This window comes from Mesoplodon densirostris, chromosome 19 (genome assembly GCF_025265405.1).
Source record: "Mesoplodon densirostris isolate mMesDen1 chromosome 19, mMesDen1 primary haplotype, whole genome shotgun sequence".
NCBI classification, from domain to species: domain Eukaryota; kingdom Metazoa; phylum Chordata; class Mammalia; order Artiodactyla; family Ziphiidae; genus Mesoplodon; species Mesoplodon densirostris.
Genome location: NC_082679.1, coordinates 15,248,885 through 15,389,683, shown reverse-complemented (window position 1 = coordinate 15,389,683; position 140,799 = coordinate 15,248,885). Strand labels below are relative to the sequence as shown.

At 39.2% G+C, this 140,799-nt stretch overlaps 3 protein-coding genes and 1 non-coding gene across 7 annotated transcripts; 2 read left to right on the top strand and 2 right to left on the bottom strand.

Moving 5' to 3' along the window:
- Nucleotides 1-31,432: 31,432 nt before the first annotated feature.
- On the bottom strand, nucleotides 31,433-107,653 carry LOC132479594 (uncharacterized). Its single transcript, XM_060083134.1, has 15 exons — nucleotides 107,574-107,653; nucleotides 106,106-106,247; nucleotides 101,948-102,069; nucleotides 97,211-97,256; nucleotides 90,424-90,553; nucleotides 89,809-89,904; nucleotides 85,623-86,598; nucleotides 81,566-81,605; nucleotides 70,993-71,577; nucleotides 66,405-66,576; nucleotides 65,882-65,938; nucleotides 64,306-64,364; nucleotides 38,282-38,408; nucleotides 37,915-38,010; nucleotides 31,433-34,311 (listed from the first exon to the last, which is right to left on the bottom strand). The coding sequence occupies exons 4-15, from the start codon at nucleotides 97,223-97,225 to the stop codon at nucleotides 32,729-32,731; spliced, it is 3,936 nt and encodes a 1,311-aa protein (XP_059939117.1). The 5' UTR covers nucleotides 97,226-97,256; nucleotides 101,948-102,069; nucleotides 106,106-106,247; nucleotides 107,574-107,653; the 3' UTR covers nucleotides 31,433-32,728.
- Nucleotides 60,360-60,484, top strand: LOC132481065 (small nucleolar RNA SNORA25). Its single transcript, XR_009530769.1, has one exon. It is a non-coding gene; the product is annotated as a small nucleolar RNA SNORA25 (small nucleolar RNA).
- Nucleotides 71,185-85,391, top strand: ZNF829 (zinc finger protein 829). Its single transcript, XM_060084919.1, has 5 exons — nucleotides 71,185-71,567; nucleotides 72,116-72,189; nucleotides 76,939-77,065; nucleotides 77,371-77,466; nucleotides 81,293-85,391. The coding sequence occupies exons 2-5, from the start codon at nucleotides 72,157-72,159 to the stop codon at nucleotides 82,270-82,272; spliced, it is 1,236 nt and encodes a 411-aa protein (XP_059940902.1). The 5' UTR covers nucleotides 71,185-71,567; nucleotides 72,116-72,156; the 3' UTR covers nucleotides 82,273-85,391.
- A 10,836-nt stretch (nucleotides 107,654-118,489) lies between the features above and the next one.
- LOC132480553 (zinc finger protein 585A-like) lies at nucleotides 118,490-140,183 on the bottom strand. 4 transcript variants are annotated; one of them, XM_060084806.1, is made up of 6 exons: nucleotides 140,104-140,183; nucleotides 138,421-138,476; nucleotides 137,393-137,590; nucleotides 129,520-129,646; nucleotides 125,666-125,758; nucleotides 118,490-124,401 (listed from the first exon to the last, which is right to left on the bottom strand). In XM_060084806.1, the coding sequence occupies exons 3-6, from the start codon at nucleotides 137,468-137,470 to the stop codon at nucleotides 122,072-122,074; spliced, it is 2,628 nt and encodes an 875-aa protein (XP_059940789.1). In that variant the 5' UTR covers nucleotides 137,471-137,590; nucleotides 138,421-138,476; nucleotides 140,104-140,183; the 3' UTR covers nucleotides 118,490-122,071. The 4 variants fall into 4 exon arrangements, with proteins under 4 accessions (XP_059940789.1, XP_059940788.1, XP_059940790.1 ...); XM_060084805.1 differs by having other exon boundaries at nucleotides 140,095-140,181; XM_060084807.1 differs by having other exon boundaries at nucleotides 138,459-138,476; nucleotides 140,095-140,181.
- Nucleotides 140,184-140,799: the final 616 nt, after the last annotated feature.

Below are 140,799 nucleotides of genomic sequence, written 5' to 3'. Positions count from 1 at the left end.
CTTTCAGCATAGTTTTATATCTTGTCAGAACAAAGTACATCAAACATGACATGGGTACATTCCTTCAAGCTTTCAAAAGAGACAGATTAGCACGTACACAGTGAATCAGTATAGGCTTGGCGTCTGGGAAAGGAACCTTATCTTTAAAGGAGAACTGGCATGGGCTTATAGGAAGGGAGGCATTTATCCTTATCTTCAAAGTGGACATTCTTTACTTCTGGATCATGCATTTTTTTCTTTAATGGTTAAAGCAGATGTGTAATGTATGATAAACAGGACACAAGGCTGTTCCAGGAACATAAAGTTCAGGCCAAATTATGTATAAACCAGAATGATTTTCCCATTCCTCAATATATGAAAATTTCTTCTATCAGCATAGATTCTGAAAATGATGAACTAGAAAACAAAAAAGTGGGCTGGACTTTTAAAATTCACAATTTGGTTCTAAAAGATAAATGAAACACAATATGGGTAAACAATAATAAAACAAAAAATTAAATCAAAACAAAAACATTAGGAGTGTGGAAGGTTAAACCATAGACATAATGTTTAAAATAATTTTGAGGCTATGTGCAACTTTATAACCACAGTAGAGGTAATTGTAGATTTTCTAGTAAAATTTAAATTACTAATTTCTACTAAGAAGTAGAAAACCTGAACAGAACATTAGCTATAATGAAATTTAAATATATCTTAAAATATGTACTATTAAAAAGGTACCAGATGGTTATAATTGAGTTTTAGCTAATTTTTGAACTAATAACAATTGTTCAGTTTATTCAGATCCTAGGAAAAGAAGAAATGCTCTCTAATTAACTTTGTTTAACTAGCATAAAACCTGATAACTACAGGCCAAAAGAAAAGTTATTAATCAGTTTCATTTGTGTTAAAAGATTAACTGAGACACAGAATTTTTTAAGTTTACTTGCACATACATCAATTTGAATCAGGCAGCATCAAGTCAAAAGTGGTTAGGAGCACTCAACAAATAGGAGCTAGTGGAGAGGTTTTTATAGAGAAGACCCCAAAGCAAAGCAAGGAAGTTATTTGATTGGCTATACCTTAAGCAGTCGTCTTATTTGGGAAAGCTGAGTTGGCTGTTTGTGATTGGTTGTCCCTAAGGTTTATTTTCTCTGATTCGAGTGCACTGACTCTGGGTTAGGTTTTGGTTTGCTTACATAATCTACCAAGGCATTAGAGTCACCTCAGTCTAATAGCCTCCTTCTTTAATTACTTTAACGTTTGTGATTATAGATGCAAAAATTCCAAATAAAAGGCTGATTTCAATAATGTAGTATAAAATTTGTACAATTAATTATGTCAAAAGATTTCCTAATGTTGAAAGAACAACAAAATGACAAAACGTATTGCATGAACAAATTAAAGGAGAAAAATTATATATATACATATATATACATATATATGTATATATATATCAAATGATGCCAATAAGATAATGTGGTAGGCAGAATAATGCCCCTTCTCCCATAAGATGTCTAAGTCCTAAGCTTCAGAACCTGTGAATGACTATGTTATATTACATAGCAAAAGACACTTGGCAGATATGCTTAAATTAAGGATCTTTTGAAATAAGAAGATTATCCTGGATCATCTGAGTAGCCCCAAAGTAATCATATGGTTCTTTATAAGAGGAAGGCAGGAGGGTCAGAGTCAGAAAGGAGAAGTGAGGAAAGAAGGGGCGGTTAGAATGATGTGCTCTGAAGAGGGGAGTAAGGGGCCATGAACCAAGGAGTACAGGTGATTCTAGAAGCTGGAAAAGGCAAGAGAAAATATGCTCCGCTTGGGACTTTTCTTGCAGTCCAGTGGTTAAGACTCTGTGCTTCCACTGTAGGGGGCCGCGGGTTCGATCTCTGGTTGGGGGACCAAGATCCCGCAAGCTGTGCAGCCAAAAAATAAAATAAAATAAAATAAATTTTAAAAGCTCCCCTAGAGCCTTTAGAAGGAATGTTCCTCTGCCAACACCTTGATTTTAGCCCATAAGATCAATTTCAGTCTTCTAACCTCTGTCTGGGTGAGTAAATATTCCTTCAGAGCAGGAGGAAGAATGGAATGACCTATCAATTCATCAGAAAGCCAAGTCCTTCTGCCTTACTTCCTGAGATACTTCACCTCCCCCTCACCCCTTGGCCCAACCAGGATATTCTGCATTCCTTCTCCAGAAACTTCTTTTATGGAAACAAATTGGGGAACTGGCTCCCTAGTTCTCCTGTTCCGGTGGGGTCTCTGGGTACATCCTTAAGCATCTCAGTGCTCTCCCACATTTATTTCTCTCATACGGTAGAGCAGAATCACTCAACAGGCACATTTTCTTCAATTTTTTATTTTGAAAAATTTTCAAATCTCCAGAAGCATTCAAAGAATAGTACAAAGTACTCTTATACATGCCTATCCCCTGGATTCATCAGTTGTTAACAACTTGCCACTTTTGATAAACTTTCTTTCCCATTTAAAAATAAATTCAAGTATCATGATGCTTCACTACTAAATATATCAGCATGTATCTCTCAAAAACAAGGACATTTTCTTACGACACACCACTAAACACAGTGTCTCACACATATATCACCACATATCACAAAAAACACTCAATTGTTTTGATACCACAAAAAACATACCACAAAAAACACTCACACTCACATCAGTAAACACAGTAGCACATCCCATGTATCTCTAACCACAACACCATGATCAGAGCCAAGGAAGTTAATAATTCCACAATTCACTTGCAATTTCCCCCAAATGTCCCCAAAATGTCTTGTACAGGTTTTTCTTTAATCAGGACACAAAGTTTATGCATTACATTTGAGGTTATGTCTCTTTAGTCTCTTTTAATCTAGAACAGTCCCTCCACCATTTTGTTTTCTTTAAACATTGATTTTTTTAAAAAAAGGGACTTCCCTGGAAGTCCAGTGGTTAAGACTCTGCACTTCCAATGCAAGGGGTGCGGGTTCGATCCCTGGTTGGGGAACTAAGATCCCACATACTGCGCAGCGTCACCAAAAAAACTAAAAAAAAAAAAAAAAAGATTCTAGCTTAGTTATTCTACAGAATGTCTTACATTCTAGGTTTATCTGGTTATTTCCTCATGGTAAAATCCAGGTTAAACATATTTGATAAGGATACTAAATAGACAATGTTGTGTCCTCTTGTATCACACCAGGAGAAACATGAAGTCAGGTCATGTCACTATTGGTGATGCTAAATTTGATCATTTGGTTAAGGTGGTAATGGCTAGATATCTTAATTGTAAAGTTATATTTTTTCCTCTCTAACTAGTGAGTAACCTGAGTGCTGATAACTTAGGACCACATGAATATCCTATTTCTCAACAATCATATGCATATTTAATATAAGGTACATGTTACATAAATTAATATATGTGTTAATCTTTCATGTAAGTATGAACCATGAAATTGTATTTTGTATATGGACTTTATATATGTGTATTAATGATGTATTATTAACACATATATATACATTATTCCTCAGTGTTAGGTAATCAATCCATGTTATATATCTTGTGAACCATTTAAGATATTTTATAGTATAATTTAGACTACAACCAATTTTTATTCTGTTCCTGACTTTTGAATTTAACCCCCATAAAAATATAACATCACTGTAAACAAATATTCACTTTCAGGTTGTTGAGCTTCTCCATCATGCTCAGTGTTCTGTTAAGAACACTGATTGGCAGAAACACATATCTTGGAGAGAAAGTTGAGGGTCTTTATTGTGGAGATCATGATCTGTCAAGGAGGCAGATGGCAAAAACTATCCTGCCTTACAAGACTTTTAATAGTTGTGTATCATAGAGAACTTAAGTGTGAAGGTCTTGGTGAATAATGGTGGGTTTTTGCCAAAAATGAATGAGAAAAGTTTTTGTACCAGTAGCCAATTCCTATAGTCAGTTTGTATCAGTTTGGGTTCATTAACAAAACAAAAATTGTACCAGAATTTAAACAGAAGTTTAATATAAATAATTATTAAGCAATTATAGGAGAGTAACTATAAAGACATCAGAGAATTTGAAAGGGTCCTTTATGGCTAAGGAAGGACAAACTTGGAAGGAGGGTCCCTCCCAGAAGCTGGGTTTCAGACCTCATTTGATAAAATGTGGTTGCAGCCCACTGGATGGCAAAGAAATTTGCTGGGATGCCAAGTACTCAAAGAGAGTTAGAATAGCACTACAGGTATGAGGCCTGAGATACCCACATCAGGAGGGTTCCAGGAAACAGCCCTCCAAAGCACATGCAAGCCAAAGCTGATGGGCAGGCATGCAGAGAGAGTTGGTATGCCACTATGGGCATGAGGTCTGGAGCACACAGTGTCCATCAGGAGGGCCTCAGCAAGGTGGTCATTGGGTCCAGGCCAAGTCTGTGAGACCTCCAAGAGACTGCATGCTGTGGAGCACAGCTGGTGCTGAGCATCACTGAAGGTTCACACACACACACACACACACACACACACACACACACACACACACACATACATACACACACACACACCTCATGGACCATCAAGCAAGAGCAAGAAAAAGAAAAATGCAGCGACCAGACCCAGGAAGAGATGCCCCTTTCCTCCTCCAGTGCCCTCTACTGACAAAGCTTCACATCATATTCACTGTAAAGATATGCTTAAAGAATCCAGTCCAGGGACTTCCCAGGTGGTCCAGTTGTTAAGAATCTGCTTCCTGAGGGCAGACAGCAGAAGCAAAAAGAACTACAATCCTGCAGCCTGTGGAACAAAAATCACATTCAGAGAAAGACAGACAAGATGAAAAGGCAGAGGGCTATGTACCAGATGAAGGAACAAGATAAAACCCCAGAAAAACAACTAAATGAAGTGGAGATAGGCAACCTTCCAGAAAAAGAATTCAGAATAATGATAGTGAAGATGATCCAGGACCTTGGAAAAAGAATGGAGGCAAAGATCGAGAAGATGCAAGAAATGTTTAACGAAGACCTAGAAGAATTAAAGAACAAACAAACAGAGATGAACAATACAATAACTGAAAGGAAAAATACACTAGAAGGAATCAATAGCAGAATAACTAAGGCAGAAGAACAGATAAGTGACCTGGAAGACAGAATGGTGGAATTCACAGCTGTGGAACAGAATAAAGAAAAAAGAATGAAAAGAAATGAAGACAGCCTAAGAGACCTCTAGAACAACATTAAACACAACAATATTCGCATTATAGGGGTCCCAGAAGGAGAAGAGAGAGAGAGAAAGGACCCGAGAAAATATTTGAAGAGCTTACAGTCAAAAACTTCCCTAACATGGGAAAGGAAATAGCCATCCAAGTCCAGGAAGCGCAGAGAGTCCCATACAGGATAAACCCAAGGAGAAACACGCCAAGACACATAGTAATCAAATTGGCAAAAATTAAAGACAAAGAAAAATTATTGAAAGCAGCAAGGGAAAAATGACAAATAACATACAAGGGAACTCCCATAAGGTTAAGAGCTGATTTCTTAGCAGAAACTCTACAAGCCAGAAGGGAGTGGCATGACATACTGAAAGTGATGAAAGGGAAGAACATACAACCAAGATTACTCTACCCAGCAAGGATCTCATTCAGATTCAATGGAGAAATCAAAAGCTTTACAGACAAGCAAAAGATAAGAGAATTCAGTACCACCAAACCAGCTCTACAACAAATGCTAAAGGAACTTCTCTAAGTGGGAAACACAAGAGAAGAAAAGGACCTACAAAAACAAACCCAAAACAATTAAGAAAATGGTCATAGGAACATACATATTGATAATTACCTTAAACGTGAATGGATTAAATGCTCCAACCAAAAGACACAGGCTTGCTGAATGGATACAAAAGCAAGACCCATATATATGCTGTCTACAAGACACCCACTTCAGACCTAGGGACACATAGAGACTGAAAGTGAGGGGATGGAAAAAGATATTCCATGCAAATGGAAATCAAAAGAAAGCTGGAGTGGCAGTACTCATATCAGAAAATATAGACTTTAAAATAAAGAACGTGGGCTTCCTTGGTGGCGCAGTGGTTGAGAGTCCGCCTGCAGATGCAGGGGACATGGGTTCGTGCCCTGTTCCGGGAAGACCCCACATGCCGTGGAGCGGCTGGGCCTGTGAGCCATGGCTGCTGAGCCTGCGCATCTGGAGCCTGTGCTCCACAACGGGAGAGGCCACAACAGTGAGAGGCCCGCATAATGCAAAAAAAAAAAAAAAAAAAAGAATGTTACAAGAGACAAGGAAGGACACTACATAATGATCAAGGGATCAATCCAAGAAGAAAATATAACAATTATAAATATATATGCACCAAACATAGGAGCACCTCAATAAATAAGGCAACTGCTAACAGCTATAAAAGAGGAAATCAACAGTAACACAATAATAATGGGGGACTTTAACACCTCACTTACACCAGTGGACAGATCATCCAAAATGAAAATAAATAAGGAAACAGAAGCTTTAAGTGACACAATAGACCAGATAGATTTAATTGATATTTATAGGACATTCCATCCAAAAACAGCAGATTACACTTTCTTCTAAAGTGTGCACAGAACATTCTCCAGGATAGATCACATCTTGTGTCACAAATCAAGCCTCAGTAAATTTAAGAATATTGAAATCATATCAAGCATCTTTTCTGACCACAGCGCTATGAGATTAGAAATCAATTACAGGGAAAAAAACGTAAAACACACAAACACATGGAGGCTAAACAATACGTTACTAAATAACCAAGAGATCACTGAAGAAATCACAGAGGAAATAAAAAAATACCTATAGACAAATGACAATGAAAACACGATGATCCAAAACCTATGGGATGCAGCAAAAGCATTTCTAAGAGGGAAGTTTATAGCTATACAAGCCTACCTCAAGAAACAAAATCTCAAATAAACAATCTAATCTTACACCTAAAGGAACTAGAGAAAGAAGAACAAACAAAACCCAACGTCAGTTGAAGGAAAGAAATCATAAAGATCAGAGCAGAAATAAATGAAATAGAAACAAAGAAAACAATAGCAAATATCAATAAAGCTAAAAGCTGGTTCTTTGAGAAGATAAACAAAATTGATAAACCATTAGCCAGACTCATCAAGAAAATGAGGGAGGGGATTCAAATGCATAAAATTAGAAATGAAAGAGGAGAAGTTACAACAGACACTGCAGAAATACAAAGCATCCTAAGAGACTACTACTAGCAACTCTATGCCAATAAAATGGACAACCTGGAAGAAATGGACAAATTCTTAGAAAGGTATAACCTTCCAACACTGAACCAGGAAGAAATAGAAAAAATATGAACAAACCAATCACAGGTAATGAAATTGAAACTGTGATTAAAAATCTTCTAACAAACAAAAGTCCAGGACCAGATGGCTTCACAGGTGAATTCTAGCAAACATTTAGAGAAGAGCTAACACCCATCCTTCTCAAACTCTTCCAAAAACTTGCAGAGGAAGGAACACTCCCAAACTTATTCTATGAGGCCACCATCACCCTGATACCAAAACCAGACAAAGACACTACAAAAAAAAGAAAGTTACAGACCAATATCACTGATGAATATAGATGCAAAAATCCTCAACAAAATACTAGCAAACAGAATCCAACAACACATTAAAGGATCATACACCATGATCAAGTGGGATTTATCCCAGGGATGCAAGGATTCTTCAATATATGCAAATCAATCAATGTGATACACCATATTAACAAATTGAAGAATAAAAACCATATGATCATCTCAATAGATGCAGAAAAAGCTTTTGACAAAATTCAACACCCATTTATGATAAAAACTCTCCAGAAAATGGGCATAGAGGGAACCTACCTCAACATAATAAAGGCCATATATGACAAACCCACAGCAAACATCATTCTCAATGGTGCAAAACTGAAAGCATTTCCTCTAAGATCAGGAAGAAGACAAGGATGTCCACTCTCGCCACTATTATTCAATATAGCCACGGCAATCAGAGAAGAAAAAGAAATAAAAGGAATACAAATTGGAAAAGAAGAAGTAAAACTGTCACTGTTTGCTGATGACATGATACTATACATAGAGAATCCTAAAGATGCCACCAGAAAACTACTAGAGCTAATCAATGAATTTGGTAAAGTTGCAGGATACAAAATTAATGCACAGAAATCTCTTGCATTCCTATACACTAATGATGAAAAATCTGAAAGAGAAATTAAGGAAACACTCCCATTTACCACTGCAACAAAAAGAATAAAATACCTAGGAATAAACCTACCGAGGGAGACAAAAGCCTTGTATGCAGAAAACTATAAGACACTGATGAAAGAAATTAAAGATGATACCAACAGATGGAGAGATATACCATGTTCTTGGATTGGAAGAATCAATATTGTGAAAATGACTATACTACCCAAAGCAATCTACAGAGTCAATGCAATCCCTATCAAATTACCAATGGCATTTTTTATGGAACTAGAACAAAAAATCTTAAAATTTGTATGGAGACACAAAAGACCCCGAATAGCCAAAGCAGTCTTGAGGGAAAAAAACGGAGCTGGAGGAATCAGACTCCCTGACTTCAGACTATATTATAAAGCTACAGTAATCAAGACAATATGGTACTGGCACAAAACCAGAAACATAGATCAACGGAACAAGATAGAAAGCCCAGAGATAAGCCCACACACCTATGGTCAACTAATCTATGACAAAGGAGGCAAGGATATACAATGGAGAAAAGACAGTCTTGCCAATAAGTGATGCTGGGAAAACTGGACAGCTACATGTAAAAGAATGAAATTAGAACACTCCCTAACACCATACACAAAAATAAACTCAAAATGGATTAGAGACCTAAATGTAAGACCGGACACTATAAAACTCTTAGAGGAAAACATAGGGAGAACACTCTTTGACATAAATCACAGCAAGATCTTTTTTGATCCACCTCCTAGAGTAATGGAAATAAAAATAAAAATAAGCAAATGGGACCTAATGAAACTTAAAAGCTTTTGCACAGCAAAGGAAACCATAAACAAGATGAAAAGACAACCCTCAGAATGGGAGAAAATATTTGCAAACGAATCAACAGAGAAAGGATTAATCTCCAAAATATATAAACAGCTCATGGAGCTAAATATTAAAAAAACAAATAACCCAATCCAAAAATGGGCAGAAGACCTAAATAGACATTTCCCCAAAGAAGATATACAGATGGCCAAGAAGCAGATGAAAAGCTGCTCAACATCACTAATTATTAGAGAAATGCAAATCAAAACTACAATGAGGTATCACCTCACACCAGTTAGAATGGGCATCATCAGAAAATCTACAAACAACAAATGCTGGAGAGGGTGTGGAGAAAAGGGAACCCTCTTGCACTGTTGGTGGGAATGTAAATTGATACAGCCACTATGGAGAACAGTATGGAGGTTCCTTAAAAAACTAAAAATAGAATTACCATATGATCCAGCAATCCCACTACTGGACATATACCCAGAGAAAACCATAATTCAAAAGACACATGCACCCCAGTGTTCACTGCAGCACTATTTACAATAGCCAGGTCATGGAAGCAACCTAAATTCCCATCGACAGACGAATGGATAAAGAAGATGTGGTACATATATACAATGGAATATTACTCAGCCATAAAAAGGAACGAAATTGGGTCATTTGTTGAGACGTGGATGGATCTAGAGACTGTCATACAGAGTGAAGTAAGTCAGAAAGAGAAAAACAAATATCATATATTAACGCATATATGTGGAACCTAGAAAAATGGTACAGATGAACCGGTTTGCAGGGCAGAAATTGAGACACAGATGTAGAGAACAAACGTATGGCCACCAAGGGGGGAAAGTGGCGGGGTGGTGAGTGTGGTGGTGTGATGAATTGGGCGATTGGGATTGACATGTATACATTCATGTGTATAAAACTGATGACTAATAAGAACCTGATGTATAAAAAATAAATAAAATAAAATTCAAAAAAAAAAAAGAATCTGCTTTCCAATGCAGGGTATGCTGGTTCGATCCCTGGTAGGAACTAAGATCCCACATGCCCTGGGGCAACTAACCCCTGCACTGCAACTACTGAGCCTGTGCACCACAACTAGAGAGCCCATGCACTCTGGAGCCCGCATGCCACAACTAGAGAGAAGCCCGTGTGCCACAACAAAAGATCCCTCATGCCACAACTAAGACCCAATGCAGCCTAAAATAAATAAATAAATATTTTAAAAAATCCAGTCCATAGCCACAGAGCAGGTATTGAAGGGTGAACTTGGAGCTGAGAGGCAATAATAACTGGGTACAGTCAACCCCTTTGGCTACTCAGTTTCTAAACAACTTTCTACACACATCTGAGCTCCCATATGATAACAAAACAACTCTACATATCTGCCTAGCTAGGTTCAACTATCCAAACAAGAAAATGTACAATCCCAAGAGCTAGCTATGTTGATTACTAATTAATTAACTTTTGGCTATATTAATTATTCCTCAAGCCAAAGTGAGATTCAGTAATAGCCCCACTGAATATTCTGTTGCCTAGAGAATAAATTGTAAAGTTAACCTCCAACTTCTTGTATACAAAATAAAAATGAGCAGAAAGAAGAAAAAGTAGTTAGTACATACAAATAAACTCATACAACAAGCAAAGAGAAAATATGTAAAGCTACTACAGTCCTCATGTCTAACTAGATATGAGGTCATAGTTGATGTCTGTGGCTTCCTTCTTCAACAACCCATTCCATATTTCCATTGCCTTTGACAAGAACCTCAGATGTTCTAGATTCTTTACCTGGTAGATTTACCCAAACCTTCATTCCTGAAGATTCAGTGTCCTCTATCATTCTGTATTTTTTTCTTTTTATTACCTACATTTTCCATTAAATTTTACTTTGAGGCATGGAAGTACTAAGAGGAATGCCAGAGATGTCCAGATATGTCCCTCTTAACCTCCACTGTATAACAGTAACCTGATTTCTCCTTGGTAATTAGGGTCAATCATTCCAGTCAGCAGATTAACTTTTTTCCCCCATTGGTACAGTGGTATAAGGAGCCCAAAATGTTCAAGAGGTAAGTCTCATCTTCCAATTCCATAGACCAAGTGCCATTGGTGTGTCTCCAGGTGGAAGAATTGCCCCCTTGGGAACTATTCTCTCCACAGCAGCAAAGCTCAAATTCCATGAGTGGGTTATCAGGTGTCATAGTGGGAGAAGCTACTCCCACTTCACTCCTTCATTTCTGGAGCATGTGTTTTGCCTGTGGGAGAGGCCATAATGGTCTCCAATTCAAAATATATACTGCATCCTGTAAAACAGAACTCCAACCATTCAGGGTGATGTCTCCAACTGGTTCTGTAACTGAATCTTCAGTAAGCCATTCCATCTTTCAACGGGGCCAGCTGATTCCAGGTGATACAGCATGTGATAATACCAGTTAATTCCCTGGGCATTAATGCACTGCTGCACTTCCTTTGCTGTGAAATGAGTTTCTTGTTCAGACAAAAATTTGTGCAGGATGCCATAATGGTAGATAAAGCATTCTATGAGTCTGTGGTTAGTGATGCTGGCAGAAGCATTAAAGGGAAGGAAAGGAAATCTAAGATAAGGTGTGTCTATACTTGTGAGGATGAATCTCTGTCTCATCCATGATGGAAATGTCTAATGTAATCGACCTTCTACCAGGCTGGTCCTCACAGGGAATGGTGCCTTATCAGGGACTCAAGGTTGGTCTCTGCTGTTGACAAAAATTAAGGGGAAAGACTTTGCTAGATAACTGTACCCCTTCTATTAAGAAAGAAAATGCTGACACCCTGACCCCCAAATATATCTGCTTATATATCACTGGCCAGATTTATGGCACATGGTTGCCCTTAAGTCACAAGGTAGGTTGGAAAATAAAATACTGAATTCCTCCAAAATCTGTAATGGAAATCAGCAAAGTAAAGGTGGGCTGAGACTGTCTATTATGTCTGTCAAACATCAAGCACCCACCAGAAGAGAACTGGTTTCTTGCAGGAAAGATACAAACTTGGACCCAGAGTGAAGATTCTGGGTAAAAAGACAATGTTTCTGAGCTTAAGACATGGGCAAAAATCACACTGTTAGAACTAGAGATACCTGCAAATCAGATTCTTTGGAGGGAAATAAGAGGACATGGCCTTAGAAACAGAAATCATCACTCCTGAGAGTAACCCCTGGTAAAACCTGTGAGGAAGGGCCAAGGTGAGACTCTCCTGAAAGTGGCAGACGCTGGTGATGCTTTGGATGGAGCATTTATTACCAGGGTAGAAGAAAGAGTGTACATTCTGAGGCCTGTGGATAGAGGTAATAGTGACATGCAGATGGCAGTTGGGTAGCACAGAAGAGGTAAGTTCCTACTCAACAACTTAAATAGCTCATTTGTCACAGAAACTGAAAAATGTGTTATGCACAGTGTTCATTCAAAGTGTGTATATAGACACAGTATGGAGAATTGCTATTTCCTTCATATTTTCTTTGGTTAGGATTATGGAACTACAAAAGCTATGAGTATAACAGTAATTTTGTATCACCCCTATGCACACTTTAATGAACAATGTGAAGTGTTTAATATTATTTTCTTTTTCCGTTATGTTTGTTCTGATTATATTTATGAAAATCTAATTTTATGTTTGTTGAATCTAAAAATGAAAAAAATTGGGGCTGTGTTATGTCTTTTTTATTTTTCATTAAATTTATGTTTATTATATTTTCCAAAAGTCTTGGTCCACAACAGTTTGCAAATTTTAAATAAGAAAAGAAAAAAGGTTTTGTCTTTCACCACAATTTGAGAAGCACTACTTTAAAAGAGAAAGGATGGGATGGGATATTTACTTAGCCTTTTTCGAAGAGATAGCTAATAGTTTTCTGTATTCTAGTCAATATGACCAAAGAAATAAAATCTCATTTATATCCTTAATGAAAATTTCAAGGCCAGCTGTAATCTCCCTCCTGTAACATTTTTGTGTCCCCCAATAACTAAAGACCAAACTAGTGTCCTAATTAAGAGAGTGCAAAAGATAAATTCTTTTATTCAGAGGAACCCCTCTTCTACCTCTAACACTGGGGGCATCAGTCAGCCCATGGGACACACCTTATTTGTCTTCTGCTGCAAGCTCAACCACCTCTTATGTCTACCTTCACTTCACTGTTTTTATTTAAAGATCAGATCAGTTTGAGTGCCTCATATTTTAAATAACACTTATGACTTACTCTGTGCCTTCAGTATTTGTCCCTTGAAGGAACTCCCAGACATAGCAGAAATCACACCTGCACGCTAGACACCAGGAGATCTTAGAAAGGTATTGTCCAACATGCAATAAGAAGGTAAAATTTCACAAAGGTTGAGGCCAATATAAATTCATGTGGCTTGAAACAACTTTGGGATGGGGCAGAAGTCATAGTATAGCTCTCTGCCAAGTTCATTTAACAGAGACTCTATAGCTCTCTGCCAAGTTCATTTAACAGAGACTCTGTTGGGAGACTCTATTGCATAAAATGGCTGCTCATGTTGCTCTTGGTTGTCAAATTTAGTTAGAGAAGAACTAGCAGCTGGTTATCTGGGAACACTAAAACAGTCATTAATTATGCCCCAGAAACAGCTGCTGAAGCTTTGCCTTGGCTTTTCCACTGGCGCTCTGCCCAAAGCCTGGTGCAGCTGATGTTCACCTGTATCTGTTGGTCCAAAATTATCAGTCAAAATTGCCACTCTGGCTAATATTTCCATGGGTTGCCAAGCTAAGAAAATGAAACTACTGAGACTGAATTAACAGTATCAAAAATTAAGAATCTTCATACATATACCTCTATAGAACCCAGTCAATCCACTCCTAGGTATTTATCCAAGAGAAACGGAAACATAGATCTATACAAAGACTTGTACACAAATGTTCATGGTAGCTTTATCTGTAATAGTCCCAAATTGGAAACAACCCAACTATTCACCAACAGGTGATTTGATAAACAAACTGTGGTACCCTTACTCAGCAATGAAAAGAAAGAAACTGCTACACACAACAACATAGATGAATCTCACATCTGAGCAAATGAAGCAGATACCAAAGACACTGTATGATTCCACTTATATGGAGCTCTAAAGCAAGCAAAACTAATCTATGGAAATGGAGGTCAGAAAAGTGATTACCTCAGAAGAGGATGGTAGCTGTTGTCTGGGAAGGAGCCAAGGGAACTTTCTGAGGGAATGGAAAGTATTCTATTTCTTGATCTTGGTGAGGGATACACAGTTATATGCACAGGATGCATACTTAATATTTTTATATTTTATTATATGGAAATTATACCTCAATTTTTTAAAAGGGAAAGAGTGGGGAAAAAAGACATTAAAAGACCTTTAGTCATTAAGGAAGTAGGCGGGGAAGTTTTAGAGACATGAGTCAGGGATAGAGTAAAGGATGAAGTAATGAAGGGCAAACCACCTGATCCCTGTGGACTATTCTAGGGCCTACAAATATTTCAGACCTATGTGTAGGCTTTAAAACATGAGACCTACGATATAAAAATTATCATGTATAGTCAAATGTCTCTAAAATTCAATTTGACAGGTTTAATATTCAACACAATTCTATGGAGCTACATAAAAATAATTTTAATGTAGGCTATATGTGTTTTTTTTACTGCATTTATTTGATTTTAAGTGTACTGAAGCCTTCATAAGTCCTTTAAGTTTATTGCAATCTTAAAGTAGCAGTGGCTCTTCCTTCATTTCCTCTCTCCCCTCTGTGCTTTATCTCCCTTATTCCCACACTTCTGAGTTGGAAATAATCTTCTACCCCAAGGATCTTGGCCTCTGCCTTCTACATTTCAACTTGGTTCAACACACCCAGTTCCCATTCAACTCCTGGTGAAAGGACTTTTCACTAGGCCCAGTGCAGGTCAATAGGACATGGAATTCTCTCTTATTAGAGATCTTCTTGAACCCATTTCCTCTACAGGCCCCCAAACCATCCAATTTTCCCACAAACAAAACTAACCAAAATCTAGGGTACCTTTGGGCAAACTTTGAGGCCCATTGCACTAAATCCAAAGAGAAAGGCCAATGTAACATGATTAAATAAAGCAAATACCCCTCCTTCTTACTTTAGCAAAACCCTTACACACCCTTCCTAGTAATTCTTGAGACACAGTCCAATGGAAATAGAGACTTCCAACAAATCCTTTGAAAATCATAGGGCAACTAACTTCCATCAGAATTTCATCTGAAAACTTTGACTTTACAGACATTATACCTTAATCACAGGCTTGGGAAGTAGGTGGTTATTTTTTTCAGAGATGCTTCTTTTTGAAGTCTTTCTGTCAATTTTGAAGACAATATTTGGAGTTCAGAATTGTAAGGAATGGGGCCTCCCTGGTGGCGCAAGTGGTTGAGAGTCCGCCTGCCGATGCAGGGGATGCGGGTTCGTGCCCCGATCTGGGAGGATCCCATGTGCCGCGGAGCGGCTGGGCCCGTGGGCCATGGCCGCTGGGCCTGCGCATCCGGAGCCTGTGCTCCGCAACGGGAGAGGCCACGGCAGTGAGAGGCCCGCATACCGCAAAAAAAAAAAAAAAGAAAAAAAAAGAATTGTAAGGAATGTAATTCTACTGAGAAGAAATGTAGATACCAGATCCATGTCTCCTAACTTTGTCTTTGGTTTTGCTGGGTTTTGTCTGATATATATATATATATATATATATATATATTTCTATTTATTTATTTATTTATTTATTTATGGCTGCACTGGATCTTCGTTGCTGCGTGCAGGCTTTCTCTAGTTGCGGTGAGCAGGGGCAACTCTTCGTTGAGGTGCGTGGGCTTCTCCTTGCGGTGGCTTCTCTTGTAGCAGAGAATGGGCTCTAGGTATGCGGGCTTCAGTAGTTGTGGCTTGCAGGCTCAGTAGTTGTGGCTCGCGGGCTCTAGAGCGCAGGCTCAGTAGTTGTGGTGCACGGGCTTAGTTGCTCTGCAGCATGTGGGATCTTCCCAGACCAAGGCTCAAGCCCATGTCCCCTGCATTCGCAGGCGGATTCTTAACCACTGTGCCACCAGGGAAGTCCCTGATATTTTTACCTCAGGTGCACATAGTTATATTAATAACAGCCTTTGTCCATTCAGGGCCCACATTAGGTTTTTTAGTTGGCTAATGTGGTAGACTTTGATATTATACCATACTTTTTACCACTTTTCTCTGGGTCCCTCCTTAGAAGAGGATTATACTTCCTGCCCATTGATATCAGGCTTGGTAATGTGTGAAAGTGCCATGTGCCAGTTCAGAGCAGGAGCTTTAAGAGTAGTTGCTTGGGGCTTCCCTGGTGGCACAGTGGTTGAGAGTCTGCCTGCCGATGCAGGGGACGCAGGTTCGTGCCCTGGTCCGGGAGGATCCCACATGCCGCGGAGCGGCTGGGGCCGTGAGCCATGGCCGCTGAGCCTGCGCGTCCGGGGCCTGCACTCCACAGCGGAAGAGGTCACAGCAGTCAGAGGCACGCGTACCGCAAAAAATAATAATAATAAAATAAAAATAAAATCATCTTTGGCCAGTGAGAGTCCCTTCAAGTTGGCTCCTGTGTCCTTTAAAATGACCCCAGTAATCTGATAACTGTCTTGCTTTCTGATATACTGATAGGTTCCAGGCTTTTTGTAACTGATATCTGGTTTAACTGCAATGTGATGAGATTGCAGCTTAAGATATTAATCTACTGATATTTGCTTGATACTTTCTTTATGGTCAACTTCTATAAATGTCCCATGTTTGCTTGGAAAGACTGTATATTCTGAAGTTGTCAGATGCATGCTCTAGGTATGTCCAGCAGGTCAAATTTGTTAATTGTGCTGCTTAGATTATCTATAAGCCTAAAAACATTTTGTCTGTTTGATCAATTAGAGAGATTGTAAAATCTCCCATCACTATAAGTCATTTTAACTACGTATTCTATCTACTTTCAGAGTTTTACTTACCACCACTTTACTGAAACTAATCTTGTCAAGGTCACCAATAACTTAACTGTTGCTAAAGAATTCAATGGTCAGTATCTCAGCCTTTTTCTTCTTCTTTTTTTTTTTTTTTTTTGCGGTACGCGGGCCACTCACTGTTGTGGCCTCTCCTGTTGCGGAGCACAGGCTCCGGATGTGCAGGCTCAGTGGCCATGGCTCACGGGCCCAGCCGCTCCACGGCATGTGGGATCTTCCCAGACCGGGGCATGAACCTGTGTCCCCTGCATCGGCAGGTGGACTCTCAACCACTGCACCACCAGGGAAGCCCTTCTTCTTTTAAAAAAATATTTATTTATTTATTTGGTTGCACAAGGTCTTAGTTGAGGCAGGCAGGCTCCTTTAGTTGTGGCTTGAGGGCTCCTTAGTTGTGGCATGCGAACTCTTAGTTGCAGCATGAGTGTGGGATCTAGTTCCCTGACCAGGGATCGAACCCAGGCCCCCTGCATTGGGAGCGCAGAGTCTTAACCACTGCACCACCAGTCTTCTTTTTACTTGGCCAATTAGCAAAATTTGGTAAAGTTCATCATTCCTTCCTTTTAAAAACGCTTTCCTCACTTTGCTCCCAATACATTTTCCTCCCTGGGTTTTTGTTCTAACTCCCTGGCCCCACTTTCTTATCCCCTATGCTGCTTGCTCTTCATTTCTCTGCCCTCTAAATGATGGAGTTCCCCCCAAAGATCAGTCCTTAGATCTCTTGTCATCTAGTCTCATGGCTTTAAACATAATTAATATTCTAACAACTCATGAAAGTATATCTCTAGTCAGACATCCCTCCTGGATTCCAGATCCACATATCTAGTTGTCTAGTAGACTTCTGTGCTTGGAAATCTAGGCCTCTCCCTAGCAATCTGTCCATCCAGACCCTCAAACAAGCTTGTCCTGTAGCTTTTCCATGTCAACAGATAGAAATTGCATCTTTTAAGTTGATCAGGCCAAAAATCTGGGCATCATCTTGATTTTTCTCTTTCTCTAATGAGCCACACCAAATCTATCAGCCAACCTTTATAGCTCTACCTTGAAAATATCTCAAAAAACTGACTACTTCTCAATACATCAACCATTATCACCCAGATCCAAGTCCTTATTACCTTGAGCCTCTCAATTTGTATCTCTGGTTCCACATTAGCTCCTCTGCCCTCTATTATTAATAGGTCCTATAAGACAATCCCTTTAAAACATAAGTCATATTGTGTTAGTCCTCTACTTATGGCCTTCCAGTGGTTTCCCACTCCTTACAAAGCAAAAGCCAATCCCTTCCTAGACTCAGCTTCAAGATGAGTCATTAATCTGGCCTTCAATCTCTTTCTAAACATCATCACTTACTAGTCCCTTCTTACCTCTCTTTTCTCTGACCATAATGTCCTGCTCCTTACCATTCCTTGAACATGTCACTTATGCTCTCGGCAGGGTCTTTGAAATTACTGTTCTCTAAAGCTAAATGTTCTTTATTCAAAATTTTCCATGACTCATTCCCTCACCTCCTTCAGTTCTTTGCTCAAATGTCATTGTCTAGTTCCACTTTCAGTAGTGGCAGACTTGCTTATTTCAGACTAATCCACACAAAGACAATAACTATAAACTCTGGACTATGTTTTTACACACACACACACACACACACACACACACACACAATGTGAAGGCATTGGGGAACAAATAAAAGTAGGCAAAAATTGAAGGGGAGTTGAAACTTGAAAACCAAAAAGTGCACTGTGACACATTAACATTTATATAGATTATCACCTAAGAGCACTTCACAGCCTCTGTGGCACAAGGTAGCCAAATGCAAGTAGAAAGCCACAATCATACTGGCTTGAGAAGTTGGAGGATGACGTTTGAAGTTTCATGAAATGGTTTAATAATGAAGACTTAACTTCCAGTAAGGAGGGAGCTACAGAGAAAGAGACTCAAGATCTACATATAAATTCTGCCCAAAACTTTGACTGATGCCTGAAACTTACAAGTAAAAGGAAACTCCAAAGAGCCTAGGGAAATCAACAATTAGAAGACTGGAAAAATGGAGCAGATATTTCAGTTACTGCTTATTCAGGGGAGACAGATTGTATTTTAAATCCAGCCAAGGGATTCCCTGGTGGCGCAGTGGTTAAGACTCCATGCTCCCAATGCAAGGGGCCTGGGTTCGGTCCCTGGTCAGAGAACTAGATCCCACATGCATGCCAAAACTGAGAGTTTGCATGCCACAACTAAGGAGCCCATGAGCCACAACTAAGGAGCCTGACTGCCGCAACTAAGAAGCTGGTGAGCTGCAACTAAGAAGCCAGTGAGACACAACTAAGAAGCCCACCTGCTGCAACTAAGACCCATTGCAACCAAATAAATAAATTAAATAAATATGAAAAAAATTTCCATCTATCAAGATTCTTATTAAAAAATAATCCAGGGCCTCCCTGGTGGCGCAGTGGTTGAGAGTCCACCTGCCGATGCAGGGGATACGGGTTCGTGCCCCGGTCTGGGAGGATCCCATATGCCGCAGAGCGGCTGGGCCCGTGAGCCATGGCCGCTGAGCCTGCGCATCCGGAGCCTGTGCTCTGCAACGGGAGAGGCCACAACAGTGAGAGGCCCGCATACGGCAAAAAAAAAAAAATAATAATAATCCAGCCAAGGTAACCATTTTTCAGGACAAAAGTCAACACTGTTTTCAAGTTACATCTATATTGTAGTGTGTACGAGAATTTCATTCTTTTGCATGGCTGAATAATATTCTATTGTATATATATACCACATTTTGGTTACCCATTCATCCACTGAGGACCATTTTGGGGCTATTGTCAATATGCTGTTATGAACATTGGTTTACAAATATCAATTTGAATTCCTGCTTTCAATTCTTTTGGATATATACTTAGGTGTGGAAATACAGAATCATATGGTAATTCTAAGTTTAACTTTTTTGAAGAACTGCCAAACAGTTTTCCTCAGCAGTTGCACTATTTTACTTTCCCACCAACAATTCACAAGGGTTCCAATTTCTTCACATCCTTGCCAAACCTTATTATTTTCCATTTTAAAAATAATAGTCAGCCTAGGGGGTACGGAGTCATATCTCATTATGGTCTTGATTTTTCATTTTCATAATGACAATTGAAGTTGAGTATCTTTTCATGTGCTTGTTAGCCATCTGTGTATCTTCACTGGAAAAATGTCTATAAAAGGCACTTGCCAATTTTTGAACTGGATTGTTATTTGTCCTTAGGAATTCTTCATATATTCTGGATGTTAATCACTTATTAGAAATATGATTTTTCTCCTAGTCTGTGAGTTGTCTTTTTGCTCTCTTGATAGTACACTTTTATGCACAGTTTTTTATTTTGATTAAGTCCAATATATCTACTTTTTCTCTCACTGTCTGTGCTTTTGGTGTCATAGCCAAGAAATCATCACCAATCCAATGTCAGTTGTCCCCTAATTTTTTTTCCTAAGAGATTTATAGTTTTGTCATCTTTTTTTGTTAGATTCATTAGGGTTTTATCAATTTATTGATCTTTTCAAAGAATTAGCTTTTGTTTCCACTGATTTTCTCCATTGATTTCCTGTTTTCAATTTCAATGATCTCTAGTTTTTATTATTGCTTTCTTTCTGCTTGATTTAGATTTAAATTGCTCCTCTTTATCTCATTTGCTAAGGTGGGAGCTTAAATTATTGATTTTAGATATTTCTTCTTTTCTAATATAGAACTTCAGGCTATAATTTCTCTCCAAGTACTCATTTCACTGCACTCCACAATTTTGATAAATTGTATCTTCATTTGGTTGAAAATATATTTGAATTTCTCTTGATAATTGTTTAACCCATGTGTTATTTATAAATCTGTTGTTTAATCTCCAAATATTTTGTGATTTTTTTCAGCTTTCTATTACTGATTTCTAGTTTATTTCTCACTGTGGTCTAAGGCCATACTTTATATGATTTCTAGTCTTCAAAATGTGTTAGGTGTGTTTTATGGCCAGAATGTGGTCTATTTTGGTGAATGTTTGAACTGAGTTGAGAAGAATGTGTACTCAGCTGTTTCTGGATGAAATAGTCTATAAGCATCAACTAAATTCAGCTGATCAATGATGCTATTCAGTTCAACTATGTCCTTACTGATTTTCTGCCTCATGGGCTTATCAATTACTGAAGGTGGGGTGTAGTAGTCTCCTTACAGTTCTATCAGTCATTTTTATTATGATAAAATTCACATTTTATCCATTTATAAAGTGTACAATTCAGTGGCTTTTAGTGCATTAACAGCGGTGTGCAATTGTCACCACTATCTAATTCCAGGAACTTTTCATCACCCCAAATGAAAACCCCATGCCCAATAAGCAGTCACTCCCCAATCCCTCATTCCCCAGTGTCCCTGGAAACCCATTAATCTGCTTTCTGTTTCTATGGATTTGCCTATTCCGTATAATTCACATAAATGGAATAATCATATAATATGTGGTCTTTTGCTTCTGGCTTCTTTCATGTAGCATAATGTTTTTGAGGTTCATCTATACTGTAACATGTATCAGTACTTCATTCCTTTTTATGGCCAAATAATATTCTGTTAAATGGATACAGCATTTAAAAAAATATTTATTTTGGGGTGTGTTGGGTCTTTGTTGCTGCGTGCGGGCTTTCTCTAGTTGCGGCGAGTGGGGGTTACTCTTTGTTGCGGTGTGTGGGCTTCTCATTGCGGTGGCTTCTTGTTGTGCAGCACAGGCTCTAGGCACGCGGGCTTCAGTAGTTGTGGCATGCGGGCTCAGTAGTTGTGGCTCATGGGCTCTAGAGCACAGGCTCAGTAGTTGTGGCGCATGGGGTTAGTTCCTCCAGGGCATGTGGGATCTTCCCGGACCAGGGATTGAACCCATATTCCCTGCATTGGCAAGCGGATTCTCAACCACTGCCCCACGAGGGAAGCCCCTGCATATTTTGTTTATCCATTCATCTGGTAGTGGACATTTTCATTATTTCTACCTTTTGGCTATTATGAATATAGTTCAATCAGTTTTTGCCTCATGCATCTTGATGCTCTGCTCTTAGGTCTATACACTTTAATGATTATTATGACTTCTTGGGCAATTGATCTCTTTATGATTATTTGATGCCCTCTTTTCCCCTGATACTTTTCCTTGTTCTGTTGTAAATGATGCTGCAGTGAATATGGGAATGCATATATCTTTGAATTAGTGTTTTCATTTTCTTTGGATATATAACCAGGAGTGGAATTGCTGGATCATATGGTAGTTCTATTTTTAATGTTTTGAGGAACCTCCATACTGTTTTCCATAGTGGCTATACCAATTTACACTCCCACTAATAATGTACTAGGGTTCCCTTTTCTCCACATCCTCGCCAACACTTATTTCTTGTCTTTTTGACAGTAGCCATTCTGACAGGTGTGAAATAATATCTCACAATGGTTTTGACTTGCATTTCCTTGATGATTAGTAATGTTGCACATCTTTTCATGTGTCAGTTGGTCATCCATATGTCTTCTTGGAAAAACGCCTATTCAGGTCCTTTGCCCATTATTAAATCAGGTTGTTTGTTTTTGCTACTGAGCTGTATGAGTTCCTAATATATTTTGGATATTAACCTCTTATCAGACATATCAGTTGCAAATATCTTCTCCCATTCAGTAGGTTGCTTTTTTTGTTTTGTTGATGGTTTCATTAGCTATGCAAAAGCTTTTAAGTTTGATAAGGTCCCACTTGTTTTATTTTTGCTCGTTTCCCTTGCCTAAGGAGACAGATCCAAAAAAAAAAGATTGCTAAGACCTGAAAAGAGTGTACTATGTTTTCTTCTAGGAGTATTATGATTTCAGGTCTTACAATAGGTCTTTGATTAACTTTGAGTTCATTTTTGTATATGGTGTGAGAAAATGTTTTAATTTCATTCCTTTACATGTAGCTGTCCAGTTTTCCCAACATCATTTATGGAAGAGGCTGTCTCTTCATTGTATATTCTTGCCTCCTATGTCATAGATTAATTGAGCAGATATGTGTGGGTTTACTTCTGGGCTCTCTATTTTGTTCCATTTATCTATGTGTCTGTTTTTGTGCCAGCACCATACTATTTTGATTACTATAGCTTTGTAGAATGCTAGGGTTTTTTCCACTAAAACTTTACATATTTCACTCCATTCTCTTCATGCTTACATGGTTTCTGGAGAGAAGCCCAATGTAATTCTTATTCTTGTTTTCCAGAGTTCAGGTGTTCCCCCCCTCCCCCACCAAACCTAGCTTCTTTCAAGATTTTTCTTTTTGTCTTTGGTTTTCTCCAGTCTCAATATGATATACAGTTGCTGCTTGAACAACACGGGTTTGAACTGCACGGGTGCACTTATACATGGATTACTTTCAATCAATACAGTACATATATTTTCATTTTACAGATCTTTATGTGTGGGGAAAGGTTTGTGTTCAATTAGAAATCACAATATGTGGGATCAAAAGAACTAGGGTTTGAGTCCTGATTCTATCCAAACTGTTTCAGCCTCCTGTCCTTGGGTGAGTCATTTATCAATTCCTTTGTTTTTGAGACAGAGATAGCAGTATGTGGATTTTTGACTGTTCTGAGGGCCAGCACCCCTAATCCCTGCATTGTTCAAGGATCAACTGTAGATACATGTAGATTTCTTGGTAATTCACCTGCTTGGTGTTCCCTGAGCCTCCTGGATCTGTCATTTGGTGTTATTAATTTTGGAAAACTCTCCTCCATTATTATTTCAAATATTTCTCCTTTATCTTTTTCTCCTCCTTCTGGCATCCTAATTACATGTATGTAACACCTTTTGTTATTTACCCACAGTTCTTGGATATTTTGTTCTGGCTTTTGTTTTGTTTTGTTTTTGAGTTGTTTGTTTTTAAACCAGTTTTTTCTCTTTACATTTCAGTTTGGCAAATTTCTACTGACATAGCTCCAAGCTCATTGATTCTTTGACCATATTCATTCTACTGATGAACCTATCAAAGGTATTAATTTCTAGCATTCTTTTTTTTTTTTTTTTTTTTTTTTTTGCGATACATGGGCCTCTCAAGGCCGTGGCCTCCCCCGTTGTGGAGCACAGGCTCCGGACACACAGGCTCAGCGGCCATGGCTCACGGGCCCAGCTGCTCCGCGGCATGTGGGATCTTCCTGGACCGGGACACAAACCCATGTCCCCTGCATCAGCAGGCAGACACTCAACCACTGCGCCACCAGGGAAGCCCCCTTTTGATCTTTTGTTAGAGTTTTCATCTCTTTGCTTACACTACCCAACTGTCTTGCATAGTGCCTACATTTTCCATTAGAGTCCTTTAGCATATTAATCACAGTTATTTTGAACTTCCTACCTGATAATTCCAAAATCTGGGTCATATCTGAGCCTGGTTCTAATGCTTGCATCATCTCTTCAGTTTTTTCTTGCCTTTTAGCATAGCTTGTAATTGTTTGTTGAAAACTGGATATGATGTATTGGGTAATATAAACTGAAGTAATATACCTTAGTGTGAGATTTTATGTAAATCTGGCCAGTAGCTGGACCATGTTTAATGTTTGCTACAGCTGTAAGTGACAGAGGCTTTAGTTTTCTCTGGTGTCAATGTTTCTTCCTCCTCTGTTGTCTTTGGGTTTCCCTAAGATCTCCTTCTTAAATCAAGTCTATCTTGTGGCTCTTTCCACTGCAATCCACTGTTATTATACAGGAGCCCTGTCAATGTGGTGCTAAGGTGTGGGGGAGGGGAAGCATTCTATACTCATAATTAAATCTCCTTTTTTAGTGGGTCTGAATATTTTGGAAGATTTCTCAGCCCTTTTTTCCCTTCTCCGTTTCAGTGAGACAGGAAGGTTAAAGGGGGCTGGCACTGGCTAGCTGCCCCTCCCTCCAGGAGATAGGGCTCTGGTAATACCATTTGCCTAGGAGAGCAGGAATTTATTATGTAGAACACTCTAAGTGTATTTCAAAAAGGCTGCCCTTTCCTAGTCCCAAAAATGAGGGGGGAGGGTGTTTCTTAGATCTTTACCTTGAGAACCTGGTGGGTTCTTAAGAGATAAAACACATGAAAGTGTGGGGGGTTCCCTAAGGCTGGACCCCCAGAGCTTCTCACACTCAAGCTAATCCACACTCACCCTTCAGCAATTCATCAAAACTATCATTTAAGTATTCTTAACAGTTTATGGCTCCTGTAGCTTTTGCTCCGGGTAAGCTGATTTTGGCTGTTATCTATATTTTTCCATCTCTCCACAATTCAGAGTGGTGGTTTTCCCTGGGTAAGCTGATTTTGGCTGTTATCTGTATTTTTCCATCTCTCCACAATTCAGAGTGGTGGTTTTCCCTGTGACCTCAATTCTCTGATGGGTTTAAGAAAAGTCATTGTTTTCACGAAGTAAGTCAGAAAGAGAAAGACAAATACCGTATGATATTACATATATGTGGAATCTAAAATATGATTCAAATCGACCTATCTACAAAACAAAAACAGACTCACAGATATAGAGAATAGACTTGTGGTTGCCAAGGGGGAGGAGAGGTAGGGGAGGGAAGGAATGGGAATTTGGGATTAGTAGAGGCAAACTATTATATATAGAACGGATAAACAACAAGGTCCTACTGTATAGCACAGGCAACTATTTTCAATAACCTGTGACAAACCATAATGGAAAAGAATATGAAAAACAATATATATATATATATATATATATATATATAACTGAGTCACTTTGCTGTATAGTAGAAATGAACACAACACTGTAAATCAACTATACTTCAATAAAATTTAAAAAATTCTCCATATCATATGTCAGCAGGGAAATTAATATTAAAACAACCATGAGATACCAACTATACATACCTATTAGAAATGGCCAAAATTTGGAAAGTTGACACCACCAAATGCTGACAAGGATGTGAAGCAACAGGAACTCTCATTCATTGTTGGTGGGATGCAAAATGATACAGCCACTTTTTTTAAAATGAATTTATTTATTTTTGGTTGTGTTGCTGTGCACAGGCTTTCTCTAGTTGCAGTGAGCAGGGGTTACTCTTTGTTGCGGTGCTTGGGCTTCTCACTGCAGTGGCTTCTCCTGTTGCAAAGCACGGGCTCTAGGCATATGGACTTTGGTAGTTGTGGCTCGCAGGCTCTAGGGCGCAGGCTCAGTAGTTGTGGCGCATGGGCTTAGTTGCTCCACAGCATGTGGGATCTTCCTGGACCAGGGATCGAACCCGTGTCCCCTGAATTGGCAGGAGGATTCTTAACCACTGTGCCACCAGGGAAGCCAATACAGCCACTTTGGAAGAGAGTTTGGCAGCTTCTTATAAAACTAAACATACTCTAACCAAATATTCCAGCAATCACATTCCTTGGTATTGATATTTACCCAAAAGAGATGAACACTTCTGTCTGCACAGAAACCTGCACATGGATGTTTACAGCAGCTTTATCCATACATGCCTAAGCCTGGAAGCAACCAAGATGTCCTTCAGCAGATGAATGAATAAACTGTGGCATATCCAGACAATTCAGTGCTGAAAAGAAATAAACTATTAAGCCATGAAAAGACATGGAGGAACTTTAAATGCATATTATTAAGTAAAAGAAGCCAATCTGAAAAGGCTACATACTATATGATTCCAACTATATGGAAAAGGCAAAACTATGGAGACAAAAAGATCAGTGGTTGCCAAGGGTTGGGGTGAGGGAGGAATGAATAGCAGAAAGGATTTTAAGGGCAGTGAAAATATTCTGTATGATACTATAATGGTGGATATATGTGGATACATTTGTCCAAACCCATAGAATGTACAACACCAAGAGTGAACCCTGATGTTAACTATGAACTTTGGGTGATTATGATGTGTCAAAGTAGGTCCATCAATCGTAATAAATGTACCACTCTGGTGGGCAATGTTGGTAATGGGGTGGCTAGGCATGTGTGGGGGCAGGGGGCATATGGGAAATCACTGTACCTTCCCCTCAGTTTTCCTGTTAACTGATAACTTCCCTTAAAAAAATCTTTAAAAAATAATAGTAATAATTGTGAGTTCCCAGAGTTCGGGGGTGGGGGTGGGGAGTCATTGATTTTCAGTTTGTTCAGGTTTTTTTTTCCCTTGTTTTAAGAATGGGAGCAATGATTTCCAAGCTCCTTAAATGTCAGAGCTGAAACCAGAAATCCTGAATTTTTTCATCAGTATGAAAACTTTAATTTCCAAAAGAGTCACATATTTCACAGCATTACCACCTACTTGCATAATCATCAGTGCTGGATGTTATGTCTTTGTAATTTCCCAGCTGGCTCTGCAGCTATTTCTTGTTACTAAGTGCTAGCCAGTAGAATGTGAAGGAAAGTAATGTTCTTGTTACTAAGTGCTAGCCAGTAGAATGTGAAGGAAAGTAATGTCTCCAACTTTAGATACCTGTCCTTAAAGTAAACTGATGTGCCTCTCTGCCCCCTTTTCCACTTGGCTCCTTGGGATGTGAATATGATAGTGTGCCATCTTGGACTGTGTGAATAAGGTTACCACCCTAGGAGTGTTGGAAAACAAGAAAGAGAAGTCATACCAGTTCTGTACTACCTAACTTCAGACTATTAAAGTAAGGATAAAAAAATCAGTTTTTAATTTTATTTTAAGGCACTATTATTTGAGGTCTCTTACATTCTAAATCTGTATCTCAAAACATCAGCTTTAACAATAAAGGGACCTGAAATACTTTAAATCAAACCCACACCAATCCTGTGAATTATATGCCAGTGTTTTCCAGTAATTTCACTGTCATTTTTAATGCCATAAGTCAATTCTGCTATTCTGTTCCACTGTCAATATTTGTTCTATTTACTCACATTTTAACATTTTCTTTGCCCACTCTTCTTGTTTCTCAAATCCTCTATCTAGGACCACTTATATTTTTAAATAGCATGCCAACACCTCTCCTCAGTTCCCCTCCCTTCACAACTTTTTAGTCCCTTAACAAAGAGTTTTTGAAGAGACCAGGGCAGATGTCAAAACAGCAGTTCTTAAAGAGTGGTTGGAGAATCCCTAGGGGTCCCTTAGGTCAAAATATTTTCATAGTAATTCCAAGACTTTATTTTCCTTTTTCACTTTCATTCTCTCATGAGTGTAGAGTCTCCCAGTCTATATAACATGTGACATTGCTACAGAATGAATGCAGATATAAGAAACCAGGAATCTAAAAAATTATATAATGATGCCACTCTCATTATTTTTGTTTTGGAAAATAATTACTATTCATAAAATGTTATCATGTTAACATGTGATGAGTTTATTCATTTTTAAATGAATTTAAAATTTTTATTTCAGTTTGAGACTTGCTATTGTAAAATGTCTGCCTGTCTTAGATCAGGTTGCCTGGGAAACAGAATCTGAGAGGAAGCAGATTGGGTGGAAGGTGAAGTTGATCTGTGATAGGGTTGCAATCTGTTGGGGAGCTCTAGGACGGGATTGGCTCTTTGGACTTGCTCTAAATTGCCCTTGGGGAGGCAGTGTTAACCATGCACGACCCAGCTCTCTTTGTGCAAGAGCAACTCCTATAGAGGAACTTAGCTGTGAGTTGTCAGCAAAGATCCTCAGCAGCTGGCAGCACAATGAGGGGGGAATCTTGACAAGTCTAAGGCATAACTTACATTCTAGAGTTCCATTAGTGATCGGGCTGAAACGTCCCATGGCAGGACTACAGCTGAGATCACACCCTTAACTTCCTCTTTACTGTCCTGCTTCTTCATGCCCTTACCATTCTTACTGGGAGAACTTCCTTAATAAACCACTTGCATAGGAATCCTCACCTTAAGGTCTGCTTCTGGCAGATACAAGGTAAAAGAATGTCCACAATAGAACTCGATTCCATCCTCCAATCTTTACCCCAAAATGTTTCTCCCTAGTCTGCTGCATTTTTAGCAAATGGCTACCATCCAGCTCTCCACAAAAATGTAAGAGCTATCCTTTATCTCTCTTTTCCTCATCTTTCATATCAGCAAACTTCAAATTAAGTCTGAAACCTAGAATGGAAATTCTCCAGGCAGCAGTTCACATGCGTCCAAGTGGAGAGGGATTTATCGTAGTTTGATTAATGATTTTGTTTTCAGATGTTATCTCAGTCATTTAGACCTTATTTCTATTCCTTAGGACAGGGAAAAAACTTAAGAGACCAGATCACTTTCTTGTTGACATATAGTCAGCAGAACAGCCTTCTTAGACTTGAGATTCAGGTTTACTCTCAGGCACTTTATCTCACCCAATAAGCACAGCCACTCTTAGTGGGAGAGGCTAAAAGAGGCCCCTAAGGTAGTCCTTATGGACTGCAGGTGAAATTTTAAAAATTTCTGTTGACTCCAAAGCTATGTAAAGGGCAGAAGATTTAAATGAGATATGAGCCAAATAAAGAAACATGAAGAATTGGGAATTCCCTGGCAGTCCAGTGGTTAGGACTCTGTGCTTTCACTGCCGGGGAACTAAGATTCCGCAAGCTGCCTGGTGCAGCAAAAAATGAACAAACGAAACTAAAAATAAAAAACATGAAGAAGAAAATCAGGGGACTTCCCTGGTGACACAGTGGTTAAGAATCCACCTGCCAATGCAGGGGACACCAGTTCGAGCCCTGGTCCAGGAAGATCCCACATGCTGTGGAGCAACTAAGTCTGTGTGCCACAACTACTGAGCCTGTACTCTAGAGCCTGCGAGCCACAACTACTGAGCCCATGTGCCACAACTACTGAAGCCCGTGCACCTAGAGCCCGTGCTCTGCAACAAGAGAACCACCGCAATAAGAAGCCTGTGCACTGCAACAAAGGGTAGCCCCTGCTCGCCCCAACTAGAGAAAGCTGGCATGCAGCAACAAAGACCCAACGCAGCCAAAAATAAAAATTAATTAATTATTAAAAAAAAGAAGAAAATCAGAGTGAAAAATGACAGTTTAGACCAAAAAAAAGTTTTGCAACTAAAAATATACAGATCTTGTTATGTATATAACACATGAACTTTGAAAACTATTTTTTTTTAAAAAAGAAGTCTACAAAAAAGTGTGCTGGCAAAATTGGACTTAGCACAAAACCTATGAAAGAAGAGATTATGAAATTACAACACTCATTTAGATATTTAAGTTTTGGTAAATTATTGATTTCATAAAAATCAGCACCTGCTATTTACAATTGTTAAGTCACTGTCAGTCTTCAGAAATAGCTAATAAAAGTAAAATTGACATTACTCACATTTGTACTTCATAAATTTAGTTTGAGATTTAGTTTTGTGAAATCAGCTTCAAAATAAATGTGGCTGACATTCAAATATTCAAAGCTAAAGATTCCTTTTGAACAACATCGCCAATCCTAATCATGTTTTTAAAAAGGCACTAATGGTTTTCTGTATGTCAAGTAATATTGTAGAGGTGGTATAATTAAAAAAAAATTACCTGAAGGGGTGATTCATGTATTGTTACAGAGGATGAGATCCTTTGAGTGAAACTCTTATTACTGCTCAGAGTCTTAGACCACCACTGCTTCCAACCAAAACTAGACAGGTACATAAAACAAGGGTTGTAGAAGAGTGAAACAATTTTACATAATTGCTTATGGCCACCTCAAGAAAATAAAAGTCTTTCTTGGGACTGGTGGTCCAGTGGTTAAGAATCTGCCTTCCAATGCAGAGGACGTGGGTTCGGTTCAATCCCTGGTCGGGAAACTAAGATCCCACCTGGCGCGCGCCGCAACTACTAAGCATGCACTCTAGAGCCTGTGTGCCACAACTAGAGACCCCATGGGCTCTGGAGCCCACTCACTGCAACAAAAGATCCCACACGCTTCAATGAAGATCCTGCATGTCGCAACTAAGACCCGATGCAGCCAAGTAAATAAATAAATAAATAAAAATTAAAAAATGGCCTATAAAAGGCTTTCTTGTTTCAAAATATTGTAATAATTAACAATGATATTAATGCCTATGCTGGTTGTATGGAAACTTACAGTGCAAGACTAATATTGTAGAGTTAATTTCTCAGGAAAATCTTTTTCTCTCCACAATGACTCTAAGCATATTACTAACTTATTAGCTATGAATCCAACAAGTCAGCTGCCAAATAATGCAAGACACATTGAGAGAGTAGGGATCATAAGACCTTGATGATGCCCTAAAATAGTAAATAAAATCACATTTGATTTGTCACACTCCCCTCTGATTTTCAAATTTTTAATAAATAATTATATACTTCCTTGAATCTAAGATATACTTGGTTGAAAATTGAGTTCTAAATTCAGAATGTGAAAATGTGGGGGAAAAAAGCATCATGGGATTGATAAAACATGTTAACTTCATATTATATAGTAAACAGAACTATCACTTTTAATTACTACTTTTCTGGAAATATTTTTGACAAAATAGTTCAGCACCTGATAGGGCATATGAATCCATTGTAATATTTTATTCTCTGGGTATAGGCTTCCCCTAGCCAATAAATCCTGAGAAATAAGTACAAAAACACTATTAAGATAAGACATCCATATCACCATTATATATCATTAACTTTTAAGATTTATTTTATATGCTACCCATCTTTTTTTAAGGCATAAAAATTACAAGTAAAGCTAAAAGCCCCCTTTGACCAACACCCTCAATCCTAATCTCCTGCCAGAGACAACACTATTGATAATTTGGTATGTGTCCTTTTTAATCCATTTAAAATAGTTTTACATACATATTTCAATAATAAAAACAATTCTATTCTTTGTGAATGATTTTACTCCAATTTACATGAATGTTATTATATGGTATGTTTCGTCTGGATCTTGATTTTTTTTTCACTCAACATTATTTTAGATAACAACCATGTTACACAATACAGACCAAGCTCGTTGCTTTTAACTGCTATATACCACTCCATTATTTGAATATATCACATTTTATTCATCCATTATCCCTTCAATATATATGTTGTTTTCAATTCATATATATATATATATATATGTATTTCTTATTCATATTTATGAATTTCTTTAGGATGTATATCCAGAAGTGGAATGGCAGGGTCCTTTTAAAAAATACTTCCCTGCCTCAAAGTCATAGACAATATCCTGTTATTTCCTTTCAAGAAGTTCAGAGTTTGGCTTTTCACATTTCAGTGTTCAAATCCTTTGGAATTCTTTTTCTTTATATGTTGTAAGGTTGTATGTAATTTTATTTTCCCCAATGTGGAGATTCAAATACTCCAACTGTTTTTATCGACTAGGCCGTCATTCTTCTACTGATTCACGATGTCATGTCTAATATACAACAAGTTTGCATATATTCATTCATTTACTTCTAGGCATTCTATTCTGTAAATCCTTTTTATTTATCCATTAATGTTCTAATACCACACACTATTATATGACCATACCTTCATAATACATGTAGTATATGGTAGAAGGTGTGTCCTCTCTGTTCTTATTCAATATTGTCTCAGCAATCCATAGACTTTTATTTCATATGGATTTTAGAATCATTTGGTAAAGACCCTAGAAAATTCTTGTTAGATGTTTGGAACTATATTAGGTCCATAGATTAATTTGGGGAGAAAAGACATTTTATGATATTGGGTTTTTCCATCTACATCCATTGTATTTCCCTCCATTTACTCAAGTCTTTTGCCCTTCAATAAAGCTTTACAATTTTTTCATAAAGATCTTTTTCATTTTTTGAAACTATGCCAAGATATTTTAAAGTTAAGTAAAGCATGGATTGAATTTAAGAGAAGGCCTTTATTCAATTAGTATACTCGGCGTTTCTCACCTGTATGACCTCTCTTATGTATAGAAAGGGATGCTCTTTGAGAGAATGCTTTCCCACATTCATTACATTCAAAAGGTTTCTCACCGGTGTGAATTCTCATATGTATTATAAGTAATGAGCATTGAGAGAAGGCTTTTCCACATTTATTACATTCATACGGTTTCTCCCCTGTATGACTTCTAACGTGAAGAGTAAGGGATGAGATTCGAGAGAAGGCTTTACCACATTCATTACATTTAAATGGTTTCTCTCCAGTATGAATTTTTTCATGTTCAAGGAGATTTTGTCTCTGACTGAAAGCTTTTCCACATTGATTACAATGATAGGGTTTCTCTCCAGTATGAATTTTCTCATGTTCAGTGAGATTTGATTTCTGACTAAAGGCTTTCCCACATACTGTACACACATAGGGTTTTTCACCAGTATGAATTCTCTGGTGTCGGATGAGGTTTGACATCTGAATAAAAGCTTTCCCACATTCATTACATTCATAAGGTTTCTCTCCAGTATGAATTTTTTGATGTGTAATGAGATTTTCTTTCCGGCTGAAGGCTTTTCCACATTCATTACATTCATAGGGTTTCTCAGCTGTATGATTTCTCATATGTACAGTAAGGGATGAACTTTGAGAGAAGGCTTTCCCACATTCACTGCATACATAGGGTTTCTCACCTGTATGACTTCTCATATGTATAATAAATACTGAGCATTGAGAGAAGGCTTTTCCACATTTATTACATTTATAGGGTTTCTCCCCTGTGTGACTTCTCATATGTAGATTAACAGATGACATTCGAGAAAAAGCTCTACCACATTCATTACATGCATAAGGTTTCTCGCCAGTATGAATTTTCTCATGCTCAATAAGATTTTGCTTCTGGCTGAAGGCTTTTCCACATTCCTTACATTCATAGGGTTTTTCTCCAGTATGAATTCTCTCATGTTCAATGAGATTTGATTTCTGACTGAAGGCCTTCCAACAATCCTTACATGCATAAGGTTTTTCTCCGGTATGAATTCTCTGGTGTCTAATAAGGTTTGACATTTGAATGAAAGCTTTTCCACATTCATTACACTTATATGGTTTTTCCCCAGTATGAATTTTTTGATGTGTAATAAGATTTTCCTTCCTACTGAAAGCTTTTCCACATTCCTTACATTCATAAAGTTTCTCTCCAGCATGAATTCTCTCATGTCTGATGAGGTCAAATTTATGATTAAAGTCTTGCCCACACTGATTACACTTAAAGGGGGTTACAACATGGGATGAGCAATGGTAAAATGGTTTCCCATACTTATTACACTCATAATTTTTCTCTCTTATACAGCCTTTCTCATAACTAAGTAAGTCTAAATTATGTTCAAAATCCTTATCAAATGAGTCATATTCATAGAAGTTTTGTCTTGAAGTAACAATGTCTGAGCCCAGAGGAAATACTTTTGCAACTTTTTTACATTCAATGACATTTTCCTTAATTAGAGTTTTCTTGGAGATGGATGTGACTTTCCTCACAAGTGTTTCCTGCTGCTCCTTGATCTGTTCATCATCTTCCCAAACTTCTAAAATGGAGGACCAAAAATTATAACTTTTGAATTTTTCTCCTACTGCATTATTGATAACATTTCAGAAATTTGCCAAAGTGGGGTTGATCTCTGATATTGGCTCTAGTCTCCCAATATGAAAGAAATCCAAAGTGCAAATGTCCCTAGTTTCTAAGATTTGAGAAGTTAACTCCTATAGATAATATTATGGAGAGAAAACTGCCATTAATAGGCCCAAGCTGCTTTGATTGATTTAAAAAACATACTTATACAATGCAGATATCAGTAAAATGAATACAATAATTAAGATGAAAGGGCAACCACATAAATGACTGGATAGCAAGTCAAATGACTAGAGGATAAAATTAACACTTGTGGTTAAACAAAACAGATCGAATGTATATGTTTATTTCTCCCACTTCTTAAAATTCCATTGAAATGACAGTAAAAGAATAAAGATTGAAACCCATAAGAACAAAGGAAATAGGAGTAAAAAGAAGGGTAAACAAGACATTTCAACAAAATACTGGAAGGCAAAAAGGGTAAGACAACTGTCAACTGAGAGCTTAGCTAAGAAATTCAAGTTTTGTGCTATGAAGATGCAAACGTCCAACAACAAAGTGATTTGACAACAGAACACTAGAAAAGCTCAAAAATTGGAGGATTTAGGTACTTAAAAGGCAGGGATAAGAGTGGGGCTGAAAAACAGAGGATTAATTTAAAGTCTGGAGTTATATACTGATTTGAAGGCATGAACACATCTATATCATGAAGGTACATAAAGGAAAAAGGAGTCTATATGTAATTTAGAACTATTTTGGATAATGCTCAGTGAGGGCTGGAGTAAAGGAGTCATGTAAAACACAGTTCATAAAGGAATAAGAAAAAATAAACAGGAACTGAGGAGAAATCAGAATCCTTTAGAGAAAAGAAGACATTTCCAGGAAGGGTGATCCACAGGATCAAATATAGAAGAGGAATTCCTATTTCAATATGGTGGAATTAAACATCTCTGTGTCCTCTCCTCTCTGCAAACATGAAGAAGAAACAGAAAAGAAAATATATCCTCAATAAAACTAAAAGACAGCTAAACTCCAATTCCAGAGTATAAGGAAAGACCAGAGGGCAGACTGAACCAGGTAGGGAAGAAACCCAACCACTGGCTGTTCTTTCTTATCTTAGACAGAAAGCATGGTGAACAGAGTTCTCCAAAACAGAAGGCACACCCTGTGGACAGAATGAATGAGACATTTTTTACAATAGTGGAATCCAGATGTGTTAAGATTGCATGGTGGCAGGAACATAATGGTCTTCTTCTGGCCCTGTCAAATGGTAGGGAATGCAGAGCTAAACAAGGAGATGCAAATAGCCATTATTCTTGTATAAGCAGGATGCTGGCATAGGAGGGTAGAAGAGATACTGAGTGCTAGAGGAAGCATGCAATTAATAATCTCTGATTCAGAAGAAGTAAAGGGCAAACCAACTCTTAACACCAAACCTTGTATTGACAGAGGAAGTCAATACAAGCAGCAGAGCCTTCCTACTAGCTCAAGAGTATTTTTCTAGACAATCTCCAGCACTCTCCTTCTGTAAATAGTGGGTCCAGCAGGAAATAACTTTATTCAAAGATGAGGAATGATAGTTATAAAAGGAACCAGTATTCAGATCTATACCACACTACAAGAATCAAAAAACATGAATATGCAAGCTTATAGGAAAAACTGATATTGACTCATCAATAAGCCTCATAAAGTTCTAAAGCTTTCAAGAAAAACAAACGTATGGGCATCCAGGCAAATAAATCAAGTCACCTATGAGGGAAAACAATCAGGCTTCAGATTTCTCCAAGCAACAATTCAAAGCCAAGAGGCAGCAGAGGACTATCTAAAGTCTTCAGGGAACTGTCTACAAAACCTCTAGGAAAGACAGTATGGCTCAAGAATTTTATACACAGCCAACTATCAACTAAATATAAAGGTTTTTTTAAAAAAGATATTTGCTTGTTTGCAAAACCTCAGGGACTCCAGTTCCCACTAAATTATAAGCTCCATGAGCCCATGCCCAGAATAGTATTTTATCTATATTGTTATGACTATAAATGTGGTTTCCTTTTCCTTATATCTTCTACTCGGTTGTTGAAGTATACATGAAAACTACTGATTTTTATTTGTTCATCTGATACCCTACCATGTCACTGGATTCTCTTACTATTTGTTGCAGTTGATTCTCTTGTGTTTTAAGGGATATAATCTTATCAACTATAAATAAAGATGGTTTTACAGGGTCCTTTCCAATTCTTCTAGTACTGATCTTTTTCTCTTGTCTGTTACTTAGGTATAAACTTAGTAAGAAATTTACAAAAGGTATAAAGGAAACCTTGGAAAGCATTTCTGAAGGACACAAAAATAGATAGATCTGAACAAAGACAGAGAACATGTTCTTGGATAGAAAACCTTGACGTTATAAAGATGTCAGCACTCTGAAAGTTAATTTATATTTCTAACACATTCCCAACAAAAAATCCAACAGGTTTTTCTCTGGAAAGAGACAGCTGAATGTAAAATTCTTATGGTGAAACAAACAATCAAGAATAGCCAGCACAGGGCTTCTGTGGTGGCGCAGTGGTTAAGAATCCGCCTGCCGATGCAGGGGACACCGGTTCGAGCCCTGGTCTGGGAAGATCCCACATGCTGCAGAGCAACTAAGCCCATGTGCTGCAACTACTGAGCCTGTGCTCTAGAGCCCACGAGCCACAACTACTGAGACTGTGTGCCACGACCACTGAAGCCCATGCGCCTAGAGCCCGTGCTCTGCAACAAGAGAAGCAACTGCAATGAGAAGCCCGTGCACTACAATGAAGAGTAGCCCCTGCTCGCTGCAACCAGAGAAAGCCCACGTGCAGCAACGAAGACCCAAAACAGACAAAAATAAGTAAATAAAGTTTTAAAAAAAAAAGAATAGCCAGCACAACTCTAAAAAAAAAAGTGTACTCAACTGGGAAAAGAAAGGGACTGCGTGACAAGGGTAAGAGACAGACTCACTTTTCAATGTTATCTTTTGGACTGTTTATATTTTTTAACTAAGTGTGCATATATTATATTTCAAAAAAATTAAAGGAATGAAAGGTGTAAATAAGCAGGAAGGAGGTAACAATTTGTAAGCCAGAAACTTTTAAACTTATGTGGGATTGTGAGAGTTGTGAAGTACAATGGAAAGTGTGAGTATTGTTACAAAACAAATCTGAGGCTTTTCAAAATAGAAAGAAAAGGAATCTAACTCTGAAACAAATGCTTTAAAAATACTATACATCCACAAAATATTGAACACATAAGAAAAAGCCCTATGAACACAAAGGAAAGAGAGAGCTTAAGGATCATAGAGAGGGACACTAATCCTGAAAGTAACACTGTAAATGAACTAGGGAAGTTTTGGTATCTAAAATTTGAAAAAAGGAAGATAGCTCCAATACAGTATTTGGAAGTGTCACCATAATCCAAGGCATTCACACCTTTTGTCACTCTAGAAGACTTAAGTGAATCTTGGAAAATGTGAAATGGTATCAACCCCCTGAACAACTGTCATGTGTCTTTCTCATTCAGACCTGCATTTTCACTTATTCACCTGGACAGGGCCTCCCAAGCATTTCTTCTTCTATCACCCATGGCTCCTCTTCCTGCTCCAACTTGAAGATCACATCTGGTTTGGTGACTTGGCAGCCTATTATGAGAGACAACAAAGAACTTGGATATTAATGCTGGAGACAACCACCCAGACCTTGGGTTGAGCCCTGGAGACTTGAGGGCCTATGAAAGATGAGGATGGAGGAACTTCCACAGTGAGACAAAGTAATTAGCCTTTACCCTACAGACAAGCACATACAATCAAATGAAGAAAGGGAAGGCTAGTTAAAGACATCTGGCAAGTTGAAGTCTTCACACATTTCAAAGATAGAAAAGAATTCTGTGTAAAATTGCAAAGCTACCCTTACCCACTGTGACTAGGTTGCTATAGTTCTCCAGCATCACATCACGGTACAAGTCCCTCTGAGCAGGTTTCATTTGCTGCCATTCCTCCTGGGTGAGGTCCACAGCCACATCCTTAAATGTTACTGTTCCCTGTAAAAAGACAATTTGAAGTCATCAAAACTAAACACTGTGGTCAAAACATCTAAGAACCCATTTAGCTGATCAGATACCATATATCAGGTTTGCATATTTACTTAATTTTGTATTTATACTATAGGGGAAAATATACCATAATAGAAATATCCTGTAGAAGTATGTTCATTATTGAATCAGCAAACGGATGAATTCATCATCTATTATTCAGGAAGCTGGAAATAGTGGTCACTGATTTATACTAGGCTGTGACAGAGGTGACACAGACATGATTCATGGTAACTGGCTCAGAACCTGTCCAAGCAATTATGTAATCTAGTAAGAAAGAGGACATGGAAATAGTGGGGAAGGAGGAGAAATAAGGCTGGAGGAAGGAGGAGAGGTATGAAGATTTGAACATGCAAAATTTGATATTTCTATAGGACTTCCAGATGGAAATGTCCACTATGCAGTTGGAGGTATGAAGAAAGGAGATGAGAATTTGTTAGCCATCAACCGAAAATTGGGAGCTGAATCCATGGCAGAAGGATATGAGTGGTTGTAAAGAACATATATGGTAGATTGGTTCAAGATGGTGGAGTAGAGGGACGTGTGCTCACTCCCTCTTGCAAGAGCACCAGAATCACAACTAACTGCTGAACAATCATCGACAGGAAGACACTGGAACTCACCAAAAAAGATGCCCCACATCTAAAGACAAAGGAGAAGCTGCAATGAGATGGTAGGAGGGGCGCAATCACAATAAAATCAAATCCTATAACCACTGGGTGGGTGACTCACAAACTGGAGAACAATTATACCACCCACTGGAGTGAGGGTTCTGAGCCCCATGTCATGATTGCCAACCTGGGGGTCTGGCAACGGGAGGGGGAATTCCCAGAGAAGCAGACTTTGAAGGCTGGCAGGATTTGATTGCAGGAAATAGACAGGACTGGGGGAAACAGAGACTCCACTCCTGGAGAGCACACACAAACCAGTGTGCACCCAGGGGGAAGGATCAGTGACCCCATAGGAGAACCAGACCTACCTGCTAGTGTTGGAGGGTCTCCTGCAGAGGCAGGGGGTGGCTGTGGCTCACTGCGGGGACAAGGACACTGGCAGCAGAAGTTCTGGGAAGTACTCCTTGGCAGGAGCCCTCCCGGAGTCCACCATTAGCCCCACCAAAGAACATGCAGCCTCCAGTGCTGGGTCACCTCAGGCCAAACAACCAACAGTAAGGGAACTCAGCCCTACCTATCAGCAGACAAGTGGATTAAAGTTTTACTGAGCTCTGCCCACCAGAGCAACACCAGCTCTACCTACTACCAGTCTCTCCCATCAGGAAGCTTACACAAGCCTCTTATATAGACTCATCCACCAGAGGGCAGACAGCAGAAGCAAAAAGAACTACAATCCTGCAGCCTGTGGAATGAAAACCACATTCACGGAAAGACAGACAAAGTGAAAAGGCAGAGGACTATGTACCAGATGAAGGAACAAGATAAAACACCAGAAAAACAACTAAATGAAGTGGAAATAGGCAATCTTCCATAAAAAGAATTCAGAATAATGATAATGAAGATGACCCAAGACCTCAGAAAAAGAATGGAGACAAAGATGGAGAAGATGCAAGAAATGTTTAACAAAGACCTAGAGGAGTTAAAGAACAAAAAAACAGAGATGAACAATACAATAAATGAAAAGAAAAATACACTAGAAGGAATCAATAGCAGAATAACTGAGGCAGAAGAACGGATAAGTGAACTGGAAGACATAATGGTGGAATTCACTGCCGCAGAACAGAATAAAGAAAAAAGAATGAAATGGATTATTACTCAGCCATATAAAGGAACAAAATTGAGTTATCTGGTGTGAGGTGGATGGACCTAGAATCTGTCATACAGAGTGAAGTAAGTCACAAAGAGAAAAACAAATACTGTACGCTAATGCATATATATGGAATTTTAAAGAGTGGTACTGATGAACCTAGTGGCAGGTCAGGAATAAAGACACACACGTAGAGAATGGACTTGAGGGCATGGTGGGGGGAGAGAAAGCTGGGATGAAGTGAGAGAGTAGCAATGACATATATACACTACCAAATGTAAAATGGATGGCTAGAGGGAAGCAGCTGCATAGCACAAGGAGATCAGCTCAGTGCTTTGTGACGACCCAGAGGGATGGGATAGGCAGGGTGGAAGGAAGGCTCAAGAGGGAGGGGATATGGGGATACCTGTATACATACAGCTGATTCACTTTGTTATACAGCAGAAACTAACACAACATTGTAAAGCATTTATACTCCAATAAAGATGTGAAAAAAAGAAAAAAGAAAAAAAGAATGAAAAGAAATGAAGACAGCCTAAGAGACCTCTGGGACAACATTAAACACAACAACATTCACATTACAGGGGTCCCAGAAGGAAAAGAGAGAGAGAAAGGACCCAAGAGAATATTTGAAGAGATTATAGTCGAAAACTTCCCTAACATGGGAAAGGAAATAGCCACCCAAGTCCAGGAAGTGCAGAGTCCCAGGCAGGATAAATCCAAGGAGAAACATACCAAGATACATAGTAATTAAATTGACAAAAATTAAAGACAAAGAAAAATTATTAAAACCAACAAGGGAAAATGACAAATAACATACAAGGGAACTCCCATAAGGTTAAGAGCTGATTTTCCAGCAGAAACTCTGCAAACCAGAAGGCAGTGACACGATATATTAAAAGTGATAAAAGGGAAGAACATACAACCAAGATTACTCTACCCAGCAAGGATCTCATTCAGATTCTACGGAGAAATCAAAAGCTTTACAGACAAGCAGAAGATAAGAGAATTCAGCACCACCAAACCAGCTCTACAACAAATGCTAAAGGAACTTCTCTAAGTGGGAAACACAAGAGAAGAAAAGGACCTACAAAAACAAACTCATAACAATTAAGAAAATGGTAATAGGAACAAAGATATCAATAATTACCTTAAACGTGAATGGATTAAATGCTCCAACCAAAAGACACAGGCTTGCTGAATGGATACAAAAACAAGACCCATATATATGCTATCTACAAGAGACCCACTTCAGACCTAGGGACACATAGAGACTGAAAGTGAGGGGATGGAAAAAGATATTCCATGCAAATAGGAAACAAAAGAAAGCTGGAGTAGCAATACTCATATCAGATAAATAGACTTTAAAATAAAGAACGTTACAAGAGACAAGGAAGGACATTACATAATGATCAAGGGAGCAATCCAAGAAGAAGATATAACAATTATAACTATATATGCACCCAACATAGGAGAACCTAAATACATATGGCAAATGCTAACAGCCATAAAAGAGGAAATCAACAGTGACACAATAATAGTGGGGGACTTTAACCCTCACTTACACCAATGGACAGATCATCCAGACAGAAAATTAATAAGGAAACACAAGCTTAAAGTGACATAACAGACCAGATAGATTTAATTCATATTTATAGGACATTCCATCTGAAAGCTGCAGATTACACTTTTTTCTCAAGTGCACACGGAACATTCTCCAGGATAGATCACACCTTAGGTCACAAATCAAGCCTCGGTAAATTTAAGAAAACTGAAATCCTATCAAGCATCTTTTCTGACCACAACGCTATGAGATTAGAAATAAATTACAAGGAAAAAAGGAAAAAACACAAATACATGAAAGCTAAACAATACATTACTAAATAACCAAGAGATCACTGAAGAAATCACAGAGGAAATAAAAAAATACCTAGAGACAAAATGACAACGAATACACGATGATCCAAAATGGATGGAATGCAGCAAAAGTAGTTCTAAGAGGGAAGTTTATAGCAATAGAATCCTACCTCAAGAAACAAAAAATCTCAAATAAACAATCTAATCTTACATCTAAAGGAACTAGAGAAAGAAGAACAAACAAAACCCAAACTTAGTCAGAGGAAACAAATCATAAAGATCAGAGCAGAAATAAATGAAATACAAACAAAACAATAGCAAAGCTCAATAAAATGAAAAGCTGGTTCTTTGAGTAGATAAACAAAATTGATAAACCTTTAGCCAGACTCATCAAGAAAAAGAAAGAGTGGACTCAAATCAATGAAGTTAGAAATGAAAAAGGAGAAGTTACAGTGGACACCACAGAAATACAAAGCATCAAAAGAGACTATGACAAGCAACTCTGTGCCAATAAAATGGACAACATGAGCAATGGACAAATTCTTAGAAAGGTGTAACCTTCCAAGACAGAACCAGGAAGAAACAGAAAATACGAACAGACCAATCACAAGTAATGAATTGAAACTGTGATTAAAAATCTTCCAACAAACTCAAGTGCAGGATCAAATGGCTTCACAGGTGAATTCTATCAAACATTTAGAGAAGAGCTAACACCCATCCTTCTCAAACTCTTCCAAAAAATTGCAGAGGAAGGAACACTCCCTAACTCATTCTACAAGACCACCATCGCTCTGATACCAAAACCAGACAAAGATACTACAAAAAAAGAAAATTACAGACCAATATAACAGATGAAAATAGATGCAAAAATCCTCAACAAAATGATAGCAAACCGAATCCAACAGCACATTAGAAGGATAATACACCATGATCAAGTGGGTTTTATCCCAGGGATGCAAGGATTCTTCAATATATGCAAATCAATCAATGTGATACCCCATATTAACAAATTGAAGAATAAAAACCATACGATCATCTCAATAGATGCAGAAAAAGCTTTTGACAAAATTCAACACCCATTTATGACAAAAACTGTCCAGAAAGTGGGCATAGAGGGAACCTACCTCAACATAATAAAGGCCATATATGACAAACCCACAGCAAAAATCATTCTCAACAGTGAAAAACAAAGTATTTCCTCTAAGATCAGGAACAAGACAAGGATGTCCACTCTTGCCACTATTTTTCAATATAGTTTTAGAAGTCCTATCCATGGCAAACAGAGAAGAAAAAGAAAAGGAATACAAATTGGAAAAGAAATAAAACTGTTACTGTTTGCAGATGACATGATACTATACACAGATAATCCTAAAGATGCCACCAGAAAACTACTAGAGCTAATCAATGAATCTGGTAAAGTTGCTGCATACAAAATTAATGCACAGAAATGTCTTGCATTCATATACACTAACAATGAATGATCAGAAAGAGAAATTAAGTAAATAATCCCATTCACCATTGCTACAAAAAGAATACCTGGAATAAACCTACCTAAGAAGGTAAAAGACCTGTACACAGAAAACCATAAGACACTGATGAAAGAAATCAAAGATGACACAGATGAAGAGATATACCATGTTCTTGGATTGGAAGAATCAACATTGTGAAAATGACTATACTACCCAAAGCAATCTACAGATTCAATACAATCCCTATCAAACTACCAATGGCATTTTTTACAGAACTAGAACAAAAAATCTTAAAATTTGTATTGAGACACAAAAGACCCTGAATAGCCAAAGCAATCATGAGGGAAAAAAAAAGAGCTGGAGGAATCAGACTCCCTGACTGCAGACTGTACTACAAAGCTACAGTAATCAAGACAGTATGGTACTGGCACAAAAACAGAAATATAGACCAATGGAACAGGATAGAAAGCCCAGAGATAAACCCACGCACCTATGGTCAACTAATCTATAACAAAGGAGGCAAGGATATACAATGGAGAAAAGATGGCCTCGCCAATAAGTGGTGCTGGGAAAACTGGACAGCTACATGTAAAAGAATGAAATTAGAACACTCCGTAAAACCATACACAAAAATAAACTCAAAATGGATTAAAGACCTAAATGTAAGACCGGACACTATAAAACTCTTAGAGGAAAACATAGGAAGAACACTCTTTGACATAAATCACAGTAAGATCTTTTTTGACCCACCTCCTACATAATGGAAATGAAAACAAAAATAAACAAATGGGACCTAATGAAACCTAAAAGCTTTTGCACAGCAAAGGAAACTATAAACAAGACGAAAAGACAACCTGCAGAATGGGAGGAAATATTTGCAAATGAATCAATGGACACAGGACTAATCTCCAAAATATATAAACAGTTCATGGAGCTCAATATTAAAAAAACAAACATCCCAATCCAATAATGGGCAGAAGACCTAAATAGACATTTCTCCAAAGGAGACACACAGATGGCCAAGAAGCACATGAAAAGCTGCTCAACATCACTAATTAGAGAAATGCACATCAAAACTACAATGTGGTATCACCTCACACCAGTTAGAATGGGCATCATCAGAAAATCTACAAACAACAAATGCTGGAGAGGGTGTGGAGAAAAGGGAACCCTCTTGCACTGCTGGTGGGAATGTAAATTGATACAGCCACTATGGAGAACAGTATGGAGGTTCCTTAGAAAACTAAAAACAGAATTACCATATGACCCAGGAATCCCACTACTGGGCTTATATACCCAGAGAAAACCATAACTCAAAAAGACACATGCACCCCAATGTTCACTGCAGCACTATTTACAATAGCCAGGTCATGGAATCAACCAAAATGCCCATCAACTGACCAATGGATAAAGAAGATGTGGCACATATATACAAAGGAATATTACTCAGCCATAAAAAGGAACAAAATTGGGTTTTGTAGACATGTGGATGGACCTAGAGACTCTCATACAGAGTGAAGTAAGTCAGAAAAACAAATATTGTATATAAATGATTATATGTGGAATCTAGAGAAATGGTACAGATGAACTGGTTTGCAAGGCAGGAATAGAGACACAGATGTAAAGAGCAAACGTATGGACACCAAGGGGAGAAAGTAGGGGCGGGGTTGTGGTGGTGGGATTAATTGGGAGATTGGGATTGACATATATACATTAATATGTATAAAAGAGATAACTAATAAGGACATGCTGTATTAAAAAATAAAATAAAATTCAAAAAAAAGAAGAAAAGAACATACATGGTAGGTAAAGGGCCAAGGTCAGAATCAACCGTTAAGCATCAAAGAAAGGGTCTTAGGTTTTTGTTTCTTGCTTATATTTACAGTCGTGGGATGAGAATCAAAGCTATGAGAGTGGTGTGCCAGAAACTAAAAAACAAATGATAAATTTTTAGAAAAGAATGTTACTTGATCACAAAAACCAACTCTTCCTCTCCATTTAAAAACTTCAGTATCCAAATAAGGAAAAATCTTTACCTGCAAAAGCTCTAAGAAAGAAATATATATCCCATATTTGGGAGAATATTCAAGAAACAGTATAAATAAGATAGAAAAATGGGAAATATAAATGGAAATTACCAAAAGTTGAATCACAATTAATGTTTCTCAGAAACTATCTCTATGATCATTACTACCATCAATATCATCATCACTGTCATCTATTCAGTACTTATATGCCAAGCATTGTTAGAATTTCTTTAGATATATTAACTTCCAAAATTCCCCTAATAAAGTTATTTAGTAGCTACTGTTATTATCCATTTGAAAGGTAAGGAAACCAGCACTAAGAGTTAACTTTCCTAGGGTCATAAAGCTACTATGTGGTAGAGCTAAAATTCCAGCCCAAGCCGTGTAGCTGCAGAGCCCGTGTTTTTATCCATCATATTATACTTCTCCAAGTCAGCAGGAAGTCTCAGAATCCCACAAATATTCCCCAATTCAAGATAGACAATTGGAAACACAAGAGAGGTCTGCTGCCCTCTGAGACCAGGGGTGGGGGGCACACCTGGGCCTCTTCTGTTCCTTGAGCCTAAGCCTCACCCTCCACAGCTCCCAGGGCCTTTTCCAGCCGTGTGGGTTCTGATCATTGGCCCCGCCCACCACCCAAACCTCGCCCTTGCTTAGGCCCTGCCCTCCACAGCCAAGGTCTTTCCACCCCTCCTTTTTTTTTCTTTTTCTTTTCCCTCCTCCTTTTTATTATTGTGGTACAGATGTACCTTCTGGTTGTTGATACATCTATATTTTAAATTTTATATTCTTCCTAAGATATCTGTTAGTTTCCTAGTCTAATTTTAGTTTTTACTTTGTTATTGTTCTTTTTCTTTCTTGCCGCCCCAGATGGCTTGTGGGATCTTGGTTCACGAGCACGGGGTCAGGCTGTATCTCCTTCAGTGGGAGCTCCAAGTCCGAACCACTGGACTAACAGAGAACCTCAGATCCCAGGGAATATTCAACGCAGTGAGGTCTCACGGAGCTCCTCATCTCAGCACCAAGACCCAGCTCTACCCAATAGCCTACAAACTCCAGTGTTGGAAGCCTCAGGCCAAACAACCAGTAAGACAGGAACACAATCCCACTCAAAAAAAAGAGACAGCAAAAAAGTATGTCACAGATGAAGGAGCAAGGTAAAAACCTACAAGACCAAATAAATGAAGAGGAAATAGGCCATCTACCTGAAAAAGAATCCAGAGTAATGAGAGTAAAGATGATCCAGAATCTCAGAAATAGAATGGAGGCATGGACTGAGAAAATACAAGAAATGTTTAACTAAGATCTAGAAGAACTAAAGAACAAACAGAGATGAACAACACAATAACTGAAGTGAAAAATACACTAGAAGGAATCAATAACAGAATAACTAAGGCAGAAGAATAAGTGAGCTGGAAGACAAAATGGTGGAAATAACTGCCAAGGAGCAGAATAAAGAAAAAAGAATGAAAAGAATTGAAGACAATCTCAGAGACCTCTGGGACAACAATAAACATACCAACATTCGAGTTATAGGGGTCCCAGAAGAAGAAGAGAAAAAGAAAGGGTGTGAGAAAATATTTGAAGAGATTATAATTGAAAACTTCCCTCACATGGGAAAAGAAATAGTCACCCAAGTACAGGAAGCACAGAGAGTCCCATATGGGATAAATCCTAGGAAAAACACACCAAGACACATCTTAATCAAACTAACAAAATTGAAATTCAAAGAAAAAATATTAAAAGCAGCAAGGGAAAAACAAAAAATAACACACAAAGGAATCCCCATAAGGTTATCAGCTGATATTTCAGCAGAAACTCTGCAGGCCAGAAGGGAATGACAGGATATACTTAACGTGATGAAAGAGAAAAACCTACAACCAAGATTACTCTACCCAGCAAGGATCTCATTCAGATTCGATGGAGAAGTCAAAAGCTTTACAGACAAGCAAAAGCTAAGAAAATTCAGCACCACCAAACCAGGATTACAACAAATGCTAAAGGAACTTCTCTAAGTGGGAAACATAAGAGAAGAAAAAGACTGACAAAAACATACCCCAAACAATTAAGAAAACAGCAATAGAAACATACATATCGATAATAACATTGAATGTAAGTGGACTACATGACCTGACCAAAAGACACAGACTGGCTGAATGGATACAAAAACAAGACCCATATATATGCTGTCTACAGGAGACCCACTTCAGACCTAGGGACACATATAGACTGCAAGTGAAGGGATGGAAAAAGATACTCCATGCAAATGGACATCAAAAGAAAGCTGGAGCAGCAATACTCATATCAGATAAAATAGACTTTAAAATAAAGAATGTTACAAGAGATAAGGAGGGACACTACATAATGATCAAAGGATCAATCCAAGAGGAAGATACAACAATTATAAATGTTTATGCACCCAACATAGGAGCACCTCAATACATAAGGCAAATGCTAACAAATATGAAAGGAGAAGTTGACAGTAACACAATAATAGTGGGGGACTTTAATACCCCACTTACACCAATGGACAGATCATCCAAACACAAAATAAATAAGGAAACACAAGCTTTAAGTGACACAACGGACCAGATAGATCTAACTGATATTTATAGAACATTCCACCCCAAAGTAGCAGAATACACTTTCTTCTCAAGTGCACATGGAACATTCTCCAGGATAGATCACATCTTGGGTCACAAATCAAGCCTTGGAAAATTTAAGAAAATTGAATTCGTATCAAGCATCTTTTCTGACCACAACACTATGAGATTGGAAATCAATTACAGAAAAAAAAACCCTGTAAAAAACACAAATACATGGAGGCTAAACAGTGCACTACTAAATAACCAAGAGATCACTGAAGAAATAAAAGAAAAAATTTAAAAATACATAGAAATAAATGACAATGAAAACACGGCAATCCAAAACCTATGGGACGCAGCAAAAGCAGTTCTAAGATGGAAGTTTATAGCAATACAATCTCACCTCAAGAAACAAGAAAAATCTCAAATAAACAATCTAACCCTACACTTAAAATAATTAGAGAAAGAAGAACAAACAAAACCCAAAGTCAGTAGAAGGAAAGAAATCATAAAGATCAGAGCAGAAATAAATGAAATAGAAATGAAGAAAATAGCAAAGATCAATAAAACTAAAAGCTGGTTCTTTGAGAAGATAAACAAAATTGATAAACCCTTAGCCAGACTCATCAAGAAAAAAAGGGAGAGAACGCAGATCAATAAAATTGGAAATGAAAAAAAAATCACAACTGAAAGTGAAGAAATACAAAGGATTATGAGACTGCTACAAACAACCATATGCCAATAAAATGGACAACCATGAAGAAATGGACAAATTCTTGGAAAGGTACAATTTTCCAAGACTGCGCCAGGAAGAATTAGAAAGTATAAACAGACCTATCACAAGTAATGAAATTGAAACCGTAATTAAAAATCTTCCAACAAACAAAAGTCCAGGACCAGATGGCTTCACAGGAGAATTCTATCAAACATTTAGAGGGGCCTCCCTGGTGGCGCAGTGGTTGAGAGTCCGCCTGCCGATGCAGGGGATATGGGTTCGTGCCCCGGTCTGGGGGGATCCCATATGCCGCGGAGCGGCTGGGCCCGTGAGCCATGGCCGCTGGGCCTGCGCATCCGGAGCCTGTGCTCCGCAACGGGAGAGGCCACGACAGTGAGAGGCCCGCATACCGCAAAAAGAAAAAAAAAAAAAAAAAAAAACATTTAGAGAAGAGCTAACACCCATCCTTCTCAAACTCTTCCAAAAATTGCAGAGGGAGGAATGCTCCCAAATTCATTCTATAAAGCCACCATCACCCTGATACCAAAACCAGAGAAAGATATCACAAAAAAAGAAAATTATAGACCAATATCACTGATGAACATAGATGCAAAAATCCTCAACAAAATACTAGCAAACAGAATCCAACAGCACATTAAAAGGACCATATGCCATGATCAAGTGGGATTTATCCCAGGGATGCAAGGATTCTTCAATATACATAAATCAATCAATGTGATACACCACATTAACAAATTAAGGAATAAAAACCATATGATCATCTCAATAGATGCAGAAAAAGCTTTTGACAAAATTCAACACCCATTTAGAGTGAGCATAGAGGGAACCTACCTCAACGTAGTAAAGGCCATATATGACAAACCCACAGCAAGCATCATTCTCAATGGTGAAAAACTGAAAACATTTCCACTAAGATCAGGAACAAGACAAGGATGTCCATTCTCACCACTCTTATTCAACATAGTTTCGGAAGTCCTATACACACACAGCAATCAGAGAAGAAAAAGAAATGAAAGAAATACAAATTGGAAAAGAAGAAGTTAAGACTGTCACTATTTGCCAATGACAAGACACTATGCATAGAAAATCCTAAAGATGCCACCAGAAAACTACTAGAACTAATCAATGAATTTGGAAAGGATGCAGGATACAAAAGTAATGCACAGAAATCTCTGGCATTCCTATAAACCAACAATGAAAAATCAGAAAGAGAAATTTAGGAAACAATCCCATTCACAATTGTAACAAAAGAATAAAACACCTAGGAATAAACCTGCCTAAGGAGGTGAAAGATTTGTATTCAGAAAATTATAAGACACTGATGAAAGAAATCAAAGATGACATAAACAGATGGAGAAATATACCATGTTCTTGGATTGGAAGAATCAATATTGTGAAAAGACTATACTACCCAAAACAATCTACAGATTCAATGCAAGCCCTATCAAAATACCAGTGGCATTCTTCAAAGAATTAGAACAAAAAATTTTACTATTTACAATAGCCAGGACATGGAAGCAACCTAAATGTCCATCAACAGATGAACGGATAAAGAAGATGTGGCACATATATACAATGGAATATTACTCAGCCATAAAAAGAAATGAAACTGAGTTATTTGTAGTGAGGTGGATGGACCTAGAGTCTGTCATACAGAGTGAAGTAAGTCAGAAAGAGAAAAACAAATACCGTATGCTAACACATATATGGAATCTAAAAAAAAAAAGGTTCTGATGAACCTAGGGGCAGGAAAGGAATAAAGATTCAGACGTAGAGAATGGACTTGAGGACACAGGGAGGGGGAAGGGTAAGCTGGGATGAAGTGAGAGAGCAGCATTGACATATATACACGACCAAATGTAAAACAGACAGCTAGTGGGAAGCAGCTGCATAGCACAGGGAGATCAGCTCGGTGCTTTGTGACCACCTACAGGGGTGGGATAGGGAGGGTGGGAAGGAGGGAGGTGCAAGAGGGAGGGGATATGGGGATATATGTATACATATAGCTGATTCACTTTGTTATACAGCAGAAACTAACACAACATTGTAAAGCAATTATACTCCAATAAAGATGTTAACAAATAAATAAATTAAATTAAATTAAATACATGAGGAGTGCCTTTTTTAATGTAAAAAAAGACATGAGACATGAAGAAGAGAAAGGAAAATGGCAGACATAATTTAGTGTCAACATTAGTGGTAAATGGATTGAACAATCAAAAAGGCAGAGACTGTCAGACTGGATAGGAAAACAAGATCAAACTATATGCTGTCTATAGGAGACATACTTTAGGTTCAAACATAAAAATAAGTTGAAATAAATTGATGGGGAAAGATATATCATGCAAAGAATAACCATAAAAATGCTGGAGTGAATATACTAATATTAGACAAAATAGACTTTAAAACAAAAACTGGGGACTTCCTTGGTGGTCCAGTGGTTAAGAATCCATCTTCCAATGCAGGGGACACGGGTTCGATCCCTGGTCAGGGAGCTAAGATCCCACATGCTGTGGGGCAAATGAGCCTGCGTGCCGCAACTACTGAGCCCGCACACCACAACTAGAGAGCCCGCACGCCGCAACTAGAGCCCATGTGCCACAACAACAGAGTCCATGTGCTCTGGAGCCTGCGCGCCACAACAAAGAGCCCATGTGCTGCAGCTAAGAACTGACACAGCCAAATAAATAAATAAATATTTTAAAAAGGAAATCAATAAAATAGAGAACAGAAAAATAATAGAAAGAATCAATAATACCAAAAATTGGTTCCTTGAAAAGATCAACAAAATTGACAAACCTTTAAGTTGACTGACCAAGAAAAAGAGAGAACGCTCAAAACATTAAACTCAGGAATGAAAGAGGAGACATTACTACTAACCTTACAGGATTATAGTGTAATATTATGAAGAACAGTATGGTAACAAATTAGATGATTTAGACGAAATGGACAAATTCCTAGAAAGACACAAAGTAATGAAACTGCTCAAGGACAGAAAAAAAGAAAATCTGAATAAACCTGTATCAAGTAAAGAGATTCAATTAGTAATCAAAAAAACTACCCACAAAAAAAAGCTCAAGGCTAGATGGCTTCACTGGTAAATTCTACCAAACACCAAAGAACAGTTAATACCAATACTTCACAAAATCTCCCAAAATAGAAGAGGAGTGAATGCTCCTTCTATGAGGCCAGTATTACCCTGATATACCAAAGACAAAACAAAAAAAAAGAAAAAGAAAACTACAGACCACTATCTCTTATTAATACAGAGGTAAAAATCCTCAACAAAATACTAACAAATTTAATCTAACAATATACAAAAAGGGAACACAGATGTTTATAACAGCTTTAATTCATAACTGCCAACACCTGGAAGCAATCAAGAGATCCCTTAGTAGGTGAATGGATAAATAACTTGTGGTACATCCAGATAAAGGAATATTACTCAATGCTAAAAAGAAATGTGCTATCAAGCCAGGAAAACACATGGAGGAACCTTAAATGCATATAACTAAGCGAAAGAAGCTGACTTGAAAAGGCTATATACAGTATGATTCCACTATATGACATTCTGGAAAAGGCAAAACTATAGAGACGGTAAAAAGATTAGTGGATACCAGGGGCTGGAGGAGAGGAGAGCAATGACTAGACAGAGCAGAGAGGATTTTTAGGTCAGTGAAAATACTCTGTATGATACTATAATGACAGACACATGTATATACATTTGTCCAAATCCATAGATTATACAACACCAAGAGTGAGCCTGAATGTAAACTATTAGACATTGGGTGATTATGATGTGTCAGTATAGGTCCATCAATTATAACAAGGTACCACCCTGATGGGAGATGCTGATAATGGGGGAGGCTATGCATGTGTGGGGGCAAAGGGTATGTGGGGAATCCCTGTACCTTCCTCTCAACTTTGCCACGAACCTGAAATTGCTCTTTAAAAATAAACAAACAAAAAAATATATAAAGGATTACGTGCCATCATCAAGTAGGATTTATCCCAGCAATGTAATACTGATTTAACATCTGAAAATAAACTAACGTAATACTCGATGCCAATAGAATAAAGAACAAATCCATATGATCATCTCAACAGATGCAGAAAAAGCACTTGACAAAACTCAATACCTTTTCATGAGAAAAACACTCAACATACTAGCAAAAAAGAGGAACTTCCTCAACGTGTTATAAGACATCTACAAACACCACACAACTAACATCAATACTAAATGTGAAAGACAGGATGCTTTCCCCTTATGGTCAGGAACAAGACAAGGATGTATATTCTTACCGCTTCTATTAACATTGCAGTGAAGGTTCTAAACAGAGCAATTAGGCAAGAAAATAAAAGGTATCCAGATTGGGAAGGAGAAAATACAACTATCTCTATTTTCAGATGACATGATTTTCAGAAAACATAAGAAATCCACTAAAATTTTATTAGAACTAATAAACGACTTCAGCAAGGTTGCAGAATATAAGATCAATTGTATAACTAGACATTTGCAGTGAACATCCAAAAATGAAATCAAAGAAAACAAATCCCATTTACAATAGCATCAGAAAGAATAAAATACTGCTCAAGACGGTGGAGTAGAAAGACCCTGAGCTCACATCCTCTCATGGGCACACCAAAATTACAACTATTTACAGAGCAACTGTTGATGAGAAAGACTGGAACCTATAAAGAGAATGAACCACAACAAGATGGGTAGGAGTGGTAGAGTCAACGTATAGTCAAGACCCATACTCCTGATGGGAAACACACAAATGGGAGAATAATTACAATTGCAGAGGTTTTCCACAAGGAGCGAGGGGTCTGAGCCCCACATTGGGCTCTAGAGCCTGAGAATCCTGCACAGGGAAAGACAAGCCCCCAGAGCATTTGGCTTTGAAGGCCAGTGGGGCTTACTTTCAGGAGACCCAGAGGATTGTAGGAAATAGAGACTCCACTCTTAGAGGGCGCACACAAAATCTCACATGCTCTGGGACTCAGGAGAGCAGCAGGAATTTAAAAGGAGCCTGGTTCAGACCCCACTGCTGACCTTGGAGAGTCTTCTGGAGAGGCAGGAGGCAACTTGAGTTCACCCTGGGGACACAGAAACTGGCAGCAGCCACTTTGGAGAGTTCGTTCAACCACATGGACGCTGGTGCTGGCAAGTGCCATTTTGGAATCTTCTCTCTAGCTTATTAGCCTTGGGACTCAGCTCCACCCTGCCCACCAGTTTGTAGGCAAAAGTACTGTGACTCCTCAGGCCCACGAATTAGCCAGGCAGGGACACAGACCCATCCATCAGCAAGCAGGCTACCTTAAGATTCTCTGAGCCCACAGCCACCCCTGGACATGACCCTGTCCACCGGACCCAGCCCCACACACCAGAGATGAAAATGTTGAGAGATGATACAAACATGAAGGATGGAGAATGAAGATCTAATCTAAAAGTTATATACATTGCCAAGGAACCAGAATAAAAGAAAACCCAAAAACACAAATGGAAAAAAAAACTTGTAGTTGAAATAAAATTGAGATATTATGACTATGTGAAAGGAAAAAAATAATGAAAAAAAGGGTAAATTGTTAACTGTGGATAGGCAATGGCTTTAAGATATGACAACAAAAGCACAAGTAACAAAAGAAAATTAAATAAAAATGGACATCAGAAAAATGTAAAAATCTTGTGCTTTCAAGGACATCATCAAGAAAGTGAAAAGACAACCCATAGGCTGGGAGAAAATACTTACAGATCATATACCAGATAAGAAACATATCTAGAATATATATGAAGGTCTCTTACAATTCAATAATAAAAAGACAAACCAATTAAAAAATGGGCAGGGCCTCCCTGGTGGCGCAGTGGTTGAGAGTCCGCCTGCCGATGCAGGGGACACGGGTTCGTGCCCCGATCCCGGAGGATCCCACATGCCGCGGAGCGGCTGGGCCCGCGAGCCATGGCCGCGGGGCCTGTGTGTCCGGAGCCTGTGCTCCGCAACGGGAGAGGCCACAGCAGTGAGAGGCCCGCGTACAGCAAAAAAAAAAAAAAAAAAAAAAAAAAAAAAAAAAAAATGGGCAAAGGGCTTCCCTGGTGGCAGAGTGGTTGAGAGTCCGTCTGCCGATGCAGGGGACACGGGTTCGTGCCCCGGTCCGGGAAGATCCCACATGCCGCGGAGTGGCTGGGCCCGTGAGCCATGGTCACTTGCACGTCTGGAGCCTGTGCTCCGCAACGGGAGAGGCCACAACAGTGAGAGGCCCGCGTACCGCAAAAAAAAAAAAAAAAAAAAAAAGGGCAAAGGATCTAAATAAACATTTCTTCAAAGAAGATATACAAATGGCCAATAAGCACATGAAAAGATGCTCAACATTACTAATTACCAGGTACACGTAAATCAAAGTCACAATGAAATATCACTTCACAACCACTAGATGGCTATAATCAAAAGGACAGATAATAATAAGTGTGATGAGGATGTGGAGAGACTAGAATCCTCATCCACTGCTGGTGGAAACGTTAAGATTGTACAACTGCTGTGTAAAACAGTGGGGCAGTTCCTTAAAAGGTTAAATGTAGAGTTACCATATAAGCTAGCAATTCCACTACATATAATGAGAGAACTAAAAATATATGTCCACATAAAAACTTGTACACAAATGTTCTTAGCTACATTATTCATAATAGCCAAAAAGTGGAAATAATTCAAATGTCCATTAACTGATAAAAAGATAAATAAAATGTCATATCCAGGACTTTCCTGGTGGCGCAGTGGTTAAGAATCTGCCTGCCAATGCAGGGGACATGGGTTTGAGCCCTGGTCCAGGAAGATCCCACATGCTGTGGAGCAACTAAGCCATGTGCCACAACTACTGAGCCTGAGCTCTAGAGCCCGTGAGCGACAAATACTGAGCCCCTGTGCCACAGTTATGGAAGCCCACGTGCCTAAAGCCCATGCTCCGCAACAACAGAAACCACTGCAAAGGGAAGCCCGCACACCGCAACGAAGAGTAGCCCCCACTTGCCACAACTAAGACCCAACACAGCCAAAAAAATAAAATAGAAATAAATAAATACATTTATAAAAATATATGTCATATTCATACAAGAGAATACTATTTGGAAATAAAAAGAAACAAAGTACTGATACAAGCTACAAAATGGATAAGCCTTGAAAACATTATACTGAGTGAAAGAAGACAGTCACAAAGGACCATATATTATATGATTCCATTTATATGAATGTCCAGAATAGGCAAATCCATAGAAACAGAAAGTACAAAGGAGACTTGGGGGGAAATGGGAAGTGATAGCTCATTGGTACAGAGTTCCTTTTTAGGGTGATGAAATGTTCTAACATTGATTGTGGTAATGGCAACTCATAAATATACTAAAAATCATTGAATTATATACTTTAAATGTGTGAATTTTATGGTATGTGACTTATATGTCAACAAAGTTTTTTTAGGTTGTGAGACTGTTTCAATGTATTTCAAGTTTTTAAAAAAATCGAATAATTCCATCAGAAAATGTTACTGATTAACTTGATTATTATTCCACAAATATTCATTTGTGTTCTAGCTAATGTCCCATCCCCCAGTGTGGGCCTTGAATGAGCCATTTGTTAGAGCTAAAGGAATGTCAGTGAACATGATGTGAGAAGAGGTCTGAAATGCGCTTACACCTGTTAAAAACAAGACAACAGGCCCAAAATGGAGTCACTTATGCTAAGACTCATGTCACCAAACTGAGACTTACCTACAGTTTCAGCCTCTCCTAGAAATAAAATCTTAAACTAGTCAAGCAGGAATCACTTGATAAGCATTAGTGAGGTAACCTGCCTGATAGACCCTATCATCCCCTAAAGGAAAGTAACCTGGCCAGAACCAATCCACTTTTTGCTACTATAACTTCCTTATTCCCACTCCCTTCTGCCTATAAAAATCTTTGACTTGGTACCACTCCTCAGAGTTCCTATGTATCTGCTAGATTGGATGTTCCCTGACTCATGAATCATTGAATAAAGCCAATAAGATTTTCAAAATGTAATCAGTTGAATTTTGTTTTTAAACACACCCTTGACTTGGTTCATGTACTCCAGTGATCTGGCAAGTGAAGAGCCTGCCCCAGAAAGCTGCTGCTCTTTCACCTGAATGAGCACACGTGGAGGAGATGTGAGCCCATGCCACAGCCTGAGTCAGGGCCAGGTGATCTGCAGCCCAAAGCCCACATAGTCAACCTGCATGAGAATAAAGGTCTCATAAAAGAAGCAGAAAAGCTGAAAAGATACCTGACTGAAAAATTTTCGAAGAATTAGGCTCTCAAAATGGAGCTGGATTTAGATATTTTTACTGGTTAACAGGCTGTAGAGTCTGACATCATGAGTTCAAATCCTGGCTTCAAAATTTAATCGTGTGGGAATTCCCTGCCAGTCCAGTGGTTAGGACTCAGTGCTTTCATTGCCATGGCTCGGGTTCAATCCCTGGTTGGGAACTAAGATCCCATAAGCCTCGCGGTGCAGCCAAAAACAAAGAAAGTGTTTTTTTAAACTAAACTCGACAAATAGCCAAATTTGAGCCTCATCTGTAAAGTGGCATTTTCCTCCAAGGGGTGTTATGAGGACTAAATGAGGCCAAAAACTGTGAAGCACCCAGAGCTGAGGTTGGCACCCAATAATCATTCAATAAATGCTTCAGGAATAGATAACCCCTATGGAATATGAACCACTAAAAAAAAAAATAGGGAAGAACAACAAAGAAAATATAGTTTCTACTAGTGCTAGTAAATTAGCATTAAAACATCTTTCCCACTAACTAGTAAATTATCATAAATGTCATACCAAAAAAAATTGTACTCCTGACAAAAACGATAAAACAAGTAACAAAAGTAAATATGGGTTAATTTCTAACTGTATAAAATGATGAATCAGTGCTTTAGAACAAATAGTCTATTTTTCTAAGATGCTGACTCTCTTTACTTACATATGTCAAGAATTCCATATTAGGAGCAAGGAACAAAGAGGATTGTTAAAAAACACAAATTCTCAGTTCGTGTCATTAAATTTTATTCCTCCTCCTGTCAGACAGAACCAAAAAAAAGATGAGTATCTCCTGGGCACTGGAAGGCAGCCTTAACATTTCCAGAGGTCCTGCTGGTATCACAGCAGTTTCCTCTCCTTCATTTTTAAGATACTTAATGTGATAAATCTTTTTTTAAAAATAACAAAGTTTACAGTGAAGGCATAAAGGTAATTACATGTCAGTTCTATGGTATATATGCTGACTGGCAACTTTTTTCTTTCTGACTGGCAACTTTTTGTAAAAGTTTTTTTTTCCTTAAAGTTACACAAACATTAAACGAATATTCTTCTTTTTAAAACTTAGAGCATAACACACATTTTTCATATTTTTTCTTGGATATTTTACACACTTATTTTTCAAATGTCTTCTACAGTCAGCTTGAATAGACTTGCCTTAAAAAGAATATTTAGAATATCTGAGATTCCAATAAATCTCAAGATTAAAGAGAATTTATATTGATTTAATAATGATGATCTTTTCCCAAAAAAAGTATGTATTAAAAATTTATTCAAATCCTCTTTTAGGTCTCAGTAATGCTTTAAAGGTTTCTTTCTCCCATATACATGGGATACTTTTTTTTTTCCTTTAGGATTTTGTTTCTACTCTTAACATTTTTCTTCCATTTTATTTATTTTTTAATTTTAATTGTTTTTGGCTGCACCGTGAGGTTTGCAGGATCTTAGTTCCCTGACCAGGGATTGAACCTGGGCCATGGCAGTGAAAGCACCGAGTCCTAACCACTGGACCACCAGGGTATTCCCACCTTCCAGTTTACTTTTGAACTGGTTGGTGGTTTGTATATAGAAATGCTGTTGATTTCTGTATATTAATTTTGTGTCCATACTGTATTGAATTCTCTTGTTTCCTCCTCAACTGCCCATATACGTAATTGTATCACCTAGATATAATTTTGTATGCACCTTCCCAATTTTTATCTTTTTTTTCTTTTCTATATGCATATAGAATTACAGTAAATAAATGTGGTACCATGAGTAATCTGGTCGTGTTCCTGACTTTAGTAGGAATATGTATCATTTCCCGCAGGAAACATGGTTCTGGCCTTTAGCTTAGTATGTGTGTAGAATAATTTTTTTAAATATCATGTTAAGGAAGTGTCCTTTTACTTCTATTTTATAAATAGATCCTCTTTAAAAAAATCTCAAATTCTGATTTTAAAAAAATTAGTAGCTCTGTGGAGCTGATTATATATATTTTTGAACATGATAAATTATATTAATGGATTTCTTTAAATTGAAACATATTTCTGATAGACAGAAAAAAATGTTTCACTCAATTCTTCTCCAATTACAGACAGTCCCCAACCTAAGACAGTTTGACTTATGAATTTTCGACTTTACAATGGTGCAAAAGTGATACACACAGAAAACATAGATACCTTGAATTTTAAATTTTGATCTTTTCTCAGGCTAGCTTTATGTGGTATGATACTCTCTGGTGATGCTGGGCAGTGGCAGCAAGCCATAGCTCCCAGTCAGCCATGTGATCACATGGGTAAACAACCAATACACCCTTACAACCATTCTATACTCATTCAACTGTTCTGTTTTTCACTTTCAGTACAGTAGTCAATAAATTACGTGAGATATTCAACACTTTATTATCAAATAGGCTTTGTGTTAGATGACTGAAGGCTAATATAAGTGTTCTGAGCATATTTAAGGTAGGCTAAACTAAGCTATGTTTGGTAGGTTAGGTGTATTAAATGTATTTTCAATTTATGATATTTTCAAATTATGATGGTTTTATCAGGATGTAAGTCAGGAAGGTCTGGAGTCTACAATTCTTTGCAATTCCAATTAAAATCCCAACAGCGTTTTTTCCTTAGAGCTAGATAAACTGATTCTAAAATTCAAATGAAAGCACAGAGGTCCCAAAGTAGCTGAGGAATTTTTTAAAACTAGAACATTTGTGTAGTGGGAAGTGGGGAAATGCCTGCCAAGCAAACAGGGTTATTATAAAGTTAAAGTAGTTAAGACAATGTAAACACATACACACACACACACAGAGGCACACACACACACAGAGCATAGTACTGGTATAGATATAGACAAACAGATTAAAGAAACAGAATAAAGAGCCTAGAAACAATTAAGCATGTATATTATAAAGGTGGCATCACAAAGTAAAGATCTTTTAACAAATGGTATTGGAACACTGGTCTCCTACATGCAAAAATAATTTTACTGTTATAATTATCAGCAAATTCCTACCTTGGACCAATTACAAAAGTGAATTCCAGTTGGATCAAAAACTAAATATGAAAAGCAAAGCTTTGAAAAGAAACTATAACATAATATTAGGAAAGATATCTTATAAAATACCAACATGAGAAACTCATGAAAGAAAACTATTAAACATTAATGTTGCACATGTCATTTCAAAGAGGGCTTATGAGACCAAAACCAGGAGCTCTTAATGCTGTGACCAAAGACTGAAGTTCTCCACGGGATGTAATAGTCACTCAACAGTGCTGTCTTCCTGAGGAGATACAAGATTTAACCATTTTTATCCATGATTGCTGATATGGGAAAGTAAAAATAAATGTTTCCCAAGTTTAACAACAACAATAAAAATTAATGTTGCATATTAATTTTGACTGAATTCTTACTGTATGCACAAACTTATCATATGCTAGATGAAATGATCCAAATTTAAAGTTTATATATAACAAAAGATACACGATAACATATAAGTGACAAATTAGAAGATATCTGCATAAATACTAATGCTGAAGCAGGCATTCTTAAAATCCCTTAATTTCAAGTAAAAAAAGGACTAATGGCATAAAATGGACAAATAATATGAAGAGTCAATTGGCAAACTTTGCATTTCTTCACTCATGAGTGGATTTCCATTTGTACAGTATCTTAAGAGTGTGGTCCTAGAGTCAGGTTGTATGGGTTTGAATCCTGGCTTTACTGCACACTTGATGCATGAAGTTATGTAAGTTTCTTAATCTCTGTGCTTCACTTCCTTTCTCTATAAAAATTAAAATAATATCTACTTTACAAACTTCTGATAATGATTACATGAAATAAGCTATGTTAAGCTTATAGCACAATATACCTGGCACATAACAGGTACTCAATAAAGCTATTGTACTATTGCTGTAGAAGATTTTTCTAGCTGCTGTGTAGTCTATTCAAATATAAATAAAAGCTGCCACGGAATATATTTACATCCATATTCTAGAATGAATGCCCAGAAACATAGGCAGTCCATTTCTGTTTGATAGTCCAGACCAAGATGTCTGGCTCTGGTGTCTGAAAGGAACTGAATGAAGTTTTTTTTGTTTCGTTTTTGTTTTTGTTTTTGTTTTTGCAGTACGTGGGCCTCTCACTGTTGTGGCCTCTCCCGCTGCAGAGCACAGGCCCCGGACGTGCAGGCTCAGCGGCCATGGCTCACGGGCCCAGCCGCTCCGCGGCATGTGGGATCCTCCCGGACCGGGGCACGAACCCGCGTCCCCTGCATCGGCAGGCAGACTCTCAACAACTGCGCCACCAGGGAAGCCCTGAATGAAGTTTTTGAAAGCTAAAAGAGTGTCCTATTTGTTGTCCACAACTCCTTATCTCCAGCTTTTTACTTTATAAGGAAAATTCACATGTGAACTAATTATTTGGAATCCTCTCATAAAAGATGGTCATTACCCACTAATTCAAAATACACCTAAAAAATGTATCTACAGGGGCTTCCCTGGTGGTGCAGTGGTTGAGAGTCCGCCTGCCAATGCAGGGGATGCGGGTTCATGCCCCGGTCCGGGAGGATCCCACATGCCGCGGAGTGGCTGGGCCCGTGAGCCATGGCCACTGAGCCTGCGCATCCCGAGCCTGTGCTCTGCAATGGAAGAGGCCACAACTGTGAGAGGCCCGTGTACTGCAAAAAAAAAAAAAGTATCTACAAATCTGAATAATCTGCTTTGTGACATTTTTATTTTAAAATATTTATTGGCCACTTGCATTTTTTCCAACTGCTTGCTCATGTTCTTCACCCAATTTTCTTTTTTTTTTTTTTTTTTTTTTTGCGGTATGCGGGCTTCTCACTGCTGTGGTCTCCCCCGTTGTGGAGCACAGGCTCCGGATGCGCAGGCTTAGCAGCCATGGCTCACGGGCCCAGCAGCTCCATGGCATGTGGGATCTTCCCGGACCGGGGCACGAACCCGTGTCCCCTGCATCGGCAGATGGGCTCTCAACCACTGCACTACCAGGGAAGCCCAATTTTCTATTTTCTTAATTACTGGTTTTTAAGAATTGTTAGTAGATTTCTGCATATGTATTACAAAAACTGTTCTCAGTTTTGCCTTATTACAGTGTTTATGGTAGTTTTATTGAAGAGAAGGATTAATTTTGTGAACACAAATGAGGCATCTACTCTTTTATCTTATCAGTTTCATATGTTAAACTAAAAAAGTAGGTCAATGAATACAGCGAACACATTCAAAGACCTTTTCAGGTAGAAAGATTTATATAGCTAATAATTATTAACAATATTTATCATTTATGGAGCACTTACTATGTGCATTTAACCCTCCCAATATTCCTGTGGGGTAAGTATCATTATTATCCCCATTTACAGATGATGTAACTAAGGCCAAAGAGATTAAGAAACTTGCCCATAATCATGCACTTAGTAAGTCACTGAGCCAAGATTTGAACCCAAGTCTGTCTAGGCCCAGAAAACCACTCTGCCAAAGGGAGAAATAACTGGGTAAGTCACACAATCATATGGTCAATAGAAATGTGTGTGTGTTTCAGGATGGAAAAGATATGAGCTGAGGAAAAAGAGGCAGTGGAAAATATTTAAAATACAGGAGTGTGAGGGATTCCAGTGTTGGAAACAAAAAGAATCAACAGCAGAGGAAAATGAGTCATTTTGTAAGAAGATGAAGAATACTGTATCTTTTGAGACCATAAAAAAAGACCTGGAGAGTTACAGATACCAGAACTATAAAAAATTCTGCCACAGAATGTTAGTATATATTTTAGCTCAACTTAAAAAGTCTCAACTGAAGGAAATATATATGGAGGATCATTTGAAAGAAGTACTCGGGCTTCCCTGGTGGCGCAGTGGTTGAGAATCTGCCTGCCAATGCAGGGGACATGGGTTCAAGCCCTGGTCTGGGAAGATCCCACATGCCGTGGAGCAACCAGGCCCATGAGCCACAACTACTGAGCCTGCGCGTCTGGAGCCTGTGCTCCGCAACGAGAGGGCGCGATAGTGAGAGGCCCACGCATCGTGATGAAGAGTGGCCCCTGCTCGCCGCAACTAGAGAAAGCCCTCACACAGAAACAAAGACCGAACACAGCCAAAAATAAATAATAAATAAATAATTTAAAAAAAAAAAAGAAAGAAGTACTCGATTTACTCTTCCCGATAATTCTAGTTTTTAATCTATGGCCAAGAAGGACTTTTAATAAACTGAGCTTAAAATCATAAGAATTATGGAATTATTTTGGATTTCTTTTTGACCTAAGTGCCAATGAAAAGCTTTTTTCTTTCCTGAATTATAAGCTTTTTCCTCATAAGTAGTGCAAATTATGGGATGAACTTTATGTCTCAGTTTGCTTTTGCTTCTCCAGATCGTATTCAAAATATTTTAAAGATTTTTTTATGTGGACCATTTTTAAAGTCTTTATTAAATTTGTTACAATATTATTTCTGTTTTATGTTTTGGTTTTTTGGCCGTGAGAATGTGGGATCTCAGCTCCCTGACCAGGGATTGAACCCTCACCCCCTGCACTGGAAGGCAAAGTCTTAACCACTGGACTGCCACGGAAGTCCCTCAAATTTGAACTCAAGTTTTATAATCCTGTATGGACCTGTTTCTGCATAGCCACATGTCAAATTTCCCCAGGTTCTGACCTTCTAGCTGTATTTTTCCTCACCTTGATTTTTGATTTAGTTTTTTCCAACTTACTGGTAGGTTAAGGTAACCCACTGCAACTGCGTTGTAAAATAATGCAGGAAACAAATAAATGCTTAAAACGTACAAGAAGGGACTTCCATGGTGGCGCAGTGGTTAAGAATCTGCCTGCCAATGCAGGGGAGACAGGTTTGAGCCCTGGTCCGGGAGGATCCCACATGCCGTGGAGCAACTAAGCCCGTGCGCCACAACTACTGAGCCTGTGCACCACAACTACTGAAGCCTGCACGCCTAGAGGCTGTGCTACGCAACAAGAGAAGCCACTGCACTGGGAAGCCCGTGCACCGCAATGAAGAGTAGCCCCCACTTGCCGCAACTAGAAAAAGCCCGCACACAGCAACAAAGATCCAACGCAGCCAAAAATAAATAAATTAAAAAGAAAAAACACAACGTACAAGAGAACTGGTCATATCCTCTTCTTCCTTGAAAAGGGCAGAATCTGGAGAACACCAAGCTGAGGAAAGAGAAATAAAAATCTGTTTACTTCAGAGCCCCAGATAAAGGACTAGAAAAATCTTCAGCACCAGCTATAAGATCACCTATAATGATCCTCAGAGCTTTGAGAAATATTAACCACCACCAGGCTACAGAGACACTGAAATGTACATAGATGGCTTGTAATTTAATCATATAGGGTTCTATGGGAATTTCTGGAGGGCTAAGTCTAGGGTGCCCAATGAATCTATTTCCCTAGTTTCCTGCTATTTTATTCCTAATAGGAGATTTTTTAAGTACATAATAATAAATACCACAAAGATTTAAGGATTAAGTTATTTATGAAGCACTGTAAAGAATTTGGAAAAACCTTTAATCAGAGACAGGTTACAGGCATTGTGGAACATTCATATGATGGAATGAAATGCAGTTATAATTCTAAAGACATTTTAAAATAACCTAATTGACTTAGTTTTTACCCTAAAAAATTCAGGGCCTTCAGGTTAAAAATGGAAGACTGAATACTTGCATTTATTTCTGCTCTCTCTGAAACACAACCAAAACAAAAGAAACAAAAGAAAGAATCTCACAAGGACAAAGAATACAGAAGATTTTAGCGGAAAAGAGATGTCAACAAAATTCTGGAAGACAGAGAGCAAATGACTGGTTTCTAACCTAGAGAAAGATGAAGCTTAAGCGAGGGTGGGGAAACCATGGCAGAACACTTGAAAGGCTCAGGAATGGGGGTATTAGGCACTGCTACAGGCAGAAGTTTGGGGTGGGGCCGGAAAACAGGGAACTACATACAAGGTGGGGTTGAAGCAATGTAGAGAAAATAAGGGAATTAAGTAAAAGCTGTCAGATTGAAAGATGAAGTGTTCCCCTCAACTTTTTTCCTTTCTTTGCCTCCCAAAAGCAGTAGTCCTGGCTTACACTCCTCAAACAATCTAGGACTTCTTGCCGGGAAAACTGACTGGCTCAAAAGAAAATGCATACAGATCCTGACATTTGGTCAACCTTCAACCTCGAACAAAACACCATGTTAGAAAGAAGGGCAAGAAGAAGAGTGGGTGGGAGTCGGGGTGGGGTGAGGGTGATGAGGAAGGGGTTAGATAGAAAACAGAGATAAATCCTTATTTCTACTGTCAAAAGTCAATAGGAAATATCTAAAACTGAAATCAAACATTAGCAGTATGAGGATGTTATTCAGGAAATCAGAGCTGAATAACAATATCCAGAAAAAAATGTTCCAAGTAATTGCCTATGGGTAGTGGGAACAGGCTATGGGAAGGAATGGAACAGGAAACTTTTGTCTACAGTTATATATTTAACAGCACTTTAAAAAAATCTAAATGTATTTAAGAAAAATAGGAATTATATTAAAAATTTATTTTAAAAAAGTTGTCAAGTGAATAAAATAAAAACCAAACGTCAACACGGTCAATAACTTGTGAACTTTCTTGGTAGGAGTACTGAACTTCCTAACTCTTTTTACAGACTCTCTCCTAAACTCTGCCCATCTCTGAGCCACCTCACCTGTCTCTTCCATCATCTGGGTCAAATGCTCCGTTGTCACACAGCTACTGCTGATCTCTGAAGGTTGAGATGTCAGTCAGGCCTTTCCCACTCTAAACAGAGGGGTTAAGATAGGGTGCACGTCTAGCAATTCCAGGGTCCACTCTATCTCAGGACTCCCCAGCTTCCAGGGAAGGTCTCAGATCAGGAGGTCTCCTTCCATGATAGATAACTGCTCTTCACGGTTCTTTATCCTCACATCACAGATCTGTCTTATCTTTGTGGAGCCAGGACCTGTGGGCTTATGATATAAATCCAATTTACCTGATGTCTTCTCACTGGATCCCTATGGGAACCAGCCTCCAAGATGGCCCCCAATGATCGTTGTCTTCTGGTGTTCATGTCTTTCATACACCCCTCCCACACTGAATAGAGTTGACCTGTATAACCAATAGGATCTTGCAGAAATGACAGTGTGTGACTTCCAAGGTTAGGTCATAAAAGATATCGTGATTTCTGTCTTGCACATTTTTGAATCACGCACTTTGAAGGAAGCCAGCCACCATGCCATGAAGACACTCAACAAGCCTTAGGAAGAGGCTTGTGCCAGCAGCCAACACCAATTTGCAGCCATCTTGGAAGTAAATCCTCCAGTCCCCATTAGCCTTCTGATGACTGCAGCCCTGCCAGCAATTGACTGCAACTTCATGAAATATCTGAGCCAGAATACCCAGCTAAGTCACTCTCCACTCCCCAAAAACTGAGATAATAAATGTTTATTGCTGTTTAATATATGTTTATTGTTGTTTAAGCCACTAAATTTTGAGGTACCTTATTACACAGTAATAGATAATTAATACAGTCCCAAACAATTAGCTTCCTTGCTTGTAATTCACAGTTCCTGGAGTCACTGACCAGAGATGCTGAGACAGCAGGAGTCTGGAAGAAAACTCAAAGACTCAGCAACTCAGGTTGAACCAATAGAAACACCAAGAGTCTAGAAACAAAGTGAATACAATAGTGATGTTCACATAATATCTGCTCCTCAAATATCTTTTGTGAGCATAAAGGTGTAGGCCTGATGCAGTGACAGATATAAAGCTGAGTCAAAAAACATTCAGATTTTCAGCAACCCCAGATTTGGTGTGAAAGAGAGGTGCATTAAAAGTCCAGCTATTCCACTTTCTATCTATCTTGACAATTGGAATAAACGAGAGTTGTAACATAGAACTCCCATACTCGTCATTTGAAATGAGAATTATACTCATGTCACAGTGACATTGTCACATGACATTAATTTATCTATGGTGAAAAAAATGATACACAAGAGAGTAGACTAATCCTTACTCTGAATGACAGAAAAGAAATAATAAAACAGAAAACATTCAATTATAATAAATTTTGAGAAGTGTTATGCTTGGGATATACTCCTACTGTCCCTCACACAGTTTCTATTTTTTTCGAATGGCAATTATCACTAACAAATTATATATTTTATCATGCATATTGTCTTTCCACCCCCTCATATAAAATACATGAAAACAAGGATTTATTTTTGTCTTTTTGCCACTGATAGTAGGTGATCAAAAAATATGTTGATAAACTGGTATAGCCACTAGGGAAAACAGTATGGCAGTCAAAAAATTAAGAACAGAATTACTATATGATCCATAAATTCCACTTGTGGATATATACCTAAAAGAACTGAAAGCAAGGACTCGAACAGGTATTTGTACACACATGTTTGTAGCAGCATTATTTGCAATAGTCAAAAGAAACAAACAATCCAATTGTCCACTGACAGATAAATGGATAAACAAAATGTGGTATATACAATCAATGAAATATTATTCAGCCTTAACAAAGAAGAAAATTCTGACACATGCTTTAACATGGATGAACCTTGAGGACATTATGCTAAGTTAAATAAACCAGTCACAAAAGGACAAATACTGTAAGATCTGGTACACAGAGTACATAATGAGGTAAAGTCAAATTCATAGGGACAGAAAGTAGAATGGTGGTTGTCTGGAACTGGGGGACTGAAGGAATGGGGAGTTATTGTTTAATGGGTACAGTTTCTGTTTTGCAAGATAAAAAGAGTTTTATGGATAAACAGATGGTGATGGTGGCACAGCCATGATGGATGTAATGCCACTGAACTGAACACTTAAAAATGGTTGGTAAAATGGTAAAATTTTTGTGTATTTTTTTTGCCTTTATTGAGGTATATCTGATACACAAAAAAACTGCACAAATCTAATGTGTATGTCCTGAACAGTTTGGACATATGCATACATCTGTTAATACCAATACCATAACCAAGGTACTAAACATATCCATCACCTCCAAAAACTTCCTTGTGTTTTGTGGTTGTTTTCCAGTAAGAACAGCTAACATGAGATCTACTCTCAACGTATTTCAAAGTGCATAATACCACTCTGTTAATATAGGTACTATGTTGTACAGGGCCCGAGAACTTATTCATCTTACATAACAGAAACTTTGTACCCATTGGAAAACAATTCCCCATTTCCCTCTCTCCCAGCCCCTGGCAACCACCATTCTACTCTCTGCTTCTTTGAGTCTGATTATTTTCAATACCTCATGTAAAAGAATCATGTAGTATTTGTCTTGTAACTGGCTTATTTCATTTAGCATAATGTCCTAAAGGTTCATCCATGTTGTCACAAATGGCAAGATTTCCTTCTTTCTTAAGGCTGAATAATATTCCACTGTACATATATGCCACATTTTCTCTACCCACTCATCTGTTAATTGATAGATGTTTCCATATCTTGGCTATTGTGAATATTGTTGCAATGAACATAGGGGTACAGATATTATGATAGCAAATTTTATGTCATGTGTTATGTTATCTCTATTTTACCACAATTAAAAAAATACACACACACAGAGTGTACCCTTGAACCACACGGGTTTGAACAGTGTGGGTCCACTTACAGGCAGATTTTTTTTTCAGTAAATACATACTACAGTACTACTACACGATCTGAGGTTGGTTGAATCTGCAGCTGCAGAACCTAGGATACAGAGGGCCAACTGTAAAGTTCTACTTAGATTTTTGACTGCAAGGGGTGGGGAGGAAATCGGACCCCCACGTTGTTCAAAGGTCAGGTGTACATATTGAGCAAATGAATAAATACTAATTTGGGGTAATTAAAATTAGAAGAAAGCAAAATATCAGATAAGAATAACATAGAAATGGGTGGGTAGTTTGGAGTTCAAGTGTTCTAAAATCATTTAAGTTTGGGTTTTGTTAAACATGCATGTTAAAAATTCAAGGATAAGAGGGCTTCGCTGGTGGCACAGTGGTTAAGAATCCGCCTGACAATGCAGGGGACACGGGTTCGAGCCCTGGTCCAGGAAGATCCCACATGTCGCAGAGCAACTAGGTCCATGCACTACAACTACTGAGCCTGTGCTCTAGAGCCCACGAGCCAAAACTACTGAAGCCCGCACGCCCTAGAGGCCGTTCTCTGAGACAAGAGAAGCCACTGCAATGAGAAGCCTGCGCACGGCAACGAAGAGTAGCCCCCGCTCACCACTAGAGAAAGCCCACGCGCAGCAACAAAGGCCCAACGCAGCCAAAAATAAATTAATTAATTTAAAAAAATTCAAGGATAAGAAACCAAAGCATTGGAGAAAGAAATGGGGATAAGGTAAACCTGCACAATAAAAAAGAAGGCATAATAGAAGATAAAACAAATTTTTATCAGCAATCACATAAATGTAAATGAATTAAACTCACCTATTAAAATAACAGTCAAACAGGATAAAAAGGGGAAAAGCCCAGCAATATGCTCTTAACAAGAGACAGACCTGAAGTATAAAGACATAAAGGGAAGGGTTTGTAAAATGAAATTCCTGTAAAATACAATAACAAAACATGAAAAGCAATATTATCAGACAAAAGAGAACATGGACCAAAAGACATTCACCAGGATAAAGAGGCATGTTTCTTAATGTCGTAGATTGGAATCTGGGTCCCAGTGTTTCACCCCCTTCTAAGAGGATTACACATTCACACTTTTTGCCATTTAACTTTGCCTTGCCCTCTGACTGGGTGTAATTAATGTTACACTTAGGCACCTGAATAGCTCGGGCTAACCTAATATTAGTATACTTGGGAGCAGAGGTTTTTAAGGGTGTTTATATGATCCGTCTTGCACTCTGGTGATCTACCAGGAGAAGAACACGTCCTGGTAACCACTGTCCTTTTAGCCTGAGCTGCCGAAAGAACACATGTGGAGCAGGTCTGAATCTATTCTGCAGTCCAGCCACCCAGGCAAGCCCAGCCTAGATAAGCTGAACACAGAACCTGCAAACCTGTGAACAAGAGAATAAATGCTTGCTGTTTAATGCCACTGAGTTTAAGAGTGGTTTGTTAGGCAGCATTATTATGATCACAATAACTAATACATATAATAAAAGACGACATAGGAAGATGAAATAATAAATCTGGAAAACATCACCAAGGGAAACTGGAGAGCAACAGAACCGGGCCAAGAACTGCTGGGGGAAAAAAAGGGCAGCAAAGGGGACTAAGAAAGAGTAGCCAGTGGGGAGGAAAGACCACGTGAAACCAAATACAGAAATTTTTTTCAAGCGGTTACCAATTATGCCAAAGGCTACACAAAAGTCAAATGAGGTAAGACAAGAACCACTACACATATCACAATTGCAAACACCTCCACACTCACACACACTGCACATCTACCTGACAATAACAGACAACACCACACACGTTATCATAAATCACAGACAACTACAAACATCACCATGACACAAATATCCCATCACAATTACTCCACCACACTCAACACAACCACACCCCCATCACTGTCGCATCATCACAATCACACACACACACACAGGATCACAACCCCACAGACCATCATAATCACACACACACTAACTCTCCACCAGTTTCTTGTTCTAACAACTCCAGCCACGCTCCAGGAGCGTACTCCCACCCCGAGCACTCTGCCACTACTCCAGACCCTCTGGGCCTCCTTAAAGGCTCCGCCCCGTCAGCGGCGCGCGCTGGTTCAGCCCAGATTGCTTGAGGCCCTCCTTCAAGTCCCGCTCCGGGGACGCGGTAGCGTCACCTGCCGGAAACGCCCGAGCGCGCATCTAGCGCGCAGTTTCTGGGAGGCTGGGTGAAGGTGACACGCACTACGGCCCAGGCCAAGTGCCGGTAATGCCGAACCAGCCCTCCGCGCCCGCCTCCCAACGGAAGTTCCAATACACAACACCTCCCAGAAGCCCTCGCGGCCCGACCCAACTTCCGGCCAGAACGGAGCAGGAGTTTCCTGTGTGAGGGAGGCTGGTGAGCTCGGTCTGTTCTGGTGGCTGAGCCCAAGCGTGCCGAGGTACCGCGAACTGCAACTCTGAGACCTGGCTAAACTCTGAGATTTGCAGGAGCACTCATTTCGGGTGGACCCAGCGAGGGCGCTGAGAGGAATCGGCCGTGGGGCTCGCTGTGGACCACATTTCCCAGAGGGCCCGGCGGCCCGTCCTTTTTCTCGCGGGAACTCGAACTTTTCATCACGCCTGGCGGGAGCGTTAGATCCTTGAGGTGAGATCGTGGGCCCCTGGGGGAACTGGTTCAGCTCTGCAAGTTCGGACCCCCGGGGACATGAAAGGCCTAAGTTGAGGAGACCGGAGGCCGATATGGAGCTCGGTACTTGGGCCTGTGCGGGCGGAGCGGCGTGAGAAGGGGGAGGTTATGCGACCCGTGTGCAGATATAGGATGCCTGTCATTGTGGAATTGTGACTGTGTTCCCCTATGGTGGTGTGTGCTTGTGACCCCGCGACACTGGGGTACCTGCGACTGTGCGAGTGTATGTATTCCGTGTTGAATTTGCAATTGTATCTGTGATACCATGTTTGGCTCTGTGTGCGGATGTGGAGTGCGTGTTCCCTTGTTTTAAGAATGACTGCTTAAGGTATGTGGCACTGTGTGTATGGGTATGAGGCTCCTGTCAGCTGTGCGATTGTTACTCCAGAACTCTGTCCTTAGGAAATCTCTGTGAGGTTTGGTTAGATTAGTGACCTCAACAGCAGTAATCTCAGCTTTCTCCTGAGACACTGGGATTGGACGGGACGCCCCATTCCTCTGATCTCATTCCCTTTATGTGCTGGGGGATGGGGAATGGGCTGACCTGTGACCTGACCAGTTTGAGCAACAAGAAAAACCTGGTGTCTTACGATGACTTTCTACTTTCCAAGTTCTGTCCTTCTCCAGGTGAGGCACAGAAGAGAAGGAAACAATGCATGCTGAACTTCTACAAGCAGTTTTCAGGGTATGTTGGGGTTTCCTCTTTTCTTTCGTTCTTCTGAAAGTTAATGCTTAATAAAGATGCCGTTTGATTATAGGTTCCTATAATTTTCCCACTGGAGAAAAGGATAGTTGAGCGTGCACAATAACTCCCATATACCTAATGTTTACTTATTTGGAAAACAGCTCCACTTCTGTTTGCCATGTTTTCTTCTTTTTATTTTTATATTTTATTTTTTTAATTTTTTTAGATTTTTTTTTTTTTTGATGTGGACCATTTTCAAAGTCTTTATTGAATTTGTTACAATATTGCTTCTGTTTTATGCTATGGTTTTTTGGCTGCAAGGCATGTGGCATCCCAGCTTCCCCACCAGGGGTCGAACCTGCACCCCCTACGCTGGAAGGCGAAGTCCCAACCACTGGACCGCTAGGGAAGTCCCAAGTTTTCTTCTTTTTAAATGCAATATTTATTATGACTTTAAAATAAAAGCATGATTATTTTAGAGATTTTAAAAACACAGATTACCAAGAAAAATGAAATGAGACCACTCAAATAACTAGTGTTAATATTTTGGTGTATTTTCATTATTTTTCCAAAATCAGATTATGCTTCATTTACCATTTTATATCCTACATTTTCACTAAAAAGTATCATTCTCCTGTGTTGTCAGATGATCTTTGTAAATACCATTTTTCAAAGATACACTTTTTTTGTGAATGAGTTATGGTTTATTCGTCCATCAGATGAGTTGTGTCAGACATGAAATCTTTAAACACTTATTTAAAATATTTATTTGTACAAACACACATATACATAGATGCACATAGGTTTGAATTGCGATTTCCATGATTAATAATGAGATTGAACACCACTTTATATGTTTATTGGTTATCAGGGCTTCTTTTGTGACACACCTGTTGAAATCTTTTATTTTGCTCTTGGATTATCTTTTTTTAATATATAAATTATTTGTTTTATTTTTGGCTCCGTTGGGTCTTCGTTGCTGCGCACAGGCTTTCTCTAGTTGTGGAGAGCTGCTCTTCGTTGTGGTGCACGGGCTTCTCATTGCAGTGGCTTCTCTTTGTTGCAGAGCACGGACTTCTCATTGCAGTGGCTTCTCTTTGTTGCAGAGCACGGACTCTAGGCGGGCAGGCTTCAGTAGTTGTAGCATGCGGGCTCAGTAATAGTGGCTTGCGGGCTCTAGAGCTCAGGCCTCAGTAATTGTGGTGCACGGGCTTAGTTGCTCCGTGGCATGTGGGGTCTTCCCGGAACAGGGATCAAACCCGTGTCCCCTGCATTGGCAGGCGGATTCTTAACCACTGCACCACCAGGGAAGTCCCTGGATTATCTCTTATTGATTCATGGGAATTCTTTATATTTTCTGGCTATGGATCCTTTATTGATTATATTTTTCTACTATCTGGATTGTTTTGTCACTTCCCTTAAGGTAGTTTTATGAATAATATCTGAATTTATTTTATTCTCTATTTTTTTATTTTTGGCTGCGTTGAGTCTTTATTGCAGTGCGCGGCTTCTCACTGCCGTGACTTCTCTCATTGCAGAGCACGGGCTCTAGGCACGCGGGCTTCAGTAGTTAACAGCGCGGGCTCTAGGGCACACAGGCTTTGGTAGTTGTGGTGCGCAGGCTCAGTAGTTGTGGTGCACAGGCTTAGTTGCTCTGCAGCATGTGGGATCTTCCTGGACCAGGGCTCGAACCGTGTCTACTGCATTGGCAGGCAGGTTCTTAACCACTGCACCACCAGGGAAGTCCCCCTAATTTTTTATCAAATTTTTTTCCCTTGGTGGTATCTTTTTGTATCTTATTTAGGAAATCCTTCCCTGTCCCAAGGTTATGTAAATATTCTATATTTATATTTAAAGCAATAATCCCGTTTATTTACTTAACCTATTTTTAATTATTCTAGCTCCTCATTTGAGGTAATTTGACTTTTCTTCCTCTGGCTGTTTTTAAGACTTTCACTCTGTGTTTGGCTTTCTGTAACTCAAGTATGATGTGCCTAAATGTGCATTTCTTTTTACTTATCTGCTTGGAATTTGTTAAGGGTTTTTTAATATGTGGATAGGAGTTCAGGAATATCCTCAGCCATCTTCAAAGATTGCCCTGCCTCATATTCTCTCTCTTCTTCTTAGGTTCTAATTATACATAAGTTATAATTTCTCTCCTTGTTTTTTGGTCTCTTACTCTCTTTTTGGTTTTTAGAGTTAATACTTGTAGCTAAAATCAAAGCAATATTAGGCAAAAGAACTTTGCCTTGTTTCAGGACAAGAGTGGAGGGCATGGCAGGTAGCTAGAGTTTTGGGGTTCTTCCTCTAACTGGTAGAAAAAAATATCTTTATTCAGTTATGTTTCAACACTTCTAATCTTGGGGAGCTCACCAAATCATAAGGCTCTCAGTTCACTTTATGATTCTCATATCTGAAAATCAGAGTGTACCAAGGCAGAGGACTCAGAATAGAGATGGTGTTTTCTGAAGGTATAAATTGGGAGCTGAAACTAAATTTGGAACTCTCAATTTTAAAAATGTGTGTTTGGTACAGAGGCAAAGAAAATCAGGATGAGAATCAGTCTCCCCAAGTCTGTTCAGTTTAAGGCCTTTCTATCTGAATTTCTTCAGAAAAGAGCTGAGTCTTTCTAATCCATTCTCCTGTGCCGAAGCCCAAACAGAGCATCTGGTTCCCCTCCCGCATCAACCTCTAATTACACTCGCCATCTCTGTAATGAAGATTATTGCCCAATATTAATGGGAGTAACTCTAGGGAGGTAGTATACTGTAGTGGAAAATAAATTTTAAAAGGAATAAAATGAATTTTGTTCTTAGAAGCTAACCTAATGTTTAATCAGGAAATATCTGAAATATTCCAGGTAAAATCAGAAAAAGACAAGGGTATACAGCATTACCAATGTTATTTAACGTTGTTCTGTAGGTATTAACCAAAGCACTTAGACAAGAGGAAAAATGAGGTTAAAAATTAGAAAAGAGAGTGTAAGATTATTACTTTCTGCAGATGCTATGACTGTGTACCTGGAAAATCAAATCAACTTACAACCAACACTTCGAAATAAGCAGGACTCCATAGGGAGCAAGCAAAAGAATTTTTTTTCCCCTATAATTTCCACTCTCAACTCTATGGCTAATGTTTTTGTTGCCCTGAATAAAAGCTTGTGTAGTCTCTATAATTGTTTTGATCACTCTTTGGCATTCTTTGGTTATTTTCAGTCACAAGATCAGTCTCATTTTACTAATTACAACCTCTAGTTGAGTATAATAATGTGCAAATTTCATTTAAAGCCTTTTCTCTGAGCTCAGACTTGCTTCAGGCTAGAAGCTTACAGTGTGAAAAGGGGGACCTACTAAGCTGCTTTGTTTCTTTAAACTGAACTCCCTCTTTTCTTTGCTCAGTAGTCAGTTTCTTTACTATAGTCCTCTATCCTCCTGTTCTAGGTGTTGCTCTCTAGGTCTGCTCTCTAGGTCTAGATATTGTTTGGGGACTTGCCTTTTACAATTATACTGGACTTTGTTTACCATTCTCATGTTAGTTTTCTAGTTTCAGAATATAATACCTTTCATTTTCTTAATTTACTCTCTAGTTTTGATGGAACACTTAGGCCATTAACTTCCTAAGAAAGGCTAGACAGGAGATAATTTAACATTCATTCTCTGTGGTTCTACAATTGTCTTTTTTTTTTTTTTTGCCGCACCACATGACTTGTGGGATCTTAGTTCCCCAACCGGTGATGGAACCCACGCCCCCCGCATTGGAAGTGTGGAGTCTTAACCACTGGATTGCCAGGGAAGTCCCTAGAATTGTCTTGATTTAATCGTCACACTAACTTGGTATTTAATCTTTCTTTTTTTTTTAATGGGTTTTAAAAATTGTTTTATTTGGGAAAAGTGCGTCTTACAAGAGGGCAGCTGCAAAATACAGAGACGTCTGCGACAATTACTTGTTTTTGCTTAAAGTGAAAGAATGAGTGGTATCCAAGGAATCAAAGCAGTAGGTGGACAAATCAGGAGCATCTCCAAGTTATTTTCAGGAAATAGAACAACAAAATGCAAAGCCATAATTTCCGATCAAGGAATTCTTCTAAGAATTTAGCTTATCTCGTGGATTACCACCCCTCCGTCCCCTTTTAGTGGAAAAGCATGACTTACTATTGCAAACCAATTTTGGTATTTAATCTTGCTTCTTATATAATCTTCATACTAGCTTTGGCTGTGTGTGGAATTCTCAGCCAGAATTTGTTGTCTTTTGTAATATTAAAGGAATCACTTCATTTTCTTGTTTTAAATGGTGCTGTTGAGAAATCCATTGCCATTCTGATTCCTGAAAATTTTTATGTGATCCACAGGAGCTTTTAGAAAGTTCTGTTTTTCCCTGATATTCTGAAATTTTACTCCAAAATACATCATAAGGTTTTTTTTTTTTTTAAGTCCATTACATTTTTCCCTCTCTTGGGGCTTAAAGGGAACCTGGGAAGGAATTCTCATTTATGCAGACTTTACTGTGGCCAGGCACTGAACTGCATGCTTGCTATTTCATCTCATTGGAAAAGTCCACTCTGTTTGCACATTCCTAGACATAACCCTCTGTATATAGGAGATATGTCTTGACTTACATTGATTTAATTGATTCCAGCTCCTTCAATTTGATTAATAATCTCTGTCCTTTTATGTAGAGCCTTCTACCACCTCATCTACTATCATCTTTTTCTTCTCTCTTTCCATTGTGAAAGCATGTTTGTTGTTTCAGGGGTCAGTGATGTTCAGGGATGTGTCTATAAACTTCTCTCAGGAGGAATGGGAGTGCCTGGACTCTGGTCAGATGAATTTATACAAAGAAGTGATGTTGGAGAATTTCAGTAACCTGGTTTCAGTGGGTAAGGATAACTATCCCCCCAAATTCAGAGTCTGCCCTTGGGAATGTCTCCTTTCTCCATTGTGAATTACTCATTTCAAGTAACCAGTGAAATTTCTGCACTCTGTTCCCCAAGGAATGGTTGAGTTGGAATGGAATGGAAGAGTTGGAAATGGGCAGCTCCACTGGGCTGTGGCTGAAGCTTCATCTTCATCTTTCTCTGGTCCTTCCCTATAGGGGCATCTCTTTCTTGATCACCAAGGGACCGGATCTGATTTCTGGGACACCAACAGCATAACCATGTCCCATGTCTTTTCTTGTGATCAGGACTTTCCAGTTCTAAGCCAACTGTGATCTCCTTATTGGAACAAGGAAAAGAGCCCTGGATGGTTGACAGAGAGCTGACGAGAGGCCTTTGTTCAGGTAAGTGAGAGGTGATTTGTTTAATTCTGACAGTTTTTATGTGGAGCCTTTAGGGTTTTCTATGTCATTTTCAAATAGGGACAATTTTACCTTCTAAGTTTGTTGAGAGTTTTTAATCATGAAAGGATATTGAATTTTATGAAATGCTTCTCATCTATTGAGATGATTGTGTGATTTTTATCCTTTATTCTGTTAATGTGGTATATCACATTGATTTTTGTATGTTGAGCCATCTTTGCATCCTAGGGATAAATCGTAGTTGGTCATGATGTATGATCCTTTTAGTGTGCTGTTGAGAATTTTTGCATTTATATTCATCAGGGATATTGGCCTGATGAATATAAATGCAAATTTTCTTTTTTATGACTTCCTTGTCTGGGTTTGGTCTGAGGGTAATTCTGGCTTCATAAAATGAGTTTGGAAGTCTTCCCTGCTCTTCAGTTTTTTTGGAAGAGTTTGAGAAGGATTGGCATAATGTGTGGTAGAATTCACTAATGAACCTCCCAACAAAGAAGAGCCTAGGCTTTTTATTACTAATTCAGTCTCCTTACTAGTTATAGACTTTCTATTTAGACTTTCTGTTTCTTCATGACTTTCTATTTCTTCATGATTCAGTCTTGGTAGGTTGTATGTTTCTAGGAATTTTTCCATTTCCTCCAGTTTATCCAGTTTCTTGGTGTATAATTGTTCATAGTATTCTCTTATGATAGTTTTTATTTCTGTGACAAAAGTTATAATGTCTCTTTTATTTCTGATTTTATTTGAGTCTCCTCTCTTTTTTTCTTAATCTAGCTAAGTTTGTCAATTTAATTTATCTTTTCAGTAAACCAACTATTAGTTCCATTGATCTTTTCTGTTGTTTTTCTATTCTCTATTTCATTTATCTCTGCCCTAATCTTTATTATTTCCTTCCTTCTACTAACTTTGGGTTTAGTTTGTTCCTTGAAATGTAAAGTTAGGTTGTATATTTGCGATTCTTTTTCAATGTAGGAACTATAAAATTCCCTCTTCATACTGCTTTTTCTGCATCCCATAAGTGTTTCTGTTTGTCTAAAGATATTCTCTAATTCTTTGGGCCATTGGTTGTTCAAAAGTGTGTTTTTAATTTCCACATATTTGTGAATTTTCCAGTTTTCCTTTTGCTGTTGATTTCTAGTTTTGTTCCATTGTAGTCAGAAAAGATACTTGATATAATTTCTGTCTTAACTTTCTTAAGCCTTATTTGTGATCTATCCTAGGGACTGTTCCATGTATGCTTGATAAGAATATATTCTGCTGCTGTTGAATGGAATATTCTATATATGTCATTTAGGTTCATTTGCCCTATGGTATTGTTCAAGTCACTTTTCTTTCTTGATTTACTCTCTGATTGTTCTATCTATTATTGAAAGTAGGCTATTGAAGTGTCCTGCTGTTGTATTTTTGTCTATGTCTCCCTTCAGTTTTGACAATGTTTGCTTAATATACTTAAGTGCTCTTATATTGGGTGCAGGTATGTTTATAATTGTTATAGCTTCCTGGTGAATTGACCGTTTTATCATTGTATAATATCCTTGTTTGTTTCTTGTGACAGCTTTAGCTTAAAGCCTGTTTTAGCTTAAAGTCTATTTTATCTGATGTAAGTATAGCCACCCTTGCTCTCTTTAGGTTACCATTTGTGTGGATTATCTTTTTCCATCCCTTCACTTTCAGCCATTATCTGTGTTCTTAAATCTAAAGTGGGTCTCTGGAGGACATCATATAATTGGATATTGTTGTTTTCTCCATTCAGCCAGTCTCTTTTGATTTGAGAGTTTAATCCATTTACATTTAAAGTTATTATTGAAGGATTTACTATTGCCATTTTGTTCATTGTTTTCTGTTCTTTTTGTAGTTCTTTTGTCCTGCTTTTCCTCTTTTGCTGCCTTCCTTTTGTTTCTTTGATTTTTTGTATTGATATGCTTTGAATCCTTTTTATTTTTCTTTTCTGTAATCTCTATAAGGTATCTTCTTTGTGGTTATCATTGGGCTTTCAAAAATATAACAGTATGTTTTAAGTTGATAACAATTTAACTTCAATCACATACAAAAACACTTTTACTTCTCACTACCCACACTTTGTGTTATTGACCTTGTACTCTTCTGGTACATAGATATGTTCACCAACCAGGAAGCTTCCCCCAATCCTTGCCAAGTTTTTTACTGGGGGTGTCATTATGTGGGGAGTGGTGACCAGTCCCATCCCTTGAAACTAAGGGTCCATTGTGAATCACCTCCTTATCATAAATTCAGGTATGATCAAAAGGCACTTGTTGTGAATAACAAAAGACAGTCTAGTGGTTTTTGAAGTTCCAGTGGTTTTTGAAGCTCTGTGCCAGGAACTGGAAACAAAGACCAGATGTATTTTTTGTATCACAAGTATGTATATTTTCTGTTAATTCTTTCTTCTCAGTTCAGTACCTATGCCCACAGCTATGCTGGATGTTCCTGAGTCCAGATTTTCTCTGGTTCCATTTTTCTAGATTTCTAGTTTTCTGTGAGAATGAAAAACTATAATCATCCTGTCCTGTGGGATGGGGAGGAGATACAGTCTTTGAATTCATCCTTCAGCTTTTACTGTTCTCTGCACTCCACTATTAGAAGTGCCTGATGCCTCCAATTCTTGTGCATTTGTAGGGATTTGCACCATGAATCAGTACTGTGGAATTTACCCACTGTTGGCTCAATTTGATATTCTCCAGTCTGTAGTCACTTATCACTCATCCATTGGCTTTCCAGTTTCCAAGTTTTATTGCTGCTGTTTCTTCTCTAGTATCTTTTGTCCTAGTGGGGTTTTCCTTTCCCCTTGTTAAGCTTTTATTATAATTTTCCTGTGGATTCATGAACAAGAATTGGTAAACTTACATATACTGTCTGCCATTTTTGACAGAAATTATGCCCCCCTTTTATTAAAAATACAATTGACCCTCATTACTCACAGATTATTTATGAATTCACTTACTCACTAAGATTTATTTGTAAGCCCCAAATCAATACTTACAGTGCTTTCATGGTAATTAGCAGACATATGCAGAGTGGCAGAAAATGTTGACATGGAGTTCCTATTTTCTCACAGAGAATGTTTCATTCTTATTCTCTTCTTTCTAACACTCCAGCTTCCTCCCTTCTTAGTAACTGCCACGACTTGAAGATTCCATTTCTCTTTCCCAGCATCAGCATCACAGAATTCCAAGGCAAACTATTTTCAGTGAATCCCCAACATATATGAGGCTCTATTCACAGAAGAAAGTTACGTGTCTGCCATTCTCACCAGTTTCATTCAGCACCCTAGACTTGTTGAGGGCTGTCCCCCAGTGTGAATTTGCCAACAATATACCCTTTGCTTAGAGTTGCTGACCTTCCCCCACTCCCATTTATACATTTCAACACATTTATTCCTCAGTAGTCCTGTAGGTATGACAGTTATCCACAAATAACAAAACATATAGTATGACGCTCTGTGTGTGAGTATATGCTTATATAAATGTATATATGATTAGAATCACTGTATAATGTGGAGGATGGCCCTGAACAGTGTGGATTCATTGAAGTTGCAGGTGATTCTGATCCACACCAAGATTATAGAGGTCATCTATTTCCCTAATTACCCTCTTCAGCTTCCTCTGTTGCTTCTCCTTAATGTCTGTACTTTTCTTATCAATTTTACAAATTGCCTAGTCATATTTGAGAACTGTCTAAGCATTTACTTTCCCAAATATTTTCAGCTTAATCTTTGCATTTCTTTTTCAGAAGTTTAACCTTTCCCAGCATAGGAAAAATGAGTGTATGCATTTTTATTTTCTTCCAGATCTGGAATCCATGTGTGAGACCAAGTTACTCTCTCTAAAGAAGAGACATTTTAGTCAAGTGATGTTTACCCATGAAGACATACCCACTTTTATTCAGCCCACGTTTCTTATTCCACATCAAAAAACTATTAATGAAGAGAAGCCCTGTGAATGTAAAATATGTGGAAAGGCCTTTAATCAAAACTCACACTTTGTTCAACATCAGAGACTTCATTCTACTGAAAAAAACTACGAATGTAAGGAGTGTGGGAAATCCTTTAGTCGTGGCTCACTTGTTGCTCGACATCAGAGGATTCACACTGGTGAAAAACCCTATGAGTGTAAAGAATGTGGCAAGGCTTTTAGTTGTAGTTCATATTTTTCTCAACATCAGAGGATTCACACTGGTGAGAAACCCTATGAATGTAAGGAATGTGGAAAAGCCTTTAATTATTGCTCAAACCTTCATGATCATCAGAGAATTCACACTGGTGAAAAACCCTATGAATGTAAAGTATGTGGAAAAGCCTTTACTAAGAGTTCACAACTTTTTCCACATCTGAGAATTCATACCGGTGAGAAACCATATGAATGTAAGGAATGTGGGAAAGCCTTTACTCAACATTCAAGGCTTATTCAACACCACAGGATGCATACTGGTGAGAAACCTTATAAGTGTAAGGAATGTGAGAAGGCCTTTAGTAGCGCCTCAACACTTACTAACCATCACAGAATTCATGCCGGCAAGAAACTCTATGAATGTAAAGAATGTGGAAAGGCCTTTATTCAGAGCTCAGAACTTATTCAACATCAGAGAATTCATACAGATGAAAAACCATATGAATGTAATGAATGTGGAAAGGCGTTTAATAAAGGCTCAAACCTTACTCGACATCAAAGAATTCACACTGGTGAGAAACCTTATGACTGCAAGGAATGTGGAAAGGCCTTTGGTAGTCGCTCTGACCTCATCCGCCATGAAGGAATTCATATTGGATAAATGATAGGCCCTTATGACTGTAAGGAGTGTGGAAAGGCCTTTGGTAGTCTCTGTGACCTCATCCACCATGAAGGAATTCATAATGGATAAATGATAGGCCCTTTTGATAACCTTTATAATAATATTTTTTAAAACAGGTAATGCAAAAAATAAACAAAAAATCCCAGATAATGCATGATCAAAGTTCCTCTCTGTAGTAGTTTTCTAGGGCTACTATAACAAAGTACCAAGTACCACAAAACTAGGTGGCTTAAAACAACAGAAACTTATTCTCTCAGTTTTTGAGCCTTGAAACCCACAATCAAAGTTGTTGGCAAGGTTGGTTCCTTCTGGGGCTCCAAGGAAGAATCTGTTCCATGCCCTTCTCCTAGCTTCTTACAACAGCAATTTTTGACATACCTTGGCTTGTAGACGCATTGCTCCAACCTCTGCCTCCATCTCCACACTGTGTTCTCTCTGTGTCTCTTCTCTCACATGGACACTGGTCATATTGCATTAGGGCTCATCCTAAGGACCTCATCTTAACTTGATTATATGTGCAAAGACCTTATTTCCATGTAAGATCACATTCACAGATACCAGGTGTTAGGACCTCAGCATATTTCAACCCATTACACTCTGTTAACACTATTTTTTCTAATGTATTTGTAATTTTATACATAAAGTTAATCAAATGTATTTTAAAATGTGAATTCAAGGTCTAAATTGAACTCCCTTTACCCCAAGAAAAGATTCTATCCCAAAACTACTTATTCCATAATTCCTTCGCAATTATTCTCTGTTTTGGTTATGTAGTTTGTATTAACTTATGTTTTAGGGCCGTCTTTTCTATATCTGTGGCCTACAGAATTACTGCACTGTAAATTGTGTTACATAGGCTATCTTTGAATTCATGGTGGAATTATAACTTTGTTTTTGAAGGCAGCTGTATTCTTTTTTCCTTTTGTAAAATTAATATTTTCTTATCGTAAAAAAGAAAAAGAGGACACAAAGAAAAAAATAAAGATTATTTTTAAGCCTACCAAACGAGATGACTACTTAAAATTATCACAACATATCCTTCCAGGCTTTATTTAGTGTAATTGTGACATGCATGCTGTACCATAACCTGCTTTTATCATGCTACTATTTCAGCAAGTATAGATGTTTATGTATCATTCCTTTTAATGGTATCATAATCTTTTCTGTGGTTGACTATCATTTTGCTAAATAACTACCGATAAACATTTTGGTGCCAATCTACTTGAGGGGTTCTCAAAGTATTGCCTTTAGATCTACATATTTTCTTTTACTCTGGTGATATCCCAAGGACTGAGCTAGGGGAGAGGCAATAGACCAGGCCAGAGTGCCATCTTGTCAGAAAATAAAAACATTTGCAAGGCCATGTATTTCAAAACACTCTTCCCCCCTTTATTTTGTTTTTCAAATTACAAAAGTAATATATGTTTGTAACAAGTAAAACAATACAAAGATATATAAATTAAACAACTACTTACATTTCCATTCCCCACCAGGGAAACCAATGTTAATGCCTTGTTTTATATCCCTCCACACTTTTCTCTTGGTTCATATAAACACACACATGCATAAATACACATATACGTGTTTTAATTAAAAAAATAGATTCATATACATTATTCTGAAATTTTCTCTTTTCACTTAACAATATACCACAAATATCTCCACAAATTAGTAGAGTTCTAGCTTCCCCCTCAAATTTCTTAATCACATATTTGACATATCATACTTGGTTCAGTTATTTACATAATTTTCCTTTGGGGCTTTCATTTTCCTTCTCTGACTACCCCATTATCCACCTGCATCACCCACCTTCCCCGAACCCAATGTATACTCTTCTATACTTTTCTCCATGCATATAAAATCTTACACAAACATATATGATACATGTTTATTACTCATAAGCACCTAGAAGCATTTTGTAACTGATTTACAAAAACAGAGTCATTTTACACACTTCTACCTTGCTTTTTTCTCTCAAGAAAACATTGTGGAATTCCATTCAAGTCCACTAGCATAGTTTTAACTTGTCCACCTTAATGGCTATATAAACATCCTATGGAATGGATATAATAGTTCCTTCCCTCTTCCAATTTCCCTGCGATGGGCATTTATTTTGATCCTAGTGTTTTTTGCCACTAGGAACAATTCACAATAAATGTACATGTCCCTTATGTATTGGGGTTTTACTTCTAAGAGAAGATTCCCCAAATTGGCATAAGTATTTTAAGTTATAATAGATGTCAGATTGCTTTTCAAAAGAGCTGTAACAATTTATGTTTCTACCAGCAGTGTCTTAAGAACACCCTTTGTCCTGACAGCAAAAAGCATTCCTGCTCTTTTTTTGTCAGGTTGATTGCATACTGTTATCTCATTATAACTTTAATCTGCATTCTCCAACAACTACTGAGGCTAACCATTTTTTTGATAAGCCCATCAGCCACTTGGATTTGCTCTCCTCTCAACTGTCTATTCATTCTTTGCCATGTTTTGCTATTGGGTTATTTTTTTCCTGTCAATACGAAGACCACTCTTTCTCTGACTGGCTCTGCAAATATTTTCCCCAAAATCGTTGTTTATTGACTGTTGATGGTATCTTTTGCCATGCAAAAGATTGCACTTTTTATGTAGTCAAATATTTATTTTTTAACAGCTTTTGAGTGTCCTGGGTTGGTAAAGTTAATCTCCCCCAATTCCTAGATTGTACATGTAGTCTCCTTTCATTTTCTTTCAAGAATTTTATTGTTATTTTAAAATTTTAAATCTTAAGTCCGCCTCCAATTTTTTCTTTTTTTGTATGGTTTGTGCTGTTGGTTCAACTTTACTTTCTTCCTGATTAAAAAGCCAGTTGTACTAGAAAAGGTGGAGAAAATGTGCTGGTTTAATATGTTAAAGCTTTTTAAAAAAACAGTTGGCCATATTATTATTATTATTATTGTTTTTTGTATTGTTAGGTACCAAAAGACAATGAGTGAAAAAGTTTGGTGAACGGCATTCTACATATGTGCTTGATATTCATAATTTTTTAAATTCACATTTATAATTCTAAAATATAAATAGTGCTTATTATGTGGATCACTGTGGGACATACCATAATATACCTCTAATTTTCTTCACATATATTTTGTATTGTTATCATTTAAACTTTCATAAGCCAGAATGAATAGGTTTATGTTTTATAAAATATTTTCTATAATCTTTAGTATAAAATTTTCTGTCACAATTGGAGCATGTCTTGCCTTATGATAAAACACTTGGTCATTAGATGAATGAGATTTCTCCTAAGGATGAATTCCTCCACACATAATGAAATAGGATATCTTGCTCAAGGCTTTCCTACAATTTTTAGGTTTTCATTCCTATAAGCATTCTTCCTAGCATGAACTTTCTGATGTCTGCTGAGGTTTGGCTTCTGGTAGAAAGCTTTGCCACATTCGTTGCATCCATAGGGTTTTTCTCCGGTATGAGTTCTCCAATGTTTATTGAGGCATGACTTTTGACTGAAGGATTTTCCACATTCTCTGCAACGATAGGGTCTTTCTCCTGTGTGTATTTTTCGATGTACATTGAGGTATGACTTCTCACCAAATGACTTCCCACATTCATTGCACACAAAGGGTCTCTCTCCTGTATGTGTCCTCTGATGTTCTCTGCGGTGTGACTTCTGGGTAAAGGCTTTCCCACAAAAAAAACACTCAAAGGGTCTTATCCCAGTGTGTATTCTCTGGTGTTTAATGAGGGTTGACTTATGTGAAAAGGCTTTTCCACAGTCAGTGCATCCATATGGCTTCTCCCCAGTGTGACTTCTTTGATGCCTAATGAATTCAGACTTGTAGCAGAAGGCTTTCCCACACTCAGTACATACATGGGGTTTCTCTGTAGGTGGAACCCTCTTCCGTTTGTACACAAGAGAATTGGTTACTGCTGGTTTATACATAAGTGCTGGGTTATGGCTGAAAGCTTTCTCACAGTGACTGCATTCCCAGAATTTTTCTCCATTAGATCTTCTATCATGCTTTGTATGTTGTAATAATTTCCCATATCCATAGCACTCATCTTGCTTTTTTGAATAGTTTCTCTTAAAACCATTCAAGTCTGAATTATGGTTCACACTCTTTCCACAAGAGTCCCAGTTATTAGGGTTTTGAACTGAAGGAAAAAGATCAGTGCTCAGATGTGGTATTTTCCCAAACTTATTACATTCATGGCTTCTTTCCTTGGGCAACGTTTTCTTGCTGATGAATGTACCTTGCCTCAAAAGCATGTCTTGCCGTCTTTTCTTCTGGACGTTACCTCGCCAAATATTTTCTGGAGAAGGTACAGCAAACCTTTCCTTATGAATCTGTTATTATGACCTGGAATAAAACTATTTGAGAAATGCCCTAAAAATTTTAAGGGTGCACAGTATATGAATAGAGAGCATGAATCATAACTAAAGGCACCAATGCAGGGAAAAGTATTATACGAGTACAGAAGATTCAGAAACTGGCACAAATGTAATGGAACATGTCATAGATGATAGAGAGAAATAATTTTGAAGATGAGAAGATATTATAGAGCAGTGGTTGGCAAACATGTTCTTAAAGGACCAGTAACTAGTTTAGGCTTTGTGGGCCATATGGTCTCGGTCACAATTACTTAACTCTCCCATTGTATGGTGAGAACACAGCCAGTATGCAAATGTAAGGAGGGTGCAGCTGTGTTCCAATAAAACTTTATGCACAAAATTAGGTGGCTGACCTATAGGCCAAAGTTTGCCGATCCCTGTTACAGAGGAAAGGGGTTTAATTGTCATAAAGCACTTTGTTACCCAATGCATGGTTCTCAATGGTCAGCATCAGCCTCGTCTGGGAACTGATATGGAGGCAGATATGCAGAATCTTGGGCCCCACCCCCAAACCTACAGAATCAGAATCTGTATTTTAACAAGTTGCCCAGATGCTTCGTTATCATATTAAGAGTTTGACAAGCACTGTTATAGCAGTCAGAGAGCTTATGTTGAGCTAGTTAGTAATAATATAAATGGCAAGGGCTCTAAGATGAACTAGATAAAAGAAGGAATCAACGAAGCTAACTAGAATTTAAAGCAGGAGCTCTTAACTTGGTATATAGAAATCTGTTCAAACTACAATTGAGCATTTCCTTTGATTATGAATGTGAACAACAAAACACAGTAGTATTAGCTCCTGTAACTGTCCTAGTTTGTGAATAAGGTATTTTCATGTCACACTATAGTTGTCACAGATTTCTCAAAATATGTTTACAATCATCTCTACTTTGAGATCATGACAGTTATTTGACCTGATGGGAGATCTCATAATTTAATGTATAAATAAGGAAGTATATCTACTATTATCATTAATATCATTAACATCATTAATGTTTTGATATTGCATTTTCTAACTTTATTTTAGTAATTACTGTAGTTTAGTAATTTGTATCTCATGTAATCTTATGGGTTTTATTTTTTTAATATGTAAAAAAGGGGTCTATTAGGCTTCACCAGAATGGTTAAGAATTCCATGGCACAAAAATGATTAAGAACCCCTAACTTAAAGACATTCAGGCATGAGGTAATTTGGGTCCAATTTTAGGAGATGTCAGTGGAAAATGAAAAGTAGACAGGAAGATTTAAAGTCATTTCTCAAAGGAAAACCAACAAAACTAGCACATATGCATAGAACAATTAGGGTGACAGAGAGAGAAGCTTCAAAATGAGCTCATGGTAGCAAAACTCTGGAATGAGAAGTAAGGTGAAGTATATATATGCATGCACTTGTGTGCATGTGAGGTGGAGGGGAGGTAGCAAGTAGAAAAGACGATGGCTTCAGTTCTTGCTCGACAAAAAACAGGGATAAGTGGACATAACTGTGGAGATGATCCAGACTGGTAAAATGGGGGGTAGGGGAGCCTAGGTGGTACAAGGTGGACAAAAGGTGGCAAAATGGCAAAGAGGCCGGTTGTGAGCATCATGTGGTCTCAGAACGGATGACTTCTTTAGGGAGTTACACCATTGAGAAGAGAATCAAGTTTGGAAAACAGAAAATGCAGTAGTCCCTTGGAAGGAAAAGGCTGGGCTACAGCCAGGGAAATAGAGGATACAGCGAACTTAGAAAGGAAGGCTGACTGGATACTATTTTTTGGCAGTTACTATATAAAATTCTTGAAAGAGGGAAAAGAAAAGCAGTTGATAGCCAGGTTACAATGGTTTCAGGAAGGTTGACGAACAGTTTCATGAGGCAAAATACACCTCAGAGGGCACCAGAGTGTGATGGTTAAGAATACTGGTTCTAGGGAGTTCCCTGGCAGTCCAGTGGTTAAGACTCTGCACTTCCACTGCAGGGGGAGTGGGTTCGATCCCTGGTCGGGGAACTAAGATCCCACATGCCGCACGGCATGGCCAAAAAATTACAAAAAAAGAATACTGGTTCTAGAGCCTGACCACCTGGGTTCAAATCCCCATTTGGTCCCTTACTTTGTTATATGTTCTTAGACAAGTTTCTTAACCTTTCTTTGATTGTTTGCTCATTTGTAAATGGGGGAATAAAGGCTGGTAATAAACACCTCACAGGTATTGTAAGGGTTGAATGAGTCGATATATGTAAAGAACTGAGAACAGACCTGGCACAAAGTGAGCACACACTGAGTGTTGGCCAGAAATTCTACTGCTATTGCTGCTACTGCTACAACCAGTGAAAGCTGGATGGTGGTAATCTCAAAGACATTATTTTGGGGAGAAGCATGAAATGACTTGAATGTTTTTGGGGTTTATATAATATTTAATTCAATCATGTGATTATAACACCAAGTACAAATGGCATAAAGAGATCCAGAAACAGATAGCACTGACTCTTCTTGCTAAACTCATGACTCTATTGGAGAAGCAGAAGTCCAGAGGCATTCTAAAGAGTAGGTTACCAACACTCAGAATACCAGGGGTTATTGTTGAGATATTTTACAGAGCTGATGGGAGAAGGGCAGTTATTCTGAAAATTAAATAGAAGTGGTTAAGACAGGCCAAACTCAGGCGTCTCCTTCACTACCCAACTGTCCCTGTTCATTTCCTGGAATTCACTGCTTCTTCCTCTGTGACTTAGGAAATTAAGGGACTCAGGGATAACTTAAGGGATTAAGGAAAGGATAGGAAGTGAGACTCTGAGTATGGCAGGCAGGTCTGGGGCATTTTACCCAAAAACTGTTAGAATAGAGAATAGGAAGGAATCAGCAAGAACAAGAGAATCACAGAAGCTTATTTGTAAGAATGCCTGAATGTGAAAGAGAAAGTGTACTGATGACCTCAAGAGAGAGACCAAGGATTCTGGAGAAAAGGAGATGGAGCAAGCACACAGGGAGGTGGGATGCACGGAGGCTGAAGGGTCACCAAGAAGGCTGAAGCTCTCAGAGAAATGTCTCCAGCGGTTTTCAAAGCTCTAAGGCTTTTAAAAGCTGGACCCTGAACAAAATCCCAAAGGTGCCAGCCTCCCTTAGTACATCTTTTGCTGGATTTATCATACTTACCCCGACAGTGGCAGCCCGAGCATGATGCCTCACAAATCCATGGTGCTTCTTCCTGCTCCAGCCTGAGGATCACATATGGTTTGGTGCCTTCATAACCTGTTCCAGGGAAATGATCCAGGCCTTGGACTGAGCTCCTTGGTCTTCTCAGGCAGCATTAAAGGCTACACAACAGACACTGTACTTGGGAGGAGACTGTACACACACTTTGTCCAGAACTCAAAAGGAACTAGTCATCCAGGACCACTGAAACTCAAGCCAAGCTCACTGAAGCATGCAGTATAAGGGTTAGGAATACACACTGTGCAGCCAGACTGCTGGGGTTCAAATCCCGCTCTGGCTCTGCTATGTACTGCATGGCTGACACTGGGCAAGTTACTTCACCTTCTTTGCCTCAGTTCCCAAATGTGTAAAATAGTGGTACTAACAGTACCCACCTCGTAAGGCTCTTATGAGGATGACATGAGTTAATAGTTTAAAAGTGGCTAAAACAGTGTCTGAGACATAGAAATATTTGGTACTTCAGAGGTTCTAGGTACTTCAGTTACTTTGAGCACCTGAAAAAGGAAAGGTGGTCATTCAAGCCTAATCTAGATTGTGTGGCAGAGCTGTTCTTACCCACTGAGACGAGGTTGCTGTAGGTCTCCAGCATCACATCCCGGTATAGGGCCCTCTGAGCAGGATTCAGCCTGTGCCACTCCTCTTGAGTGAAGCCCACTACCACATCCTTGAACGACACAGGTCTCTGCTGAAGATGAAAGGACATTGAGTCATGTGGGGAAAGTGTAGGCAGAGGTGGATGGTTCTGAATTTTTATAATGTTCATAGGTCAGAGCTTATTATGATCATTTATCTAGGATGCCTTTTATATTCCTGGCTTTGGACCATATATGATGGGATTGGAAGCCACTGTCATTTATATTTGGGTCAACACATATTGACTGAAGACTGTGTCGGACCCAGTCCTGGTTGCTGGGGACACAGTCATGGGTGGCACCTGACCTCAAGGAGCTCACAGCCTGGCAGGGAGAGCAATATGTAAGGCCCTCAGGGTGAAAGGGTAAGAGCTGTGACAGTAGGACATCCGGGCTACGGCATGCAGAGAAGTGAATGGTCCACTAAAGTTATCAGGGTCTAGTTAGGCTTCAGAGCTAAGGGATATGAATCTTCTCTGCAGAGATGGAAAAACTGCCTGCCTTGCAGAGGGAGCAGCATGAACAAAGGCACGGGGGCCAAACAGTGATCTTAAGGATGGCAAGTCACTCAGTTACAGGAGAGAGTACAGAGGCCTGTGAGTGATGAAATGATGGACTTTAAGACAATGAGAAATCTATCAAGGGAGTGGGGTGTGTAGAAAGCACATTCTAGAAGGCAGGTGGTGAGTTTCTTACATTCCGTGTCAAGCTGTACAATGGTAACTCTAAGCAGACCGTGAAAAGTTAAGGAGGGACATTGTTCCCTAGAGTAATCACTAAACTCAGTGCAAAGAGGTGTACTGAAGTAAATAAAATTCTAAAAAATATTCAGTTAATCCGCACAAAAACACACACACATGAGAAAAGAAACAAAGCAAAAGCAGATGGGACAAATAGAAAACTAAATGCTAAAAAGATATAGATCCAATCCTACCAATAATTAAACTATATTAAATTATAAGGTTATTTAATACATGATTAAACACTCCAAAAAGGCAGAGATTGTTAGACTGGATAAAAAAGTAATACTGCCGGGCTTCCCTGGTGGCGCAGTGGTTGAGAGTCCGCCTGCCGATGCAGGGGATGCGGGTTTGTGCCCCGGTCCCGGAGGATCCCACATGCTGCAGAGCAGCTGGGCCCGTGAACCATGGCCGCTGAGCCTGCGCGTCCGGAGCCTGTGCTCCGCAATGGGAGAGGCCACGGCAGTGAGAGGCCCGCGTACCGCAAAAAAAAAAAAAAAAAGTAATACTGCCTACAAGAGATACAGAACTCACAGATAGTTTGAAAGTGAATGGATGGAAAGAGGAGTGTGGTGGGTGACCTGAAGTGAGAAGAAAGGAAAGACTCTGTACTAACCTAGGTGGAAGATGATGCTCACAAGTAAGACGGAAACAGTGAGATAGAGAAGGACCAATGTAAAGAAGAGAAGAACCTGTACCTTAACTGGTTGTGGGGTGTGAAGAAGGTGTAAGGGTAACACCCTTACCTTTGTGGTATCTCAAAGGCAACTGGGTGACACTGGTCACCAATCTCAATTGCAGCTGAGAAAAACTGCAAAAGCAAAGAGGACGTGGTGTGTTGGGGGACACAAAGGGGGAGACACTCGGCAGGCAGCAGGATGGACATGAGTCACGTCAGGAACAAGAACAGGAACGGAGCTAAAGCTGTGTGAGCCATCAGCACAGAAGTGGTAGCTAAAGTAGTCACACAGTGTGGTCTCTCTCAGCAAGGAGACAGGATGAGCAGAGTACTCAGGCCAGAGCCCCAAGGGACACTAAAACACAAGAGGCCAATGGCAGAGGGGTCCAGCTGGAGACCCAGAGGAGGAAGTTTGGAAAGGAGGCTCCACAGCCTGGCAAGCCTCAGATTACACTGTCCGGGCAGTCAGTCCTCTGGTTTAGGGCACAGAGAACATATTCTCCAAAGAGCCCAGTGCCCCGGAACCAGATAGCTGCTGAAAGACCCACAGGTACTAACCTAAGAAGGCATCTGTGATATTGTGATATATTAAGAAATATAGGGCTTCCCTGGTGGCACAGTAGTTAAGAATCCGCCTGCCAATGCAGGGGACACAGGTTTGAGCCCTGGTCTGGGAAGATCCCACATGCCACGGAGCAACTAAGCCCGTGCACCACAACTACTGTGCCTGTGCTCTTAGAGCCCATGAGCCACAACTACTGAGCCTACGTGGCGCAACTACTGAAGCCCCCCACGCTCTAGAGCCCATGCTCTGCAAGAGAAGCCACCACAATGAGAAGACTGTGCACCGCAACGAAGAGTAGCCCCTGCTTGCCGCCACTAGAGAAAAGCCCGTGTGCAGCAATGAAGACCCAACTCAGACAAAAATAATAAATAAATTTAAAAAAGAAATATATATATATATTTGATCTTCTTGCCTGATTCCTGGCACAGAGCTTCTTAAATCTTTGTAACTTCCAGAGCGACAGAAGTAATAATAGGAGTGTCTTTTATTAGTAGTAACAAGCCCCTGTCAATCATCTCAGGGTTTATATTAATGATGTAACTCTTTGAGGATGGGGGCTGGTTGCCAGAGGAACCACCCAGGTATTAGATGGTTAGAACCTGTAGCCATACACCCCCCAGTCTCTGGGGAGGGGAGAGGGATTTGAGATTGAGCTAATCGCCAAAGGCCAATAATTTAATCAATTATGCCTAAATAATGGAATCTCCATAAAAACCCTGGAGAGCTTCCAGGTTCGTGAACACAGCCAGGAGGGTGTGCACCCCAAACTCCAAGGGGACAGAAGCTCCTGTGTTCAGGACCCTTCTGTACCTTGCCCTACATACCTCTTTATCTGGTTGTTCATTTGTATCCTCTATAATAAACCCGTAATAGTAAGTAAAGTGTTTCCCTGAGTTCTGTGAGTTATAGCAAATTATCAAAACTGAGGAGGGGGTCATGGGAACCCCCAATTTATAGCTGGCTACTCACAAGTTCAGGTGACCACCTGGGATATCAAATAGGCATCTGAAGTGGGAGGCAGTCTTGTAAGACTGACCCCCTAACTTGTAGGGTCTGCATAGATTTGAAGAATTGTTTGGTGTGGGAAAAAAACTTCTACTCCTGTGAGTAAACAGTTTTTTCTTTAGTACCTAAGATATTATCTTCAAGTGACTGTATAGTAGAGAATTTAACCTTGCCCAAGGGGAGGTCTGACCTTTGCCCTCAGTTCCTAGAAGTTAATCTCTAAGCCCCTGTAACATCCTCCTAGTTAAGAGTGTCTCTGGGGGCCTTGGGCCACACCAGATAGTCTAACAACATGATTTCTGGGGGAAGCTCTGGCTCACAGACATCAATCAGCTCAACCTCCAGAGGGGCTGGAAACTGAAGTCAGCAGTCAGTCATGTCTACTTTACCAACCCCCAAAGAAAACTCTGGACACCAAGGCTTAGGTGAGCTTCCCTGGTTGGCAATACTCTGTATTGTCACACATGGTTGCTGAGAGAATTTTGCACTGTCCACACTCACTGGGAGAGGACACATGGAAGTCCTGTGTGTGGAACTCTCCTGGACTCTGCCCCAAGTGTCTCTTTTCTCGGCTGATTTTAATCTGTATACGTCTGCTGTAATGAACCCTAACTGTGAATATAACATTCTGTGAGTTTTCCTAGGGAATTATCAAACCTGAGGGTGGTCTTGGGAACCTCCAAACTTACAGTTGCTGTCAGAAGTGAGGGTGGTTTTGTGGACTGCCGTCCACTGCTTTACAGTCACTGACAGACGCAAGAGGCAATGGAGCAGATCAGTTAAAAGCATGACTTTTAACTGGGGCAGGACTGCTCGAGTTCAAATACAGGCTCAGCCACTAAATGAGCGACCCTGGGAAAGCTCTTTAACCTCTCTGTGCCTCAGTTTTCTCATCTGTTAAATGGAGATAATAATAGTTATTATATTATGAGGTTTAAATGAGTTAACATGTGTAAAGCCTTTATAAACTGTGCTTGGCATATGATAGCACGATATAAAAGTACCTATTTTAAGTAGAAAAAGATTGTAAATCATTATTTAAAAATCTGTTAAGAAAGGGAAAACAATTCTAAAGGATAGAAAAAAAGGTGTGGGGGGCACCCAGGACCTGTGCCTGGGGGTCAGTGGGGTGGAGAGCCCTAGTGCACTGCACAGTGCCAGTGGCACTGGCCCACTACCTCTGGGAGTAGCCGGAGGGAAGAAGCATTGATAGGGCCCCACAGAGGTGAAAGGGCTGAGAGCAGCCACTCTCCACTCTCAGAAGGCTGTAGGTTTCCTTGAAGAATGCTGGGTCCTACGGTGGTGAGACAGGAAGGGGGCAGGGCACAACCTTTAAAAGAATGACAGCCATTGAGGACACAACATAAACTGGCTAGAACCACCCAGGTCCAAGATGGTGGATGACTGACTTCTACTAGACCTTGAGCCTCAGTATACCTCAGTGTATGCTTATTGTAATACATCAGCAAGCTAAATGACACACCCATAGGTGCCATAACAGTTCCAAGGTGGACCATAAAAGGCCAAAAAGTGGGTGGTGGCCCAATTCCTGGTAATCTCTGCCCCTTCCCTAAAATAGTTGGAAAAATCCTCCCACTTACTAGCCTATGAGATTACCCCCCCCCCATAAAAACAGACAGCCCCCGTACATACCCTGGCGCTTCTCGCCTTCTGAGATGGCCCACACTCTGTCTGCGGAGTGTGTTTCTCCCATGGCCTCTCACCTTCTGAGACGGCCCGCACTCTGTGGAGTGTGTATCTCCCTGAATAAACCTCCTTTCACTTTACTGTGGCTTGCTCTTGAATTCTTTCCTGCGCGAAGCCAAGAACCCACACTTGGCGGCCGTCCCAGGGACTCACCTGAGACCTAGGATGTGACCACCCTCTCGCACCCCACTCTTTTTCCTGCAACAGTAGCACGGGAGTAGTGGCCCAGGCAGATGGATCTGCAGGCAGGACCAAAACCAGGGTGGAGGCCATGGAAGCTGGCATGTGAGACCCTAAGACCTACACAAAGGAGGTACCAACTAGACTCCCTCTCTGATGCCAGAACAACATACTGTGGTAGTGCGTGAGCAGCAGTCAGGCTTCATCACAGAGCACAGGACCTGGCTCAGTGACAGGTTCTGGGCACTATTTCCCAAAAAGAGCTAACTGGAATGGAATGGGATGGGATGGGGTGGAGTGGGATAGGATAGGATGAAACAGAATGGGAGGGAATAGAGCAGAGCAAAGCAGAAAAGACATAATCCTGCACCTAAAAGGCCATGCCATTTTCACCAAACACAAGGATGAAGAAGAGAGAGATGGAAGAAACACTGAGGCTGTAAAATCAGTAAGACTTGGTGACTGAGTGTAAGAGGTGGAAGGTGGGGAGAAGTCAAGGGAAAATCGCAGGGTCTTGGCTTGCCTGGTGGGATGGTACCATCTCCTGAGATGAGAAACAGGGAAGAGGAGACAGAAATCAAGAGTTCAACTTTGTACACATTAAATCTGAAGTGCTCTGGGGCAGCCAGGTGCAGATGTTGGGCAAAGGGGTCTGAAGCTCTCAGAGGAGGCCTCAGCTTAGGTATGGATGTGGGAGTCACTTACAGATGCACCAGCATCAACCTAAGCGTGGATGAAACCACCCCCAGAGGCCCCAGAGAAGGTTCAAACCGACAGGAACATCAATGTCTAAGACACTTCTTAAAAAAGAAGTGCCCAGAAAAGCTAGTTTTCTCTTGGAAATAACAATACACTTCTTCCTTATGGCCAGTGCAAGTCATGGGCTGTGTTTGCCTTTTTGCTGGGCTACCAGAAAGTCCACAGTTGACTCTCACTAGACTCTCCTCTTGTACATCTGTATTCCAACAAAGAATGTTCCTTGCATCATTGCTTAAAATATCAAATTTGGAAACTACTGGAATGTCCATAATATGGGGGATGGGTTAAGTATTCCATGCATATGATGGAGCATTATGTACGTTATTTTTAAAAAAAGGCATGGTTCTTAGTATTAATATGGTATAATCTCTAGGATATTTTAATTGGGAAAAAAGGGTAGTGTAGTAGTATGTATAATAAGTATCTGGCCATTGTGTCTATGTGTATAGAGAGGCTGTGGTATTCCACCCAAATCTCCCTGCAGTACAGAGGTACTTCTCCCAGCTGCTAGGAGATGGCTGGCTGTTGCCGGCGTGAAACCTTTAGAGAATTTCCCTTGGCCAAAGGGAGCGACCCCACCCAAGGCTATGTCCCCTCCCTGGGGCAGCCTACAACCAATGACTGGTTGATTTCAGAATACAAAGGCCTCCTTGCCTCCATTCAGGACAACATTGAGGACCATCCCAGCTCCAGAGCATCTTATAAGATCAGCTGATGCCTCTGTTCAACAACTCCCTCTGCCCACCTTGCTTCCTTTACTGACTTACAGGTGTTCCAAGAGCCTCCCTAGTAAACCTTCTGTGTGCAAATTTCCATCCCCAAGTTTGTTTTCCTGAGAACCCAGCCTATGACAAAGCGTATGTGGTTGAAATGCATATATTTTTTTCTAGAACAGTTTTCCCAAGAAGGGAAAGTAGGCTCATTTTGTTTGTTTTTTGGCCACGCCGTGCGGCATGTGGGATCTTAGTTCCCCGACCAGGGATCGAACCCGCACCCCCTGCATTGGAAGCACAGAGTCTTAACCACTGGACCGCCAAGGAAGTCCCGAAAGTAGACTCGTAAATGTCACACTTACCTGGTACTCGATCATTTTCTGTTGTTCTTGGAAAAAGATCTGCGGCCTGTGAAGATAGAGATGGGGGGGTGGGGAGGAGGATGGAGAAAGAGAACAGAGCTGTGAGGGACGAGGCTTGTTTTAGAACTTGCAAATTCCCTGTAAATCTTGGACAAAAACCCATGCTTTAGATCACTGGGGTAGAAGAAAAAAATGTTGCCATTCAATTCAGAATGTGGATGCACAGAAGAGACTTACCAGGAAACGAAAGTTGCTACCAAGTAAGAACTGAAAGTTATTAAAAAACAAAATCCTTAAAACTTAAATAACTGGCTCCAAGTATATTCTGGAAAAGGGGCTTCTATATCTGTAATGAAAATATTACAAAAAAAACTCAAAGTAAAATAACTGTGTAACATTAATAAAACTAATGGTTACTTAAAGTATGGTACAAATAATTACTGAAAGGCTAAACCTTGTTATTCACCAGCAGTTTATTAAGTATTGTCATTAAAAAATAATTTTTTTTTCAGCCGCATTGTGCAGCTTGCCGGATCTTAGTTCTCTGACCAGGGATTGAACCTGGGCCACTGCAGTGAAAGTGCTGAGTCCTAACCACTGGACCCCAGGGAATTTCCTAAAAAATAATTTTTAACAGATGAGAACAAACATCCACCATAGTAGGAAATATGGAACTAAATTTATACCAAACATTGATTAAGAATGTTTTAAGTTTTTCACTCACAGTAGTGAGAAACCTTATAAATAGGTCTGAATATACTTTGCCAATAATCTACAGCCTGGAATTGAAATTCTACATCCAGAAGCAACAAGAGCTCTCACACATGAGTGAGGGGATTGTAATTTGGTTCAACCATTTTGGAAGACCATTTGGCCATATCTACTAAAGCTGAACATTGTTCCATTCCTGGATATATACTAGAGAAATACTAGAGAAATACATGCATATTGTTCAACTAAGACTTGTATTTAATGTAAGAATGTTCATAGCAGCTTTGATCATAGTGAGTCAAAACTAGAAACTGCCCAGGAGAACTAGATAAATTGTGATGCACCCATACAATGAAATACTATTCAATAATAAAAAGGAATGAACTGCTGACATCCATGCAACAACATGGATAAATCTCACAGACATTATGCCAAATGAAAGATGTCAAACATAGGAGAGAATATACTGTATAATTCCATTTCTAGAAAGTTCCAGAATGGGTAAAACGAATAATATGGAGACAGAGTCAGAATGGGGGAAGGGAATGAGTCACTGAGATGGGGCAGAAAGGAGCCTTCTAAGGTAGGTCAGCAAACTTTTCATTTAAAGGACCAGACAGTAAATATTTTAGGCTTTGGGGGGTCATATGGAGTTTTCCACAAGTACTCAATTCTGCTGTTGTAGCACGAAAGCAGCCATAGACAATAATATATAAATGAATGAGTGTGTCTGTATTCCAATAAAACTAATTACAAATGCAGATGGCAGGCCATATTTGGCTAGCGGGCTAGAGTTTGCCAACCCCAGCTCTAAGGTGATGGAAATGTTGATCTAAGTGGTGGTTAAATTAGTGTGTATATGTATTTAAAAAATTCATCAAGTTGTATATTTATGATTTGTACATTTTGCTCTATGTATTTTATATCTCAGTAAAAGAGAAAAGGAAAAGAAAGGCAAAAAGCAAAAGGCAAGGCTCAGACGAAATAAGTCTTACATCCACCAGAACTGATTCATGCCTTTGAGGGCAGGAAAACCATCCCACCATTGTGGGGCTACAAGAGTTTGTCTCCTGATTGGCATTCTTGAGTTGTGGCCCTGATAGCTGACAACTCCAACTTTGTCAACCCCAGAGCTGACTCCCCACAGATCCAGGCTTTGCCCACTGAGAAAAAGTCTGGGAGGACAACCTTTAAAACAGAGCAACCAGTATCTCTCCTTTGCAAAAAGAAGAGACTATAATTTTCCTACAGGACAGAGCAGAGCTTTTCCTGAGTATAGTGACATTCACACCATTTGACTATCCTGATGTGCTCTCCTGTAAAAACAGGTGTAGCAAATTACTGTCCTGAGGTTTCTTTACATAATCATAAATAATCCCTCCAACACTAATCAGTGACTGCCCTATTCTTACAGTTGGTCAATTCTGAGATCAAAGAAAATTAACCAGAGGAGACTGAGAAGAACTGGCCACGGCTGGGAGAATAGACTTTATTTAATTTTATAATTTTACGTGTCAAGTAAGCCTGAGAATTTAAAAATGATTTATTCCAAATGTCACATAAAAGGACTTCAGTGTCCCTAAATATTAAGCTTGCCCACATGGTGAGCTTAGCACTGAAGGTGAAATTCCTATAATATTATCATCCTCGAACTGAGATAATACTCGTCCTAATTGGACAAGTGGAGGTAAATTTTCTTGGTAAAATTGCCTAGGCATGCCAAATGTTAATAATACAGAGGGTTCATTGGGTCAAACTACCTCAGGATGAAGACTGAGGTCTCAAGGTCACCTAAGGTCCAGACCTACTAAATTATTCAAAAGCTAGGAAGAATTTTATACAATATCTTAATAATGTTGGTAAAAATTGTTGTTTCCTTTACTTATATATTCCAATAGTGTTGATGAGGAACTGTTCAAGTTGTTACTAAGAAAAAATAAAGATTCTCTGAGAGGAGGAAATTCTAGAAGCCCTTCTGAACCTGTGAAAGAATGTGAATAAAATTATGAGTTTCTCCTTTTAAGGAAAGTGAACAGCTTCCAATTAGTTTAGTGATTGGTAGAAGACACCAGTTTTAAGGGAAATAATTGTTTCCAAATGAATACATTTTCCTTGCTTTGTTTTACAGAAGTTCTTTCTCATGAAGTACTGACATATCATCTTTTGAAAAAGAGAATAATTCTAAAGTGCAGGAAATATTCTCTATCATGATCTGGGTGGTGGGTACATGAGGGTACATATATGGAAAAATTCCTAACACTACAGTGCTAAGTGAGTTAATGTTTTACTTTTCTCTTAATGGACAAAAAATATTATTTATTTAATGGACAATAAATATCCATTAAATGCACTGAAATACTGTACAGGTCATAAAGCATAAGTCATAAAGCATGGTTAGTGTGAAAGTGGCATTTAACTATCGTATCAGCAGCGGAAGAGACTGAGCAATGAGCTTACTGTGTCTTAAAAAATGCTTTTTCTTTACTGAGGTATAATTTACACATAATAAATGAACCTATTCTAACTGTACAGTTCGATACGTTTTGACAAATTATTCACTCATGTAATCACCACACAATCAGGATATGGAACATTTCCATCACCCAGAAAGCTCCCTTATGTGTCTTTTGTTGAGGAACATCCCGTTCACAAGATATAACAAATTTGTCTCAATGGTATTAAGATGAACTATTTAGATTCCTGTCTCTTCTACAGAAGAAATAAAAAGTGATTTTCTTGAATGTTAAATACAGATACTTCTTTGCTTAAATAATATATTAATCAAGTTATACCTGTAAGTCAAAAAAGCAGTTAAAAAGCAAGGTATGATCTACTTGTTTCAATTTCATTTATATGAAGTTCAGAAACAGGCAACCCTGACCTAAGTGATGGCTTTGGGCAGGCACTGCTTGGGAGAAGTGGGGAAGCCTTTGAGGAGCTGGAAATATTCTCTATCGTGATCTGGGTGGTGGGTACATGAGGGTGCATATATGGAAAAATTCATAAAGCTACACGCTATTCTCTATGTAAGTTACATCTCAAGTTTTAAAAAACATAAAAAACCACAATCCCGTTATTTAAGAAATATATATGTAGAAAAACTTCTGGTATGAAATACAATAAAATATTATTAGTGGCTCGATTTGGGTGGCAGATGTTTCTTACTCTAATCTGTAACTGTTAACACATATGCATTTCATTGTTTACATATTTCATTCATTTTCCCACTGCCTTTTTTCATTATGAGGGAAGTCACAGGAGGGTTTGAAAAGGGGTTGGGGTTCTCTGAGAGAACTGAACTGTCCATTAGGAATTGAGCTGGCAGGAAAGGCCTGGGGCAGTTAATCCAGCTTTGGGCCACTACACTGCCTCCCTCACCTTCCTGGACTTGGCTACTCAGCCTCAGCCTGGTCTCCATGACTATGCAGCTAAGAGTCCAGACAGGGCCAGAAAAAATAAGGGAGTGGGTTGGCCACACACCATACTACAAGATGGCAGAATGCACTGGGCTGGACCAATGTCCCCTTCCCCTGAGAGAACATGCCTGTCACATGAGAGAACATGGCCTTCCCTGCCTCCCCTTTCACTTCTGTCTGTCTCTCTGAATCTTGGCGCCAACCCTTCTCCCACCATGTAGCCATGGAGGGTCCCTGGAAGGAGGGACAACAGTTTGAGTCTTGCTAAACTTCTGGCTCAGGGATGATGCTATTTCCTGTTACGTAGGAACCTTTGCTCTGGCAAGAGGTCTGGACCCTAGGTGACTCCTTCAGAAGGGGATTTTTGTCCCAAATTCCCATCTCCTGGACCAGAGGGTCTTTTACCTGGTCTGCTAGGCTCTCACAGCTGTATTTCTCCACAGTAACTCATCCTCTGGGACTTCCCTGGGGTTCCAGTGGTTAAGACTCCATACTTCCAATTCAGGGGGCGAGGGTTTGATCCCTGGTTGGGGAACTAAGATCCCGCATGTCTGTGGCGTGGCAAATAATAAATAAATAAATAAATAATTTTTAAAAACCGGTAACTCACCCTCAGCTGCAGTTGCTGACAGGGCCTTCTGTAGACGTGTCTGAGGTCCTGTGGGCCCCAAGGAGAGCCCTGCTGTCCAGCAAGGTGTTGGGACCCAAAGGTGTACAGGGCACTCAGGAAACCTGAAGATAAGCAGACCCCATGGTGAGAGTCATCGAACAGTCCCTCCCCAAATACTCTCTGAGGCCTAAGGGAAGAAGCCTGCAGAACACTGGGCAGTAGACATATCTGAATGATGGCTGTGCTCCGGGTTTGGGGCAGGGGGAACTTCTGGAAAGACCTTGAGCCTGAGAGTTACTCAGACAGAAGTCTGAAGCCAGTGATTCCTTTAACTGACTGAAGGGATCTAGTCCAGACAATTCACTTCACTGGGCCTCATTTTCCTCATCTGTGAAAACAGGAATGATAAACAATAATTTTTAAAAGCCCATCCTTAGGGGCTTTCCAAAAGTTACCTCCATTAACAAAACCCATGGGAGTTCCCTGGTGGCCTAGTGGTTAGGATTCTGGGCTTTCACAGCTGAGGGCCTGGATTCAATCCCTGGTCAGGGAACGGAGGAAAAAAACAAAACAAAACCCAGGAGTTTCTAGATTTTTTGATGATGGCCATTCTGACCGGTGTGAGATGATATCTCATTGTAGATTTGCATTTCTCTAATGATTAATGAAGTTGAGCATTCTTTCATGTGTTTGTTGGCAATCTGTATATCTTCTTTGAAGAAATGTCTATTTAGGTCTTCTGCCCATTTTTGGATTGGGTTATTTGTTTTTTTGTTATTGAGCTGCATGAGCTGCTTGTAAATCTTGGAGATTAATCCTTTGTCAGTGGCTTCATTTGCAAATATTTTCTCCCATTCCGAGGGCTGTCTTTTGGTCTTGTTTATGGTTTCCTTTGCTGTGCAGAAGCTGTTAAGTTTCATTAGGTCCCATTTGTTTATTTTTGGTTTTATTTCCATTTTTCTAGGAGGTGGATCAAAAAGGACCTTGCTGTGGTTTATGTCATAGAGGGTTCTGCCTATGTTTTCCTCTAAGAGTTTGACACTGTCTGGCCTTACATTTAGGTCTTTAATCCATTTTGAGTTTATATTTGTGTATGGTGTTAGGGAGTGTTCTAATTTCATACTTTTACATGTATCTGTACAGTTTTCCCAGCACCACTTATTGAAGAGGCTGTCTTTTCTCCACTGTATATTCTTGCCTCCTTTATCAAAAAATCTAGAAACAATAAATGCTGGAGAGGGTGTGGAGAAAAGGGAACGCTCTTGCACTGTTGGTGGGAATGTAAATTGATACAGCCACTATGGAGAACAGTATGGAGGTTCCTTAAAAAACTACAAATAGAACTACCATATGACCCAGCAATCCCACTACTGGACATACACCCCGAGAAAACCATAATTCAAAAAGAGACATGTACCACAATGTTCACTGCAGCACTATTTACAATAGCCAGGACACGGAAGCAACCTAAGTGTCCATCAACAGATGACTGGATAAAGACGATGTGGCACATATATACAATGGAATATTACTCAGCCATAAAAAGGAATGAAATTGAGTTATTTGGAGTGAGGTGGATGGACCTAGAATCTGTCATACAGAGTGAAGTAAGTCAGAAAGAGAGAAACAAATACCGTATGCTAACGCATATATACGGAATTTAAAAAAGCGGGACTGATGAACCTAGTGGCAGGGCAGGAATAAAGACACAGACGTAGAGAACAGACTTGAGGGCATGGAGGGGGAAGGGGAAGCTGGGATGAAGTAGGAGAGTAGCATTGATATATATACACAATCAAATGTAAGATAGCTAGCTAGTGGGAAGCTGCTGCATAGCACAGGGAGTGCTCAGTGCTTTGTGACCACCTAGAGGGGTGGGATAGGGAGGGTGGGAGGGAGGCTTGAGAGGGAGGGGATATGGGGATATATGTATACATATACCTGATTCACTTTGTTGTACAGCAGAAACTAACAACATTGTAAAGCATTTATACTCCAATAAAGATGTGAAAAAAAATTTTTTAAATAATAATAGTGTTTCAATGTTAACTTTCCTGCTTTTGATAATTATATTGTGGTCACATAAGAAAATGTTCTTGTACTCAGGAAGTTCACATTAGGGGTAAAAAGGGCTATCATGTCTACAACTTACTGTCAAATGGAGGCAGGCAACCACATGGAGGCTTTTTTTTTTTTTTTTTTGGCCATGCCCCGCTGCTTGCAGTATCTTAGTTTCCTGACCAGGGATCAAACCCAGGCCACGGCGTGAAAGTGCCGAGTCCTATCCACTGGACCACCAGGGAATTCCCTGCAGGCTCTTTTTCAAGCTGCCTTATTCAGTCTCTGCAGCCAATGGTCAGTCTCCAAAGGCTAAGAGATTTTGACCAGGGGGCTCTGAGGTCCCCCTCCAAATTACCTACATAGAAGAATCAGCCTTCACCTGTTAACTTCATTAACAGGATCCTGACTCCAAATTCACCCCAAACTGCAGTGTTCACTTAAATGTTTATGTTTTTGGATTCCAGAGGGTATAACAGAAAACAGGCAATCTCAAATGGCCAAGCCAGGGCTATAGAACAGAATTTTGTCCTGGTGTGTGTCTGGTTTCAGAATTTCAGACAAAACTTCCACATTGTATGAATGTTTTGGCTTCAGGTTATTTCTATGATTCCATTTAAGTCAAGTTCAAAAACAGGCAAAATTAATCCATTGAAATAGACCCGGGGCGGCAGTGGGTACTGACTAATAAGAAAGGCTTCGGCATGCTAGAAATGATGTATATTGTGATCTACGTTGTGTTTACACAGTTCTCTGCAATGTAATAATTCACTGAGCTGTAGCCTTAACATAAGAACACTTGACTGTCTGTGTATCTGTGTCCAGATCTGGAAACGATCTGGAAAAAATGTTTCTTGCATAAATAAAATGAAACAATCTATATTCAAACTTAAAAATTTTTTTCACATAGAGCCACATACTGCCACCCCATCAGGTATAGATATTCCATTTAATTAGAGTTCAAGAACAGACAAAATTTATCTGTAATGTTAGAATTGGGAGAATGGTTCCCCATGGCAGGGTAGTAACTGGGAGGGGGTATCGTGAGAATTTCAGGGTGCTAGAACGTTGTTTTCTGATCTGAACACCTAGGGGTGTTCTCTTTGTGACAATTAGTTGAGCTATATGTATATTTTTCTATGCATTTTATATCTCAATAAAAGATTTATGTTAAAAACTTAAAAAAGAAAAAGTATTTGCTCCCAAACCTGGCATTGAGCACAGTGTAGGTGATGAAGGAAAAGAGCTACAAGAAAAAGAAAATGCCCTAACTCCTTACCCTTGCATATGTGTTCTGTATCTTTGATTCTGTGCAGGTAAAAATCAGAGACTGTCTTGTCTAAAAATGAAAGCTGGACATGTATGGCTTCTGAAAGATGTTACCTGCCTTACCTCTCAACTTCCTTTGCTCCTTAAGGTGATATACTCATTGTGTTTTGTCTAAAGACTACATAAGGATTGAACGTAATATTTATAAAAACAATTAAAATACTGTTTCAGCATTTCACCCTTTTATTAAGCTAATGGTCAAAATCTTATTTGCATTTCATTTGTAATTTTGTCTCAGTCCATCTTAATCACCATTAGTTTGACTTTAATTTCAGTGAAGAACAGTTTCTAAAAGTAGCTTTAACTTTTGTTTTTGCGGTTGTTATTGTGGTTTTACGTTTATTGAATTGTTCTACCAGGATTTTATATGGCACAGATTCATGTAGGTCAAACATACCATGCCTAAAAAACACAGAACGAAGCAAAAAAATTCTTAGAAACACAGTAACTTCTAGATCCAGTTTCTTTTCCTTCCATAATTCATCTTTTTTCCCCAGCCTTATAGAGATATAATTGACATATAACACTGTGTAAGTTTAAGGTGTACAATGCCCTGATATGATACATGTATACGTTGCAAAATGATTACCACACAGGGTTAGTTAACATCTCCATCACCTCACATAATCACCATTTTTTTTCTTTCTTTGTGTGTGTGTGTGTGTGTGGTGAGAACATTATTTTTAAGTTAAGCCTAGATAAAAGTATTTTACGAATGCTCTCAAGGTTTGCTCCTTCAGCAAAATCTTTTACATCAGTTTAGATACTTACTCAGTAAACCCTTTGTTTTCTAACCACAGGCAAAGTTACATCCATCCTAGCTGCCATGGAGTCAGAACAGATTTCCAGAAACCAGGCTGACTCTTGGGATGCTGTCACAGATGGACATGTCATTACATTTTCCAGAAAGAACCTTAAAGGAAATATTAGGAGAAATATGCATTTTTAACAAGATGTTACTTTAGAGAATTCTAACACTTGATCCTTTCAAAGCACTTTCCTTCATGTGGGGAACAGTAAAAAAAGGGAGACAAAGGTTTGTTTTTTTTTTTGGTTGCTCCCCGTGGCTTGCAGGATCTTAGTTCTCCGACCAGGGATTGAACCTGGGCCCTCAGTAGTGAAAGCACACAGTCCTAACCACTGGACCGCCAGGGAATTCCCAGAGAGGGAGGTTTCAAAAAGAGTTTTGAAGTGGGCTTTCGCCCAAATGAACTGAACGGAACTGGCTGCTCATCAGCTGGGGCACGTCACATGGGTGAAGTGTGTTCCCACTGTGCAGGGTTGCAGCCTCAAATCCTTGACTCTTCCATCCCCACCGTCTGCATTTTGCAAGCCTCAACACCAACCCCCATTAAGCCTCCTAATCACAGACACACGCGGTGTCGCCAATCTATTAACTCCCAGAGGTCCTTGTAGTCACAGATACCCCGGAATGCCAAATTTGACCATCAAAGACCACTTAGTCAGTGACTACAAAACTCACTGATCCATTCTGATTGCCGAACAGTGAAACAGTGAATTACACAGATCCCTGAGGGCGAACCCACACTGATCTCCAATGCTATCCCAAAGACTGGGGATCAATCGCTGACTCCCACTGTCCTACCTCCCCCAACAATTATTAACAGTCCCAATCACTGACACCTCCCCCCCATTGATCCCTCTATTCCCCATTCCCTGATATACAAAAGTCCAGTCACTGATGCCCTCAGATACCCCCATCGATGATCCAAAGGAAGTCTTCATCACTGATGGCCTAAAGATTTCTCCAAACACTGATCCTCACTGACCACCCTCAGAACTGAACCTCGAAGTTTCCACAGTCACCAGTTCCAGGTACCCAAACAGAACTTAGAACCTCCAGTCACTGACCCCTCAGGCTTCTAATCACTGAGCCTTAACGCCATTCAAATCAGTGTCTTCGAAGAAACCCACTTGGCCTCAGACCCTTGAAGACCACCATAAATTGACCCCCACGCACTCTCTCAATCAAGAACCCTCGTTTATTGATTCCCACATACTCCCAATCCATCTTCTTCACAGACACTGACACTGACTCACACAAACCCGCCACCACAGACTCCCTCCCCCAAGAGGCTCGGACGCCCAATCACTTAACCCTTCAGTACCCTCAGTCTCTGAGCCTTACGGGTTCCCATGACTGACCCAGTTGGGCCACCGTAGCCGTCTGGTCGCCCTCCTACCCAGGTCCTGAATTTGGACTGTTTCTCACACTGACCTTTCCCATTTTCCCCGCATCCGCGCCCATAACCTGAAACTGCCGCACTACGCCGCCTCTCCGCGGTATGAGCATTTCCCATCCGGAGCGGCCGTGCGCAGACTCAGTCGCATCTTTGAGGCCGTCGGCCGCCACCTGGCAACCTTCCAGAGAACAGGATTCTGGGTTTCTGAATTTTAACGGCAGGTATGATGGCCGCGCCTGCTTGACAACCTCTTGCTGGGGGCGGCCATGTTTCAATCTGTGCCGTAAGGCGAATGACTAGGCCTTTGTTAGACGATTAGGCTATTTTAGGGCGGGGAGAAGCAAGTGTTCCGGGGTCCCTAAACACAGACGTCACTGCCGCTTTTAGGGTCTCAGAAACCCACACCTCCTGAGACCAATATAGAGGTTCCCTGACCTGGAAATTGAGCTTTGTCTCCAGCTGCGCAGGCAGCGAGGTAAGATGGCCGCGTCCGTTTACGCCGCTTTTCACGTGTAATGGGCGCGGCCATCTCTCAGGAGGAACGTCTGTAAAGCAAAGTGACACTTTTTCTGGGCCAGCTCTAGGATTTGGAGAACAGCAAAGAGAGGCTCTTCTCTTGGGGAGGCTGAGGCCCCCGCGATACTTTACGGAGGGGGCGGGGCTGCAAGAGAGGGCAAGTAGGAGGTTCTTAGCCGACTATTGAAAGAATACGTTGAAAGCCGAGTCTTTATCTTAGGTGGCTTGACGCTTTTTGACATTAAAAATGAAATACCAGAAAATGGGTTTATTCTGGAATAGCAGAGAATCGCAATTCCGGACGAGCAAGCTACAGCAAAAATCATAGGCAAGTCCACCAAACAAAGGAGAGGAACAGTTACTTTATAGAGAAAAAGGAGGTAGTTGGGAGGGGTTGTTTTGAAGAAAAGTCCTTTGGAGAAAAGTGAAAGTTCAGAGTGATGAGAGTTTCTCATTGGCTGAGTTGCTGGGGTAGTGGATTTCTTGTAGGAGATGCAATGCACATATCTTCTTGTTGAGGCCTGTGATTGATGATTCTTTCCTGTTGATTCTTCTGTTGGGGTCAGTTTTTCCTGTAATTGACATGGAGTGGTACTGCCTGAGAGCTCCCCTTTCAGGCCGCCCTGCTCCATTTGAGTGAGGTTTTCCTTTATTTTCATGCTCCAGAAGACGACCTGAAACATTGGTGTGACTGCTAGCAGTTTATTTGACAGGTAGAGGATGGGTAAGTGAGACCGGGGAGGGATGGAAACCAACACAGAGTGCATCCGTGAGCCAGAGTACCCTTGTGAGCAATGGTGGTTCAGTCCTGTGGGGAACTCTGGGAGATTGTGTAGAAATCGCCTCCAAACTGTCCCACTCAAGGGCTGATGAAGCTGAGATAGTTATATGTCATCTCTGCTTCCTCATTGTTGAGGGCTATTGTAAGGGCCTTAAAGCTGTAGCATTTTCAGCCTGCCTCATGGGCAGATCTGAGGCAGAGTCTGTAGTTGGGAAGAAGCCAGCCATCAGCATATGGGCATGGTGAGTGCCCAGGCAAAGTGGGGGGGTAGAGACAGCATTCCCCAGAGTCCTGTTTCTAATGCATCCAAAGCAGTGTTCTGCACATCACAGGCATTGTTTTGGAACATCTCTAGAAATGATTGCCTTGTCTTATGAAAATAGCTTAAAAAATTCTATTTGGTGGTCTTACCAAGTGGTATAATGGCTGACCTGTAAAATAACTCTCAACAATTCCTGCCTCCTGGTAGTCACACCCTTGTGTAGTCCCCTTCCACGTTGTACCAAGGCAGATTTGTGAGACTAATAGTATACAGTAGAAGTGATGTCTTGTCACTGCTGAGATTAAGTTGTAAATGACACCTCAGCTTCTGTCTTGGAGGTGCTCATGCTCTTTCTCTCAAATAACTTACTCTGGAGAAGTTAGTTGCCATGTCATTGAGGACACTGAGATAGCCTACGAAGAGGCCCATGTAGCAAGGAACTGAGATCTCCTGCCAACAGCCAGGGAGGAACTGATGTATTCTTGTATCAAGGGGTCATCTTGAAAGCAGATCCTGTACCCTAGTTAAACCTTGAGATGACTGCAACCACATGAGGGACTCAGAACCACCCAGCTAGCAGATCCTTGACCTTCATATAATGTGTAAGCTATTAAATATTTGTTTTTAGGCGCTGAGTTTGGGAGTAACTTGTTATGCAGCAGTCGGTAACTTGGATGCTGTGGTAAAAATGCTATAATTGGCATCTCTGGATTCCTTAAACAAGTTCCTAAATTTGTGACATTGTTCTATCAAATTAGAGGGGATTATTAGTAATTTCCTCTTCTCCTGCATGATAGAGAAATTAAAGGCCTATGGCTCTGCTAGATACTTAAAATTTAGCGAAGAGTTTAAGAGTCTTGCTTCACCTGAATTAATACAAGTGGTTTATGTGACAGTGCTTTGAAGTGATTATAGTAATTAACAAAAATGACCATTTAGAGAGTGCCCGTTACATGCCTGGCCTGTTGCTGGCCTTCTCACTTCAAGGGCTACCCTCACTGTAGCACCAGTCATAAAGGCAGAAGGAAAGAGAGCCTTGGAGTGTCTTATGCTGGGAATTAAATGCTCTGCTTCAGAAATGACACATATCATTTCCTCTCACTGCTCACTGAGTAGTCACCCAACCACATGATAGAAATACAATCTTACCGTAAGCTTGGAATGGGGAGAACTAGAAATATTTAAGGAACAGCCTTAAAGACGTCCACAAACACTATGAGAACAATGTTATCATCACCATCTTAAAGAAAATGCACTATAGAGGTGAGGTGACCAATCCATAATCACTCAGCTAGTAAGTAAAAAAGGACTCTGAGTCAGGTATGTCTATTTTATACGAAGGTAAAGGATCATTACCATTATTGTTAAATTTTTTACTTCAGTATATTTAAGGCACTGAATTAGGGAACAAAGAGAAGACTGAGGTCTCCAATAAAAATAAAGGATACTGAAGATGTTGAGGTCTGGTGGGGGGCGGAGTACACAAGGAAAGAGAAAATGGGTAAAAGAAGAGTGTTTACAAAAGAGTATACACTGAGGATTCAATTTATGTGAAGCTCAAGAACAGGCAAAACAAATCTGTTGAGTTATAAATCAGAATGCAGTTGACTCTAGTGACTGTTGAATTCTCTGAAGAGAATTTCCTGGGGTGATGAAAATGTTCTATATGTTGTTTTGGGTGGTGGTTTCAAGAGTTGTCAAGACTCATCAAGGTAAACACTTATGATTTGTGCATTTATTATATGTAAATTGTACCTTAAATTTTTGAAGAAAAAGAGTGTTCAGGGTATGGGGCTTCCCTGATGGTGCAGTTGTTGAGAGTCCGCCTGCTGATGCAGGGGACACGGGTTCGTGCCCAGGTCCGGGAACGGCTGGGCCCGTGAGCCATGGCCGCTGAGCCTGCGCGTCCGGAGCCTGTGCTCTGAAACGGGAGAGGCCACAACAGTGAGAGGCCCGCGTACCGCAAAAAAAAAAAAAAAAAAGAGAGTGTTCAGCGCATTGAGTGATCGTGTGGTCTAGGGAAAAGAGAGAGGCATGGAAGAAGAACTGACAGCACTTTACTATAGTCTGTGGAAAGATGAGACCCTGGCAAGACCATCATGAACACTTATGGTTTATGGCAGTGCCCCCTCTAGGCAGAGGAATTAAGAGAAAGGAGCCTCCAAGGATTTGTGGTTTGGCAAATTGAAGGCTCTGACCTAACCCAGCCTGCACTGACCATCAGCTCTTATTTATTCCCTCAGCTGATAGGTCTCAGCCTGTTGAACCAGATGTGGTGGCCCTCTACACTGTCATCATTTAAAGGGATACCGGGCCCCAAATGTGGCCTAAAAGGAGGCAGAGCTCTCCCCTGTTCTGGAGCAGAAAGGACTGTGCCCTGGCCTGAGTAGAAATAGGGCCTTGCCCTTGCATGAGCGAAGACTGTTCCGGATCTAGATAGGATGTGACGGATGTGGCTGTCCCCTGGATTAAGACAGATCTTGAGAGTAGCCTGGCATGAGCTGAGGCTGCACCCCATCCTGTCCTGTCTGGAGCCAGGGATGGTGGTGCTGGTGGTAACTGGCGATACAAGTCTCAAAGTATAATTTTCAAAAAGTTGAAAATTAGAGTTCTTACAGATGTTCAGAGATTTGCTTAACTTACCAATGAGGGAACTAGCAGGATTGGAAATTTGGTTCAAAGTAAATAGGTATTTAGTCAGTGGAATAAAGAATCTTGGAATAAGATTGCAATGTTAGATACAAAACTAATGTCCTACATGGCAGTAAAACCATAACCTTTAAGGTTATCTTCTCTTCACAGAATCGGTTTGCATCTACAACAGACAATGAAGAACAAAACCCAAAGCTAGAAGAAGGATGGATATAATAAAGATCAGAGCAGAGATTTTTTTTACTAGAAATAGAAATAGAAAAATCAAGGAAATTAAAAGTTGGCTTTTTCAAAAGATAAAGTTGACAAACCTTTTGGCAGACTAATAATGAAACTAAATAAAATTACAAAGGAAAGAGGGGACGTAACTGATGCCATAGAAATAAAAGGGATCATAAGAGATTACTATAAACAATTATATACCAACAAACTGGATAAACTACAAGAAATGAATGAATTCCTAAAAATATACAACCTACCAAGACAGAATCAAGAAATAGAAAGTTTGAATGGAGTTTTAAGTACTAAGGAGTTTGAATTAATAATCCGAATCCTCCCAAGAAGGAAAATCCCAAGTAACAGATGGCTCCACTGGTGAATTCTATCAAACATTTACAGAAGAATTAACGCCAATAATTCTCAAATTATTCCAAAATTTAAAGAGGAGGGTAAACTTCCAAACTCATTTTATGTGGCCAGCATTACCCTGATACCAAATCAGACAAAGACATCACAGGAAAAGATAACTAGAATAGTAGGGTTCAAGATGGCCACTTAGGAGGATCATAAACCCACCTCCTCCCATGGACACGTCAAACCTACAGCTACATACAGAATAATTTCCACTGAAAGAATCCCCATAACTAGCTGAGTGGCTCCTACACATTGGGTGAATGAGTAAAAACCCACGTTGAAACAGGTAGGAGAGGCTGAGACACAGTCTTGCCATAAAGACCACCTCTGCCACAGTGACCCACAATGAGGAGGGAACTCACAAACCTGAGCTTCTCCCTGAGGTGCGAAGTGTTTGAACTCCACATCTAGCACCCCAGCTTTTAAGACCTGCACATGAAAGATGAGGTCCCCAAACCTCTAGCTCTGAAAGCCAGTGGGGCTTGCACCTATGAGAACCATGGGGCTCTCTGAACCAAGGAAAACTCCAAACTCTCTGATGCTGAAGCTGTATAGTTAGAGACACTGCCCATCCCTTGATGACTGTAGTTAACACCACAGATTTCAAAGAATAATGTCCTTTGGAGGGTGCTATGGACTGAACTGTGTCATCCCCAAATTCACAAGTTGAAGCCCTGATGCTTCAATGTGACTATATTTGGACATAAGGCTTTTTTAGGAGGTAATTATGGTTAAATGAGGTCATAAGGGTGGGGTCCTAATCCAATAGGATTGGTAGCCTTATAAGAAGAGGATAGAGGAAGATCACGCTCTCTCCAGGCATGTACACCAAGGAAAGGCCATGTGAAAACACAGCAAGAAGTGGCCAGGTAGGAAGCAAGTCCTCGTCAGAACCCACCCAGGCTGGCACCTTGATCTTGAACTTGCCAGGCCCCAGACTGTAAGAAAATTAATTTCTGTTGTGTAAGCCACCCAGTCTATGGTATTCATCTAGGCAGCCCAAGCTAAGACAGGGGGGACTTGGATTAGATAGGACTCCATGGAGCTACTCTTCATTGGCTTCATGCACCACTAAATGCTGATATAAAGCTCAGGTAGGAAAAGACTCCCAGGTAAAAATAAATTTTAAAATGAAGCCAAATCATACAAAGATTGAAATGTTAATCATTCTTATAATAGGCATAGTTATAATAAGATAATAATGATGTTAATAATTTACTGTTTCTATAGGGTGAGTGAGGGACAGGGGTAGAGGAATAACCAGCCTTTTCAGATAGAAGTATTAACAACTGCACTATAACTACTCCATTATAACTAGAGTATAATTGTATACAACACTATGAGTGACCATACTAACAATGACCTTTCAGAGTCACATTGCATGGGGGTTAATACAATGTAGCCAGCTGGCCTGGGTTTGAATTCCCCCTGTGCTATTTACTAGCTTTGTGACCTTGAGCAAGTTCCTCAACTCTTAAGGAGTCGGATACCTCATCTGTGAAATAGGAATAATAATTGAGCCCATCTTAAGCACTGTTGTGTGGACTGGATTGAGCTTATAGATTTAAATTGCCTGGAATGGGGACAAGTGCACTCAAATAGAAAAATTTGCTGCCATCATCATCATCATCATCATTATTAGCACTGTGTACTGAGTTCCATGTCATTTAAACCTCACAGAGACCTTGTAGTGTGGACCATCTCCCTTTGGTTTACAAGATTGTCATCATTCTTAATAGTGGTATCAATTATTATGATAGTATTAACATAAATGCAAATAATTACACTGTCAGCATGGTAGCCAGCCTGCAAGATTTCCCTTAATGAATCTTGCCTCCTGGTATTCAAACTTCTCTGTAGTCCTCTTCTACAATGAATAAGGTTGACCAATGTAACCAATCCAACCACCATATTGTGAATACATTCAAGAAGACTTGTGGGGTCCATGTGGTGAGGTATTAAAGCCTTCCGCTAATAGTCATGTAAGCTAGCTTGGAATCAGAGCCCACAAACCCCAGTAAGCCTTCAGATTACTGCCACTCTGGCCAACATCTTGACTACAACCTCAGGACAGTTCCTGAGCCAGAACCACCAAAAGCTAAGCTGTTCCCAGATTCCTGGCTCTCAGAAACTGTAAGAGAATAAATGCTTACTGTTGTTTTAATCCATTAAGTTTTGGGTCATTTGTTACATAGCAATAAATAGCTAGCTAACCTACTCAGCAATGCATTATAAATGTGCCACTTTCCAGAGTGCAATGGAACCCACCATGGGTTCTCAGACTTGGCATTAATAATAATCATAACCTTAATATAATTCAAATGATTGTATTAATGTGGGGCTTACATTGTCCTGTTTCTTAGATGGGAACAGAGAACACCAGTTTTTGTTTTAGTAGCAATGTCCAGTATTATAATATTAAAATAGCACAATAATATCAATAAAGGAGTAAACTAATTGTGCCTATTTCACAAAGGAGAAAAAACATTGCCCCTAGGGGTGGGGCTATTGTTTTGTTAATATAATGCAGACAACAACCAGAAGGTAGCAGAAAGCAGAAGGGACACGGGATTTCTTAGCATCAGAGTTGATGTTATTCATGGTATCTTAATAATTAGAGGCATACAATAAATAATGACAAGGATTCTGATATTAGTTATTAATTATACTTCAATAAGAATATAATTGTGGAATTAAGTAAAATAGTTAATAAGTGGTATGGTATGGTGTATGGTATGGTATGGTACGGCATATGGTATGGAAAGTGGGGTGAGCTCAGGTGGGGTAGGATATAATATAGATAACAGTCACTCCAGCACAAGTAGCCCTATTGAATGGTAAGGATGCAGGTCTCAGCTCACCTTAACATTAGGGCAAGTGCCCATGACAACATTGGCTTTAACCAGACGTTAGCCACAGGGTCCACACCTGCCACACTAGGCCTGGAATCCTCTGCCCTGCCACCTTCCCCTTGTCCCCTGGGTTTCATATCCACTGGTGGCTCCTCTGATGGAGCAGGCAGGGCAGACTGGACTGAATGATGGGATACGAGATTGAAAGTGCTGGGGTGGATGCTGCCCAGATGGCCCCCTGCCTGTGTGTCCCCCACTATTGCCCTCCCTGCTCTACATAACCTACCCACCACAACCAGGAGGAGGCTTAGTAAGGAGACACAGCACTAACTTGTGGATGCTGGGGGAGGATGCAGGTCAGATACCCTGGGGAGGGAGGGGAAGGATGGGATGGCCAGGGGAGAAAGGGCGTGGTTGTGCCGGGGCATGGGGAGGGGAATTAAATCTCAAATTAGAGGCCCTATAACCAACCCACCCTCCTACCCCCTCCTTCCTCCCCACAAATTTAGCTCACTGTGTGGAGCACTTGGTCAACCTCACTGCTATTGCTATCATTCATTCATCCGTTTAACAAATTTGTACTGAGTTTCTACTTTGTGCTGGCACCATGCTGGCTGCCTTGGACACAGCAGGAGAAAGACAAAGTCCTGACATCATGAGGGTGATGGTCCAGTGGGGAGGGAGGAATGATAAATCAAAAAAAGAAACATTTATTATTAGCTTAGACGGTGGTACTTGCAGCACAAAGATAGTACAAAACAGGAAGTGACCCCAAGAAGTGTGTTACTTCATATACAATGGTGTATGTGTGAACTCTCCAAACAGGAGAGGACAGCAAACTTCATGGACACTGGGGAAGCAGAGTACTCTCAGAGAACACAGCCAGGCAAAGGCCCAAAGAGAAACAAGCTTTAGCCATGTTAAGAACAGCCAGAATGGGCGTGTTGACAGATAGTAAAAACGTTGACCAGCTACAACTGCAGGTTCTTCAGACCCTATGGCCCCTTTTATTATAGTTATAACTTTACACTATAAACATTAAATGTAAACATGTAAAAATACAAATAACTGAAATTTTATGTGAAAGATTGATATACAAAGTAGAAAAAATTACATACTCCAATATATAATCATACAGTACACATTACATTCATATAAAATAAACATTTTTATTGTAATAAGGAATATACAATAATAAATGGTATTACAGTGTGCTATATTACAAATATACAATATTATTATAGTATATAATGATATGCAGTATAAAATTATAACTAATGTACAAATCTAATTATGTATAGGTATTTATAATCTAATTTCTAATAAAAAGTCTTTTATCAAACATAATTTAAATTATCGCATGGTAAAACATAATACTTTTGAGATTCATCCACGTTGTACCTTGTGTCAATGAATCATTCCTTTCTCTGGTGTCATAAATCAGCCTCTTCATGGCTGAGTAGTATTCCATTCTATAGATGTACTACAGTGTGTTTAGTTATTCACCCATTGATGGACATTTGGGTTGTTTCCAATCTTTTGGTGATTATGAATGCAGTTTCTGTGAACATTCGAGTACATACATAATTTCTCATTTCTCTAGGATAAATACCTAGGAGTGGGATTGCTGGGTCATAGGATAAGTATATAGTTAACTTTATAAGAACTTGTAAAACTTTTGTCCAGAGTAGAGATACCATTGTATATCATTCCCATCAGCAATGCATGAAAATGTCTATTGCTTTACATCCTTGCCAACTTTTGTATTATGTTATTTATTGCCATTCTGATAAGTGTGTAGTGGTATGTCATTATGGTTTTAATTTGCATTTTCCTGATGACTAATGATGTTGAATGTCTTTTCATCAGCATATTTCCATTTGTATCTCATACGACCATATGGATGAATCTCAAATACACTAAATGAAAGAAGTCAGACTCCAAAGGAGACACATTTTTACATATATATGGATACACACACATTTATATGACATGTGAAAAAAGGCAAAACTATAGAAACAGGAAACAGATCAGTGATTTTGAGGGGTTGGGAGTGGATAGAGAGATTGATTAAAAAGGGATAGGAGGATCATCAAAAAATCTAGAAACAATAAATGCTGGAGAGGGTGTGGAGAAAAGGGAACACTCTTGCACTGCTGGTGGGAATGTGAATTGGCGCAGCCACTATGGAGAACAGTATGGAGGTTCCTTGAAAAACTACAAATAGAACTACCATATGACCCAGCAATCCCACTACTGGGCATATACCCTGAGAAAACCATAATTCAAAAAGAGTCATGTACCAAAATGTTCATTGCAGCTCTATTCACAATAGCCAGGAGATGGAAACAACCTAAGTGTCCATCATCAGATGAGTGGATAAAGAAGATGTGGCACATATATACAATGGAATATTACTCAGCCATAAAAAGAAACGAAACTGAGCTATTTGTAATGAGGTGGATGGACCTGGAGTCTGTCATACAGAGTGAAGTAAGTCAGAAAGAGAAAGACAAATACTGTATGCTAACACATATATATGGAATCTAAGAAAAAAATGTCATGAAGAACCTAGGGGTAAGACAGGAATAAAGACACAGACCTACTAGAGAATGGACTTGAGGATATGGGGAGGGGGAAGGGTAAGCTGTGACAAAGTGAGAGAGTGGCATGGACATATATACACTACCAAACGTAAAATAGATAGCTAGTGGGAAGCAGCCGCATAGCACAGGGAGATCAGCTCGGTGCTTTGTGACCACCTAGAGGGATGGGATAGGTAGGGTGGGAGGGAGGGAGACGCAGGAGGGAAGAGATATGTGAACATATGTATATGTATGACTGATTCACTTTGTTATAAAGCAGAAACTAACACACCATTGTAAAGCAATTATACTCCAATAAAGATGTTAAAGAAAAGGGATAGGAGGGAATTTAGGGGAGTGAAGGAACTGTTCTCTTGGTTGTGGTGTTGATTACATGATTGTACACATTTGTTAAAACTCTCAGAACTGTACACTTTTAAGGGTGACTATTACTGTGTGTAAATTATACCTCAATAAATCTGACTTTAAAAATATCTCAGTACTATAATATTATGTTACAGTAAATATAAAAGAGAAATAATTGAAAGTAATTTACAATAAAAAAATTGAAAGTAATTTACAATTTACAATTACAGTAAATTACAAAAAAATTGAAAGTAAATTACAAAAAATAGTATAAAATAACATACATTTCCCTCTGTGAGGTTTTGGTACAGCCATACAGAGGTTGGTCTTGTGTCACCTTATAACTAGTAATATCATTAACAACAGGGACCCACTCATTGGTCTCCACTAGCCCTACTCCCCTCAAGTGACCCATATTGTCACTTCCTCCTCCATAACTCTATTTTACAGGTGAGGCAACTGAGGCTCAGAGGAGGTTACTGGGCATCAGGGTTGGCACCTGGATTTTAATCCACATCGACAGCTTTCACTATTCTGCTTGTTTCACTCCTCATGTAGTAAATGGGAAGCTGTTTGTGATCTCCTGGGTCTCACAGATCCTCCCCAGCCTACTCCAGACCAACAATTCCCTGGAGGGTGTCTATGAGGCTAGGACCCGATCCTCATCCCTTCTCCATCCCCCAGGGTTCCTGTCCAGGCAAACAGTGGGGACTTGGAGAAGCAATACTGGGGGACTTGCAGTAGTCACACTAAGTGGCTTCATGAAGCAATGTGGGCAACGGGGAATCAGTAGACACTGTGTTACTGGGGGCCAATAGGGAAATAGCAGGTATTACCAGGATTTAATGGAAGAGTCACAGATACTGTATTAGTGGGTAATGGGCACCAATAGACTTTGTGCCGGTTGTTAATGGGGGCCCTACAGAGATGGCTAATGTGAAGTTTATGGTGCCTTATCAGTCACTGCCCTTATCTGGGGAGAGGGAAGCAGGTTAATGGCACACACCAGTGTTCAGAGAGTATCGGGGGCATCACCACATACTGTGTTGGGGATGGTTACAAACACTGCTAGGTGGAGTAATGGAAGATAACTGGTCACCATTGTGATGGACAACAAATGGAGGGAAACACAAGCCATCCTGATAGAGGTGTAATGAAAGAATCAAGAGATAATGTTAAAAGTTGGATTAGGTGGGGTATATCATGGTTTCCTACTCTGAGGATTGTAATAAGTGGTCATCAGTTACTATTTGGTGAAAGTGGGAATAAATGGGGAGTATGGAGGTTACCAGACTGTTTCACAAATGGGGTGAAGTAATACACATTATGCTGGAGGTAACTGGAAGAGGTAATGAGAAGATCTCCAGACACTATTTCCTGTAATAAGAGGCAACAAACACAGTGATGGAGTAAAGTCAAAGGGGGATAATGGAGGGTGTCCAGACATTGTGCTGGGGTGGGTTAAGAAGGGGGTAATGGAGAGATCTCCAGACACTCTCCTGCAGGATCAGCAAACACTGTCCTAAGTTGGGGGAAAATGGTGGGTCATAAAACATTGAGTGAAGCCCCAGAAGCAGTGCTGAATGAGGTAAAAGGGGGTAGTGAGTCACCAGATACTGTTCTAATATAGAGAAGGGTGTACAGTGGCTCATTAGATACTGTGAAGGGGTGAGATAAAGGGGAGCTAATAATGGATTAGACATGGACCTAAGGTGTGGTAATGGGATATGTCACTAATCACTGCCCAATTTGGGTGAGGGGATTACAGGAAAATCCTTAGACCTATCCCCTTAACCAGGTTCTGTCCCCATTCTCAATCCTCATGCTGCTATTCACAAAGGTGAGAACATTTCTGTACAACCCAACTGTTTCCCACTCTCAGCGCTGCCAATGGACTGACCTGAAGGATCCATTTTGCTGGTTCATTTGGCCACCCAGCAGCTAAGCTTTCACTCAGACCCTCTGCATGCATCTGTGAGACCACTGCTGCCCCAGTCTTAGGTTGCACACCTAACTTCTAAGGAAGGTCAACCCTTCTCTGCTCTTGGCCTCTCCATATTATTAGCTTTGGGCATACCTGTCAGGGCATGATAAGCAGGTCTGTAGGTCAGGTTACGGGGTAGACAAGGCCCCATCAAGGTACAATTGGGGTAAGGCAGGACTGTGCATGCTCAGGCAGAGTGAGTGGGCTCTTTTGTGATCACTTTGGAGCTCACTGTGGTATTTCAGAATCATTGAAGGGAATCCTGAAACATCAAGCATCAAGTCCCATCTATGTGGGACTGATTTCCTGTGCCTCAGTTCCTTCTTTAAATGGCCTGGCATCAGAGCAAAAGGTTTAGAATGATGTTACAACTTTTAGAACAGGAAGGAGGCACAGCCCAGGTAAAGACTGGGGGTGAAAAAGCCTTGTGTGTTTTAGACAAGTTGGTTCTCCCCATCAGAGCATCTTATGCTGCAATACAGAAAGGATCAAAGGGAAGTCATGGGATGAGCATGGTCAACACTCCACAATGTGCACTCATAGAAGGACTGTTGTATGTCAGGCATGGGTCTAGGTTCATAACGGTGAACAAAATGGGGAAAAACATTCTAGAGTGGGAACCATAGACAAATAAGTGAAATATACAGGGCATCATGGTAATAAGTCCTATGGAGAGGATAAAGGAGGAAGGGGTGGGTGATGGAATTTTAAGCCAGGCAGGCAGGGAAGGGCAGGGCAGGCCTCTGTGAAGAAATGCCATTGGAAGAAAGACACGAAGGAGTAAACCACACAGATATAATGAGGAACTGTGCTCTTTGAAAAGGGCACTGCAAATGCAAAGGCCCTGAGGCAGGACCTAACCAGATGTGTTTGAGGCACATGGGGGAGAAGGTCCTTGAGGAGTGCATGGAATGAAGATGGGTAGAGAGAAGACAGTGAAGGTATGTTGGGGTTTGTTTTAATGAGTTATTGATTCATTATTGTCATTATAAAGGTCAAGTCATTAAGGAAGGCAAATGAGCTGGAAGCACTATAAAACTATAACAGCAAAAGGGTGACTGAGGTGAAGAGTTGACTGAGATGACCTGAACATTCTTACTTCAGAAGCTTTCCTGAAGGTAATGGGAGCTCACAGGACACTATACTGGGGGCTAATTAAGGGTCAGTAAGTCTGGGAGATAATGGTAGTCAACACGAATAGGCAGTCATAATGCAATTATAGGGGTCAGAAGACAATGTGCTGTATGAAAGTTGAAAACACTCTACTGGCGGCTAATAAGGGGGGGTTACCATTCATGGTGCTAGAGGATAATGGGGGGGTCAACATACACTCTGAGGTTTATATCTGTATACATAAGTAATTTTTTTATTGTGGCATCCCTTTTTTGATAAAAATATGCAATGGGGGATTAGATATGCAGACCATGTTTGATTCAACAGAAGGATGACACACAAAATTCTGTTAGGCAATGTGCAACAAACATCTCACAGAACTTAGGGTTTATCGTTATCGTATATATTATGCTGTTCTACCATTCAACTTGTTGGCATGTTACCTATTCCACAGTAAACAGGATTATCATTAACATGACTTAACATAATGTTTCCAGTGCAGAATTTGGTAACAGTGTTGTTACAGTTTTCACAAGAGGGCTTCTTCTAATGTAACAAACTGACAAAAGTTCCTTCTCAGTATGAATGCCCCAAGGTTTACTGAGGCTGGTGACAATATGGGAAGGGGTCCTCCCATTCAGGGTACTTTCAGGTCCTCTTCTGTATAGTAATGTGTGACATTCTGATGGAGCATTTCTAGTTATGATAATATGCATATTTTTCTGTTGCACGAATTCCGTAATGTAAAATAAAATCTGATCTCACTGAGGTTTTCTCAGAATGCTTCTCTCAAGTGTGAATACTCTGATGCACGCTGAGAACTGATTTCTGAACAAAGCCTTTCCCACAGACTACACACTTATAGGGTTTGTCTCCAGTGTGCGTTGTCTGGTGTTTGTTCAAATTTGATCTGTCAGTGAAGGCCTTCCCACACTCAGCACACACATAAGGCTTCTCTCCTGTGTGAATTCGCTGATGCACTTGGAGCTGTGATTTCTTAGTGAACGATTTACCACAGTCACTGCATTCATAAGGTTTCTCTCCAGTATGAATCCTATGATGTATAATCAGTTCTGACTTTTGTCTGAAGGTCTTCCCACATTCAGAACAGATGTAGGGCTTTTCTCCAGTATGAGTTTTTTGATGTTTACTGAGATTTGACCTGCCACTAAAGGCTTTCCCACATATAGCACACACATATGGTTTTTCTCCTGTGTGAATTGGTCGATGCACCAGGAGCTGAGATTTGGAGGTGAAGGATTTCCCACAATCATTGCATTCATAAGGTTTCTCCCCAGTATGAATTCTCTGATGAGTAATAAAGTTTGACTTCCGGATGAAGGCTCTTCCACACTCAGTGCACACATAGGGTTTCTCTCCTGTATGAATTTTCTGATGCACAATGAGTATTGATTTCTGGTTGAAGGCTTTCCCACATTCATGGCATTCATACTGTCTCTCTCCAGTGTGAATTTTCTGGTGTATATTGAGGTGTGACTTCTGGGTGAAGGCTTTTCCACAGGTATTGCATTCATAAGGTTTCTCCCCGGTATGAATTCTCTGATGTGTAATCAAGTCTGACCTTTGTGTGAAGGCCTTGCCACATTTAGGACATATATAGGATTTCTCTCCTGTATGAGTTTTCTGATGTGTAATGAGATTTGACCTGTTGGTAAATGCCTTCCCACATTTAGTGCACATATAAGGTTTCTCTCCTGTGTGAATTCGTTTATGCACGTGAAGTTGTGACTTGGAAGTAAAGGATTTCCCACAATGACCACATTTATAAGGTTTCTCTCCTGTATGAATTATTTGATGGGCAATCAAGTGTGCCTTCTGGATGAAGGCTAGCCCACATTTCATGCATATATATGATTTTTCTCCTGTATGAATTCTCTGATGCACTGTGAGTGCTGACTTCTGAGTGAAGGCTTTTCCACAATCACTGCATTCATAAGGTTTCTCTCCGGTGTGAATTCTCTGATGTATAATCAACTCTGACCTGTATGTAAAGGCCTTACCACATTCAGTACATATGGAAGATTTCTCTCTCATTTGTACTTTCTTATGTGTATTGAGGTTGGAACTATTGTTGAAAACCTTCCCATATTCGTTGCACATAGACGGTTTCATTCTTGTGTGAGTTCGTTGATGTACCTGCAGTTGTGACTTGGAAATGAAGGACTTCCCACAGTTACTGCATTCATATGGTTTTTCTCCAGTATGAATTCTTCGGTGTGCAATCAAGTGTGTCTTCTGGATGAAGGCCTGTCCACATTCAATACATATATAGGATCTCTCGCCTGTATGAATTTTCTGATGCATCTTGAGTGTGGACTTCTGCGTGAATGCTTTGCCACAATCACTGCACTCGTGGTGTCTCTCTCCAGTATGAATTTTCTGATGTATACTAAGATCTGAGTTATAAGAGAAGCCTTTCCCACATTCACTGCATTCATAGAGTTTTTCTCCAGTATGAATTCTCTGATGCCTGAAAAGAGAAGATACTTGGAAAAAGGCTTTCCCACATTCACTGCACTTATAGGGCTTCTCTCTAGTATGAGTTCTCTGATGTGTAATGAATTCTGGCTTCTGTACAAAAGCCTTCCCACAGTCAATACATACATACAGTTTTTCTCCTGTATGCACTTTCAGATGTACCTTGAGTTGTGACTTTTGGGTGAAGATATTTCCAAATCCAGCACATTCATAAGATTTTGCCCCAGTATGACTTTTCTGATGTTGACAGGGTACTTGTTTACAGCTGAGGATTTTCCCACATTGATTATGGTCCCATAATTTCTCTCCTGTTAGAGTACACTGTTTAGTACAGGAAGAAATTTTACCATATTCAGTAATCTTATTAATGTTCTTTGATCCACTGTTTCTATTATGACCATGTAAATCTAAATTATGGCTTAAAGCACTTCCATATAAGTCACATTGATGAGGTCTCTTTGGGGAAGGAATGTTTTGGCTCACATGAATTATTTTTCTGTCCTTATATTCATAATCCCTCTTTATAGTCAATATTTTCTTGATGAAAGCAATATCTCTTAAAGATTTGTTTTCTCTTTGTTGATAGCTCTCTATCTGGTCATCAATCTGCCACAATTCTTCTAGAATAAAATACAATAAAACGTCACTTGTAGCATCACCTTTCCTCTCAATGTAGCAAGAAGTTTTTCAGAAATTCTCTGTGAGGTTTGAAACCCAAATCTCCTTCTCAAAGGAGAATGAGATGATTTTAGCTCAAAGAGCAGCTAGCAGAGGCAAGAGGAGAGGGTCATATGGTTCATCCAGGTTGAACACAGTGAAAAGGGTGAGGGTGAATCATTGGCTGAGAAGACTTGGTGATAGTGGTGATAGGAAACAATCTGGGATACAATTCAGTTTATTTAGAAAATAAACTTTATGAACTCAATGCACTGTGCCAGGAAGTGAAAAAAGGCCAAGAACAAGATATATAGCACAATAATATTTATATAAACTAATAATACATACCCCAAGTCACTTTAAATATGAACTTAAAAATATGTTTCTATCATATAAAACAATTGCCTGTGATGGGAAGTGAGATGAGTATGAAGAAGGAATAATGAATAAATTGAAAAAATAAAATAATAGAGAATCCTTACCCATACTGATGATGATAGTGTGCCCTGAATGAAGACATGATTAAACTCAAACCTCATCATGTGAAGTACAGAAATAAAGCAATTTCAAAAATCAGCCAACCAGGCAGACAGCCCCCAGTCAGTGTGAAGTCTCAAGCAACCTTGGAAGGAAGTCAGAAAGGTACTCCTAAAGGTTAAGCAACAGTGACCTCTAAGTCATCAGTTGGATGAAAGACATGGGGAACGGGAAAGTGAGAAATCTTACGTCAGTGACTATGGAGAAAAAAGGAAGAGAGCATGATTGGAGATAAAGTTCCAAAGCATCTCACAATGAGAAAGAAAGAAATGAAAGAGGACTAGCAGGAGTGGGAGTGTGTGACATATAGTAACTTTTAAAGAAAGCAAATCCATGAATAGCTGAATACATAAAGAATGAATCTCGGACAATGCAGAAGGCAGAAAGAAAAAAAGAATGTTAGAGAAAAGGAGCATAACCAAGAAAAAAAGAAAATATTTATTGAGGCAGATTGGCATGTGATCCAGACGCCAAAAAGGCAAGAAAGAAGACAGTTAGAAACGACAAAGGCATTTTTATAGAAGGCATTTAGTTATTTGAGAGGCCAATATCAAGGGTCCTCAAATAGTACAAAAAAATCAGAACCTTCCAGAAGAGTCATCTTAATAGCATTTCAAAGATGCCAGTCTTTCTCAAGATGGCTGAGATTTACTTCCCTGTCTCCCATCAGTCTGGGTCACACTCACTCACCTGGACAGCTCTGATGTGGGCTCTCACCCTGCAGTGCCCATGGCTCCTTTCCTTGCTCCAACATGAAAACCTCTGTTTCAGGAACTTGATACCCTGTTCATGAGAAATGATAAAAGGTCTGGGTCCAGCTAATTGTGTTACAGAGCCCAATCAACAGTCTTGTTCAATGAGGCTTTTTTCTACAGGAAAGTAACAGTGTATCTCTGAGAACAGAGTACAGTTAACCCTTGAACAACAGGGCTTTGAACCACATGTGTCCAACTTATAAATGGATTTTACTGAAAATATTGGAAAATCTTTTGGAGATCTGTGACAATTTGAAAAAACTCAGACAAACTTCATAGCCTAGAAATATCAAAAAATATTTTTAAAAAGTTAGGTATGTCATGAATTTTGTAGCCACCTCCTATTGCTATTGCAGTGAGCTCAAGTGCTGTAAATATGCACTTAAAATGCCCTAATCATTGCCTCATGAGCAGTCCCTCTCTCCAGTAAATTGTGTATAGCAGTAAAATGTAATCTCTCTGGGTTCTCACATATGTTTCATGTTTCTTGCAATACCATAAACCTTGAATAACATCATGGGACCCATACTAACATACTAAGTGCCACTAGCGATGCTGGAAATACTCCCAAGAACAGAGAAAATTCATGACATTACAAGAAAAAGCTGAATTGCTTGACTGAGGTCTGCAGCTGTTGTTGCCAGCCATTTCAAGATAAATGAATTAAGTGTAAAAACCATTGTAAAAAAAAAAAAGAAATTCATGAGGCATATACCAGCAGACACAAAAACCCTGCATCTTTTTTTTTTTTTTTTTTTTTGGCTGCACCGCATGGCTTGTGGGATCTTAGTTCCCCAACTAGAGAGGACTGAATCCAGGCCCTCAGCAGTGACAGAGTGGAGTCCTAACCACTGGACTGCCAGGGAATTCCCACCATGCACTTTTTGAGAAACACTTTTTTTTATCTTGTATTAAAAATGTAGTTTTTATGTGGGTACAGGATTGTTATAAGAAAAGCATTCCAGGACTTCGCTGGTGATCCAGTGGCTAAGAGTCCACGCTCCCAATGCAGGAGGCCTGGGTTCAATCCCTGGGCAGGGAACTAGATCTCACATGCCGCAACTAAGAGTTCACATGTGCAACTAAAGACCCCGCATGCCACAACGAAGATCCTGCATGCCATGACTAAGACCTGGCACAGCCAAATAAATAAATAAATATTTTTAAAAAAGCATACCTATAGATTCTAATATGATTTGAGAAAAAGCAAAGTCATTATATGGTAACTTAAAGCAAAAGGAAGGTGAAGGGCTTAAAGCTAGAGGATTTAATGCCAGTAAAGGATGGTCTGATAATTTTAGAAAGAGGTTTGACTTTTTAAAGAGATAAAGGAGAAGCAGCTTCTGATGACCAAAAGGCAGCAGATAAGTTCCTAGATGCCATAAAGAAAATCATTCAGGAGAAAAAGGATATCTGCCTGAACTGTTTTTTAATGCAGATGAAAGTGCCATATTCTGGAAAAAATGCCACAAAGGACTAAGGAAGAGAAGTGAGCACCAGGACAGAAACCTAAATCCTAACTAACTCCCCTGTTTTGTGCAAGTGCAGTCAAGTTTATGATTAGGACAACCCTTATCTATAAAGCTGCTAACCCCTAAGCCTTGAAAGGAAAAGATAAACACCAGCTGCCAGTCTTTTGGTTGTAAAACAAGAAGGCCTGAACAACAAGAACTTTCTTTCTGAATTGGTTCCATTGATGATTTGTCCCTGGAGTCAGTAAGTACCCAGCCAGTAAGGGACTGCCTTTTGATATTGGACAATGTCGCTGGTCACCCAGAACCCCATGAGTTCAACACCAAAGGCATTGAAATGGTCTACCTGCCCCCAAACACAACATCTCTAATTCAGCCCCTAGATCAGGGGGTCACAAGGACCATCAAGGCTTATTACACATGGTAGTCTATGGAAAGGGTTGTCAACACTGTGGAAGAGAAACTTGATAGAGAGAACATCATAAAAAGCTGGAAGGATTACAGCACTGACGATGCTATCATTGTTATAGAAAATGCCATGAAAGCCATCAAGCCTGAAACAATAAATTCCTGCCAGAAAAACTGTGTCCAGATGTTGTGCATGACTGCATAGGATTTACAACAGAGCAAATAAGGGAAATCAAGAAAGACATTGTGAATAAGGCAAAAAAAGGTGGGGGTGAGGGTGTGGAGGATTATCTTGGAGAAATTCAAGAGCTAATAGACATCACAGCAGAGGCTTGATGAATTTGAGGGCTTTCGAACCAATGCCAGATGATTAGAAAGAAAACATAGAAGAAGCAGGGCCAGAAAACAAATTGACATTAGACAGTCTGGCAGAAGGTTCAGATTTACTTAAGACTGCTTTTGATTTCTTTTACCACATGGACCTTTCTATGATATGGGCACTGAAACTAAAGCAAATGGTGGAAGAAGAGTTGGTATGGTAAAGAAATATTTTTAGAGAAATGAAAAAGCAAAAAAGTTAGAAATTATGATGTATTTCCATAATGTTACATCAAGTGTGCCTGTATCTCCTGCCTCCCCTCTTCCACCTCCCCCACTTCTTCCACCTCTGCCATTCCCGAGACAGCAAAACCAACTCCTCCTCTTCCTTCTCCTCCTCAGCCCATTCAATGTGAAGACAACGAGGATGAAGACCTTTATGATGATCCACTTCCACTTAAAAAGCAGTAAAGAATCATCATGCTGTACAGTTAATAAACTTATCTGCTGTGTATACGTGTCTTCCTGTGAAAATCTAATAACTGTACGGCAAGAACTGTATGAGGAGTTTGTGTGTCATCGTCATCATCATTGACTAAGTATTCATCACGTAGAACATCATGTACAAGACTTGTATTGAGGTGGACAGCCTATCCTTACATAGGCATAAGGTGAGTGCCATTTAATATAAAATTAATAATGTGTTAGTTTTCTTACTGTTTTATAACTTTGCTTTCCAAGAACTGCATTATTGTACAATATGCCCCTCTTTTAGTTGGAAAAACTGGGTATCAGCCTATCATCACAGGTAAGTGGTTTTTTCTTAATGTAACAATGTTTCCAATACTGCATTTTGAGTATGACTATAATACTGTATGCCATAAAAATTTTATAACACTTTATTCATTAGTGTATAGGCTAGGCTACCATGAAACCATCATATCAATTACACTAGGCTACCATAAAGCAATCATATTGCTACTTCTTCATTATCAACACATGAATCATTCATTACACCTATAAATAAATATGAATTTCTTTTTCACATTACCTTTTCATTTTTGATGTCTAGTGTTGTAATATATATAACATCTATAGTGTTTTGTATCGTTTAAGACAATATTGATGTAGGCATTGACAGACGATTCACCTTATAAATAGATGACATAAACTTACGGTATTGATAAATACAGTACAGTAAATGTATTTTCTCTTCCTTATGATCTTCTTAATAACATTTCTCTAGCTTACTTTATTGTAAGAATACAGTATATAACACACAAAATATACGTTAATTAACTATTTATGTTATTGGTAAGCCTTTCAGTCAACAGTAGACTGTTAGGAGTTAAGTGTTTGGCAAGTCAAAAGTTGTATGTGAATTTTCAACTGTGCCAGGTCTGCACCCCTAACCCTTGTGTTGTTCAAGGGTCAACTGTAAAATTCAGAGTGCCCAAAAGGGATAAAGAATCCTGGACAAATCAAGGACAAAACCATCATATAAGTCAGGTGCCTCACAGCATTCAGCAACTGAGAATAAAAACACTCTCAGTGGGGCCCTTCTTTCAGACACTCAGGTAACTGTGCTTACCTACTGAGAGCAGGTGGCTATAGGTCTCCAGCATCACATCCCGGTACAGGTTTTTCTGATCAAGGTCTAGCTGCTGCCACTCCTCTCTGCTGAAATCTACAGCCACATCCCTGAAGGACACTGATCCCTGTAAGGGCACATTCCTGTTCAGCATGAATAGTTAGTTTTGGGGGATGGAGAGACTATATTTAGGAATATGGAACTTAGGTTTTGTTGTTATTAATTTATCTCCTCTTTTTAAAAACTCACCCCCCATTTCCCTAACATTTTATTATGAAATTTTACAAACATACAGAAAATTTAAAATAATTGTGTAGTGAAAACCTAAATAACCACCACTTAGAATCTATCCCTAACAATTTACTCTACTTGTTTTACCACACATTTACCCATCCTTTTACCCATTCATCAATCCATCTTACTTTTTTGTGCATTTCAAAGTAAACTATAGATGCCAGTACACTTCCTCCTGAATACTTCAGAATGCAAATCATTAAGTAGAGTATAACATTTTTTTACCTTTTTTAGGTAAGCTTTACATACAATGAAATGCACAAATCCTCAGAGTACCATTTGAAGTTTTGACAAGTGCATACACCTGTGTAATCCAGTAACTTTTTAAAAATGGTATTGCATATAGGGTGTATATTAAATATCTAGTTTTACATAATATTTTATGGAAGAAAGAAATCCAGTAAAGAATTTCTGCTATTGTTCTATACTATGGTCAGTCAATTACTCGTTTTTCAAAACTGAAGATTGAAATAGGCTCTCTTGTAGTCTTCTAGCAACTGGATGAATGACCTGTGATACAATTTCTGAGCAATTTAGGACCAGCCATTATGCTAGCCCTGGGAACACAAATATGAATTATTTATGTTTCTAATCTTCTAGCAACTTAAAAGACTTGGAAAATAAACAAGATCTATGTTTTAAAAGAAAAGAAAAAGAAGACACAAGTTCACTGAAGTGTCAAAAAGTAAATCTCTATGTGGAACACACTGAGGTCCCCAAAACAGAAAAATACATTCCACATGGGGGTGTAAGTTTATTATTAGTTGGGGAATTTAAGTTGGAAGATGAGAAGTATAACACAGAATGGGGGGGGGGGTGAGGAAGGTCATTTCCCAGAAAAGACAAGCAAAGGTGTGGATATAGGAAAATACATGATGAGTTTGGAGAAGAGCAAATAGCTCTATGTAAATGAAGAGAAGTCTGCATGACAAGCCAGAAAGGTGGTTATGGGAAAAACAGTTTGCTCATAGAACAAGTATGAATTTTCCATTTTAAGTAAAGGTAATTAAGGTAGTCAGACTTATATTAAACATTTTTTTGTATAAGATCTGTATTGAAGAATAACCAAATAAATGATGAGGAACAGTTCCTTACAAAATGATTTCTGGCTAGTAAATGAAGAAGTTAGGATAGAATGAGAATACCATCATTTCATAACTCCTAATGAAATAATGGGTTTAGACAATAATCATTAAGGGTTGCTCACCTGTTTCAAGTGAAAGGCTGAAGAGAAGTTTAAAATGGATGAGTCAGCTAGTAACACTGGCATCCACTCATCAATTTTAACGTCACAAAAAGAGAGATAACCATGTATTATGTGCCTCCTGACATGATATAGTAATTAATTTCATACCACCCATTAAGTACTTTTACAGAATATAAAGAAAAATACAACCTGAATCTCATTAAGCCTCCAGATCCAACAAATCATTCATAGGTAATATGAAGTATAGAGGAATATGTTGAACAATATCAAGACCAAAACATGAGCTAAATCCAGAAAGCAGCAAATGACCTGTTTCTTCAAAAAATAAATTACAACAGAAAAAATATGGAGGAGAATCTTTTCTTTATTAAAAGAGACTTCCGAGTCATACTAACCAAATGCAACTTGTGGACCGTGTCTGGCTCTTAATTAAAGCAAACCAACATTAAAAAGATACTTATGGCATGTTTCAAATTCAAATAATAACTGGGTATCAGATGATACCTAGGAATTATTGATATTATGTTTTAGGTGTGATAATGGCTTAATGGTTATGTCAAACAAAAAGGAAGAAAAAAAGAATTCTCGTCTCTTAGAGATATACATCAAAGTAGTCACAGATAAAATGGTTTTGGGGATTTACTTTAAAATAATCCAGCAGCTGGGGAGGAGGGCAGTTTTAGATAATATAAGAATGACAGAATGTTGACCACTAATAAAGCTGAGTGATAGGTACAATAGATACATGGGCTCCTTATACTATTCTCTTTACTCTTGAATACATTTACATTTTTTTCATAGTAAAATGTTTTTTAAAAAACATGATCTTCCATATTAAAAAAATCTAATCTGGAAATGCATAATTGAAGGAATGGCTATTTCCACCTGGAGTCAAACACTTTAAAAAGGGATTTATAGGGACCTGAACAGCCCACACTCAGTAAATTATAAAAATAATAGACAGGGTATTATCAATGATATAGAAAAACAACAGGATCTAATCAATATTTATAGAATACTCCAACCAACAACAGCAGAATACACATTCTTTTCAGGCATCCATAGAACAATGACCAAGACAGACCATATCCTAGGCTGTGAAATAAATCTCAACTGGAAAGAAATGAAATAATATGAAGTATGTTCTCTGAAAATAATGGAATCAAACTAAAACTCAATAACAGAAAGATAACAGAGAAATCTCCAAAGGAATTATATTAGAAAACAGTAACAAAAGCTATCTGGAAAGTCTGGAAATATCTGGAAATTAATCAACACACTTCTAAATAACCTATAAGTCAAAGAGGAATCCTCAAAAGAAATCTAGAAAATAAATAGAACTGAAAGAAAGTGAAAATACAATGTATCAAAATCTGTGGGATGTTGAAAGGGAAATTTATAGAAAAGGGGAAACAAACGATCCAAATAAAAAATGGGCAGAGAATCTGAATAAGACATTTTTCCAAAGAAAATATACAGATTGCCAACAGATACATGAAAACGTGCTCAACGTCACTAATGATCAGGGTAATACAAGTCAAATTCACAATGAGATATCACCTTACACCTGTCAGAATGTAACAACAACAAAAAAAAAAACACAAACCCAAGAAACAGTAAGTGCTGGCAAAGATGTGGAGAAAAGGGAATCCTTGTGCACTATTGGAAGAATGTAAATTGGTGCAACCACTATGGAAAATACTATGGAAGCTCTTCAAAAAATTAAAAATAGAACTGCCATATGATCCAGCAATTCCATTTCTAAGTATTTATCCAAAGGAAATGAAAATGTTAACTTGAATAGATATACACACCCCCATGTTCACTGCAGCATTATCCACAATGACCAAGACATGAAAGTGACCTAGTGTCCAATGATGGGTGAATGGATAAAGAAAATGTGGTATTTATATATGCATTGGAACATTATTCAGCCATAAAAAAGAAGGAAATCTTGCCATTCTCAACAGCATGGATGGACCTTGAGGGCATTATGCTAAGTGAAATAAGTCAGACAAAGAAGGACAAATACCATATGATCTCACTTTATGTGGAATGTAAAAAAAAACAGCAACTGAAGTCATAGATACAGAGAATAGACTGGTGGTTGCCAGAAGCAGGGGGTGGGTGGTGGGTAAAATGGGTGAAGGTGGTCAAAAGTATAAACTTCCAGATATAAAATAAGTCACGGGGACGTAATGCACAGCATGGTAACTATAACTATAGTTAATACTGGATTGTATATTTGAAAGTTGCTAAGAGAGATCTTGAAGGTTCTCAACACAAGAAAAAATATTTGTAACTATGTGTAGTGATGAATGATAACTAGATTTATTGTGGTGATCATTTCACAATATATACAAATATTGAATAATGTTGTATACCTGAAAATAATGTTATACGTCAATTACACATCAATTTTTTAAAAAAGGAAAGGGGAAAGGTCTCAAATCAATAATCTAAATTCCTACCTCAAGAAACTAGAAAAAGAAAAGCAAAATAAACCCAAAGCAAGCAGAAAGAAGAAAATAAGAGAAAGCAGGTATCAAGGAAATTGGAAACAAAATTTTAAAAAAACTAGAGAAAAATCAATAAAACACAATGTAGTTATTTTTTTTAAAATCAATAAAATTGATAAATCTTGCTGACTGACCTAGTAGTCAACCAGACTGACAAAGATAAAAAGATACAAATTACCAATGTCAGGAATGAATATCATTACAGATCTGGCAGCCATTAAAAGAAAAATAAGGGAATACAAAAATTCTATGCTAATAGAGTCAGCAACTTAGAAGAAATGGACCGATTCCTCAAAAACCACAACTACCAAAACTCAACATTATGAAATACATAAGTTGATAATCCCATAAACCATTAAATTAAATTAAAATAATAATTTAAAAGCTCCTGGAAAAAAAAGTCTCCAGGCCCAGATAGGTTTTCTTTTTTTTTTTTGCTGCACCGTGTAGCATGCAGGATCTTAGTTCCCCAACCAGGGATCAAACCCATACCCCTTGCAGTGGGAGCAGAGTCTTAACCACTGGATCACCAGGGAAGTCCCGAGACAGTTTTACTAGAGAATTCTACTAAACTTTTAAAGAAGAGTTAGTCTCATTTTTACACAATCCCATCCAGAAATTAAAAGAAGAGGAAACACTTCCCAACTAATTTTGGGGGGCCAGTATTATTACCCTGATACCAAAACACTACAAAGACAGTACCAAAAAGAAAACTACAGACCAATATCTCTTGTGAACTTAGATTCAAACATCCTAAATGAAATACTGCCAAATTGGATCCAGCAATGAATAAAAAGAATCATGCATCACAATAAATTGGAATTTATGGGAGAATTCTCTGTATTATATTCTGCATGCCCTTTGAATCTATAATTATTTCAAAATAAATAAAATGTTTAAAAAATATATTGAAGAAAGTTTATTCTCATAACAAAGCATTTTGAAATGGGCAAGACCAGAAAATAAGTCATGAAAACCACTGCACAATTCAGGTGAGTGAATACATATTTCTTACTTATCTAAAGTAAGGCTGTAGTAAGGCTACAGAAGAGATTGATACTAATTATTAAGGAGGTAAAAGTGATACCGAGTGTGAAGGTGAGAAAAAAGGACTCAGATAACTCTCAGTTATCAGTTTTGTGTTGCTGTAGATTCTGAGGTCACAGATGAATTTAAGGACTAGAGGAGGGGGCTAGGGGAAAAAGATAAGAAATAATATATTTTGTACATATTAAGATTTAAGTGATAAGACATATACAAGGATGGACTCTAGGCAGGTGGATAGAGAGCTAGTATGGAGATGATGATTCAGGAGTTGAATATACAGAGCAGGTCACTGAATTCAGGGTAGGGAATGAGCATGCAGGAAGGACAGGATAGAGAAAGTATTAAAGATAAGTATTAAAGATATTTGTGGTTTTTAATGTCTAAAATTATGATGCTTGAAAGCTATCTTTTTTTTTTTTTTTTTTTTTGGCGGTACACGGGCCTCTCACTGTTGTGGCCTCTCCCATTGTGGAGCACAGGCTCCAGACGCTCAGTCTCAGCAGCCATGGCTCACGGGCCCAGCCGCTCCGCGGCATGTGGGATCTTCCCGGACCAGGGCACGAACCTGTGTCCCCTGCATCGGCAGGCGGACTCTCAACCACTGCGCCACCAGGGAAGCCCGAAAGCTATCTTTTATATTTCTTCATTTAACTATGTTCAGAGATTACAGTTTGCTTCTTTGTGATGTGTTGATTCTGTTTATGAGGCTTAGAACATTGTCATTTCTTTGAAAATGTTCCTTATATACTTGAAAAGAATACATATACTCTAATTTTTCTCTTTCACACACTTGCATATTCACAACCTACTCACACCAAAACCCTGGCCCCTAAACCCTATGTCATGAAGAATTAAATGGGGAATCAAGAAGATGTCATATTCGTTGCTTTGACTCCGCACAAAATGAGGTTCTTATAAGCAATCTGCCCAGGAAAAATCTCCTTACTCAAAGATAACAATAAAAATCTCCCAATGTACAAAAATACTATAAGCAAAAAGAATGAAAAAAAAGAGAGATTAAAAGGAACATGCTAGAAATAAACTGCCACACAATAAAAGAAAACACATTCACCATGAATTCAAGGAATTCACTAAAACAATCAACTACTTAATGAAATAAATAGGGATATGAGTCCAAAGAAGAAATAATGGAAAAACAGGTTAAGAAAATGGTTATTTAAATTTTTGAAAAAAAATGGCAGAACTCAGTAAAGAAGTAAAAAAGAAAGAAAAAGTAGCACAGAAATGAAGGTTTCTCTGAAAGCAATAAAAACATTCTATGAAAACACAAAAAGTGGCAAGAGCAGATTAAGACAAGTAAGCAACATGAAATGGAAATAAGGACTTTTAAAGTAAAATAGAAAAAAAAACAAAAATAGAGTTTAATAAAAATATCCAACAAACAAAAGAATCCTTGAAGTAGTAGTATAGAACTCTTATCATTATTCACAGTACAAATTTAATAGATATTGTCTAAAAGAGTAAAAGATTTAGTTCAAAAAGTTAACGTGGGCTTCCCTGGTGGTGCAGTGGTTGAGAGTCTGCCTGCTGATGCAGGGGACGCGGGTTCATGCCCCGGTCCGGGAAGATCCCACATGCCGCGAAGCGGCTGGGCCCGTGAGCCACGGCCACTGGGCCTGCGCGTCCGGAGCCTGTGCTCCGCGACGGGAGAGGCCACAACAGTGAGAGGCCTGCGTACCGCAAAAAAAAAAAAAAAAAAAGTTAATGCAATAAAGGTGACACTAAGAGAACTAACGAAACAAAAAAGAATCTTAACCCTCCTAATTACCAGAATGACACAGAAACAAAAGCAAAAAATACAGAGTATACAGTGAAAGATACATAAAAGAAACATCCACATCAGAAGTGTAACATAAAAAGCATCTTTCCACTGCTGTATAGAGAAATGCACAAGGACTCCAAAGGCTGACAGTAAAAGGATAAGTAAAAGGCATATTTGGATATGACAACAGAAAGGAAACAACAGCCTCCCTCTTAATATCAGACAGAGCTGAATTCTAAGAAAAAATATTAAACAGGACAAGGACACAATCCAAAATGAACTTGAGACGTCATTACTATCACTGCATCAAATTACATAGCATCAAAATTTATAAACAGAAACTATAGGCAATACAGATAGAAATATACTCATGGTAGGAAACTTTAAATAATATCTCCCAGCTCCAGGAGATAAAGAGGAAAAAATAAGCCACATTGTAAAGACCTCCTAACTACATATTTTATTGATAACAAAGTCTATATCTGGAAACATTCTTTTCAAGTGACTCTGTAACATTTAGAAATATTAAACATAAAATTTGCACACATACACAAAGTTAACATTCCAAAAGCAGAATAAAATCAATGCAAACAAATCTCTCCAAAGGTGCAATACTAATTTTATTAAAAGGAGAATTTTTAAAGTAAAAATCTTAACACCTACAAGTGAAAACGTGGTAAATGGTAATTAAAGATTTGATGGGAAATTTAGTATGTTCCTAGAAATTCACCCATTTAATCTAGATTTTAAATTGAGATAAGTTATTTTTCTAGATTATTTTTGAACATTGTTTTGCTGTGAGTAGTTTATATATTTGATTTCTGAATCTATGTTCATAATTTTCAGTTCTTTTACTGTCATTGATGGGTTTAGACATCAAGGTTAATATGGTAAACAAAATAAAACAAACACCAAAAACAACGTTGGGAATAATTTTAGATATCATCTTTACACAAAACTTTGTTGTAAAGATCAAACTACTCCCAGAATGAATTTCCACCCCCTGGAATTCCTCCTCCTCACCTCACATGAGCTGCCACGTTCCTCTGGAGCCAGGCCCAGGGATTTCTGGTGAGAGGTCCAATTAGCTGGCATGGTCATGCTGGGTCTCAACCTTTATTCTCTCAGGAGCCTAAAGTTTGGTGGACATCTGTAAACTCAAGCAGAGCTGCTAAGAAGAGGTGAGGTGGAATCTGGAGGAAGATCTGACCCAGGGGCTCCCTGGAAAGATAATGTCCACATGGTCAGTCATCACATAAACATCTCCAGTGAACTCCAAGGCGTAGTTTCCTGAGCTAGAAACCACAGGACAGTGGTTCTCAAGCTTGAGTGTGCATTCGAATCACCTGGAGGGTTTGTTAAAATACAGTTAAAAATCCCCGCACTCCCACAGTTTCTGATTCAGTAGGTCTAGGGTAGGGCCTGTCTCAGACTATTTGGGTTGCTCTAACAAAATACCACAGACTGGGTAGCTTATAAACAACAGAAATTTATTGCTCACAGTCTGGAAGCTAGGAAGTCCAAGATCAAGTCCATGATCACGTTTTGATGAAGGCTCTCTTCCTGGTTCATAGCCAGCACCTTCTAGCTGTGTCTTCACATGGTGGAAGGGGCTATGAAGCTTTGTGGAGTATCTTTTATAAGAGCACTAATCCCATTCATCAGGGTTCTACTTTCATGACCTAATCATCCCCCAAAGGCCCCATCTTCTAATACCATACTTTTGGGTGTTAGAATTTCAACATATGAATTTGGGGGGAACAAACATTAAGATCATAGCAGGGCCCAAGAATCTGCATTTCTAACTAGTACCCAGGTGATGTTAATGCTACTGTTCCAGGAACAATACTTTGAGAACCAGTGCTGTGGAGAACATGAAGTTTAACAAAACCTGTGATAGGTTATTAGTCATGGTAAAATATGGGAAAAAACATGAGATATGGAGTAACATTACTGAAGATTTGAATTGCAGCTCTGCTACTTTTTGGCTATGAGAAAATGAATAAGTTATTTTTAGCTTTAGTTTCAAAAATGAGAATGAAAGTGCCTACCTCATAGAGTTACGAAAATGGAATGAGATGATGCTTACAAAATACTCAACGCTTCCCTGGAATACAAAAAGCATGCAATAAATATCAGCAATTACTATGCACTATTAGATATTAAAAGTTAATATAAAAAACAATATAATCAAAGCAAGTAAAACAACAGACCAGACAATACTGATTTATGTATGTGACAAAAGTGACATTCAATTGAGTGTACACAAGACATTCATTGCATAAGTGGTGCTGACATAACTGGCCTTCCACCTGGAACAAAACAAACTAGATCCCCATTGCACACGATACATTAGACTGAATTCCAACATGAGTAAATATTTTAAGTATATGTATTTTAAAAATCTCAAAGAATATTAAAATAAATTTTAGAAGTATACGTTTGTATAACATTCTGGTGGAGGGCCTCCCTGGTGGCACAGTGGTTGAGAGTCCGCCTGCCGATGCAGGGGACACGGGTTCGTGCCCCGGTCCGGGAAGATCCCACATGCCGTGGAGCGGCTGGGCCCGTGAGCCACGGCCTCTGAGCCTGCGCGTCCGGAGCCTGTGCTCCGCAACGGGAGAGGCCACAACAGTGAGAGGCCCCCCGTGTACTGCAAAAAAAAAAAAAAAAAAAATATATATATATATATATATATATATATATATATAAAATTTTCAATATGTGATGACAAGTTACGCTTAATGTTTAAAAAAAATCTAACAATCAAATGGAAAAAAAATAAAAGCCCAGGGGAAAAAAAAAACAAAAGACATAAAAATTCACAGTAAAGTAAATTTAGATGGCAATTAACCAAAAAGGTGCCAACATTACTGACGGGAAAGTGCGTTAGACCAATCAGACATAATTTTCCCTCAGAACTGTAAAAACTTTTAAAAAAATGCTGGAAAGCATTTTGGAAAATGAGCTCTTTTATAAATTTCCGGTGGGTGCTTAAATTGCTATAATATCTTTTGAGTTATTTAGTTATATCTATTATGGAAAATACACATAACTGCTCCTAATAATAGTTCCAAATATATAAAGCAGAAACTGGTTGAAGGAAGGACAAGAGGATAAATTACCTTTCCAGTGTGAGTTTACCTTTCTCAGTAATTAATTAAGCAGACAAAATAATATGTATAATGCAATCTATATGAAACAATACAATTAATAAAGAATACAATTGTTTTTATGTAATAGATGTGACATTTATGAAAACTGACCCTGAAATGGGCCATAAGCAATTTTTACACTCGAGCGTCACCCAGAGGCATTATTTGAAATAGAGAATGCCCTTCTAAATAATTCATGGGTCAAAGAAAACATTAACTGAAATTCAAAAAACAAAAACCCAAACACTGAAATGGGAGCAATAAAGAAAAAGCTTGTGAGTATTTAAAAAGCAAGCTCATCACAGACCCCATAGATTCCCCATGCTGACGCCCCAGGCCCTGTCACTGACCACAGACTCCCATCACTGGGCCCCCAAATCCCAATCACTCATCTCAAAAATATTCACCATTGCCCAGGACCCCATCACTGACCTCTCTCTGACACACAACAACGGACGCCACAGACCCCACCCCCCACCACTGAATCCCAAAACCACCATCCCTAACTCCACGGACAAGCCTTCCATCATTGACCCCACAGAATTCCTAATCAAGACCAACCAAAATCACCTCAGAGACCTCTCGGCATTAAAGTGTGAAGATGCTCCTGACACAAGCAGCAAAAACGCCTCCGAGAGCCACTTCCGCTTCCAGTCGGGCCTCTAGCACCTCACGGACTGTTGGTATTGCGCATGCTCTCAATTACCCTGGAAGCCGCATTCCGACAACAGTCAACACGGCCAAGAGACTTTGTAAGGGACCTTGCGCAGTTTCCCTGAGAGGCGTTGTTGGGCAGAGAACATGGCTGCACCCAGTGTGCTTCTGCGCGCGGGCCGCCATCTTGGAAGCGTATCCATTCCGTACAGCGAAGGAATAGTCCTCCTGCGGGTTTTTAGAGCGAGGCAGGAGTTGCCACAGAGCATGTGGGAGTGTGGCCCTGGTCTAGGTGGGCTTCCGGGAGGAGGAAGGTATTGGAGATGGGGTCCCGAGCTCCATGTTATGTTTAGAAAACCTAAATTGCCCCTCAGGAATCAGCACCGCGTGGAGAGCAATTACCTTCTTGGAGAAACCACCAGGAAAGTGGAGGGCCAGAAAGAAAAATGTCACCAAGGGAGAAGGACAAACGTCTTATGTACCAAGGCTGGATCCTGGGAGAAACCACCAGGAGATGAAGGGGGGAAAGTCACGGTGCTACAATCCACTTTTCGGAGAATGGAGAGGTCCGCCCCTGGACGAAGCCACTTGGCAACAGAGAAATGTCAGAATGGGCAATCC

Excerpts from the sequence above, each read along its gene's own strand:
- ZNF829 (XM_060084919.1), top strand. The coding sequence starts at position 72,157 with ATGCATGCTGAACTTCTACAAGCAGTTTTCAGG. Across the intron at positions 77,066-77,370 it reads CAGTAACCTGGTTTCAGTGG|GACTTTCCAGTTCTAAGCCA; the intron begins GTAAGGATAACT and ends TCTTGTGATCAG. Across the intron at positions 77,467-81,292 it reads GACGAGAGGCCTTTGTTCAG|ATCTGGAATCCATGTGTGAG; the intron begins GTAAGTGAGAGG and ends ATTTTCTTCCAG.
- LOC132479594 (XM_060083134.1), bottom strand. Across the intron at positions 89,905-90,423 it reads CAGCAACCTCGTCTCAGTGG|GTTATGAAGGCACCAAACCA; the intron begins GTAAGAACAGCT and ends TCCCTGGAACAG. Across the intron at positions 66,577-70,992 it reads CGCTCGGGCGTTTCCGGCAG|ATATTTCATGAAGTTGCAGT; the intron begins GTGACGCTACCG and ends ATTCTGGCTCAG.
- LOC132480553 (XM_060084806.1), bottom strand. The coding sequence starts at position 137,470 with ATGACCATGCCAGCTAATTGGACCTCTCACCAGAAATCCCTGGGCCTG. Across the intron at positions 129,647-137,392 it reads AACGTGGCAGCTCATGTGAG|GGATCAGTGTCCTTCAGGGA; the intron begins GTGAGGAGGAGG and ends GTGCCCTTACAG. Across the intron at positions 124,402-125,665 it reads CCCACATCAGAGCTGTCCAG|AAGAATTGTGGCAGATTGAT; the intron begins GTGAGTGAGTGT and ends ATTTTATTCTAG.